At 57.3% G+C, this 134,852-nt stretch overlaps 1 protein-coding gene across 1 annotated transcript; it reads right to left on the bottom strand.

The window, feature by feature from the left end:
* Positions 1-15,461: 15,461 nt before the first annotated feature.
* Positions 15,462-71,503, bottom strand: WNT7B (Wnt family member 7B). Its single transcript, XM_003905700.4, has 4 exons — positions 70,968-71,503; positions 44,277-44,503; positions 25,624-25,895; positions 15,462-18,424 (listed from the first exon to the last, which is right to left on the bottom strand). The coding sequence occupies exons 1-4, from the start codon at positions 71,036-71,038 to the stop codon at positions 17,945-17,947; spliced, it is 1,050 nt and encodes a 349-aa protein (XP_003905749.1). The 5' UTR covers positions 71,039-71,503; the 3' UTR covers positions 15,462-17,944.
* Between the last annotated feature and the right edge of the window lie 63,349 nt (positions 71,504-134,852).

Raw genomic sequence — 134,852 nt, 5'->3', positions numbered from 1 at the left:
AGGGGCTGGGGCTGCCCTGAGGAGCCCTGTGGTGACCCTTCTATCCACTGTGCCAGGGGGACGGGAGGACATGTCCATCTCAGGACTCCTAAGCTCGGCCACATCACCCTGCTCTCCCTCTGGACGCTGTGTGACCTTTGTCAGCAGGGCCTTGACCTCTCCTGGCCCCAGGGGCCTCATCGGCCCAAACGCAGGCTGGAGCATCTCTTGCTCTGTCCACGGTTGTGAACAGGGAGGAGCACGGTGGCTGGGGTCAGGGGTCCACCCTGGGGCTGCAGCCAGGCCTCGTGTAGTAGAGCAGGGTGGAAATGGAAACCTGCGTCCCTGGGCGCCTTGATCATTCAGGAATCTGATGATCCTGAAGACACCATCGGTCTCCCATGCCTCCCGCACTCATCCTTCAAGCCTTCTTTCTTTTCCACGGATACGCGTTCCAGTGTCCCCAGGCCAGCTCCCTCCTGTGGGTGGAGGCCATGGGTAGGGGGCAGTCCCTTTTCTCCGAGACCCTTGGTTGAAGCTCCAGGCCGCTTCTCAGAGCCTTACAGCCAGCCTTGCACTGCAGCTTACCAGGCGCCTGCCAGGCCTTAATGTAAGAGCACCTCTGTGTGCCAGGCTGAGCCCCTTGTCCTTGGAGATGACTCAAACTCAGCCTGGTCGCGTGAAGGGAACAGATAAGGGCAGGGATGAATTGGAGATATGCAACCTTTTTTAAATTTAACTTTTTAAGTTCAGGTTTTTAAAGTACCTGTGCGGGTTTGTTAAATAGGTAAACTTGTGTCATGGGAGTTTGTTGTACAGATTATTTCCTCACCCAGGAATTAAGCCTAGTGTCCATTAGTTATTTTTCCCCGATCCTCTCCCTCCCCCAACCCTCCACTCTCAAGTAGGCCCCAGTGTGTGTGGCTCCCCTCTATGTATCCATGAGTTCTCATCATTCAGCTCCCACTTATATGTGAGAACATGCGGTATTTGGTTTTCTGTTCCTGCATGAATTTGCTAAGGATAATAAAATGGCCTCCAGCTCCATCCATGTTCCTGCAAAGGAGGTGATCTTGTTCTTTTTTACGGCTGCATAGCGTCCCATGGTGTCTATGGACCATAGTTTCTTTATCCAGTCTACCATTGACGGGCATTTAGGTTGATTCCATGTCTTTGCTATTGTGAATAGTGCTGCAGTGAACACACACACATGCGTGTGTCTCTATAATAGAATTATTTCCAGTCCTTTGGGTGTATACCCAGGAATGGGATTGCTAGGTTGAATGGTATTTCTGTTTTTAGGTCTTTGAGGAATCGCCACACCATTGTCCACAAGGGTTGAGATAATCTACACTCGCACCAGCTGTGCACAAGTGTTAATTTACGCTCCCATCAACAGCACACAAGGGTTAATTCCACGCCCCACCCTCAGCTGTGTTAATTCACACTCCCACCAACAGCGCACAGCAGCACCCACTCCCATCAGCTGTGTTAATCTACGCCCCTGCACCAACAGCGCACGAGGGCACTCCACACCCCCACCAGCTGCAAAGCACTCCACTCCCACCAGCTGTGTTAATCTACACTCCCACCAACAGCGCACGAGGGTTAATCTACACTCCCACCAGCTGTGTTAATCTACGCTCCCACCAACAGCGCACGAGGGTTAATCTACACTCCCACCAGTGGCGCACGAGGGTTAATCTACACTCCCATCAGCTGTGTTAATCTACACTCCCACCAACAGCGCACGAGGGTTAATCTATACTCCCACCAGCTGTGTCAATCTATGCTCCCACCAGCGGCGCACAAGTGTTCCTTTTGAAGAAATGTGATTTGCTGCTCAAGCAGGGGCAGCGGCATGGTGACCATTATAAGAGCCACGTGGGTGGAAGATGGAGGTTCCCTGGGACAATGAGGCCTTCCTGTGCCCGGCAGAGGGGTTATCCTGGGGTGGGTGTGGGTGAGGACGGAGAGGCAGCTGGGCGAAGGTGGAGAGGTGGCTGTGGCTGGAACGTGGGGCACAGACAAGTGTGCCTTTGGGGCAGTGCTGAGACACTTGTCCCTGCACAGGAGCTCCGAAGGCTCACGGACTCTGGGGGAACAAGGGAGGAGCTGGAGGCTGAGCAGAGGGCCTGGCGGGGCAGGGCAGATCAGAGGGCGACGGAGTCCTGCTGGGTTCCCACGCCGGACAGTGGGGCAGGTGTGGCCTTGGGGTCAGCAAGCGGCGGGAGGCGCGGGAAAGCCGGGCGTCTGGCCCTGGCGGGCAGGAGTGTCAACCAATTAACCTGTAATCGCCCAGGGAGATGCTAAGAGGATTTGCCTTTTGTCCGGCTAATTATTCTGCTTGGACACTTTTCCTTTCCTCGGGGAGCTCAGACCCTTTGCAGAACTTTAATTAAAAGGAAGCCGCTTTCTCAATTACCCCAAGGGCGGGGCAACCGGTGAAAACCCCAGGGTTGCCCTCCCCAGCTCAAGCTGATGGTTTGGGGGTCTTCTTTATCTGACCCCTGGGCCAGCTGGGGAATCTTCCCCGGTGCCCCTGACAACGCGGTGAGGGCTGCCGCTAAGGTCATGGAGGGAGAGGGAGCTCCTGCCCCGAGGCACTAGGCCCCCAGTGCTGGCTCTCCCAGCCCCTCAGGCAGGAGCTGACAGCTGCACTGACAAGGGCTCTGAGATCCACAGTGAGGCCCCAGGGCCTCTCCTGGAGCCCTGACCACAGGCCACTTCCTGGTCCCCACCGGACCTTTGGGGGGCAGCCATTGCCGAACAGTCATGCTGAGTGAGGTCCACAAGTGTTTAAGGACCTGGTCCAGCTGTGAGCTCCCCACACCCGTGCCCAGCCCCACGGAGCTCCCAGGAGGGCAGTGAATGTTCACTGCTGCCAAAGGAATGCCGTGAGATCACAGGAGTCAAATTGCTGGCTGTTAACACGAGCGAAGCACGGCTGCTGTCCACTGCGTGCCAGCCGCACTGACTGCTGAGCTCTCAGGGCCTCCTCCAGCCCTGAGGTCTTCCCCAGGGTGGCCCAAGCCCTGTTTTACTGAGGAAGAAACAGAGGATCCTGGGGTGAAGGAACTTGCCCAGGGTCAGCCTTGTCAGGTCCGTGTCACTGGTGGCTTCCCCCGTGGGTGTGTGAGTGCCCTAGGCTGACAGGATCCCTGCTCTGCCCCTAGAGCCTCAGGGCCCAGCTGAGGCTGGTGGGCTGGTGGAGGAAGATGCCGTCCTGTGGGACCGACCCCAGCTGTAGCCATGGATACGCCCAAGCCAGGCTTTCCCCGAGGTGAGGGGGAGTTAGCCTCCGCGTCCACAGAGGCACAGGCACACGCTCAGCCCCATCCGTGTCCGGGCTTTGTACTGCCCACGCTGCCACTGCCAGCAGCAGACACCCTGCCGGCCTCTGTGCCCTGCACACGCCTCACAGGCTACGTGGTCATGATGGAGCTGTAAGGGAGAGAGCCCCATTTTGCAGATGAGGAAACTGAGGCTCGGAGATGTTAGGACACCCAGATCTGGGTCCATGCGGGAGCAAGGGAGCTGGGCACTGACATCAAGGCCATGCCAGGCCCCAAATTCTGACCAGCCCCGTTCAGTGCGGAGTCCCACCAGCCCCTCAGGAGTTTAGGCTCAGCTCTGGGCTGGGAGAGGGGTGGGGTTGTGGAACTGGGCTGGGCGGTTGCACGGCACGGCCCCTCACAGGCCTTGAAGCAGGTCAGCAGGGACTGGGCCCTGGAACCCCTGCCCCTGAGCTCGTCTGTGCAGTGCTGGGGCTTCCTGGAGGAGGTGACATGTGAGCAGGTCTTGAAGGATGTACAGTTTAGTTGGCAGAGAAGGCTGGATGGTCACCTTGGGCAAGAGGTAGTGAGCCGGCAGACCCGGCTGGGAGCAGTGGCCCCAAGAAAGGGCCCTGAGATCTTGTGGGTCTGAGCATGGGCCTCTCTGGCCCAATTCACAGGGAACCTTGGGGGATGTTTGGGCTCCCAGTAGCCACGGAGCCCTGAGGAGGACCCGGACTGACCGCTGTGTGGTCCTGCATGGCGTGGAAAGGGGAGTGGGGTGGGCTGCTCTTTGGAGAATGCTCCCGTTCACTTCTGAGGCAGAATTGGAGCTTCACGAATTCATTCATTCACTGACGTATCCATTCACTTGTTCTTCTGTTTGTCTATTCTACCTTCATTTGTTCTTGTTCGTGTGTTCACTCATTCACTTATTCATTCACTTGCTCATTCATTTCTTCATTCCCTCGTGGTTTCTCCTTCACCCCACTCTCTCCATTCATTCACTCACTCACTCTTCCACTTACATTTCATTCCTGGGTTCAATTCATTATTTTACTGTTTGGGAGGCTTTGGCAGGTGCCGGTGTGGGGCTCACGAGGGGGGACCTTTCCACAAAGGAGGTGATGAGCAGTGGCAGACGGCAGCTGTGAGGCCTGTGTGAGGGGTTTTAGAGCACCCAGCGGGTGGGACCTGCCCAGGTGGTTCCCTGGCCCTGGGGTGGGGCAGGCAGTGGTCCAGGTATGGTGCTCCTGGCCCTGCACACTCTGGACCCAGTCCCTGCTGCTGGGGACCCTCAGGCCTCCCAGAGCTCCCCTCCCCTGTAGGCACCCAGGACAGAAGCCAGCCGGCCCGAGCTCTCTGGGGTCCTTCCCATGTCACCACCAGTCAGGCCGGGAAGGTCCAATTCTGCCCTGGGCAGCGGGGGCAGCACTGCCTTCTCTGTGGCCCACTAACCTCCGCGCCTCTTACTGAGCCCTGGACCTGCCCGGGCTCCTTGTCTGGTCTCCTTGTCAGGAAGCTCCTTCTGGAAGGGTCCACACCTTTCTCACCTTGCAGGGTCTACCTGGGAGGCCCGGGGCTGGGTGGTGTGAGGTCGGTCTCATAAGATGGGTCACACGGGGCCTCTGCACGCCCTAGGGGCACAGGCGTACTCTGCCCACTCGTCTTGTTCCCCACAAAGCAGCACCCACAGGCACAGCAGCAACCAGGCCTCCTGGGATGTGGCAGGTGGATCAGTCCTTCCTAACCCCAGGTGAGCCAACCTGAGCCTGGTGACAAGGCTCCCTGTGCCACCCACCCTGACCTGGGACCTCGGCGACTGTAACTAGCATGCCCAAAAGCTCTCAGAGAATTTCTGGAACTTCTCTTTCCTGTGGTGGTCTCATTAGGAGCATTCTAGCACAGTCTCCTGGGGTTGGCTTTCGCCAGGGCTGAGTGTGGGTAACTGCGCCACCCCCTCGGGTCTGCAGGAGCCAGCAGCCCAGCCTCAGGAGCCCTTGTTTGGAGTTGAGCCCCTGGGTTTGGGCAAATGTGGCCAGGAGAGCAGCGCAGCCTGTATGGCCGGGGGTCAGCCAGTACCCAGGAGGCTCCAGAGCCTTGAGTCAAACTTCAGGGCTGGACTCACTTCATGGTTTTCAAAGGTTTTTAGCAGCAGAGCCCCTTTGTCAAAACAACTCTTTTGTGGGACCCTGACTTGTAAAACCATCAAGGTGAAGTGCCCTGTGGAGGAGGGTCTGAGGGCCACAGACCCTGCCTGAGCCCGCCCTGGACACCCCCCCTGAGCCCTAGACCGCATCAGACACGCCCCAAAGTCCCCCCAATGCCCCAAAGTCCTCCCACACTCTGCACCCCGAAGTGACGTGTGACTTGGTGGCCTCTGAGTCAACCATGCCAGCGATCCAGGCCCCAAGCCCCTCTCCCTCCAACACATGCAGGATGAGATGGAAGAGGCTTTGCAGCTTCTGCCGCCTGGCCGCCCCCCTGCAGCTTCTGCCACTTGACTGCCCCCCTGTAGCTTCTGCCGCCTGGCTGCTCCCCCAAAGCCCCACCCAGTGTGAGGGCAGATATGTCCTCTTAATCTGTTGGGGCCAATTGTCCTGTGTGATTTGGTTCAAAACGTATTCACTGAGCCCTGCTGTTTGCAGGCTCCAGGGCACTCCAGAAGGATGTCCAGCCTTCCGTTCTTCTCCAGAAAGATCTCCAGACCCTAAGGATGGGTGCATGGGTTGAGGGCCGCATCGGGGTCCCCTAGCCCCAGAGTGTTCCTGGGTCTGACACTCAGTACATTCTTCCCAGGGCAGTCTTGGTATTCAGGGGTGCTCAATAAATACATTCAATGGACGAAGGTGCACCTGAGCTCGTGTTCTCTAGCGACCTGAGCACAGCCGGGCTGGGAGGGTCAGATGATCCCTGGCAGGAAGGCCTGGGGCAGGGCATGGGAAAGGTAACAGCCACTGGTCACTGGACATCCACTCTGCACAACACCTCATTCCTGATGCCCACGAGGGTCCTCGAGCAGGGGCCAGGATGACCTGGGCCAGGCTCAGGGCCAGGTGATTTGCTGCACTCAGAGCTCCAAGTGTCAGAGTCGCCCCTCACCCAGGCCTGGTGCACACCATCACCCACCCGACCAGCCATCATGCCTGTGGGCTGTGATGAACCAGGACCCTTGCTTTTCTCCCCAAACCCCAGTTCTGGAAGCCCAGCTGCAGCCAGCCCCGATGGACCCTCTTCTGTCCCCTGCTCCAGAGGAGCTGTCCCTGGGGTCTTCTCTGAGCCTCTCTACCTGGGCCGCCTGCGGGAGGCTGAATGATGGCCTGCAAAGATGTCCAGCCCCTGGTCCCTGGATTCTGGAGAGGTTGCCCTGCAGGGCAGATGGGGTTGAGTTGAGGATTTTGAAATGGGGGGATTATCCCGGATGATCCGGGTGGGCCCTAATGCGATCACAGGCATCCTTTCAAGAGGGAGGCAGAGGGAGCTTCGGCCCCGAGGCCGTGGGAAGAGGAGCGCAGGGAGATTTGAAGATGCTGCCCTGCAAGACCGGGTGATGCCGCGGCAAGCCAAGGGCGCCGGCAGCCATCAGAGGCTGGGCCCTCCCTTGGAGCCTGGAGGTAGTGGGGCCCCACCCACCCCTGGATTTGGACCCAGGGATGCCAATTTCAGACTCCTGGCCTACAGAACTGTGAGAGAATAAATGTCATTTCAAGTCCCGTTTGTGTCATTCATTCCAGCAGCCCCAGGAAACCGTGCCCTCCCACCCCAAGTTCCCCAGCATGGAGGCCTCTTTGCTGTCCCCACTGGTGGCTCAGCCAGCCTTCCCAGGCCTCTCCAAGCCTGGGAGCTCCTGGGGGGCATCTTTCTTGGGGCACAGCTCAGGGGCCAAAATGGGGCCATCAGAGCAGCACCACCAGTAGGAGGACGCCAGCCCCCACATGGCTCACGGAGGCCCCGCAAATGGCTGCAGGGAGTCCTGGGCAGGGAAGGGCATCCCCTGGGAAGCAGGGAGGGCTCCAGCCAATCTTACGATGCAGAGCATCACTGCACAGCACACCGAGAGGAGGTGCGCCGGAACAAGGGCGAGAGGGGGAAGTTGCCAGGCGAGTTCAGGAAGGGCTGGGGAGCTCAGGGAGGGTGGGGACCCTGGGAGGCTCTCTGGAGCGGGAGGCTGTGCGGGGTGGGGCCTGTGGGGTGACTCAACCAAGCGTGTGCTTCAGGCCGCAAACCCTCCATTCGAGCCCTTTTAGGAGTAAAAACAAATATTTTTGTTGCATAGTGTGTGTGTTGGGGTTGAGTTTTCTTCTTAAGGCTAAAAATAGGTGCATCTCCTTGTCCCCGCAGGGATTCCTCCCGCCCCACCCAGAATTGTGCAAGTCCGGGTCTGGCGCTCCGGGTCTTGTGCCAAGTTTTGACTTCACCGCCAGCGATGGGTGTAGGAAAGGTGGCAAAAAATGATTATGAGATGAAGGTTAGGCGGGCCACTCCCAGGCGGGTGGCATCGACCCTGTCCTGGAAGAGGCATCGTGCCCACTGAGGCCTGAAGGGTGACCGGGACCGGGTGAAGGGGCTGTGTCTCTGCCTGAGGGAACTGCCAAGGTCAGGCTGGGACAGTCCTGGACTTACTGGCCCCGGCTGGGCTGGTGTGAAGACCGAGGGGGCTAGTGAGGGAGCCAGGGACCACCGGAGGATGGGAAGTCTGCAGGGCCTGTGGTGGATGTGGGGTGTGGGGTGCAGGGTAGACATGGGGAAATGATGGTCAGCCACTTCACAGGGTTTGGGAAGGACGGGGACACTGCAGCCCTGAGTGCCTGCGACGGGCAGAACAGCGTGGGGGTGCAACTTGGCATGAACATAGGCACCCCTAGGAAAGGGGCCTGTAGGGTGCAGGGGGAGACCAGGGCACGTGGCCCCAGGCGATCCCCAGAAGGGAGGGGCAGTTCAGGGAAGGCGCAGCTCTTATGAGATCACGATAAGTACAGAGGGGATGGAGGGATCAGGGAGGAGCCCTCTGGCTGGCTGGGGACAGGAGGGGACCCAGGGGCCAGTGAAGGGAGAGAGGGCCCTGGGGAGGAACTGAAGAGAGGTGAGAGACACCAGCTGAGGGGCCCTTGAAAACCAGCAGAGAGGCTGGGGCACGGGGCTTCTGGGCCTCAAGGCTGAGCCAGATAATGGTCACAGGGGCAATTCATAAACTGTACAGTGCTGTCGACACAAGGGCAAGGGGCTGTTTGAATCTTCACCAGGAAGCGATCCAGCTGCCATGAAAATCCCCGTCCAGAGCCCCGACTTCCCAGAAGCCAGCCCTGTGCTGCCCCCCAGGTCTGCAGAGCTCCCGGGGACACAACCCTGCCTACCCCTACCGCACCCACACCTCCATGTCCCCTCCACCCGTGGGTCTGCCCAGGAGAGGGGAGGGACCTTTGCTGGGCCCTGAGCAGGGCGGGTGGCTAAGAGACCTCCCAGGGCTCCTGGCTTGGCTGCCAGCTTGAGGGATACAGCTGCTCTCTGCTGGTCTCTCGGCCCCCAAGGCGGGCGGAGGGAGGGGCTTCTGCAGAGTGCGCCTCCCCGCTGCTACCCAGGCACTCTCAACCCAGCTTACAGGGGAAACTGAGGTAGCACGAGGCCAAGGTCACACAGGTAGACCCCACCAGAACCTGAGAGCGGCTGTCCAGCCCAGAACCCCTGCTCTCAGCCTGCTCCTGGGCCGGGCTGGCCAGTCCTTCCACCACAGGCCACGCCAGGTCAGTGAGGGGTAGGTGCCTCCCACCCCAAGTTCCCCACTAAACTTGTGTCCTGGTTCCTTTCCCTATCCCTAGGGGGCCCTGGAGCAAGTCCCCCCACACCTGAAGGATAGCTGGGGTGCTCACCCTGGGCCGGGCACACCCTTGCCTCCTCTGGCCTTCCCCATCCTGGGGTCCCTGTCCAGGGCCTGCCTAACCTCTGTGCAGGGACGCCCCTGGTCTCCCTGCAAAATGCCTCCGGAACCCCATGCTTCTCCCGTGCCCCTCTTGCCCTGACCTGAAAGTGGCCTCCTTGCCATCTTCCTGCCTCCTCCCCTGCCCCTGTGGGCTTTTCCCTGCACTGCAGCTTGGGGACCATCTTAGAAATGAAGGCAGACCATGTCCTTGTCTGCCACCAGCCCTGCAGTGCCCATTGAGTCACTGAAAGGAAAGGCCACATCCTCTTGGTGGGTCAAAAGGACCCTGCTCTCTACCCAGCCACACCTCTGCATTCTCTCCCCCCACCCCGCCCCCCGCTGCCCTGGCTCTGTCCCAGCCGCCAGCCTCCTTACAGCTCTTGGCCATCAGTCATTCTCACACCTCCCAGCCTTGGGCCTGGAACTCCATCCACACCCTCCACACCCCACTCCCTCCTCTCCTGTGCTGCTGTCTCTGTGTGGCCTGCTCTGCCTCTGGCTCTTCCTGAACCATGATGACCTCCTTCCCTGCTAAGTGCTTGATGATTTATCACTCCTGCTGCCTTCACAGTAGGTGTTTATGGTCTCACATCCCCCTCCAGACTGTCACCTCCCTGTGGGCAGGACTTTTGCCAGACACATGGCAGTAGCAAGAACGTCTGTGGAACCAATGAACAAGGGTGAGACAGAGCTTCTCATCTCTGAAGGGAACTCCCAGTGTCAGGCACAGGAGGAGAGGCTTCCCCCAGACCCTTGGCCCAGAACTGCAACCCCTTCCAACCACAGAACAAAGTCTCCTGGTACCTACAACTAAACATACAGCCTCTCAGCATCTCAGAATTGTGGAATCAGAACATCGGGGGCTGCACACCTCCCTCTCCATCATGGAGATCAAACCATGCTTGAATTCCTCTAGTGGTGGGGAATTTCCTCTTCCTAGTGGCTTGGCTAGACTGAAAAAGGCCTTTCTAATGCAGCCAGAGGCCTGTCCCTGCTAGGCCTCCTAGGGTTGCCCCCTGCAGTTTCTAGAATGAGAGGTGCTGGTGGATCCACATAGCAGTAACCCTTGCCACAGAGTGGAGCCCTTTGAGATAGAGGAGCGCCCCTCCCTGCAGAGTACACTCCCTGTCTCCCTGAGATAGTCCTGGTGACTCAGATCTATCACTGCCTGCTCTCCCCCTCCCAGAGTGTCTGTGGTTGAGATTTAATCAATCCCTCTTCCCTGGGAACCTGGAGGGGAAGTGGATGTTAGTCACCCTGTCTGTGACAGGCCAGCCTGTCTCCCCCCTTAGCAGGCAAGGTGCCCCTCTTGCAGGGCTACTTGACAAGGAGCTCAAAGCCCTTGGCATTGGCTTGTTGGTGCAATGCAGGCAGGTATGACAAGCCTGGGGGGGCAGCCTGCTCTGTGCCCACCCAAGCTCAGCCTTTCCTGGGGTCCAATATGAACCCCAGGGATCAGCCTGTCCAAATAGGGCAACTGAGGTCCAGAGGAGGAATGTGGAGGCCTCTCTTGGAGGGCTTTTGCCAGGCTAGACTGACCTGGGGAAACAGCCTCCTCCCCAGGGCAACCTGAGGCCAACTGCCCTAGCCCACCAGGCCTAGGAATAGCACCAAGAAGGTGGGAAGGGGCTAGGAATAGCACCAAGAGGGTCCCCAGTGCCCAGCCCTCACTCCCCACTCCCCTACAGCCCCATGACAGCATGGAACACTTTCATCCTGGGACCTGGGAGCTTGGCAGGCAGCTAGGGGTGGCTAGGCAGCAGCTGGCACCCAGGCCTTGTCCAGAGGGCACCAGGCTGCAGGGTCACAGGTGGGCAGGATGGGGGGTGAGAATTCCTGCTGAATGCTAGAAACCATGGGGCTCGAGAGCAAGAGTCCCCTCTGTCCCTCCAGAATCTTCTCAAACCTTGTCTCCAAGCTCCACTGGCCCCTGCCCCAGCTCTCACTAACTCCATCTCCACTGTCCCTTCAGTTACCCCAGGCTCACTGCTTCCTTTCCCTCTGCCTCCCACTGTCTCCCCCGTTTCCTTTCCTACTTTTGCTTCTGGTCTCACCCTCCACACGGCTCCTCTAGGAAGCCGTCCCTGAGTGCCCAGGCTGGGCTGCGCTGCTGGCCCCTACTTCCCTCCGTGGTAGACTTGGTCATGGAGGCTGAGGGGAACTGTTCATTTGTTATTCTGTCCCTCGTCCTGGGGCTAACTGGGAGAGGACCCCACTTGAGACACAGCTCTGAGACCCCACAACACCCAACCACACTCCAGGCACTCAAGTGCCCAGCAGTGATGGGCACGTGAAGACATGAGTGAAGAAACGAGTGTGTGACTGGGTGGATGCCATGGGCTGTGCTTGGTGGGAACCAGAGGGAGGGCTGGAGCTAGGGGCCAGGGAGGAACCATGGGCAGGCCCCCCACCCATCTGGAAAAGTGGAATGGTGTGCACAGACAGACCCAGCTGGCAAGTGGCCCCAGCTGTGGCTTGGCCCCAGCAGCTCGGACGGGGGCTTCTAGAGCTGCAGACACCACAGGGGCCTCTCCAGGGGTCCTGTCCAAGACCTTACACTGGGCTTGTCCTGGCACTGTGCTTGTGAGGCCACCCTTAGGCCTCAGACTGGGTGGGCTGCCACCCAGGGAGACCAGTGTGGCCTTAGTAGGACACCTGGGTCTGGACCCAGAAGGTTTCCAGGCCTTGCCCTGATGGCCCCAGGACTTTGTCTGCAGGTGGAGTGAGAGGACTCATGAGCCTCTGCCCGCATCTCCTCCCCGCTGCTTCCGAGTGAGGCTGGGAGGGTTTTTTCCTTCTGTGGCTACAGGACTCCAACTGTGAGAGGTACGTGGCCCAGACCACAAGAGGACAGGACAGTGGCCTGGAAGCCCAGGCTGCCTCCCCTTGCCCAACCTCCATGTGTCCCAAGGTGGGGTCAGCAGAGGACTCAAAAAAGAGCTGGGTCTCCAGTTCTGACTGGAGGCACTGCTCACCCCAGGGTCCCAGCAGGAGCACCTGCCCAGGGCAGGCTGTAGGTGAGCTCTGGGTCCTGGGATCCCCTCCCCTTTGCGTTTTGCTGGCCGCCTGCCCACTGGGCACTGTCTGTCTATGGGGCATTGCTGTGGGCATCAACACGCAACTCCCTGGATCCCCAAAACTCACAGGTTCTGATTCCCAAGGGTCCTAGGGCACCCAGGCCAAGCAGCGCTGAGTCCCCAGGTCCATCAAGTGCAAAGACCTGATGAACAGACAGGGAGAACCCCAGGGAAGGAAGGCAAGTGCAAGCTCAGACTCAGAGGGAAACAGGCGAGGACGAGGCCCGGGGGACCGCCAGTTGGATTCCCCAGTTCCCGTGGCGGAAGGAGTCTGCAGCACCTACTCCAGCTTCGGACTCTCCCAGGAGCAAGCTGGCGGCTCTGCTGGGGGAGCTCAGGCTGTCCTGTGTGTCTGGCACACGGTGAACCAGGCACCCCTCCCTGTGCACCACTCTGCCCCTCTACCCGCCAGACTGTGGCCCCTCCCAAGGGGCCAGCAGGACTAGCCCAGCTTGGGGAGAAGGTGGCCCACGGCCCCTCCTTCCTGATCCCCCTCCTTTACCTCCCAGTTCTGGGAGTTGTGAAGTTCACCCAGATATCTAACTCAGATCTTGCCTGCTGCTTTTTTAACTGGGTCTTTCTTGTTCTGTTGGTGAAGATACAGTGTTGCTTGTCATCCCTTCTCCTTCATCTCTCTGTGAACTTGGACAAGGTCCCTGGGCCTCTGTGTCCCCTCGTGGGCGGAGGCATATGAGTTGGGTAGAAGGAAGACACCAGAGGGCCTGGGTTCAAATCTTGATTCTGCCTTTCACTGGCTGTTGAGCTTGGACAGGTCCCCTTACTCTCTGTGCCTCAGTTTCACCATCTGTAAAATGGAACTAGCGCTGACCTATTTGGGGAAGGGGTGTTGTGAAGGTTGTGGACACGTGTGGAATAGGCCCAAAGTCTGGCACAGGGGTGTGCTGGTCCTCAGCCAGCTTGGGAGACAGGGGCCATCACAGAAACAGGACTCCTGCCCCTAAGGGTGGGAGCTGAGGCAGCGGAGGAGAGAGCTAGACTATAGCCAGCTTGGTGCAAGCCGGCATCAGGGAAGGAAGGGTGTGAGGTGCATCCTGGGAAGAGCCAGTGGGAGCAAAGGCAGGACTGGGGCTCACTCTGCAGGGGGGCAGGGAGGGAATGTGCTGTGGGCACCACAGTGGGTCAGGAAGGACTCTAAGGGTACACCAGTGAGACATCCTCTGCCCTCCAGGGCCAAAGGGCCCCTGCGTGCTCTGGCCACCAGACAGTGCCGAGTGAAGGGTGCAGGCAGCCCTGTGGGGCAGGGCAGGGTGGGAGCCAGGGCGGCAGCTCAGCTGTGAGCCAGGGAGGGACGTGGATCCTCCAAGAGAGGAGGAGGGGACGGAGGGGAGCAGGTGGCAGCAGGGCAGAGGCTCTGTTCCCTTACGTCCATTCTACAAAGCGGGAAGCCCAGGCTCAGAGGCCCAGAGGAGTGAGTGCAGAGAAAGTCCTTTCCTCGCTCCCAGAGGCTGCTGCCTCGGTCGTCAGCTGTTGCATACCCTGAGATGGGCCGCCAGCCTCACTGGCAGCTGTGGGCACAGGCACCGCAGGGGAAGTGGGGAGAAGGGTGAGGGGTCAGAAGTTGGGGCCAGCCCAGGGCAGCACTGAAGTTGCAAAGGAACTGGCCAGCGAGCCTGGGTAGAGGTGGGCTGCCAGAACTCTGGCCCTTCTAGCCATCGGTCCCCACACCTTACCCAGCAAAGCCCACAGGAATGGCCTATGTGTGGGAGCAGCCGGGTGGCAGGCCTGGTGTGGGCGACACCTGCAGGGCAGGGCTGGCCAGGGCTAAGCACGTGGGGTCACCACCCCATGTAGCAGTGAGCCACTGAGTGGGGGTGCGAGGGGCTGGCCAGGGGGAAATGCTCCCAAAATATAAGCCTTAGGGGGGGAGCCTGGGGCTGGGGTCAGGTGGGCCCCGAGGCCAGGCCAGCGGCAAGGGCGAGGCCTCCAGCGGGCCCCTGGGAGGATGTGCAGGGCAGCCCGAGGGGACTGGGCGGGGATTGAACCAGAGCCAAGAAATCAGTACAGTCTGGGCACCAGGGCCGGGCATCTCAGAGGCTTCCTCATTCCTGGCCCTGTGGGAGTAGCCGGACCCCAGCGTGCCGCTGCCGCCGCCGATTCGCTTACTATCTCACGGGGAACCAGGGCCTCCTGCCAAACTGCCCAGCCCAGGCCCCATGCACGCCAGCCCCATGGGCCCTACTGACCACCAAGTCCTGGCCCCAGGCTAGCCCCTGCTCTTCGATGGGGAGACTGAGGCTGTACATCCAGAAGGGTCACCCCAGAGGCTGCCCATGCATCAGGAAGGAACAGGGCTGGGGCTGTGAGTCCAACGCTCTTCTGGCTGTTGCCCCTTCTCCGCACCCTGGAGGGATCCATTCCCCTTGAGAAGCCCCTCCACTGGGATCTGGGTCTGGGGCCAGTTCTGTGGGTGCCCAGGCTGGGCACAGCAAGGATGGGGTCTGTTTGATCAGCAGTTTCGCCCGATGCCAGGCTGCTGGGACAGCAGGCAGTGGCCAGACCGGCCCTGCCACATGCCTCCGCCCCTCGGGGGAGCACTGTGCATTGCCGTGTGCACAGCTCTCGCAGGCTGCAGGCTGGGAGGCCCTGCCACAGCTGGGCTCTGGGGAGGAGCAGTGGAGCCTGTGGCCAGCCGCAGGCTGTTGAGTTTCTGGGGGCCTCATGTCACCTTCCCAGGCCTGGTGAGATCAAGGCAGGCCCCAGGGCTGTGGAGCCAAAATCCACCAGACCCAGCTGGATGGACCTACAGGGACCCTGAAAGCCAGACGCCACCCTGGTCAGAGTGGAGCAGAGGCTCAAGGGCCTATGGGGCCTGCTGTCTCTTCTTCTTACAGTAGCTCCAGCCCAGCCCCCGGTAACCAGGTGCCAGGCCCACGGCCCTCCTGTCCCTGCAGCCTGAGCCTGGTGCTGTCAGCAAGGCCTCGGGGTCTGTGTCCAGTGCCCCAGTGCCCCTGGCTGGGTGGGGCCAGCCCAAAGGTGCCTGGAGGCAGGTAGGCATGACTCGAGCTCCAGGGTGGGCTCTGGGCAAGGTTCTCTGGTGTGAGGATGGGAAGGACGGCCCACAGAGGGGCACGGGGAAGCCAGATAGCTGGGGGCACATGAGGGCCTCAGGGGCTCGTCCTCGGTGGGCAGAGCATGTGTCCCCACTGGTGGGGCCGCAGCTGCAGGCGCATTGCATGGGGACTCCACACACACTCACTTTTCTGATTCCAGCTTTTATTGGGCTGAGCGCTCCCCTCCAGGGGAGGCTGCCGTCAGAAGGGCGGGACGCAGCACCTTGGTCGCCATCACCCCCATCTGGGCCACCCTGACCCCGTCTTACCCAGGCAAAGGGCCTGTTGCTGACAGACTTCGGGGTGGGCAGGGGCTCAGTGGGGTGCCCAGCAGCCAAGGGACAGTGCGAGTGGCTCGGTGGCATCAGGGGCCCCGAGGGTCTGTTCAAGCAGAAGGAGGAGCCTGGTTCAGGAGATGGGGGATGGGATGGGGGATGGGGATGGGGAATAGGGATGGGGAATAGGGATGGGAAATAGGGATGGGGGATAGGGATGGGGGATGGGATGGGGGATGGGGCCGCAGCCATCCCCCACTCCAGTACCCAGTGTAGGTCACAATAATTTAAAGACACTATAGACATTTCGACGCTATATAACATCATAAGTTAACCAGGTTCCTTGCAGAGGCTGCCGGGCCTATGGACTCAGGGGTGTTCTGGGACTTGGGGAAGGCGAGGGGATGGTGCCAGGCTGAGGGTGGGGTATTCATGGTGGCCCAGAGACTCACAGCATCCAGGCATGGTTAGGGGCACATGGGCTGGACCACAGGGTCAGAGCCCAGGAGGGACTCACTTGCCCCAGGCTGGGCCCAGGCCCTTGGCTTGTCGGCTGCTCAAGAACACATTCCCACAGGCTTCCAAGAGAACACACCCTAAATGGGGGCCAGGCCGTGGGCAGTGGAGGGTGCACCAGGAGCCAGCGGCAGACCATCTCCTCTGGCCTCGGATGAGTTCCTCCCTCTGTCACTCACGCTCCTCAGAGACGGGGTGGGAGCGTCCAGAAAGGACACGTCCAGCTCTGGATACAGATTTTCTCAACATTGAAGTCAAGGTGAAAGGACTAGGACAGGGCCAGACAAACCCTCAAAGGCACCGAGGGGAGTGCAAGCCCCAGTGAGGCTGTCATGGCGGGGAGGGAGCAGCCGAGTGCCTCAAGGCATGGGAGCCACCTCTTGCCACCCTGGGCATCCTGATGTGTTCTCCTGGGTCCAGAGCCCCAGGCTGGGCAGGAGAAAGGTGTAAGCCTCCACTCACAGCTGCAGGGTCTCTGGCAGGTCCTTGTGCCACTCTGGGCCTCAGAGTCCCCATCTGTCAAATGGGACAAACATCCCTGACCACTCACCACCTGCCTGCCCACCCCGCAGCGGCACTGTCCCAGGGGTCAGGCTGGCTCCAGGGGGAAGGGGGGCTCTGTAAACTGGAGGTGCCAGGCCGGGAGGGCGACAGGATGAGGGAGGGAACGACACACTCCTGGAACCTGATGTGGGTGACATTTTGATTTGCTCGATATTCTTTTCTTTTTTCATTTTTTTGTTTGTTTGTTTGTTTTTGAGACAGTCTCGCTCTGTCACCCAGGCTTGAGTGCAGTGGCGCAATCTCAGCTCACTGCAACCTCCACCTCCTGGGTTCAAACAATTTTCCTGCCTCAGCCTCCCAAGTAGCTGGGATTACAGGTGCGCGCCACAATGCCCAGCAAATTTTTGTATTTTTAGTAGAGACAGGGTTTCACCATGTTGGCCAGGCTGGTCTCAAACTCCTGACATCAGGTGATCCACCCACCTCGGTCTCCCAAAGTGCTGGGATTACAGGCATGAGCCACTGCGCCCAGCCATTGATAGGATTTTCAAAAGAAGGAAAGATGGTCTGGAGGAGCCTGTCCATGGCTCTCCTCCAAGGCCTGGTCAGGGCTGTGTGGTCCGACGTGCCCCTGCCCAGCTTACTTCTAGAACCCGCAGGCACTGCATGGTCCCCATCAACCCCAGGCTGCCTCCGCTCTGCAGGGGCAGAGGGCCAGCCAGGTGGGGCTGGGAAAGGAAACAGAAAGGGTGTTGAGGGGATGGGCTGACACAAAGTACGGAGTTACGACTGGCTACGCATTAGTGCTGAGAATCCTCTTCTGATACTAAGAAAACATAAATAATTTGTGTCAACATCTGTCCCCACCGCCCCAGGGCCCAGCGGCAGACCCGGCCTGGGAATCGGTCTTGAGGGGCCAGCCAGCGTAGCTTTTCTGTGTCCATGTTGCCAGGTGGGGCAGGGGACGCTCAGTCTCGTGGTCACTTTGCTCTCTGGGATACACGTGTGTCCTGGAGGTTCATTTTCCCAGAGAGAAGAAAGGGAACTTGCTGGGCCCCATGGAGGAGCACAAGGCCCCTGGCCTTGCTCTCTCGGTGGGTCACGGGGGCTGTTCTGCCGCAGGAGGTGATGGGAGGAGGTGGCAGGAAGGAGCCCCAGGGAGGTGGGTAGAGGGCGTGGGCCCCGGCCGGTGTCCTCCTGCACGTGGAGCTCCTCGCTTCTGCACCCGCCTCTGCCTGCCGCTGGCAGCACCAAGGCAGGGAAGGCGAGGATGGATGTGCAAAATGCCGCTGGGTGTCTGGGGTGCCCGCGGCCGCCTCCAGGCCCGGCGTCACTTGCAGGTGAAGACCTCGGTGCGCTCGCTGCAGGTGTTGCACTTGACGAAGCAGCACCAGTGGAATTTGCAGTTGCACTGCCACACCTTGGTGTACTGGTGGGTGTTGTAGCCTCGGCCGCAGCACATGGTGTCACAGCCGTCTGCACCGGGCGACGTGCGGTTGCAGAGGCGGCCCTGCGTGCCCACGCTGCCCGTGGCCGCGTCCTCCTCGCAGTAGTTGGGTGACTTCTCGATGTACACCAGGTCCGTCTCCATGGGCTTCTGATAGCTGCGCAGCTGTTTGATGCGCAGGAAGGTGGGCTGCCGCAGGCGGCTGGCCCGCACCACCTCCACCTGCACGGCCGCGTTGTACTTCTCCTTCAGCAGGTGGCCCACCTCTCGGAACTTGGGCAGCGTGGTCCAGCAGGTCTTAGTGGTGCAGGAGCCAGACACGCCGTGACACTTGCACTCCAGCTGCATTCGGTCCTCCAGAACCTGAGGGCGACAGGGAAGCTGCTTGGCACGGCACGGCCCAAGCTGGGCCCCTCCAAGTTCCCCTACCCCTGCCTCCAGCCCACCCCTGGAGCCCGCTCCTTCACTTACAGCTGTGTGACCACGGGTAAGTGTCTCTCCCTCTCTGAGCCTCAGCCTCCTCACCCATTACATGGAGCTGCTAACAATAGGTCTCCACTGCATAGGAGGGTGTAAGGGTGCAGTGAGAATATTTGGGACTTGGCAGAGCCTGCTGTACATTTATCGAAGGTATTTTGTTAGACTCTCACAGCCCTTCAAGGAGATGCTATGTCCTGGTCATGCACTGGTGAGGAAACTGAGGCTTGGGGCTGTGGGACCTGCTGCAGGTCACAGGTGGGGTTCGCCCAGCAACAGTAGGTACTTAATAAATGCTCATTACCCCACCCTGCCATCTCTCCTGCTCCCCACCCTCGGGCTTGGCGTAGGGTCTGGCATGCAGTTGGTGCTTAATAAATGGCTGTTTAATGGAAGCCTGAAGTGCCGGTGGCCCTCGGTGCACATTTGCCCAAGGCCGGGGGGTGAGCAGGGGAGGCGAGTACACGGGTCAGTGAGGCCCGGGCGTGCTGAGAAGCCGACAGCCCCGGCCCGCCCGCTGTTGTTCTTCCTCCTCAGCTCCACAAGGGCCCTCCACGGGTGCAGTGTTTTCCTTGGGCCTCCCTCCATGGCCCCAGAAGGCTGATTCCCAGAGCCAGCCCTGACCCCAGGTACTCATTTACCCGGATCGAAAGGGCCCTGCCAGCCGGGCCTGATTGAAGATGGGGAATTATTAGCTGGCGCCCCGCGGCTGCAGAGGGGCCATTTGTCAGCTGTCAGAGCTCTGCTGGCCTCGCTCGGCAGCCCAGCCCTGCCGGGGCTTGGCCACCCTCTGTCCCTCGGGCCAGAACTCACAGTCATGGGGCACCTGCTGTTGGCCCCCAGCTCTCCCCAGTGGAGAAGTCCCCCAGGAAATGAATGAATGAATGAGTACAAGAAAAAGAGGGAGGGAAACAACCCCACAGAGATGGCTACTGCCCCGAGCAGCTTCCCTGGCCTGGGGCTCGCAGGTCAGCATGGGACACAGCGAAGGTGCTGCAGGAATCCAGGAGAGTCCAGTCCTGCTGGAGTCAGGGTGCTTGAGGTAGGGGCTTCCTGGAGGAGATGTGGGTATTGATGGATGTGTCGGAGCTCATTAGAAAAGGGGACAGCATTCCAGGAGGGGTTCAACATGAGCAAAGGTCTGGAGATCACCAAGCATGAAGGAAAAGACTGGGCCCAAAGGCTCAGCAGGTGGGTGCTGGGTGGGCCCTAGGCTGGCAGCCTGGAGCTGGGGTGTCCTCTGCTCTGCATCAGTGATGCCCTTGGGCAAAGACTGGAGAGACTGGGGAGACTGGGGAGACTGGGGAGAGGTGGCAGAGCGAGGCTGATGCCCCTCCCAGGATGGCTGAGGGTGGGAGGAGTCCAGGAGTCCTGAGAAGAGGGTGGGGCAGCTTTGGGGAATTGCAGGGCTCAGAGGCTGGGCTGAGGGGCATCTGGGCCAAGGTCGTGGGCCAGAGCCTGGACTGGGTGTCTGGGCAACCCCCAGAGAGTATACTGGGACCTCCTCCCTGCCTCCTGCCCCTCTCCCATCCTGTCCATCACCCCAGCTCCCTGTTCATCTCTGCTGGGATCTGTCCCCTCCCGGAAAAGCCCGTCCCTCCACTAACCTGCCCCTCAAGCCTGGAAGCATTGCTGGCCCTGGCCACACGGCCTGCCCAGATGCTCCCCAGGCCGGGCGCCACCCCAGGAGCTGCCCTGATGGTGGCCCCTCTCGGAGTTCCCAGCCGGGAGAAGTTCACCCCACCCCTGGCTGTTCACCCTCCTCAGATGGGCCTGGATGGCCAGAGACCTGGCAGGCCTGTCCAGACTAGAGGGTGTGCAGGCCACGTGGTCCAGGCTCAAGCTGCCCTCTAGTGCTCCTGCTGTGGCCCAGGATGGCTGCCCCTGGTACTGTGCTCGGCATCCCTCCCCCTCCTCCCTCGCCTACCCCTGTCTCCCAGTCTTCATCGAGGCCAGGGAGCCCAGTCGTATGCTACTGCCCGCCTGGGGACAATCGGCCCCTGCAGGGCCAGGCCGGTGACCATCCACAGATAAAGCCTAATGGGCCGCTGTTTGCAGAGCGAGGGGCCACATCCTCGCTTGGCTGGATCCCTTGGGTCAGAGCCTCTCCCAGGAAGTGATCACAGGGTTCAAGAATGTGCCATTTCCTTCACCAGTGCCCTGGCTATTCGAGCCACAGCAACGGTGGCGCCAGCGCTGAGACCTGCCCCCGCCCCAGGAGACCACCTGGCAGGGCGCAGAGTGAGCTCATCTTGCTCAGAGGAGCTGCAGGCTGCAGCAGGGGCCGCTCCTCCAGGCCTTGGTTCCTCCTCGACCCTGGGGGCCTGGTTGGGTGGTGGGGTGGTGGACTGAAGGGGCTCCAGGACAGGGCCGATTCAATGTTCTTTCCCGAATAAGGGTGTAGCCTGGAAGCAGTGCTCAGGGATAGCCAGGCAGGGGAGTCACATGGGGTTGGTGGACTAAAGTCCTTCTAGGGGGAGGCTGACCAGCCCAGGAGCCTGGCGTCCGATATTCCAGCCACTGGGGCCGACAAAAGGCATCTCACCCCGATCCTGGCGATGGCCTGGGGCTGTGGAACGAGGTGCCTCACACCCTCTTCCACAGCACCTCCCACGCCTGCTGGTCCCTGCCCCTAAGTGTGGCCCTGACCTGTGAGCCCCTCAGGGACACAGCCCATGTCTGCTTCACCCTCTGACCACCAGCCCACAGAGTGGATTGAGTGTGGCCTCAAGTGAAGTTATGTCGTGAGCCACTGGCCGAGGAGAGAGTGTGGAGGGTGTGCCCCTCCCAGGATCCGGCACTCCCATTAGGATGGTGTGAATGATATGCCCACCCAGCAGGACGCTGTGGACCCTCAGTCAGGGAAGAGCTGTGCCAAGATGTGGGACATGGCCAGCTAACGGGGTTCCCAGCCCCCAGTTCCAGGAGCTAGTGGCACTCCACAGCGATGGCTTCTAACCTCATGTCACCAAGAGAGGTGCCCTCAGCTGTCCTGACACCAGCCCCCAGGCCTCTGCAGATGGACAATCTCCTGCCTTCACTGGGTTGGTCTTGGGGGCATGGCCTCTGTCTGCCCTGCTGACCTGCCCCACACAGCAGTGGGGACCATGCACCAGGGGCAGAGCCAGCGCCGGGCACTGGGCACTCAGGTCTCCAAAACCTCAGGGGCTGCTCAGAGCTTTCTGCACAGGCACCCTGTGGCAGCCCATTAAAGGCCACTCCAGCCCACCAGGGAGCTTGGGGAAGGGCAGCCAGGGCCTTGGTCTGGTAGAAGTGGGGGCAGGGCGGGGGCGGGCCTTCAGACTCTGCCCATCTCACTCTTGCCCACCAGGGACACCAGCCTGGGCCACATGCCAGCTTGGGGAATGGCACAGTAACCCCCCAAATTCATGTTTGCTCAGAGCCTTGGCAAGTGACTTTATTTGGAAGTGAGGTCTTTACAGATATGATTAAGGAAAGGATGGAGAGGAGGTCACCCTGGGTTGTCCAAGTGGGCCCTAAATCCAATGAGAGGGTCTATACAAGAGATGGAGAGGGCCAGGCGCAGTGGCTCACGCCTGTAATCCTAGCACCTTGGGAGGCCAAGAGGGGTGGATCACCTGAGGTCAGGAGGTCCAAGACCAGCCTGGCCAACATGGTGAAGCCCCATCTCTACTAAAAATACAAAAATTAGCTGGGCACAGTGGCACACACCTGTAATCCCAGCTACTCGGGAAGCTGAGGCAGGAGGATTGCTTGAACCTGGAAGGCAGAGGTTGCAGTGAGCAGAGGTCAGGCCACTGCATTCCAGCCTCCAAGCAAGACTCCGTCTCAAAACAAACAAACAAACAAACAAACAAAAAAGAGATGGAAGAGAAGAAGACTCAGGCTCAGAGGAGACCTGGTGAAGACAGAGGCAGGGGCTGGAGGGAGGTGGCCACAGCGGAGGAACACTGGGAGCTGAGGAATGCTGGGAGAGCCAGGAAGCATCCTCCCCTGGTGCCTAGAGGGAGTGCAGCCCTGCCAACCAGCACCTCGATTTTGGACTTGGGGCCCCAGCGCTGAGAGAGAACAGATGTCCTTTGCCGTAAGGCCCCACTTGCGCCACTTGTCTGTGGCAGCAAGTCAGCTGCTCTCCACCCACCTCACTGCGCAGTGGGGTCCTGAGGAAGTGGGGGGACAGAGGTGGGCCTGGTACTCTGTGATGGGGCCAGGATCCCAGCATCAACCCAGGAAGGGCTGGACTCAGTGCTTATGGAAATTTCCAGAAGCCCCACCCTACACTCACCCCCCACCGCCGTGATGAGCACCGTGCTCTTTTAAAAGGACCCTGTCCTGAGGGTCACCGTGACACCACCACCCTTGGCCTTTTCCAAGGGCTCAGGCCACACTTGCGCCCCACAGGTGCACAGGGTGGGGGCTGTTGGAGGGGCAGTGAGGAGTCGGGGGGACAAAGTGCATTGCACCTGCTGTGCAGATAAGAAGGCCAAGGCTCCGCAGAAGCATGGGTCAACCAGGGCCTCACCGACCATCCGAGACAAGGCTGGTAGGAGAGTTGGCCACTGGTGGCATTGTCAGAGCCCTTTCCTGTGGCTGTCCTCTTTGTCCCCTGCCCACCTGTGGGGACCGTCACCAGTCTTCTTGTTTTCCCACCTCCTTTCTCCCCAGGGGCCAGTCCTACCTGCCTCCATTTCCCTTCTGCCTTTCCATCACTTGTGAGTCACCAGACACCTCCAAGTCCCATACCAAGTCAGCCCTGGGGTTCACACGACACCCTAGAGCTAAATCAAACACAACTCTGGCCCTTGAGTTGGTCAGTGTCACTGCCCCAGGGCCCTGCAATGACACCTGTAGCCCAGAGACCAACAACACCCTACCCGGCCATCCCCGCCCTGGTCTTGCCACACTGCCTACCACGACCTGGGTCCCCCATGTCTTTACCTGTGCTATTCCCTCTGCCTGGAGCGTCCTTCCCCGCTTCTCTGCTGTGTACACTTCCCCACGAGCAGGGACCCGAGCCACTCAGCCAGGTCTGCTGCTCACTCTGGGCCTCATTCTTATCTTTAAAATGGGGACAGTGAGAGCTTCTTCCCCGGGGGTGTGAGAAAGGCTCTGCTCAGAACCTAAGCAGCTGCAGAGGCTCAAGGGTGGTGGTGGTTCCCATGAGGGCTCAGCCTCGCCTTCTCCTCCTACTTCTCCTCCTCCTCCAGGGACTCCCCCAGGGAGTCCAGGTAAGTGACCCACACTTTCCTCTGGCCTCTTAAGGTTCGTGAACCTCCATTTATGGCATGGACTGTGATCTGCCTGTACCTGGAGACTAGTGTTCACATGCTGTCTGTGAGTTCCTTGGAGGCAAAGGCTGTGTCACTGATTCCTTCATCCATCCATCTATCCACCCATCCATCCATCCTCCCATCCATCCACCCATCCACCCACCCATCCACCCACCCATCCTTCCATCCATCCATCCCCATCCATCCATCCATTCATCCACCCATCCATCCACCTACCCATCCACCCATCCTTCCACCCACCCACCCATCCTTCCATCCATCCTTCCACACACCCACCCATCCTTCCATCCATCCATCCCCTCATTCATCCATACTTCCATCCACTCATGCATCCACTCATCCATCCACCCATCCATGCATCCATCCTTCCATCCATCCATCCACCCACCCATATACCCATTCTTCCATCCATCCATACACTCGTACATCCACCCACCCATTCATCCACTCATACATCCACCCATCCATCCTTTCATCCATCCATGCATCCAGTCATCCATCTACTCACCCATCCATCCACCCATCTATCCACCCATCCATCTATCAATCCACCCATCTACCCATCCATCCATTCATCCGTCCATTCACCCATCAATCCGCTCATCCATCCACCCACCTATCCATTCACCCATCCACCCTGCCATTCATCCATCCACCCATCCATCCATCTAACAATAACTTAATAACCACCTGCATAATAACCTCCACATCTACAAGAGAAAGTCAAATCGTTGGCCTGGTGTTCAAGATCTCTTCTTGAACAGGCCCTACTTCTTGTGCCGGGCCCTACTTGCTTCCCAAGTCCTGTGGCCATCAAGCCTTCACTCTGACACTCTCCTACACAACCAGGCCCTCACCATCCTGGGTGTGACCCTGCACCCCTCTTGTGGACGCGGTTCCCATAGCCAAGGCCTTGTCTGATTCCTCTCTGCCCTGTGCCCAGCCTAGCACCTGGCACAGAAAAGGGCAGTGAGCGACCAGTGGTCTCAGCTATAGTCCCTGGGCCCGAGGGATTCTTCAACTCCTCTTTGCCTGGAATGGCAAGTCTGCCCCACACCTGAGGAGCCCCCTTAGCTCTGCTGCCCTGGGTGCAGCCCCCAGGCCTCGGAGCCAGAGCCGGCTGGGTGTTCCACTTGGCTGGCCACCCTATCTCAGGCCATCTTGCCGCCGTGCGGCTGCTCCTCCCAGCCCAGTATCTGGGGCCCTCATCTCCAGCGGGCGGAGCCCGGCTTGCTCTGACTTCTTCCCCAGTGTGTCCCTGCCTGAATTTCCTCCATTGCCACCCACCACACTCCGTCCCGCCCTGTGCCCGAGCAGCCTGCTCCCCAGCAGACCCCGGCTCACAGCGTCCACCTTCCTCAGGCTGCTCCTGCCTCCTGGGGGCATCCCTTCCTTGCTGAGTAAAAAGGCTGCCTCTGTCAGGAATTCTTTCCTGGTGTGCTGATGTGACCTCTGGGACCAGGAACGCCAAGGGCAGGGACAGGGGCTGTGGCCTGGGACCTCCCCTCACCAGGTCCCCAGCCAAGCCCAGCTCACACCCTGCATGGAAATGGGGTCCCCGTCTTAGCTGGGGGCTGTGAGCATCGCATCAGCACTCAGAGCCTCAGCTCTCACGTCTCTGGATGGGGATAGCCTCCTCCAGGTATTAGGAGGCTCAGAGCCATGCACGTGGAGGACCCAGACGGCCCCACCTGCTGCACACCTATGGAGACTCAACTGCTTCTGCTAGAAGAGGAGCCTGAGGCTCCGAGAGGTCAGCGGGTGACATACCAGTCCCAGCTAATGCCCCCACCAGCCGCACCCGCACCCTACCTTCCTGCCGGCCTCATTGTTGTGCAGGTTCATGAGGCGCCGCGCGTTCTTCTTGATCTCCCGAGCGTCCACGAAGCGCCGGGAGAAGTCGATGCCGTAACGCACGTCGGCCGAGCAGCCACCCCACTTCCAGCCCTCGGCCTGGTTGTAGTAGCCCTGCTTCTCTCGGTCACAGCCGCAGTTGCTCAGGTTGCCTTGGCTGCAGGCAGCAGTGACGGCGTGCGCTACGCCAGCCGCGGTGATGGCATACGTGAAGGCAGCCTCACGGCTCCCTGCGGGGACAGACAGGTGCACAAGGTGAGGCCCCAGGCCCTGGGCCAGGTGGGCTCAGGGGATGAAGTGCCGGGCCTCGATCCACCTGCTGTTGGCCAGTTGTGTGACCCTGGGCTCATTGCTTGCCCCTCTGAGCCTCTGACTCACCAAAGCAGGGCTGATGGGAGCCACCTCTCAGGGCTATGGTGAGGGCAGTACCTGGAATACAGCAGGCCCCAGTGCACCCTGCGACCTGCCCTCCAGCATGCAGCACTGCCGACAGCTTCTCTCCCTGTTCCCAAGACTGGGCGGGAGAGGCCCAGTTTCCCCAGCCCTGAGAGTGAGCGGTGGGGACCCGTGGAAGGGATGGGTATCCCTGCCTCTGCCCCTCCCCTCTGCCAGCCTCCCAGGAGCCCCTTCCCATGAACGGGCATTTGCACTGACCCCGTGGGGACCAGCTATGCATGGCCAATGGAAGCTGGGGCCACGGGGAACATGGGGGGCCTCACCCCCACCCCAAGCCAGGAACCCAGGTAGAAGTCACACAGCTCAGAAGCCCTTTGTTGCCATCTCCCCTCTTGGTCCACCCACCTTCAGTCCATCTCCAGATCCTGGGCCCCTTTTCCTCACCTCCTCCTAATACCCCTGCCTGACCCAGGAGCCCCAGAACTGCCTGGACCTGGGCAACAGTCCTCCCTGCCTCCCTCATCCCCCCAGCCACCAGCTGGTTCACTCCAAGGGCTGTCTGGCCAGGGCCCTCGCTGGCACCTTCGCTGATTCCCTCTGCTGGTAGAGCCAAGCCCACGGCTGAGCTGGGAAGGGAGGGTCCCAGGTCAATGCCCGCTGGCTGCCCCAGCCCTCTCTCCCCATCCTCTGCCCAGAACAATGACTCAGTCTTTCCAGGCGCTGCCCACATCCCCTGGGGATTATGTGGTCTTTTGGTGGAATTCCCTCCTGCTTCATACCCAAATACCAAGGACCTTCCAAGGCCCAGGTCTGAGGCCTCCCCGTCCAGGCAGCCTTCCCAGACCCCCGGACAGAAGGGAGCACTTGGTGCCTGACCCCTCAGTTCCAAATCTGACCCGGATCCGGACACCCTCTCCCTGGTGGGTCTTACAGGTGGGGACTTCCATATGGGCCTGAAGGCCCCTGAGATGGGCAGGTTCAGCTCTCATTTCCTCTTTGTTTTCCCCAGCCCCAGGCCAGGCCCTGTGCATCCTTCCATCCCGACCCTGGACTCTTGGGTCCCTCTCAACCTGCCCCTGCCTGGGTCTGTGTCATTCCTATGTCCCCAGCACCTGGCCCATGTGGACACTGAGCAGGCTCAACCGCGCCAGCTGGAGGACCAAGACCCAAACTCCAGCGAGCGGGAACCTCCCTGCCCATCTCAGCAACAGGCAGAACAGGGCCGGAGCTCAGCCCAGGAGAGGGCAGCTGGAGACTCACACTGCTGGCATGGCACAGTCCCCTGCCCAGCACCCGCGAGCACCTGCACAGCCCTCAGTTGCCCACTGCTGTGCCTGTTATTGGGGCTGAGGTGACAGCCCACAGATTGAGACACAGTCAAGTCAGGTCTGTTCTATGAACAACCACTGAGCGCCAACGGCATGCCCAGCCTTGTGCTAGGGGCTATGTGTGTGCTCTGGGGCCACTTCGTTGCCCGCAGCCAGCTGGGGGCTCAGCCAGGTGGGGTCCCTCTTCCCTAGGGTATCTTCCATCAGGGTGAGAACTGGGGTGGGACCCACCAGCATTAGGAGAAGACCTTGGTGGGCTGTCTGTCTGCTGTCATGGAGGGAGCCACGGCTTCCTAGGAACTTCCTTCCTGAGAAGAACTAAGGGGAGGGTAGTGTCCAGCATCCCTCCCTCCCCAGCAAGGTTCGAGACTGCAATGATCAGCCTCCTCTGAGCTGCAGGCAGCACGGCCCCTGCCTTCGAAGGGCCTCATCCTGCCAGCCTCTCCTCCTCTGGCCGCTGTCCACCCACACTGCCCACTCTCTGCCTGGGCCAGGGCCAGGAAGATTTAGGAATTCACCTCCCCGAATCTAAATTAGGTCGAGATGACCCGAAGGGAAGCCCTTGCATGATGTGTGAAGTGGGGTATTAAACGCCCCATCCTGTCTGCATTACCCAAGCACAGCAGGGCCTGCTGGCAAGAAAGCCTCGGAAATCTCATGGGGGTAGGGGTAGGGGGCAATAAACCAAGAGGGGGATCCCAGTAAAGGGTCGAGAAGGGCCACAGAAGGGTCACGGCACCTCAAAGGATTCACTGACCTGCCTCTGTGGAGTGGAGTCAAGGAAGGCTTCCTGGAGGAGGTGACATTTTAAGTAGGTACAGTCTTAACAAGGAGCATGGATTCACGTGTGTGTGTGTGTGTGTGTGTGGTGTGTATGTGTGGCTGTGGTAGGCATGTACTCCCAGCATGGTCACATAGAGGCAAAGATGCTGAGCTGTGGAAGGGTTTGGTGAGGTCATGAGTGGCCATAGAGGAGGGGGAGAATGTCTTGCAAGCAGGTGGCACTTTCTGTCCAGGTGCCAGGGCCAGCTGCTAGGGAGGGCTGGATGTCAGGGCGCTTGCCTGGCCACACAGGTGTGGATTCTGGAACATTCAGAGGCCAGTTGACACCAGCACCAGTGTAGCCTATCCTCAGGGCTCTCCCCGTGCACGGGGTGCACACCCAGCCCTCACACGCGCTCCCATTTCACCTGGACGTTAGGATGAGGTGCGTCCAGCCATGAGTCCCAGTTTACAGAGGAGGAAGCAGAGGCACAGAGAGTGGCTGAAGCAAGATTCAAACCCAGGGAATGAATTCAAAGACCAGGAAGGCTGACGGAGGAGCAAAGCGCCTAGGGTCGGGGGCGCTGGAAGCTCTTCTGCCCCCACCTTGGCCTGTCTGAGTCTAAGGTGACCTGGGGCAGCAGGAGAGGGCGAATGTGGGCTGTGCAGCCCCCAGGGAAGATGCTGCCTGTGAACAGTCTGTGGACCTGGGGGGCAGGGGCAGCTGCAGGCAGGCTTTGGGTGGGAAGCTCTAGGGAGCCTGAGCTGGCTTCGGAGTGGGCACGTGTCACCTGACGGAGGGGGTCTAGGAACCCCAAACGATTGTGTGGGCCCAGCCGGTGGAGTCTGAGGACAGATGTGGATGTCCCCTCAGAGGTCCTGGAACAACAGCCTGTGATCCTCCTCTTCCTCCCCCATGGCAAGGCTGCAGAGCGGGTCAGAGGATGCCACTGTCCTGAAGTGCCTGAGCAGGCTGGCAGGTCCACAGTGGAGTTTGCACACTTGGAGGACGCTTCCTACAAGCCTCCCTTCCAGCCTCCCGCAAGCGCCTGCTCTCAGCCGGCTATGCCCGCCCCAGGCTTAGACTCAGTTACTCACCAGTTACTCATCGCCTGCCGCTCCCGCTAATTCCTTTTTTATTTGCTTTTAATGAGCCAAACTCTCTGGTCTCCCATGGAGACAAGCAGGAGGTGAGCTGCAGAGAGTCGTAGTTTTGGGAGAATCAATAAGAATGACGTTAGGTCCAGCAAGAGTCGCTCCCGTGCGCCTGGCACGTTGCCTGTCTTGTCCGGTTAAATTCTCGCAGCAGCCCATGGGGGAGGGCCTGTTACCCGATGTTACTGACCTAGACGCCCACTCCAAGGGCTTTGTCATGGCGTGCCTGGGTGTGTAGTGAGAAGGGCAGAAGGGCTGCAGGCTTCTCCCGTGTCTCTCCCCAAGTCACCCCTGGAGCCGTGACTGGGGCACCTTGCCAGTCCATGCACACACCATGCTTCCTCCAGGCTGACAGCGAGCTAGTGCTTAGACTTAGAAGCCGGTCCTCTGAGCGGGCGCAGACAGACTGGACCCATGCGCCTTGCTCAGCAGCTGTTAGTAGCCCCCAAGGCCTCTGAGATGACTTCCAGTGACTTGGCCTGGCCCCCAAGGCCCCAGAGGCCTGATCCCACCGGTCCTCACCCACCACTGTCTGCAGCCCAGTGTGGCCCGCCTGCAGGTTGGGCAGCCACCTCCGGCGCACAGTAACTACTCCTGAATAAAGGACCTGCTGGCTTCCTGCCGCCTGCCCTGGGGACAGCAGCCTCTTCTCTTCCTGGAATACCTGCCCGCTCTCCCACATATCCATGCACTACTCAGGCTCTGGACGCAGGCAGGGCTGCTCCCTGCTCCCCGAATTCCCACTGTGGTGGGCACGCCCTCCTCTGGGCTCTCACTAGGTGCCCCTCAGGCTGCAGGGGTGGTGGGCAGGATCCACATCAGATTCTTTTGTGTACCCCCCACCCACTGCTGTTTCCCAAATCCCATGCATGAGCAGGTCTGCGCTGGTCACCTCCCCGACACCACCTTGTCTCCAAGACAGCCCCGTTCTGATCAGACCCATTTCACAGATGGGAAAACTGAGCCTTCAAAGCAGGAAGTGATTTGCAATAGACCCATGGCAGTGACCACAGTCATCTGAGCTCAGCAGCTGCCCTAGATGTGTGTGGTGATGGGGAAGCTGGATGAGGGCAGCATGGAGCTCTGTTTGGGGCCGGCAGCTGTCCTGCTGATACACTTGGGTCTCAGGAGGCCTAGGGGCCTCTCTGAAGACCCACAGCTTACCCAAGCACAGGTCTGTACCCTCAAACTCTAGAGCCAGCAGCAGCAGCCAGCCGTATCCCTAGAAAATGCCAGAGCAGGCTATATTCTGGCCACCCCTCATCCCACAGCCCTCAAGAGCACTGGGCGGGTTTCTGAGTAATGGTCCCGAAGCTTCCAGCCCTGCTGCAGGATTCACTGTTTCCAGTGCAATCTATCTCTGGTGCCTCGGCAAGTCACCAACCCTCTCTGAGCCTGTGTTCCCATTTGCCACATGGAACTCAAAGTCCTCACCTTGCTGCACAGCGCTAGTTGCCAGCTCAGAGTAAACAGGACAAGAGGGCACGGTACCCACATCACCAAGATGGTGGGCAGTCCAGGGCCGGCTGAGGGTGGACCAGATGCAGCAAAGGACTCCAGGACAGGCCCAGGTGTCTCTCTGTGCTCCATGCAGACTGGGCTGGAAACAACCTCCTCCCCAGGGCCAGCCCCCTCAGCCCTGCCCAGCTGTCCCCTTAAATCCAGAGTATCAGAGCAGCAGAGTCCTCAGAGGCATGTGGGTAAACGGAGGCTGCTGGGGCAGGAATGGTCTGGCTACACAAGGGCCATCCAGCTCTGCTCTCTTTTCCATAAGTTATTTGAACTCGAGCCCTCACTAGACCCCCTGGCTGGGCCCAGGACAGCCTGAGAGGGAGGAGACGCAGCCCCCTGCTCTGCCCCTGTGGTGCCAGCCAGACCCTGATGTCCAGGGAAAGGGGGTGTGCTAGGGCAGAGCTGGGCCCTCATCCACAGTCATCTCACTCTGACCATGAGGAGGACGCTGGGGACCCTGGCAGATCTTTGTGAGTAGCTTCTAGAAAGAACAGACGTGTCTCCTGAACAAAGCTGGGGCTTGGGCAGGACGGGGCTTCCCACTCCCCTCTCAGGGCAGAGCTGAGGGCTGAGTCCACCCTCCCAGCCACAGCTGCCACTCCTCACCATCCACTCATGCTCCCTGCCACTTCCTAGCGTCCACAGGGGCCAGGGCGCTTTTACTAGCAAGCCGTGGCTGAGCTCCTAGTGACCTGATTAACTGCATGGAGGCAGAGGTGGGAGAGGTGCTTGGTGCCCTCTTAGGAGGAGAGCCAGGAGTCTGCAGCCTCAGTGCTGAGAAGGCCCTCGGGGACCATCCAGTGTGGCTCCATCCCAGCAAGGAGCCTGAGGCCCAGAGACGGGCAGCATGCTCCCCAAAGTCACACAGCAGCTCAGGAAATAGGGGATCCGGGATCTGAGGTTCTCAAGTGAATGAGGTGAAGGCAAAGGTCTGGGGGCCACACATGGTCCCGGAGCTTTCTGGAAGCAAGGGGGCGGCTCAGAGTCTGACACCCTGCCTTCAAGTCTAGACTCTGAAATTTGCCAGCTGAGTGACCTCAGACCGGTGAAGGGGCCTTTCTGTGTCCCCGCCTCCCTACCTGCAAAATGAAAGAACTGCTCCAATCCGGTCAGAAGGGCACATACAGTCCTGGGGGCAGGCTGACCTAAGCTTCATGCCTACAGGTGTGACATACGACACATTTGGGATCTTCGTGGGCAGACACACATTTGGGCATCCCTGGGCAGCAGGTGTGCGCCTCTGCACATGCCCCTGGGTGTACACCTGGGCTGACCCTTGGAGGCAGTGCCCGGGAGCGGCCGTGTGAACCTGTGCTCATGGATCTGTGCTTCTGGCCCACACAGTTCAATTCTCCTCCTCCCTGACAACCTGTACTTGTCCCTCTTTTTAAAAAATGACGTTTTGGGCCGGGCATGGTGGCTCACGCCTGTAATCCCAGCAGCACTTTGGGAGGCTGAAGCAGGCGGATCACCTGAGGTCAGGAGTTTGAGTCCAGCCTGGCCAACATGGTGAAACCCCATCTCTACTAAAAATACAAAATTAGTCAGGCATGGTGGCAGGCACCTGTAATCCCAGCCACTTGAGAGGTTGAGGCAGGAGAATCGCTTGAACCTGGGAGGTAGAGGTTGCAGTGAGCCAAGACCACACCATTGCACTCCAGTCTGGGCAATAGAGCAAGAATCCGTCTAAAAAAAAAAATGACATTTTCTACAACTCAATAATAAAATGGTTAACAACTCAATTAAAAAGGACAAAGACCAATGGATGAATGGGTAAAGAAAAAGTGGTATAGATACACAATGGAATATTACTCAGCCATAAAAAAGAATGAAACCCTGTCATTGCTGCAGTGGCACGTGGGTCATCGTGTTAAGTGAAAGAAGCCAGGCACAGAGAGACAAATATCACGTGTTCTCACTCACATGGAGGAGCTAAAAAAGTTGATGTTATTGAGGTAGGGAATGGAATGACAGATGCCAACGGCTGGGGAGGGTGTCGGAGCATGAAGAGAGGTGGGTTAAGAGGTACAAAGATGGCCGGGCACAGTGGCTCACACCTGTAATCCCCGCATGTTGGGAGGCTGAGGCGGGTGGATCACCTGAGGTCAGGAGTTCAAGACCAGCCTGACCAACATGGTGAAACCCCGTCTCTACTAAAAATACAAAAATTAGCCAGGCGTGGTGGTGGGAGCCTGTAATACCAGCTACTCGGGAGGCTGAGGCAGGAGAATTGCTTGAACCTGGGAGGTGGAGGTTGCAGTGAGCCAAGGTCAAACCACTGTACTCCAGCCTGGGCAACAAAGCAAGAATCCATCTTGAAAAAAACACAAAAAACAGAGGTACAAATACACACAGGTGGAAGGAGTGAGGTGTAGTGCCTGACAGCACCGTGGGGTGACTAGAGTTAATAACAATATATTGTGTATTCAGAACAGCTACAAGAGAGAACTGGAAATGTTCCCAACACACAGAAATGATAAATATTCTAAAGGAAGGAAATCTTAAATACCCTGACTTGATTGTTACACATTGTGTACATAGATCCACATATCACATGGACCCCATAAATATGTGTAATATTATGTATTAATTTCCAATCAAAAAATAAAAGCTAAAAAATAATAGGCCAAGGACCTGAACAGACATTTGTCCAAAGAAGGTGTAAAAACATCCAATAAGCAGACAAAAAGCTTCTCAGCATCATTAGCTGTCAAGGAAATGCAGATCCAACCCACAATGAGATGCCACTTCACACGCACTAGGAATAAAAGGTAAAAAAGACTGACAATAACAAGTGCTGGCGAGGATGCGGAGAAATGGGAACCCCGGTGTGCGGGTGGCAGTGTGAGACGCTGTAGCCACTGTGGCAAAGTTGGGCAGCTCCTCAAAAACTTAAATGTAGGGTCACCATGAGACCCAGCATCGCCACTCCTATGCATGCACTTCATAGAAATGAAACAGGCACCCACTTAAAACTTGTGCAGAAGTACTCATAGTAGCCTTATTTGTAACAGCCCAAGGTAGAAACAGCCCAGGTGTCCATTCGTGGACGAAAGGATAAGGAAAATGTGTTCTATCCATGCGACAGAATATCACTCAGCCTTAAAAAGGAATGAAGTATTGCTACATGCTCCAGTGTGGATAAAACTGGAACATATCAGCTGGGCACGGTGGCTCATGCCTGTAGTCCCAACACTTTGGGAAGCCGAGACGGGCGGATCCCTTAAGCCCAGGAATTTGAGAACAGCCCGGGCAACATGGCAAAACCCTGTCTCTACAAAAAGAAAAAAGAAAATACACACACACACACACACAAATAGCCAGGTGTGGTGGTGCACGTGCCTGTGGTCCCAGCTCCTCAAGAGGCTGAGGTAGGAGGGCCACTTGTGCCCAGGAGGTCAAGGCTGCAGTGAGCCATGTTCACACCACTGCACTCCAGCCTGGGCAACAAAGTGAGATCCTATCTCAACCCCCACCTCAAAAACCCCAAAACATCATGCTAAGTGAAAGAAGCCAGACACCAAAGGCCGCATATAGTGTGATTCCATTTCTATTAAATGCCCAGAGGAGGTGGAGTTGGAGAGAGAGACAGCACCTCAGTACTGCCAGGGGCAAGAGGACTGGGCTCAGTACTGCCAGGGGCAAGAGGACTGGGACTGATTAAGCCACAGGGTTTCTTTCTGGGGTGATGAAAAGGTTCTAAAATCAACTGCAGGGACAGCTACACAACTCAGGGTATACTAAAAACCATGGGCTTGTACACATTAAATGGGTGAATTGTAAAGTATGTGAATTAGATCTCAGTGAAGCTGTGATGGACACAGAGGACACTGGGTGGCTTTCAGAGGGCTTCAGACCCATGTCCTACTCAATTTAAACCCTCCCTGAGGCCCCATGGGTATGAACTAAGATCCCCCCACCTCACAATTAGGACACTGGGCTCAGGAGAGGCAGGTGACTGGCCCAAGGTGACACAGCAAGCGAGACACTGAGCTGGGATCTGATGGAGACACCAGAGTTCGTGCTCAGCCCACTCCCCACCCACCAGGACAGGGAAACCTGCAAAGTCTGCCTTGCACCTCACTGACCTGGATGCCACGCTCACCTGCGCCAGCCTCTGACACTCTACACACGTGCGACACTGCCTGTAACACTCACGTTGTTGCCACCTGTGTGTCCCCGGCACCAAGGACAGCCTCCCTCCTGGCTGGACCTCCCAGAATCCCAGGGGTGAGGCTCTCAGCCTCCCATCCATCAAGTACTTGCCCAAGGTCAAGTGCAAGGCCTAGCACACAGCAGGGCAGGACCAACACACCGAACCTGGGGGGCAGACAGGCCGGGAGCTGCTCACAGACAGTGCAGCCAGAGACCAGGGATCAGAGCCACAGAGAAGCCGGCAGGGCAGAGTGGCTGGAGGGACTGGGGTGCAGGGTGGCCAGTGAGGGCTCCTCTCAGGAAGGGATGCTGAAGGTGGGTCCCGAAGGATGGGAGAGGTGAGGAACACAGAGGTGCAGGGAACAGTGTTCCAGGCAGAGGGAACAGCAATGCTAAGACCCCGAGGTGAGAATGAGCTGAGCACGAGCGGTTTGTCCCAGCAGAGATCAGTGAGGATGAAGTGGGGGACGGCCCTTGGGGGCTGTACCATGTGGCCCTCAAAGACTTTGGACTTTGTTCTAAAAAGATGGAAGGCCCTGGAAGGTGTCACTTTGACTTACATTGAAAGGGACCGTCCACCCCACCCACTGGGAGGCCTGTGCAAGGGTTTGGGTAAGAAATGCTGATGACCCGCCAGGCAGAGGAGGTGAAAAGTAGCCAGGGCTCAGAGTCTTAGGGTCCAGCTAATGGGACAGAGTCTCGGGGTAGAGCTAACGGGATTAGCAAGTGGACCGCGTACGGTGGCTTAGAGAGAAAGGAGTGCAGAAGGGTCAGGCACGGTGGCTCACACCTGTAATCCCAGCACCTTGGGAGGCCAAGGCAGGCGGATCACCTGAGATCAGGGGTTTGAGACCAGTCTGGCCAACATGGCGAAACCCTGTCTGTACTAAAAATACAAAAATTAGTCTGGTGTGGTGGCGGGGGCCTGTAATCTCAGCCACTTGGGAAGCTGAGCCAGGAGAATCACTCGAACCTGGGAGGTGAAGTTTGCAGTGAGCTGAGATCGCGCCACTGCACTCCAGCCTGGGCGACACTCCAGCCTTTGTCTCAGAAAAAAAAAGGGTGCCAAAGGGGCCCCAGTGCAAGTGAGGGCAGCTGGTGGGTGCTGCTTACTAGGAAGCAGGACAGGATCAGGCGGAAGGAGTTGCCTCGGCCACGGGTGGTTTAAGGTGTCCAGGGATGGCAGGAGGGAGGCGAGGGGCGGGTGGGAACTCAAGCCTGGCACTGAGAAGATGTCCCAGCATTGCCCAGCCCCTACTTCCTGGGGCCAACCCCCCATGGAACTGGGGCTTGGGCTCCGTGACCCTGGCCAAGGCCCTCACTCCTCGAGCCTCAGCTTCCCCGTTACCATGGGATGAGGCCTGGTGTTGTGGGTTCTTTAAAATCCCTTTAGCAGGGGAGCTTTTGTGAGATAGACTTTCCTGAAGAATAAGTCAGGGGAGGGCTGCTGGGGCTGAGGTAGACTAGGGATGCAGGGTGGGGTGGGGTCCCTGAGGCCAGGCTGGGGAGGGGTCCCTGGGACATAGCTGGCTGGCGAGCTCTTTGGTCATCTGAGCCCCCGTCTGCCCCCTACCCCACCTGATTCCCAGGCTCTTCATAGCCCTGAGCTGCACGGTGGAGTACTGTCCCTCCTCCCCAGTTTACTGGTGTAGAGATTGAGACTAAGGGAGGTGAGGAGACACCCCTGGGCCACACCCACAGCTCCTGGTGTTACTCGGCCCAGCTGGTGTGGTGCCCGTGTCCAGGCTGGGGGTCTTGGTCTAGACAGGGCTCAAAGTGGCTGTTGGGCACAGAAGCTGGAAGAGAAGCTCAGGCCCCAGGTGGGGCCCCACAATGGCCCCCTGTGGCTGTCCACGCCCCAGCCTGCCCTTTGACCCCAGCCGGGGCTCAGTCACAGGGGGACAAGTCACCGCTTGAGCTAGTCTGGGATCTGCATCCCTGACACACACAGAGCTCAGGCTGGGGACATCGGGGTGGAGGCAGGGACCAAGGCATGGGCAGAGAGGCCTCCAGGCCACAGCTTGGCCCCAATCCCTGCTTGTGCAGTTGAAGGATCAGAAGCCCAGAGCCCTGGCCTGCCTGGCCATGCTGCAATCCTGGCCTGGACCACCCGGGGCCGAGGCGCGCTCTGGCCAGGGAGGGCTGGGCAGGCTGCCTCACACCCTGCTCCTAATTCTGCACCTTAAACGAAGGTGATAGCAGCACACACCTTGTGGGGTCCCACATGGGAGAGATGAGGCAGTGGAGGGCTCAGGACGGGTAGGAACATAAAAGTGCCGGATGCGTGTGGGCCGCTTTTATTAATATTACCCATCTCCGAGCAGGCCTGGACCCTAGGCCCGATGGTCCTGGCCTGGGTGCAGCCTGAGTGGGTGCTGCATGTGTGTGCATGTATGTGTGCATGTGTGTGTGTGCGTGTGTGCAATGTGCGCGTGTGTGCATGTGTGTGCATGTGTTTATGTGTGTACGTGTGTGTGTGCCAGGTGTACTACTGTATGTCTCTCCACACGTCTCTGTCCTTCCCTCTCTGTTTCTCCCTCTCCCTCTGGGTCCCTCTGTCCCTCTCTGTCCCTCTCTGTCCCTCTGTCTCTCTCCAGCCCCGCCCGGCCCCCGCCCGGGCTCGGGCTGAGTCAGCGTCTCCACACTAAGCTCTTCCCTGCCGTTGTCATAAACAGATCATTGGAAAAAGTCATGCCAGGACCAAACACGCTGGCGCCCATGCGCCTGAGGCCTTTGTTCCGACCCAGCGGAGGCCCTCACACGCCAAGCGGCAGCCCCCCAGGTGGGGATAGCAGGCTCCGAGTGGGAAGGACCTGGCCTTCCGGGAGCTTTTCCCCAGCCCTGAGGTGCTGGGGACGCCCAGGAGGCCCCTCCTGCATCCAGCCCAGGTGGCCTGCCCTCGGGAGTGCTCTGGCAAAGCCAGCAACCGCCTGTGTGAGGTGGCACAGAGACCCCTTCCTCCCCGGGGCTGCCCCAGGGCCTCTCAGCACCTGGATCCTGGCGGGTGGTTCCCTGAGAGCCTGCGGGCTTCTCTGGCCCTTGGGGGCCACGTGGCCTTGGGTGAGTCACACGGTCTCCTTGTGAGCCTCAGTCTCCCCATCTGTGACGTGTGGACGACAGGACCTGAGGTGGTCATGTGACAGGGCCCAGCCCAGGCGGGGGCTACAGTCATGAAAGAAATGACCCTCCTAAAAAGGCGGCAGGAGTTGGGCTGAGTGATGGCTGAGGGCCAGGCTGCTGTGCCCCTATGAAGCTGAGGGAGGGGCCCTACCCACCCTGGGGTCTGCGTCCTGCTTCAGTGGCCCGGGACTCTGGAGGCTTTGCCCATGGAACTCATGTGGGAAGCTCTGTGGGGACCTCCATGTCCTTATTCTAAGGAGAGACCCCAAATCCTGGCAGAGTCCCAGCCCCCGCCTCGGCCCCTCCTGAGGCAGGTGGGGCACCAAGGCCCCCAGGTCACTGGGCTGCACCCAGGGTCACACAGCGGGACCCGGGCAGGTAGGGCCTGTGTCCTTGGCAGTGGCCTCTCCACAGCCAGACCCCATCCCCACTCCACTCTTGTCCTGTCTGTCAGGGCCCTGCCCGGGAGGATGGAAAATTCCCAACTTGGATGAGTTCCAGGTGGCCTTGGAGGGGCCGTGTGGAAGGATTGGGACCGGAGGACCAGCCACCACCCAGCTCACAGGGCCTCCATGCCACCCCCAGGAAAGGCCACAGCCCCACCACTGCCACAGCCCCTCGGGCTCTATCCTCCCAGGTGCCTGTGAGCTGCCTTCCTGGGGTGGGGCAGCCCCGGCCTCATCCCACCCTGAGCCAGGAGTGGGCTCGGGCAGCCTCGCCTCCGGGAAACTCTTTCTGACCCTGACCGTCAAGGCCCCAGTTGTCCCTACAGTCCTGGCTGCCCGGCCCCTGAGCCTCAGAAACGTCCACTGAGCTGCCTTGGGCTGGGCCCCCCGGATGAGGGTGGAGGTGGGAGTGACCGGGGTTGTCAGCCTGAGGCCTGCAGACCACCAAGGTGCGGCCAGCATGAGACTGGGCCCAGCGAGCATTGCCTCCCAGCCTGGCCCCATTGACCTGTGCTCACGCATTGTGTCCCGGGTGCAAGCCCTGGCCTGGCATACAGCAGGCACTCAATGAATGCAGGCTGAAGAACAACCAGGCCTGATAAAGGGGGCTGCCCTCCTGCCCTCAAGCTGACTCTCCTCCAAAAACGGCTGCTCAGTGACCCTCTGCCCTCAGACTGCCCCACCCCACGCTGGAGGACAGTGTCCCGGGAGTGACAGTCAGATCCAGTTCAAATGTCCCGTCTATCTCTGACAAGATGACTTGGGGCCACTCCCTCCTGTCCCCTATGGGTGCAGCACCACTCAATGGAAGTCTCAGGCAAGCTGCAGGTGTCAGCTGAAATTTTCTAGTAGCCACATTAAGAAAAGTGAAAATAATTTTGGTGAACTTATTTTTTTTTTTTTTTTTTTTTGAGATGGAGTTTCACTCTTGTTGCCCAGGCTGGAGTGCAGTGGCATGATCTTGGCTCACTGAAATCTCCTCTGAGGTTCAAGTGATTCTCCTGCCTCAGCCTCCTGAGTACCTGGGATTACAGGCATGTGCCACCACACTCAGCTAATTTTGTGTTTTTAGTAGAGATGGGGTTTCACCATGTCGCTCAGGCTGGTCTCAAACTCCTGACCTCAAGTGATCCACCCACCTCAGCCTCCCAAAGTGAATTACAGGTATGAGCCACCGTGACTGGCTGGTGAACTTAATTTTGATAGTATATTTTATTTAGCGATTATATCCAAAATCTTACCATCTCAATATGTAATCAGTAGAAGAGTTATTCAAGAGATACTGTATTTGCTTTTGGGGTTTGAGTCTTCAAAAATCCATGTGTATCTTACACTTATAGCACATTTCAGTTGGCCCATACCATATTATGAACGCTTCCCTGCCAGAGGTGGCCTGGGGCCATCAGAGTGAACAGGTGAAGAGTCCAGCCCTCGAGACCTCGTCCCTGCTGGGGGTCACTGGGCCTGGCCTGCAAAGCCCTGCAGGGCAGTAGATGCACCTGGCCTGGAAGTCACCCTTTCACCCCACGACCCCTGGCCTCTCAGATACCCCGAGATGGGTCTCTTGGCCCCTCAGTCTGTCCAGCAGCTGACAGCCCTTGCTGAGCCCCCGCTGTGTGCAGCCCAGGAAGACACTCCGCATGCAGAGCTCGCCCCCAAAGCAAACAGGAGCAGGCGACAGCTGTGGTGGTGTCCCCGGCCGCTCACGTGAGCATGGATTAGGGGCAGTCCCTATGCCTGGTCATGTCTGAAGCCAGCACATGATGGGCAGGACTCCGCATTCCCTGGCAGCTCAAGGGTGGGGCTAGGGGGCCCGAGAGCACTCAGCCGCTGCCCCAGGCCCAGGCCTGTGGTCCTGGGGGACTCCGGGCTCCAGGGGCGTGGGGGCGGCGCCGTGGTTGGAAGGAAGCGGCCTGCAGAGGGAAGGCCCTCCCCTGCTCAGAATCTCCTATGCCTTCTGGGCCCTCCAGAGCTTCACTGGTGCTCCAGCCCTGCCCTCACCCTCCAGCCTCTGCTGTTGGCCCTGGAAGCTCCTGTCATTCCTGGAAAAGTGCTTTCGGCTTTCTGGCCCTGGAGCCTCAGCAGATGCTGTTCCATCCACCTGGCGCCCCCTTCCCTGTGCTCACCTCCAGGCTGGCCTGGGTCACCTCCTCCGGGAAGCCCTTGCTGACAACCCTGATTTGATGATAGTGCCTGTTTGAAACTCCCTGCCTTGCTGGGGGGTCCCAGGTTTCCAACAGACTTTCCTGGGATACGAGGTTCTCCTGATGCTCACGCCGCCCCTTTATTCTCCTCCCCCAACCGTGGCAGAAGACTGCTCAGCTGGGGACAGTCACCTCTAAGCTCATTTCTAGTCAACAGAAGAGACAAGAGACAAGCCTCTCTCGACGCATGAGGAATAGGCCTGGGATGGGCTCAGGAGGCCTCCAGGCATGAGGGGAACCACAGCAGTGGAGGGGAGCCTAGTGTGAGCCTTGACCCTCTGAGGGGAGCAGAGCAACTGGAACCCAGGGGCCCAGGGCAACGCCGGCACAGGGTCATTAGAAGAAACACCTGTCTAATGGGGAGAAGGGAGCGCTCCATCCCCAGAGGCATACAAGCACCCACACCGGGTGATGGAAAAGGGATTGGAACTTTGCACAGGGGGTTGATTTGCCCTTTTAAGGGGTACCCTTTCAGCCCTCAAGATTTAGGCACAGCCTGAGGTCAAGGCCTGAAAGGGGCTGTCCCACCCACACAGGCCAAGCCCCTTCTCAGGGCCAATCATTAATTGGCACTGCTTGAGTGGCTGTTCCCACAAGTGTCCCGGCAGCCTGCCAACCGATGGCCCAGCTCCCAGCCCATGCCAGGGCACCCAGCTGGCCTCGGACATGGCTAGCCTCCCTGGTCGGCCTCTCTTCCTGCTCATGACTTCCCGCAGCTGAGCCCTGGAAGGGGAACAGGGCCTGGCGTGTTTGGGGAGGAGAGAGGAGCCAGATATGCCTGAAGCTCTGGTTTTCAGAAGGGATGTGGGGAACCAGGGTGAATATGGGAGGCAGCTACTCAGATTCCAGGCTAAGAAGTTCACTTTATCCTGAGGCCATAGGGAGCTACTGCAGGTTTTGGAGGAAGGGCTTCTGTTTAACTCAACAACTAGGGCTGGTGTGGGCAGGAGGCAGTGACAGCTGCCAGAGGAGGGCCAGAAAAGCAGACCGTGCTGTGGCCATGGGGCAGAGCCCTGAGGTGTGGGGGGAAATGATACCAGCTTTCTGCTGAGACAAATGGCCTGGGGGAAGCTGGGGACAGGAGATTTAAGTAACAGGGTGCTGAGTGTGTCGGGCCAGATGTTCGCATGGGTCGCGGAGAACGGAAGCCGTGGGCAGGAGTGAGCCTGCAGTTGACAGGGCAGAGCAGGGCAAGGGGGCCAAGGGGCACCTGGAAGAGCCGGCACTTCCCAGCTGGGACTGGGCGGAGAAGTCCAGGCTACAAGCCAGGGCCCAGAAGCCAGGGAAGAAGGGGGAACAGTTGATACCAGGAAGGCCACGAGAGGTCCAGACGGAGAGCAGTGGGGGCCCCCGATCAAGGGTGTGAAATGAGGATGGTGGGTGTGGACAGCTCTGCCAAAAAGTTTGCTTCTGAAACGCTTGGGAAAGCAAGGGGGGTGTCTTAGGTGAGTTCCCCAGCAGAAGAGACTGTGACGGGATGCAGCACTTCCAGGGTCGAGGAACAGGACAGCACACACAGCCGCATGGCCACACAGCCTGATTCCCAGGCGAGCTCAGGGATCCCACAGAGATGCCCAGGGCGGCCCACATGTCCCTCACCCCATGTCTCATGGTCCCAAATAAAGTTCAAGCTCCCAGCCCTCTGTCGAGCAGCAGGACGATTTCCACGTCTGCCCCTCTCCTGGCGCGGTGAGGCAGCGAGGATTAGCAGGAGCGGCGAGGGACACCTGATCCACGCTCAGCTCCGCCGCAACTCCCCGGGGGCTCGGCCGGGAGGCAGGGGCACCCACAGCTGCCTCCGAGCCCGCCAGCTCAGCGCTGAGGGGCCAGGCAGGCAGATGGGCCCTAGCATGAGTGAGTACTCGTGCCGACACCCTCCCCACCGGGGTGGATGGGCAGCCCTGCCTGCCACAGCTGGCACCTGGAAGGAGGGAACTGCACTTGGGTGGTGGGGCCCCAGGGAGCGGGCGGTGCCACCCTCCTCACTGTGCCAGGCGCCACCCACAGGCTGCTCACCACAAAGGGGCCCCCAGGGGCTTTTCCCCTGCGCCACCCCCAGCCCCACACCAGCGTTCCAAGCCCTGCAGAACCTAGCTCTGGCCTGTGTCCCGGCAGCTGCGGCTCTGCTCAGCTCCAGGATCAGAAGGACATGTTATGCCCATGGGCTAGGCATCCCTGCAAGCCTGGCACTGTGCCCGAGTTATCCCCCCTCCTCTGCCTCTCGCCACAGCCTGGAGGGCAGGGCACATCACTAGCCCCACTCTCATGCACAGAACAGCAATTTATTGAGCACCTGGGAGAGCCACAGGGACCCACACAAGGGCCTACTGGCTTGGAGCTCACGTCACCCGTGGGGAAGTTGAGGCCCTGAGCAGCCCCGAGTGACGTGCTCAAGGTCACACAGCTGGATTCAAACCCAGGTCAGGCTCCAAAGATCCCTTTTCCTTTTTCTTTCTGAGACAGAGTCTTGCTCTTTCACCCAGACTGGAGTGCAATGGTGCGATCTCGGCTCACTGCCACCTCCCTCCACCTCCCGGGTTCAAGCGATTCTCCTGCCTCAGCCTCCCAAGTAGCTGGGATTACAGGCATATGCCACCATGTCTGGCTAATTTTTGTATTTTTAGTAGAGATGGGGTTTCACCACGTTGGCCAGGATGGTCTCAATCTCTTGACCTCAGGCGATCCACCCACTTCGGCCTCCCAAAGTGCTGGGATTACAGGCATGAGCCACCAGGTCCAGTCCAAAAGTCACTTTTTAAAGCCTCTCTCTGGGCCTCAGTCTCCTTATCTGTAAAATGGGTATGATGAAGCCTTATCCCCAAGGCTGTGAGGACAGGGAAGGGTTGTGGCCTCAGGGGCTGTGCACAGTCAGCAGGGATCTTGCCAGCCCACCTGGCAGGTTTTGGTGATCTCTTGGTGTCCATCAAACCAGAGGCCCACCCACTCCGCACATCTGCCCACCCGCCCTGCCCTCCGGCCATCGGATTCTCCGTGCTCCATGCGTCATGCTGGAGCATCCTGCACAGTTCACTCGGCTCCCTCTACCTGGAAGCCCCTCCACTCTCAGAATCCACGGCATTCACGCAGCACTTCCTGTGCCCCAGCTACCCCCTGCAGTAAGCATTACTATTCGCTACTCTCCAGATAACAGGAATGGAGGTGCTGCCAGAAGAGGCAATGTGCCTTCCTCTGCACAGCTGCTAGGCAGCATCACAGTGCGTCCCAACCACTGCACAGCACCGCCAGCACTGCCACGCAGCCAGCCTACGGGCCCACGGCCACATCACGACAATGTCCTCCAGCCCTGAGCAAGGACCCTCATCTGCACACAGCCTGGCTCCCATCGAGGCCTCAGACGCGGCAGTGCCCCCTAGGGCCAGGCCAGGCACGCAGAAGGGCTCACAGGAAGGCAAAGAAATCGACCCCCCGGGAGGCGTGTGCGGAACAGTGGCCTGGGCTGGCCTTCAGTGGGTGGCCTGGCCCACTGCCCCGGCCACGATGGCTGGGCCCCTTGAGCCCAGAGGCGCCCTTACCTACTCGGAGCTCTTGCCCAAAGACAGTCTTCTCGCCGAGGGCAGAGCAGTTCCAGCGTCCAAAGCGGAACTGGTACTGGCACTCGTTGATGCCCATCTGCGCCCCCTCCCCGATCACAATGATGGCATCGGGCCGGCTCTGGCAGATGGCACGCTGCCGCGGGGCTAGGCCAGGAATCTTGTTGCAGATGATGTTGGCTCCCAGGGCCACCACTGATGACAGTGCTCTGCAGAGGGGAGGAGACAGAGGCTGTGAGACAGCGGCGGCCAGCGCCCCTCCTCACCCCCACCACCTTTCCCCCACTCGGCCTCTCAGTCGCAAGCCCTGCACTAGCTCTGCCCACCAGGGCACAAGCAGATCCCTGCCATCAGAGGGGCCATTTCCCATCAACTCACACGCATGACCCCAGGTGACCACACGTGTCACCCCAACTCACACGCGCAACCCCAGCCACATACACCCAGGCCTCTGAGCCTCAGAATACAAGAATCACGTAACCGCAAGTCCTACAGCTCTCCAGGCCGCTGAATCAGATACACAGCCCCTTCAGATTAGACAGGATCATGCTTGGGATGTGGCAGCCGCCAACTCAGGACTGTCTGCAGCTGTCTCCAAGCGGCAGACCCCAACTCCCCGACCAACGGGGCTTCCCCCTCATTTATAAATTCCCTGATGGCCCCTCCGTGGCACCTGGGCCAGGTGGGCTGCTGAGCAGAACAGCAGCCAAGCCCACCCAGTACTGACTCCAGCTCTGACCTGTGTGTACCTTTGAGAAGGCACTCCCTGTCTGAGCCTCAGTTTCCACACCCATGAAATGGGGGTATAAACCACCCATCCCCAGGCTCAGACGACCACAGGGAGAAAGGCTGCACCGGGAATGGCGGCTGTGGCTGTTTTCTCTCCTGTTGGGGTGACTGGGTGCATGCAGAGGAAGAAATTAGGCCTGCAGCAGGGGCCTTATTGCAATACTGCAGCTTCGCAGTGGTCCCCCAGGGGTCCTTTGTCACTAATCTCCTAGCAACTCTCAGGACCTGAAGCCCTAGACAAGAACCTGCAGGTCCCACTCACTCCACTTCAAGTGTTATAAGAGGGATTGTCGTTGTTTGTTTGTTTGTTTTGAGACAGAGTTTCGGAATCTTACTCTGTTGCCCAGGCTGGAATGCAGTGGTATGATCTCAGCTCACTGCAACCTCCACATTCCGCGTTCAAGCCATCCTTTTGCCTTAGCCTCCCGAGTAGCTGTACTACAGGTGCCCACCACCACACCAGGCTAATTTTTGTATTTTTCGTAGAGACGGGATGTCACCGTGTTGGCCAGGCTGGGCTCGAACTCCTGACCTCAGGTGATCCACCTGCCTCGGGCTCCCAAAGTGCTGGGATTACAGGTGTGAGCCACCGCACCTGGCCTTGTGTGTTTTTTTAATGAGGTGAAATTCCCATAATATAAAATGAACCACTTTGAAGTGTACAGTTCTGTGGCATCTAATACATTCAATGTTGTGCAACCTCCAGCACCGTCAGGTTCCCAGATATTTCCACCACCCCAAAAGGAAACCACACCCATCAGTCACTCCCCGTCCTCCCCTCCCCGACCCCGGCAACCACCAGTCTGCTTTCTGTTCCCATGGATCTGCCCATTCTGAACGTTTCCTATGGATGGAATCATTCATCACGTGACCTTTGGTGTCTGACTTCTTTCACTTAGCGTCATGTTTTCAAGGGTCATTTGCGTGGTCACAGGTCAGTGCTTCATACCTTTGTAAGGCTGATGACATTCCATTGTGTGGATAGACCACATTTTGTGTATCTATTCATGGCTGGTGGACATTTGGGCTGTTTCCGTCTTTGGACTACTGTGAGTAATGCCGCCATGAACGTGCGGGTAAGGTTTGTGTTTGAGCCGCTGTTTTCGGTCTCTGGGGCACGGACCTAGGAGTTGCTGGGTCAGGTGGTCCCTTTGCTTTCTGAGGACTTGCCGGACCGCCTTCCACAGCGGCTGCCCCAGTCATCTGGCTTTAAGCACCCATGGAAGGGGCAGTAAGCTGGAAGGAGTGGGGCGGCTGGATTCAGGCAGACCTGCAGGCAACAGCGGGTTTCAGCACAGTGCTTGGCTTCAAAACAACAGATCGGGCCTGTTTAATGAGGGGGAAAGATGTGGGAGTTGGGGGGACCGCCAGGGGCCCCCGAAGCTGATGCCCATGGCCCTGGGCTCCTAGTGTGCTGGGGACCCTTCTACCTACTGCCCGCCCGCCCTTTTCTTGAGGGAAACAAGTCAGTGATTTTCCAGGGCAGCCGAGCACCCACAGCCAGCTGGAAAGTCCCCGTGTGGCCTGAGCCCACAGCACGTGCTGCAGCCGGGCCGCCAGGGCGACACTCAATCCCCAAGGCCCGCCCGGCCCGCCCACTAATCTGGCCAAGACCTTCCTGGGTCTCCCACGGGCACAATGGGCAGAAAAGCCCCAGACTGGCATGGAGGAAGAGCATCTGGATGGGTGGGGCGGGGAGCGGGCTGGAATCTGGGGAATTCAGCCCAAAGTAATTGTAGATCCTCGGAAAACCGAGCTGGGGAAATGAGATGGATGGGAACCCTGCCGGGCATCCTGCTTGCCGGGGGACAGAGCCCGCCTCAGTCCTGGCCTGAGGGACACTCTCCAGTCCCAAATTCTCCCCGCAGCCTCAGGGCTGAGAAACCCCCATTATCTGCAGTAGATGCCCTTGCTGGGGGGACCCTGATAGGACTTAGTGTGGACCCTGGGGCAGCAATGGATCATTGCGATGGCCAAAGCCCTGGCCTCCCACCTCCAGGCAGCTGTCCACCACTGGCCCTGCCAGCACCCAGATCTGACCATGTCAATCCTCTGCTCAAAGCCCGTCCCTAGGTCCCCGTTGCCCAGGGGACTATCCAAGCCCCTGTGCCTGGAACTAGAGGCCTCTTGGGGTCTGGCCTCGGGTGACCCCGCCTCCCAGCTGTGTCTGCTGGTCCCTCCCCTGGGTGCTGCTCCTTCTCTGTTTTTCCTGTCTGACATATTCCATTTCCCTTTCAGGGCCCAAGTGAAAGCCCCACTGTGCTCAAGCTCCTTATTCCCTGGCACTGAAGGGGAGCACAGTGGGCGCTGGTTTTGCAGGTGTAGAGCCCATTCTCCAGTCTCACAGTCACCGTGTCCATGCCCGGCTTCCCCACCAGACGGTGGGCCCCTCCAGGACAGTGTCAAGTCTGCTCAGTCAGGTCTCAGGGCTGCCAGGTGTAGCCATCTCGAGTGTTTGTGGTATAGATAAATGAATACATGAACAAGTCAGTACTTAAGAACCACATCTGAAAGAACTCCTACAACTCAACAACAAAAAGACAAATAACCCAGTGTGACAGTGAGCAAAGCGCTTGTAGACATTTCTCCAAAGAAGATATACACATGGCCAACAAGCTGGAGAAGATGCTCAGCCTCGGTAATCACTGGGGAAGTGCAAACCAAAACCAAAATGAGATGCCACCTACACCCACTAGGATGACTATGATTAGAAAGAAAGAAAGAAAGAAAGAAGGAAAGAAACAAGTGTTGCCAAGGATGTGGAGAAATTGAAACCCTCATACATTGGCGATAGGAGCATGCAATGGTATCGCCACTGTAGAGAATAGTTTGGCAGTTCCTCAGTAAGTTCAACCTGGAGTTACCCAGTGATTCCACCCCTTGGTATATATTCAAATGAACTGAAGACAGGTGTTTAGACTAAAGCTTGTACACAAATTATCACAGTAGCACTACTCACAATAGCCAAACAGTGGAAACAAATTCAAATGCCTGTCAACAGCTGAGTGGATAAATCAAATGTGATCTATCTATACAGTGAAACATTATGTGGCCATAAAAACAAGCGAAGCACTGGGTTATGCCACAGTGTGGAGGAACCTCAACAATACAATGCTACATAAAGGAAGCTAGACCCCAAAACCACATATTGTGTGGCTCCAGGGATATGAAATGTCCAGAATAGGCAAATCCATCGAGACAGAAAGTAGAAAGGTGATTGCCAGGGCTGGGTGGAGAAACGGGGAATGGGGAGTGGCTGCCTAAGGAGTATGGAATTTCCATCTGGGGTGATGGAAAGTTCTGGAACTGGGGGTAGTGATTGCACCACATTGTGAATGGACTAAATGCCACTGAATTGTTCATTTAAAAATGGTTAAAGTGGTAAATTTTATTTTACGTATTTTAACCACGATTTAAAAAACTCTATCTTTACACAGGACTTCTGCACCCCAGTGAAGATTAGGTCCCAATTGAAGGGGAAGTGAGAGGCCCACCCAGCCGACGCCCTGCTTGCTGCCTTGCACACTTACCCGGGGTGTGTGGGGCTGATGGAGCAGGGGGACTAGAGCCCCCAGTAGCCCACTGTGTGCCCGTGCACAGGTGAAAGGGGAAGTAAAGGCATCGGGGAATAGAATACAGGCTCCTGCACTGTATTTTGTGCCAGGAGTATAAATAATTAGATGTGGTTGATAATTCAGAAATAATTTCAAAATTGTCCCCCTTACTAAGTGAGGGTGTCTGTGTTTCCACTAACAATACCAGGTGCTCCCATTCTGAGGGTCGATTCTGGGCCGTTGGGACCTCAGACCTCACCGGTGTATCACTTAATCCTCACCTTGCTAGGTGAGTGGTGCCATCCTCATTTTGCAGGTGTGCAGACTGGAGCTCAGAGAGGCTAGGGGACCTGCCTGGGGCTGCACAGCCAGGCTTGGAGCCCAGTCTCTGAGTCCAGAACTCAGGTAGAAGAAGGAGTGCCACGTAGTAAGTGTGGGACATACGCTGGAATGTGGCCTGGAGCAGGCACTGGGTCGGCTTTTCACTCTCAAAACAGCTTGAGTTCTTCCTTTGCTTAAAATCCTTCAGGCCGTACAGCAATTCACTCCAGGTGCACAGGCGGCTCCCATGCAGCTGCCATCCCTGCCCTCCCACTGCTGCCCCGGGCACTGTCCAGTCTGACCCCTGCCCTCCCGGAGCTGGCCTGGCCCTGCCACACCCCACCCCAGACCTGGCCCATGCCATTCCTTCCACCTGGAGGGGAGGGGTTGGGGAGAGGGGTGACTGGGACTGGCCCTCCTTAGAGAATGGTTGGCGTGGGAAGTGGGGGAAAAATATCTACCAACTAAATAGCCAGCGATTTAGAGGAGGCCAGAGAGCCACGCGGGTAGCGTGCTCTCCCCAGGGCCACTGGGGAGCGTGGGGGCACTGAGGAGCGTGGGGGCACTGAGAAGCATGGGGGCACTGGGGAGCCTGGGGCCACTGGGGAGTGTGGGGTCACTGGGGAGCGTGGGGGCACTGGGGAGCGTGGGGGCACTGGGAAGCACAGGATCACTGAGGAGCATGGGGGCACTGGGGAGCCTGGGGCCACTGGGGAGCGTGGGGTCACTGGGGAGCGTGGGGGCACTGGGGAGCGTGGGGGCACTGGGGAGCATGGGGCCACTGGGAAGCACAGGATCACTGCGGGGTATGGGGCCACTGGGAAACGTGGGCTGGCCATGGGCACCCTCAGCAAACCCTATGGAGCAGACCCAGCTTCGCTCCAAGTGTGAAAACTCTCAGGGGTGGCTCCCTTGTCCTCGGCTGCTCTCCTGGGTGCCCAGGGAAGGTTGGCCAGGGAGGCTCTGAGTGGCTGTGAGTGCAGAGATGCTGGGAGCGGGGGCGTTCATGTTTCAGTCGCTGACCTTTTCCATGGAAAAATTCTGCCCCCGGCTCATCCCCCTGCACTGAATGGGGCCTCGGGACACAGGCGAGATGCCAGGTGGGATGGGCAGGTTGCAAGTTGGGAAAGTTTCCTTACCCCAGCCTGGGCCAGCCCGCTGCAGGGAAGGCGCTTATGGGAGAAGAGTTTAGCCCTGCAGACGAGAAGCCTCCTCCTCATTCCCCAGGGACTGTGGGCAAGGCCCTGCAGTCTCAGGCCAGGGACCAGCAGAGGCTCAGGAGCTTCCTGAGATGCATCCCGATGCAGGTTTTGAGCCAGCCCCGTGTACAAGGAGGGGCTGCCGCTGGGTAGCGGGACGACCTTGCTCTTTGGCAGAGTCTCCCCAAGGCAGTGGGGCTGCCTTCAGGAGGAGGTGGCTGCAGTAGGGGTGAGGGGAAGGTAAGGACACTCCAGCCCCTTCAACCACTGCCAGGTGACAGATGAGAGCAGAATTGGACAGAAGGCGAGTCCTTGGCGGCAGTGTTAGCCAGGTGCCAGGCCAGCCCCACAACCCTGGGGCGCCTGAGTCTGCAAATTCCTAGCTGTGAGACTCAGGCAAGTTTCTTAACTGTGCCTCAGTTTTCTCCTCTGTAAAATGGGAGTGATAACAGCCCATATCCATCTCAGGGCCGCTGGGAGGGCCCATCCTGTGACGTCCACAGCACGGGCCGCTGGTCTGCAGTGAGAGCCCTCATCATTAACCCTTGAAGCTTGAGACTGCAAAGTTCATTACTGACTCATTCACTGGACACACAATGTCTGACCCCCAGGATCTAGCCTTCCCCTGGAGATCAGGGACCAGCGTCTATGGGGCCCCAAGCCCGAGACCAGCAACTGTGAAGCCACTGGGTATCCACATCAGCCACTGCACCTACCACCAGTGGGTCCATGCTCAGATCAGCCCTTCCCTGTGGCCCAGCAATCTCTCTCCTGTACCCAGGACAAACCTGTGCTTGTGATCACCCAAGGATATGCACATGGGTCTATCGCATAAATGGGGAACAACCCAGGCGTCTGTCAACAGGAGGATGGAGAAATTAAGTGTGGTCCATTCATGCAGCGTGACTACACGGCGAAGAAGCTGCCGACCCGCGTCAACACGGATGGGCCTCACAGACACCACGGTGCGTGAAAGAAGCCAGGAAAGAGGATGTGTGGATTCCACCACTTCTAAGAATCTCCGGCCGGGCGCCATGGCTCACGCCTGTAATCCCAGCACTTTGGGAGGCTGAGGTGGGTGGATCACGAAGGCGGGAGATCGAGACCATCCTGGCCAACATGGTGAAATCCCATCTCTACTAAAAATACAAAAATTAGCTGGGTGTGGTGGCGGGAGACTGTAATCCCAGCTACTCAGGAAGCTGAGGCAGGAGAATCGCTTGAACCAGGGAGTTGGAGGTTGCAGTGAGCCCAGTTCGCACCACTGCACTCCAGCCTGGTGACAGAGTGAGACTCCATCTCAAAAAAAAAAATACCCAGAACAAGCCCACCTCATCTTGGAGAGAGAAGTCAGAATAGTTACCCTTGGGTGGGTGGCACCAACTGGGAGTGAGCAGAGGGAGCCTGCCGATATACCAGAATGTTCTTTGTCCCCAGCTGGGTGGTGGTTGCATGAGGGCACGCATATGTAAAAATGCATCAAGGTGTGCACTAGAGATTTCCGCATTTTACGTAAATTATATCTCAGCATAAAAGGAAAGTATTACAGTATGTGACTTTATTGAAATAGGGCAATAACAAAGCAGGAATGGAAACTCCAGGCTTCTTACAATAATTAAAATACAGAAAACAGGCCGGGCACGGTGGTTCACACCTGTAATCCCAGCACTTTGGGAGGCCGAGGCGAGTGGATCACCTAAGGTCAGGAGTTTGAGACTGGCCTGGCCAACATGGTGAAACCCTATCTCTACTAAAAATACAAGGATTAGCCGGGCATGGTGGCGCACGCCTGTGATTCCAGCTACTTGGGAGGCTGAAGAAGGAAATTGCTTGAACCAGGAGGCGGAAGTTGCAGTGAACCGAGATCACGCCACTACACTCCAGCCTGCATGAGGGAGCAAGACTCCATCTCAAAAAAACAAACAAAAAAACCCCAGAAAACACACTTCAAAATTCAAATGCCAACATTAAAAATCATGCCCGTGTGCTTTGTGTGTGCCTGGCCCGCCTTGCGGGTGCTAGCGTTTCCTGCACACATGCTCCATGGGGCCGCTGGGCTGGGCCAGCCACCGACCTAAGGCAGAGCTGGGCTGAGCCAGAATGCCCTGCCAGGGCTCCTCTGCCTCAGCCTGTGCCCATCAGTCAGCCTGTCCCCACCAGCCTGTGCCCATCAGCCAGCCTGTCCCCACCAGGCCCTCAGCCTCTATGGACCCTGAATGCGGGCAACAGCCCACCGCAGCAGCTCCCAGGCAGTGAGAAGGTTAAGTGCAGGAGACCCCAGGGAGTTGTGGGGGCTCATAGCCCTTGGTGGAGTGCCCTCCTGCTCTGCCTATGCCCAGCCTGGCACTCAGGCAGTGGACAGAGCTGCCACATAGCGACCATCCTTCCTCCCAAAGGAGCAGGGCCATCAGCAGTGATGGGGAGGAACAGGGTTGTGGGACGTGGCCCCTCTGGCCAAGACCCTCATTTGGGCGGTGCCATCTCTGCCAAGGCCCAGCCTGGGGGCTCCCTCCTCCAACATTCTCAGGAGCTTTGGGGTAACCTATCATCTCACTCTTGGGTACCCTGAGCCCAGGTGGCAGGGGGTGGGCAGCATCTCACCTGTGCCCGGAATTAGAGTCACGCTGTCCTCTCCCTGACACCCTGCTGTGTTCAGGAGTAACCCCTGCTTCCACGCCTCCCCCAGCAGACACCTTTGCTGTGTTCAGGAGTAACCCCCGCTTCCACGCCTCCCCCAGCAGGTAGGTGTCTAACCTAAATCCCGCATGCTGTCAGGGTTTTCAGTGGTTGAGGCAGAGTGAACACCCACTGCGTGCCTGACTGGCCTCAGAGTCCCCTCAGGGCTGCTATTTCAAAGTTCGGGGGGCCAAGGGCTAGAATGGTGGCAATAATCATGATTACTCTTCCCTCAGAACAGGAATCGGAGGTCCAGAAAGGTTCAGCAGCCTTCCTGGTAGCTGAGGAAGGCTGGGAGCGAGCAGGGCTGGAACCCACCCCTCCCGTCCCAGTGCCCTGTCATCAACCCTTCCCCTGGGACATACCCCATCCCTGACCCTCAAAGACAGTGGGGGCAGGATGGGCAGAGTGTGGTCACTTGTCCTCCTGGAGAGCCACCCTCCCATGCAAGTCTCTAGGGGCAGGAGGCTGCATCTGGGGCCAGGCTGTGTGGGGTTGGGCCCTGAGGAGCTCTTGGAGAAGGAAGCCCCCCGACATGCACCAAGCTGCAAGTATTCTCTCAGGCTCCAGACTGAGTCATGGGCCCTCCACAAACAGGTCTGAGCCCCCGTAGCTGGGTCCAGGATGGCAGAACCCTGTCTTACTCCCCACGATATGCTGGGCCTGGTGCAAGGCCAGGCGTGGCAGAGCCTCAGCTGTCACCGCAGAATGAGTGAATGAATGGTGGGTGACAAGTGGCTGATAGACACTTGCAGGAGACACTCTTCCCCGACAGCGGGCCCTGCCTGTGCAGGCAGGGGCTAGGGCTGCAGGCTGGGTGGGCAGCAAGGCTGCCGTGGGGCGTCCCCTTGTCACTCAGACTGTGTTACAGGTCAGTTGAAACCAGCTTGTACCCCCACTTCACATAGGGTTGAGAAAATGCCCACAGTCCATGTCAGGGCCCAGCGTTTAAAACTGGGGGATGGGGTGGTGAGGAGTATGGGGGTGAAACCACCCAAAGTACCCCTCAAGAGGGCACAGCGCCCCGCCAGCAACAGGACAAGCTGTGTCTTTCTGGTGGTGAGGCCTGAGAGAAATCGGCTATGCTATGACACAGATGTGGGCTCGTGTCCTGAGGAGGCCTGGGAGCCAGGCACCTCCACCTCAGTATCCCATTTCTCCTCCAAATTCCCAAAAACCAACCCCACAAACCACAGCCCAGCTCCATTTTGCCAGTGGAGGTGGGGGGGCGCAAATGGCCCCACAGCAGCCTGGCTGGACCCCTGCTCTCCCACCTCGCTCTGGACTGGACACCAGCTCCCAGCACGGCACCCAAGCAGTCCTAGTGCTGCCCATCCCACCCAGTTTCAGGGTGGAAGCAGCCCCCACCCCGCCGCTGAAAGCATCCCCGGGAAGGACGGGGCAGCGCTCCGTCGGGGAGACACGAGATCTGACTTCTTCCTGGAACCCAGCTGGAGCCTGCCCGGGATTCAGCATCCCAGACCCCCTAGAGCCACAGGAACCAGAAGCGGAACCCCAGGGGCCGCCTGCCCTCCCCCGCAGATAACATGCACCTCTTTCAAACAGCTCACGGAGGTCAGAAAGCCTTTCCCCAGCACGCCCTGCTCTGCCCCCAGGGCACCCACCATCCTACCCCTGGCATGGGTCCACGCCCCACCCTGACACCAGCAGGATCGTGGCCTTGGGGCCTGCCTGAGCCACCTCCCGGCCCCAGCCCAGGCTGCTCCTCCTTGGCCACTTTGGCCAGGTGGCCCCAGGCCTGCCCCCTCAGTCCTCACTCTTGCCCACACTGCTTCCTAGCATGCTGGCGCCTGACCTGCTGAGCTCTCCACTGCAGAGACCCCTCCTTGGGGAGTCATTCCCACCCACCAGCCCCCTCTGGGAGCGCCCAGACTCTATGCTTGACCTCTCAGGCTGTCCTAAAGCCACTGTGTCAGCGGCAGACTCCCCAGGGCAGGGGTCCCCAGCATTGCCCAGCACCTGGCCAGGCCCTAAGCTCAACATGGGCATGAGCCACCCCACCCCTCCAGCTGAGGGAGCATGGGCAGCCCCCTCCCCAGCTCTCTGGGTGGCAGGGACAGGCCGGCTGAGCCTGGGCCTGATCTCCGGCCTCCCTCCCGGCCCCTGGCCCTGGCTGCTGGGCTGCCCCGGGCTCCTGCAGCCCACGCTCCTGGCCCGGGGCGCTTTGTAATTCTTCCTTCTCAGGCATCTTCTGGCAAAAATATTTGAAGAATGCTCCAATTATCTGTGATCAGCCAGGGAGGCGGGCCTGGATCCACCCATCCAGGAAGTAACTCAGCAGATACCCGGGAGGACAGCGCCTGGCCCCCGTGCCCACCCAGGGCCGAGTCCTCGCCAGCCTCTTCCTCAGGTGGGCAGAGGGTTGGCCCGGAACTTTCCATCCATATAGGGGCTCGTCTATGGCTTTGGAGCCCAGCAGGGTTCCTTGGGGCTGAGTATGGGGCAGGGGCTGGTGATGGCCTCAGTGTTCCCGCCTGTCAAATGGGGATAAGAATGTGGGCCAGGTCTGGGGTCATTCAGCAGACCCCATGAACCACAGGCTGCAGACTGGTCAGACACCCCCACTCACCCAGAACACAGCTCCACCTGCACCTGCCCCGTAATGCCTGGACCCCACAGCAGCTCCAGCGCTGCCCTCAGAGGAAGCTGGAGGGGATGCATTGCAGCCCAGAGCTGGGCGTGCCGGTGGGAAGGAGCCAGAGAGAATGAATAGGACAGGTCTGGGCTCAACAGCTGGTGCCCCATCCTTCCTGGAGGAGGGCCCCGCTCCGTGGGATGGGGGTCGGGGGGCTTGGGTCAGGGGTTTTCCCAGCCACCCCAAGGCTGTTCTGAGTCTCAGTTTTCTCATCTGAGAGCAAGGGACAATCAGCCCTCCTTTGGCAAGTGGCAGGTGAGGCCTGGAAGGGGCCTTACACCTGTGGGGAAGGGACAGGCCCAAAGCGCTTCCTTTTCCAAGCAGGGTTCATGGTGTGTGGGGCCCTGGAACCGCTTCCCACCCTTTCCCACCCTCTCCCCACTCTGGTTCCCCTGGCTGGTCCTTGCCAGCCTGACCTTACAGATGAGGAAACTGAGGCTGAGAGACAATAGCCAGAAGAAAGCAGTGTGGGTGGGGGCTGGGACAGTGCATCCTTAGAGGAGGCAAAGGGAGCTGGGCGGGTGGGGGGTGGGCAAGGAAGGGGCTGGGGAGAGCAGAGGGCTGACACCCCCAGGGCCCAGCTCAGGAATGAGGCCATCCCTCTGCCCCTCCCTGCCCTTCCTGGCCTCAGTTTCCCATCTGTGTAGTGAGGGGCTGAGGTGACAATCTGGGTACCTGCAGCTGTGTACTAAAGAGGTTTGCTCGTTTGCTTGGGTTTGGGGTCCTGTGTTCGAGTTCTGCTCAGCTGCTGGCTCTCGCTGGCCTCCCTGAGCCTCAGTTTGCCTGTCTGTCCAATGGGGAGAAACGCCCTGCTGGTGGGTGGGGCATCCTGCAGGCTGCCTCCACTGCAGTCCCACCTGCCACTCTTTCCACGCCACTGCTCTGCTCAGCTCTCAGCTCACAGTGTTCCCAGGGAAGGGATCAGAGCGTCCACTTGCTCCCTCACGCCCCCGGCGGGCGGCTGCCCCCCCACCCTCCCCACATAGTTGGCATTCCTGGCCTGGCAGCCTGGGACCCCACCCTGGAGAAGAACCAGACCGCCTGGGAAAAAGCTGGCGAAGAGCTGGGGGCCCCAGGCAGGGCTGAGGCTGCTGCAGGTGGATGAGCCACAGCCAGGGGATCCATTGCACCCCTGGCCAACACAAGGAGCCCACAGCTAATGAGGTCAAGGGCAGACACTCCCAGCCACCATATCTGCTAAATCTGTGAAATGAGAGCCTCACCCACTCGCTGTGATCCCCAAACCACAGGACACTGACCTCTGACTGCAGAACCTTCCAGATCTGTACCAGCACCCGGGGCCCATCACAATGCACCAGGTGCTGGCCACACTGGACTAGCTTCTCCCCATCCAGGGGCAGGCAGCTTGCCCCCTCCAGCAGCCAGGCAAGATTCCAGACCCAGCTTAGTGCCTCCTCCTCCAAGAAGTCCACTAGCATCTCTCTCCATTCTCCCCTCTCCACTCTCTACAGGATCACATCTGTACTGGGCTCCTGAGGAAGCCGTTGGGACTGAAATTCAGCTATACCCTTCCCTAGGTCTTACCCTGGCCTTTCTCTTTGCTTCCCACAGTACAGATGGGGACAGAAACACCCAGAGATGCCACAGCACCTGAGACCACACAGCTAGCTGAGATCCTAGCAAGGATGGGACTCCCAGCCCCAGCCCTGGCCCTGATGCCACAGATCTGTTGGACGCAGGGGCGTCTTGCAGGCCTGGGTGACCAGGATGCCAACCTGAAACCTCAGGACAGATGGGTGGGTGGACAGACAAGTGGAACAAGTTGGAGGGAGCTGGCAGGCCCCATTGGCCCATGGCCAGGATAGGAGTCTGGACACTTTGTGGCTGGGCCAGCACCTTGGCCTTCCTGGCCGCTCTGAACTTGGCTGAATGGCAAGTCTGGGGGCCGAGCCATCACTTCTCTGCAGACTGCAAGATAGGACTGAGCTCCCGGCCCTGAGACTGAGCCTCAGGCCATAGTCCTGAGGGGTCCTCCTTCTAGGAACAGATGGGAGCCACACCCAGTCCATGCCTGGGCCACACAGCGTCTCAGACAGAGGGTGAGCCCGAGCCAGGCCAGCCCCACATAGGCCATCTGCATTCTCCAAAGCAGGGGACCCATTCTGGGCCACAAGCCCCCTCTGCATAATTCCACATCCCCCTCACCTTTTAAGCAGCCCACTTTTCTGGAATGCTCCCTCCAAGAATTCCTAGGCTGCCACGGCCTCCTAGCCAACTGCGCAGCTTGGATGCCTCGTGGCCCAGAGTGCCCATTTCCCCAGGGGCGGCCTCCTCCGCCTCTCATCAGCCTGGCTGAGTGAGTGTTTATGGAGCCTTCAGAACTCCAGGGCCCTTGACTGAAGTGGCCCGAGGTCCTGAGCACCGTCCCTGCCTCCCCCACGGTGAGCTCGCAGTTGGAGTTCGTCATTCCCATTTTACAGAGGCGGCTTAGAGAGGAGCAGCATCTCGGGCCAGGCCACACAGCAGTGTGGCAGTGATCTGGTATCAGAGACAAGAGCAAGACCAGACCCCGTGGCTTTTCCCCCACCTTTGAGCTCTGCCTCTTCCCACCCTCCCGTCCTGCGTGCCACAGGAATCTCCACCGAGGAAGGCGGTAAGGGGAAGCCGGGCTGGGCTCTGGGCTCACAGTCAGAGCTGACTGCAAAGCCGGGCTCTCCCCAGCCTCTGAAGGTAGGGGACCAGCCCCAGCCACCTCTCCGAGGCTGCTCCAAAGCAGCGATAGACCACAGGAGGTCTCCTGCAGGAGAGGGAAGCATCACACCGCACACACTGCCTGACTCCTAAAGATGCCAGAAGGAAATACAAGAGCACGATGGGGTACCAGGTGATCCCCTATACCTCCAGGAGCTGCAGCCTGGAGGGGAGCCCCCAGGCCACACGCTGGGAAGGCAGGTTTTGAGAGAGAGCAGATGGGGATGTGCAGTCGGCAGCCCTCAGTCCAGTGCCCCTCCCCAGGTGCAGGTCCACAGCATCCCAGGCTGGCCACTTCAGGGGCTATGTCCCGCAGGTCTTCAGGCCCTGCGTCCCTGTGCACTCTGGACTACTGCAGACATGGAGTGACTGGAGTCCAGAGTCACTGACTCCCTATCCAGTGCTCTGTCCACAACACCAGCCTGCCTGGCATCCAGGGATCCTGGGCCTGTCACCCCCCAGGAACACTCCTTGAACACCCTGAGGCTCAGGAAGGCGTGCCCGACGTGCGACTCCATCCCCAGGGCAGTGCCACCAAGGCGGGTGACAACCCTGCTGGGGCAGTGATGGGGCTGAGCAAGCGCTTCGGCCCACGGGAGTGTGGCCTCTGAAGGCCAGCCCTCCCCAGGCTGAGGGGAGCCATGGGGCACACAGGAGGAGTCCCGGGATGGATCTGCCTTCCTTGGGCGGGGGGCGATGTCGGCCATACCTGGAAATTCCCAGCACTTCCCCGCCAGCGGTGAAGTCATCCTGGGAAGACCTGAGTCAGGGGAGCCGGGAAGTCATCCAGCCCCCGGTCACCCACTCCCCCTTCCCACCTGTGCCGCTGGGGGCCAAGCACACCTGGGGCCACCACAGGCTCTGCCACCCCTGGGCGATGGGCCCTGACCTGGGAGTTCGTGGGGCCCCAGACCCAGAAGCAGCCATCAGACCTTCTGACAGATGTGCTGGGTACCGACTGAGTGAGTGCCTGGTACTGCCCTGAGTGCTGGGGAGGAGGCAGGCAACCCTGCAACCCCAGACCTGGCCAAGCACACTACCCTGGCACGCCTGCCACCAGACAGTCCTGCAGACTCAGTCATCCCCTCTCCTCAGCCCCCGAGTGGCCCGGGTCCTGCATCTGCGGCTGCTGGGCAGGACCAGCCTCCTCCCTGCTTCCCCATCTTCCACCTCATTGCCCAGAAGGGTCTTTCTAAAGCTCTGCTGAAGCCACTCCTCCCTGCCCTGGGGTCCCCAGACCTGAGATCACTGCCTCTGGCACCACCCCCACCTCATCTTCCCCTGCCCCAGCCCACTCTAACCTGCTGCTCCCCACTTCTGATGCCCAGTCGCCACATCCTCTTCACACCTCCAGGCCTTTGCCCACGTCTGTCCCTTTCCCAGGAACCCACCTTCCTTCCCTCCAGCAGGTCCTTCAGGGCCAAGGTCAGAGGCTGCCTTCCTTGAGATGTCTTCCCCGGACTGCCCTCGACCAGGAGCTTAGCGCTCCTGCTGTGGGTCCCACAGGGCTTTGCGTAAACGACGCTGGAAGGGAGGGAGGCAGGGGCTTTCCTTTCCAGCCACACCTGCACACCCGGCCAGCCCTGATCACCCACCCACGGGGGCTGCCATCACTCTGTGGGCATGAAGGGAAAGTTCAGGGTGGTGGTGGGGCCAGCAGGAAGGGGAGGAGTGAGGAGGAGGATCTGGGGAAGCATCCAGACCTACCACCCAGATGGGGAAACTGAGACCCAGAGAAGTGGAGGGATGCCTCAAGGTTGCCGCAAGCCCATAGCTGAGGCAGCAACAGGGCCTGGGCATCTGGGACCACACTCACGCTGACCCAACAACGCTGGCCAGGCTGGTCTCAGAGCTCCCGGCTCAGGGACCGAAGCAGGACAAGGCCCAGAACAGAAGGTCTCTGGGCTTCCCGTACCCACAGGACAGCTGCACCTCTGGTCCCAAAGCTAACCTTGGAGGCAGCCCCTGCAACTTTGAGACCCTCGCTCAGGGCCCCGGGGAATCCTGGTCAATACACAGTTCTAAGCAACTGGAGGCATTGGTTTCTGCCTGGAGAGGACAGGTGGGAAACGGGACAGGCAACAGAGCTCACCCAAAGCTGAAAACTCGCCTTGGTAAGACACCGTGACAAGTGGCATGGACCCGACAGCCAGGAGGCCCCAGGCTCAAATCTGGGCTCAGCTGCTTGACCTGGGTGAGTGACTCTGCACCCTGACCTTGTCTTCCTCACTCCACCACCTAGCACGGCAGACAGGCCTCTCCTAGCTCCCCTTCTCTGGGAGCCCGAGGGGGACACGGATCCACAAGCAGACCCTAGGCACTGTGCACACGTCAGTCCCGCCAGGGAGGGCCTTCTCGGGGAACCCAAGTCCTCCAGAAGTGGGAATGCCTCATCCTGTGTTCCCTAAGCGGGGGTCTGCAGGGCAGGCAGTGCATTCTGGAGGACTTCCCATTGGAAGGGGCTTTGCCATCTGTCTCACCGCTTGGGACTGCACAGGCCTAAGTCTCAGCTCTGGACACCTCCTCACCCTGGCCACAGCAATACCCACTGCGCGGAGGCCGGCTGAGACACCACCAGTCCTTGTGGCCGGGCTCGCTCCCTCCAGGGGGCCTGGTCCATTCAAAGCTCCAACTGGGTACGGAAGGCTTGGAGCAGGGATCACAGTGCGGGAGGGTTCCAGAAAGCGATGGAGGCCCGCAGGGGTCATGGGGTGGGACTCCAGGGCATGCTCACTCAGGCTCTTCTCCGTTACTGCTGACACCCAGTGAGCTGCTCTGCGGGTGGGTGACTTCCTCCCAGGCCCAGCTCCGGGCACCTGCAGGCTTCACATACGAAATCTGCAAAGGCTGCCTGGGGGAGTAGGACATTAGTGTCGTCTGCACATAGCCTCAGACCCAGCCTCGTGGCAGCCCCAGCACCTCAGCTGCCACCTGCTCCAGCCTGGGGATGGAGGAAGTGTTGATGGCCCCGTGCCAAGCCTCACCTGCCACTGAGACTGTGGGATGGCCTCAGTGGAAAGGCCAACCACTCCACTGGCTGCTTGCACAGAGAAACTGTGAGCGCGGCTTCTCTGCCCAGGCAGGGACCCTCCCCAGCATCCCCGGCCCTCACTCCTACTGCATCTGCTTGTATGCCTCTGGGGCTGGAGAACTCACTGCCTCTCTGCCAACAGCGGAACTGACCCAAGCCTCAGGACCCACCTTCAGAGGATGAGAACGCCCTGGGTGAGGGGCAGGGATGGGGGAGGGGCCCCAGGCGGGCTGAATGGGAAGACAAGGAAGGGAGGAGGGAGCGCACCTGTACCCACCCCCACTCTGCCGGCCAGCCTGAGGTGAGGCCCCCAGCCCCGCGCCAGGGACGGAGGACAAACGGTGGTTTTGTCCTTGGCCAGCGGGCGGCCCGCACCACACAATGACCCTTTCATCAGGCTGAAGGAGCCCTGGGCCGGGGTTTCATCTGACAAGGGAGGGCGCCCGGCCTCCTGTCCCTTTGGGAGGGGAGCTGAGCCCCATCTGAGCTGGACCCAGGGCCGTGTAGGGCGGCAGCCTTAGGAGCCTGCTACAGCCGCTCCATCTGCCCGGGATGACAGGGAGCGGTGTGAGCAGCGAGGGCTCGAGCTTCTGCTGCATGTGGCTCTCAGTTCCAGGGGCTCTGCACCCTGGCCCTGGGCTGATGGCCTGGATGCCCACAACTGAGCCCTCTACCTCATCCAACACCGCCACACCCCAGAGTCTGTCAGGGTGCTCCGAGAACAGAGCCTTGGTCCACACCCAAGCAGGGTCCCTGGGTTCCCCACAGGCATCCACCTGCCCTGCCAGGGTGACTCAAGGCTCCAGGTGGGTGGGAGGGGAAGGGGCGGGAGTGTGACTTGCTTGGCCATTGTCCCCAGAGGAGCTCACGGAAGTGTGTGAATGAGGGAACAATAATGTGCTGTTGGCGCCTCAAAAATCACCAACTTCATGATCATCACCTCGCCTCCCATCAGCACCTCCAACCACTGGCTGGAGCCTGAGGCCCTGGGAGACCCCGATTCCTCTCCCTGTGGGACTGCATAGGCGGAACTTCCCTTCAGAAGCAGTGCTGGCACCACGTGAGGAGCTGGAACTAGGTGACCTTGGGAAACAGCGTCTTCTCTGGATCCTGGCATCCCATTGATCCACCTCAGCAAGATTCACTGAGGCTCCCTGGAGTGAAACCCCTGGTGAATGTGTTTGACAGTATTGTTCCCTCGTCTAGGGGTCTCTTTCATGTGCCTGTTTCATCTGGCCAACTCCTATCCATCCTTCAAAACCCTGTCTGAGAGTCATCTCCTCTGGGAAGCCCTCTGAGATGCCCTAGGGGGTCCATCACACCTTCCTGAATGAACACAGCCAATGGGCCTCCCTCTGTGCTGCCTGTGGCCAACCTCCCTATTCCTGATAGATGAGAACGGCCAGTCTCCCGTGCACTGACCACACCAGACATCAAGCTAGAGCTTCCCACAGCCACCCAGTGAGGTTTGTGCTCCCATCATCTGCACTGGAGAGGGAAGAGCTGGGCCTGGGGACACAGCCAGGCAGTGAGGGCCCTGTGGAGTCAGGATGAGGACCCAGATCTGAGTCACTATCATGCCCCTTGGTTCCACGAAGACTCAAGGGAAACCGTATTAGAAAATGGCACATTATCCTACAGGCCTCTGCACACAACTGTGGCACCCAGTGCCATCCCAGCACCTCCTGTCCTCCCTCCGCAGACAGACAGTCCACGATGCACATTCTCCCCTTTAGCCAATGGTTGGTGGGTCTCGTCCACATGATGATGAGTTCTGGGGAGTTTCTTGTGATTAGGGGGTCTCCACTTGTCCACTCCAGTGGAGGGTCCCCAGTTGAGATCTCACCAGATTTCCCAGCTCGAATTCCACATGTACTCCCTCTATGGAACGTTCTACACTTTCAAGTTCCAACTACACATGGCCTGGTCTGAGCCTTGGGGGAGGGATCACCATCCCAAGTGACCCATGAGGAGACTGAGGCCCAGAGAGGTCCATGGACCTGCTCAGGGCACACAGCAGAGCCCCTCCCAGACTTGGATAGACGCAGACCCTCCAGGCTGGGAGTTGCCCTTCCCCCAAGGGCAACCTTAACACGCCTGAGCCAAGGGGCGCATCCTGTCCCCACACAGGCCATGGTACCATGGGAGTGGGCCTGGTTCATCTCCTCCCCACCGAGGGTCATGGCCACAGCACTTCTGGGACTGTGGCTGGCACCGCTGACAAAGCCGGGAAGAGGCCTGGCCTGGCAGGGCAGCGGTAAGCGCCCCCCCACCCTACCACAGCCAGGTGGTCGGTGAGTAACCGCCCCGTCACCCATGACTCACTTGGCTCCCCAGAGCGGGCGGTCACCATGAGAGGCTCCTACCGGAAGACCTGGGGGGGTCGTCAGAGCCAACCCCCACATCTGGGAGAGGAAGGCTGAGACCGGAAGAGACCTGCCTGGGACAGAAGCTGAGCCTAGTCCTGGTCAAGGCCTCAGCCAGGCCCCCGTTCCAGCTGACCCAGCACCACAAGCCTTCCTCTTGGCCTGCGGTCCCCCACCTGCCCTCCCTTGGGCCCTGACTGATCCCCGCTGGCCCTGGGAGCTCCTGCACTGACAACAGAGCTCTGCACAGAGAAGGCGAGGGCTGGCCAGAGCCACCTAGCACCGCTGCAAGTCAGCATTGTAGCAGGGGCGCAGGGCGCTTCCAGGCCAACACACCCGTCCAACCTGATCAGCGGCAGGGGCCCAGGCATGCGTCTGGGATTTGGTGTGCACAGACCACAGCCCAGGACAGGGAGCTAGGGGAGCAGCCCAGATGAAAGGAGGAGGATCAGCTGTCGGCCAGTGTCTGAGATCCCAGCAATGGGATCTGGAAAGTTCCTGAAAGTTCTCTGGAGCAGAATGAAGCCTCCACCCAGCGACCCTCCTAGCCCAGGCATCCTCAGATCCAAAGGCCAACGCCATCAAGTGTGCCTGCAGTGCTGAGGGTGGGCTGACACTGACCCCCACCTCTCACAGCTCTCCAAGGACTTGCGTGCTGGCTGCCTCCCCCAAGTGCAGCCATTGGGTCGGAAACACCGAAACCAAGGTCTTCTCCCTTTGCATGCTTTCATTCAAATTGAACTGCGCAGGCCCTACTCCCACCTAGGGTCAGCCTTGTGCCCACCAAACAAACGGGGCAGGGGAAACCTGAGACCCGCCTCCCTCGCTCCTGGAACGTGTCTGGGTTCCTCTCTGCTTGGGGAAGGCTGGCATCAGCGTTTTCCTCCCTGTGGCGCAGGAGCTGCTGAGGGCAAGTCAGGGATACAGCCTGCCTTCCTGTCCCCCCACGACCCAGGCCGGACCCCAGCACTGGCCCAGGGATGTCTGGAAAAGCTGTTTCCTTAGGAGAATTTCTGCCAACACAGCTGGCAGTGCACACTCCAGGAACAAGCCTGGCGGCTGTAGTCATTGCAGGCCCAGATGAGGAGGACAGCCCTGAGATAAACCTGGGGTCTGCAGAGGTACACTGGGCACCACCTTGCCCCAGAGGCCCCTCACTGCTGCCTTGGCATCAACTCCCACCAGGCTTCTGGGGCCCCTGTGCACCTCCCTCTCTCAGACCCTTACCCCAACCCTCCAATCCCCCCTTCCCTCGCCCCCACCTCCGCAGGACTCCTGGTTTCCCACCCCGGACACCTCTCCATGAACACTGAACCTCAGCCAGCCGGCTCCAAAAATGATTTCCCAAGCACCAGAGCTGCCAATTCTCTAGCAAGGCTTAAGGCTGAAATGCCAGGATTCTGGGGAGGAGGAGGCTTCCTGGCCTCCAACCGCCAGAGGCTGAAATTCCAAGGCCCCCTGTTGATGCAGTTCCTGGGAAGGACACCAGAAGCAGGACCCAGGGGACCCTGGCACTTTGATAGCCTGGGTCCCCACTGCTCAGGCGGTCCCCACCCGCATGCGCCCTGCTACCCTGCCCCCCTCAGGCGATGCCTCCGCAGCCGGGGCTGCCCGCCGGGCCTGGAGCGCTCTCTGTGCCCGGACCTTGTAATTATGTCCCACAGCCCGGGAAACCGCGGGCCTCGCAGCATCTGGCTGCGGTTGCGAACTTTTGTTTCAAGATGCGCGACTATTTATAGAAGGAAAACTGGTAGGATAGTAATTTCCTAGGAGCAAGAGGAGAAATTGGCTGCGTCTTTATTAAATGGGGGTGGGGGCGCGGCGCTGTATTAGGACTGCGACCGCATGGGGGGAGGGGGTGGCGCAGGGAGCGGGAAGGCAGCGGCTGCCCCCTCTGGCCGCGTCAGGCGACCCCGGACGTGGCCCGCGTGTAAAGGAGGGGGAGGGGGAAGGGAAGAGAAGGGGAGGGAGAGCAGGCGCTGAGGTTTAATCAGTAGCATCCAGCTTAAATTCCCCCAAACGGCGGTTCCATAAATCAAACTTCTTTTTGAGTCAGAGGCCAGAGCATATGAGTCCCATTAGGAATCGAGCGAAGCCACCACTGCGCCCCCCCTGGGCTCACTGGGCTGGACTCGGCCCTGCCCGGAGCTTCTCAGAGCCCCGTGGGCTCTGCCCTGCTGGACGCACACAGGAGGACCCACGCTCCGTGCTCTCCCTCGGCCGAGACACCTGGGCGAACGCGGCCGCCAGCGCGCAACGCGCGTCCACCTCGCCCCTAGGTGAGAACTCGGCAGGGGCAGGGATCAGGTCACCCAGTGCGGCAGGAAGGCGCAAGAAGCCGCAGCGACTTCGGGGTGCAGTCCGGGCGCTGTCCGGTGGAGCGCGGCGTGCACGTGCGTGCCGGTGTTTGCACGAGGGAGCGGGTGTGTGCGTGCGGCTATCCCAAGTGTGGCACTGTCTTGCGCGCCGCGTGGGCTAATATGGGGAGGGGTCCTCCACTGGTCCAGGACTCTGCTGGGACGCGCAGGGATTCTCGGCGCCGCCTGCATGCCCGCGAGCCCTCGCGCTGGGCGTGCACAGCCTGCTCTACTCCGGCAGTCGAGCCGCTCTCAGGCCATCCTTTCTTTGACCCCAGAGCCAGGACTTCTCACTGACGTCGCTGGCCGCCAAGTGCTCCACCTCGGCAGCTTACGCTAGCGAGGCGACCTAAAGTCCCCCGGCTCCCGCACGCGATGGTCACCCGGTGCCCCGCCCAGGGGCCTCGCTGTCGCGTTCCCTGCCCACCCTGTTCCAGCGCTGGAGGCCCGAGGGGAGCCCACCCGCCCACCCCGCACGCCGCCCGCGGCACTCACAGGTAGCTGCCGCTGGACAGGAGGAGAAAGATCTGCGGGCAATAGACGGAGACGAGCGCGCTGCGCGGCGACAGTAGGAGCATGGTGGGCCGGCGCGTCTGGCGGGGCTGGGCAGGCTCCACGGGCAGGGCGCCTGGGCCAGCTGAGGCCGGGGTCCCCGCGGAGCTCCCCGATGCAGGGCGGCAGCGCCAGGCGCTAGGGGCTGGGTCTCGTGGACCCGGGCGCAGTTGTCGCCCGTGCCCCGCCGCCAGGGCCGCGCATGGCGCTGGATCTGGGGCAGCGGCGGGAGCTGGGGCTGGAGTGCGGGGCGGGGACCCGGCCGGGGGCAGCGGGCACGCCTTGGCTGCGGTCTGGACCTCCGTCCGTCTGTCGGTGCGAACCGGCTCTGTCGCTCGCACTGGCTCACGTCTCCAAGTATCCCGAGGCGCGCAGCTGCCATTGGACGGGCCGTCCCTACATCCGCCTCCTCCCCCGGCGGGTTTTTTTAAAGGGGAGGCTGACCGGAGCGTGCGGTGGGAGCCGCCTCCAGGGCTTGCCCAAGTTGCCTTGGCCGGGACACCCGCACCCCCATCTTTAGGAAGCCACACAGCTCTGGCCTGGCTCCGGAAGGTGCACTTGGGGGCGGCTCCGTGGGGGAACTGCGCGGAGGCGTGTGCTTGGGGGCTGTGCTCAGCAACGTATGCGCGTGTGTGCCTGCATGTACCTGCATGTGCCAGTGTGTGCCTGCAGGAGCATGGGCGGTCTGTGAGGACAGGTGTGTGTGCACAGATGCACTGAGTGTCCTGAGCCTCTGCCCCCGTGTGCCCTGGGTCTAGTGAGGCTGGCTGTGGGTCGCACACAGGCACTGCCATGGTTAACCAAGCCCAGCCTTGAGCTGATGCTGAGACTGCAGGACCCTGCCTGGGCACCTCTTTGGAGAGGCCGCCAGTGGGAAGGCATCGCCAGCAGGTGCTGCTCTCCTCACACAGAGGCGTCCCCACTCTGGCTTCCCCATCCCGGTTGGCGGGGATGGGTTTGGGGAGAAGTAGACCTACAAGGACGTTCTCCCTCTTAGAGTTCGTTTTATTTATTTATTTATTTTTAAGCCCGGAAACATAGGTCTAGTGTCCCACCTCCTGTTGTTAGCCAATCCTGGTTCCACTTGACCATCCCTCTACATCTGAATCACAGTGCAAAGCAGGAAGATGGCAAGACAAGGGAGGGCTGGGTGGTCTGGCCCGTTGTCCTGAGGAAGAGGATTTTCTAACTTCTAGACCTGGTGTGGAGGCTCATCACCCAGGAGAAAGCAGCCACTTCCTCCACCTTCATGCCTCCCAGTCCAGGGCTCTCAGGCCCCTCTGCTTCTGGCCCCAAAGGCAGGGATAGGCTTGCAACGGGGCTTGTCCTAGAACTGCAGTGACTCCAGTTCCAGTGAGCAGAGGGTGTCCAGACTTCAGACAGGCTCCTCTGAGCTCTGCTTTGGCCTCCTCCGGGGCTGGAGCTGAAGGCCGCTCAGTCCAAAAAGGGCCCTGGGTGAGGAACTGTGACTCCCTGAAGCCATCAGGTTTTCAAATTGCTCCAAATCCCAGGTGCATCTGTTCTTAGGGCCGTGACCCCTAAGGGGATTGTGAGGGCTGAGTTCTGGTTCCTGCTGGTACTGGATTCCTCCAGAGGTTGTACCTGTGAGTTGCACCAGGCTTAGGGGCACATGTGTGTGATGGCTGCACGTGCCCAGGTGGCCCCCTGTGTAATGAAACACAGGCAGCATGCAGGGGAGTGATCCTGGAATATCCCCCCCATGCATATACAACCTCTGATCTTTGGTCAGAACTTTATGACCCTGAAAATCCCAACTCCTGAGATGCAGACGCCCTGGAATACACCATCTGGAGAAGTCCCCAGGGTGTCAGTCCCGGTGACATCATAGTCATTAACAATAAGAAAGATTCTCCTGGTGTCTACAGGTGTTCACTGGGACACATATCTCCACCACCCACAGGGCAAAGGCCCCCAGGACTAACACGGGCAGCATGAAGTGAAGGGGGTGTTGTGACCCCATATTTTGGATGAAGAAAGGGAGGCTGAGGTTAAAGGGCTTACTCAAGGCCACAGGCTAGGAGTGACAAGAGGACAGAACAGACAGCCCATTGGTCCTAGACTCCCAAACCTCCTCCTTAATGTAATGGACTTCCAGGTCATTTAACCCCTTAGGATACACCTGGGCCCAGCTTCCCCCTTCGACCTCTGCGTGTAGCCAAGATGGCTCACCAAGAAAGCAGGGCCCTTCTCTCCAATCCTGGGAGCAGGGGCTGAGCCTCGAGGGAGGGATTGGCTCTCCTTCCCTTAGCAGATCCCAGGGTAGATCTCTGGCTTTCCTGCTTGCCATTCCACAGGGTGTTGGAGGTCACATTGTGGAAATCCTGGAGGTCAGGAGCGTGTGTTTTAGATTGGCACACCAGGGGGAGGAGTTTCCCCTCCAGGGGTCCTGGGTGGGACCTGAGGGCAGAGCCAGGGCCACACAGAAGGAAGCTCAGCCACTGCCTGGCTCTTACCCCCACCCCCAGAGGGAGGCTGACACAGGTGCCTGGGGCTCAGGCTGGGCTACAGGGAGGCCCGGTGGGGTCTTGCTCACTCAGACCTCTCTCAGACATTGGCCACCATCCTGTTCAGGATGGCCAGAGCTGCAATCCCTGTTTACAGAAGGGACCAGGAGGCTTGGGAAGGGCACACAAACCTCAAGCCCTGGAAGCAGCCCCGGGAGCGGGGCTGGGGTGGACCCTCGGCTCCTCCTGCTGCCTAGGGGGGTTCCTAGAGCTCTTCCCACCGGCTCACTCGTGGGAGGAAGGGCTGCTTTCTGATGACTGATTCAGAAGAATGGACACTAGGAAAAGCGGCCTGCGGGGGGGGGGGGGGGGGGGGGGGGGGGCCACAACCAACTGCAGTTCCAGCTCTGTCACTGAATCCTGAGGACAGTGACTTAGGTCCTATGCCCAGTTCCCTAATCCTTGAAGCCGAGACAGTAAAAGCGCCTAACCCTAGGGGTGCCAGGAGGGGAAAGGCCTCAGCGCTGAGAATCAGGCTGCAGGGACAAAGCCTCATTAAGGGTTGCCATCACTTTGAGGGGCCCAGCGGGAGTCATTGCAGGACTGCTGGAGATGCAGGAAAAGAGCAGCCTGCCCACTCCACCCCCAGCCCAGCAGGCTCAATGCCCCGCACCCCTCACCTCCATAAACAAACACCCTGGGACACAGCCTACCCACAGACCTATGATAACCGGGGCTACCGGCTACCGGCAGCCGCAGGCACTCCCGCCCAGACCTGCAGGGCTCAGGCTAGGACGGGGGCTTCCATTCCTGCCTCTGAGGCCACTGGCTTTAGTCTCTGCAGGCCTTGGGCCTCAGTTTCTCCACCTGTGAAATGGCGGAGTAGAGATGGGATGGAGGGTGATGGAGAGACGATTTCCAGCGCCTTCTTCCACCTCTCCGCCTGGTAGCCCGCGTCTCCCCGCAGTGGTACCGGGACCTGCCCTTCCCGCGGGTCTGTTCACAGCCTTGCCCTTGGCCTGGACGGGGCTTGCCTCGGGGCAGCGGGCGGCGCACAGTAGGCGTGCAGGGCGCGGTGGGGCGCGGGTCCCCGCAGGTGCGAGAAGCGCGGGGCAGGCAACGGGCGGTGGGCGCCCCCGGCGAGGTGCACCGCACCCCCTCTCCGTCATGCCGTTTCTCCACCCCCACTTCGAGCGAGGCCGAGACAGATTCTGTCTAAAGGAGATCGCGGCTCAACAGGTAAGGACTCGGCTGGGTTCAGGAATGTGGAAATACGACTCGGAGCAGCTACCGCAGAGAGCAGCTAGCGCGGCTCGCCGGGCGCCCGCCCGCCGGGCCGCGCCAGGGGGAGCGCTGCGAGAGGGGGCCGGGCCCAGGGCCCAGGGCCCCGGGCGGGCGGGGCGCGGGCCCCGGACCGAGCCCGAGGCGGCCCGGCAGGCCCCACGGCCCATCCCGAGCCAGCCGGACGAGTTGTCAAGGTAATTTCAACACGTCTGGGTGATGGATAGAGACGAAGGGCCGCGGCGGGTGCCCCGGCCTGCGCGCTCGGCGGCCGGTGCCGCGCCCCGCCCTCGGGCCTCCCCCGGGCGCCGGACGCCCCCCGACCCCGGCCCGGCGCACCCTCCAGGCGGCGAGCGCTCGGCCCGGGCTCGGCGCCCAGCGCAGCCCGGGGGAAGGAAGGCGCGTCCCGGACGCAGGCCAAGCAGGTGAGTACGCGCCGGGCACGCTCGCCGCTACCCGCGAGCCCGGCCGGGCCGCCCGCGCACCACGCTCTCTCTCCTCCCGCGCTGGGCTCCGGCCCACCGAGGAGCTCAGGGGCTGGGCTCGCGTCTCTCTGCTGGCGTGGGGCGCGGGTCTGACATACGGGCCAGCCCCGGAGCCCAGAGAACTGCCGTGGCCCCGTCCCGTCCCCACGTCCCCGTAGGGACGCCCTGGAGGCAGCCCCTTCGTGCTGCCTTGGCCCCCGGCTGCCGCCCCCGCCCACGGGATACTCACCCGAGCTTCACGTACAGGACGCCAAAGCAGAGAAACACGTAGAAAATCCACTTGCGAAAGTTTCTGTGCATGATCCAGGGAGGGGGGCTGCGCCATAGACAGCGGCGGCCGGAGGGGACGCGCGGGCCCGGCAGGGCCGGGCAGGGGCCAGGGGGCTGCGGGCAGAGCGCGCTCAGCCGGAGCTGCGGCTCGGGCGGCCGGCGACGCGCGGGCACTCGGCGCGCGCTGCCACCATGGTGAGCCCGGGATGCCGCCGCCGCCGCGTGCACCCGGGGAAATGACCCAGGCTGGGGGCCGCGACCTCGAAGCCCGGTTGAGCGACCGTGGGCCTCTGCAAGCGCGGGCTGGGGGCCCGGGCGCGGCTGGCGGGCGGGTGCAGCCTCCACTGGGCGCAGCCGCCTGAGGCCGTGCGCGCCTCGCCGAGCGCAGCGGCGGCCAATGTGTCCGCACTTGTCGGCCTCCCCAGGTGACTCGCGGCCCCGGCAAGCGAGCCGCGAGCGAGCGAGCGCGCCCCAGGTAGGAGGATCCGCCTCCCGCCCGCCCTCCTCTCTCGCAGCGCTCTCTCTCCCTCGCTCCCTGGCTCTCCCCTCCCTTTTCTCCTCCCTCCCCCGTGACACACAAACGCATCTACCCCCTGGGCCCCCCCTCCCCAGGCCAGCTCCCTTCCGATTGCCCTCCGGGGACTGGGCGGGGGAAGCGGGCTTGGGTGACGGGTGGTGGGGGTGTGGGGAGGGTGCGACTCGGAAGAGACACCTGCGCTCCTCCGTGCACGCGGGGGTAGGGGCGGGGGTACAGGTGGGGGCGGGAAACGACCGGTACAGGTCGCAGTGGCCACTTGGCTTCCAGTTTCCGGTGAGAGAGGGAGAGACCACCCACTCCCATTGCCTCTCCGAGTGCACTTTCCAGACCCCCAAAAATTATCCGCATCAATGGGATACTCTGGGGCCATACTCTTAGTCCAGGCAACGCTGCCACTCCAGCAAACCTCAACGGGAGATTCCCACAACCCCAGGTCCCAGCACTGCTGCCAGCTGCGCTAGTCCAGCTTTGGGACCTGAACGATGACTGACAGGCTAGCCTGGCCACATGCCGGGAGATGGCATGCGTGACCTCCTGCAGAACCCATTGGCCAAGCACCGTGATGGAGGCCTGTGGAAGGAGGCTGAGGGGCTTCCCGGGCACTGGGAGGCTACTGGCCCCCAGAATCCCTGCCCCTGCGCCACGGTTTTCGTGGCCTCCTCTGCAGCGCCCAGTTGTGTTCAGATTCCCTGAGGAGAGCCCGAAGTCAGATTGACTCTGTGCCTCGCACACCCAGAGCCCATCTAGCCTGATTTAGCCCGGGGCGAACGAGCGCCAGAGTCCCGCAGACCCTGCTGCGCCAAGCCTGGTCTTCCCTCAGGGGGCAGGACCCAGACCCATGACCAGATCGCTGTCCAGGCCAGGCTCCCCGCCTGTTCTGTGATTTCTTAACCCTGGATGGCTCCCGGTGCTGCAGGCAGACGGGACAGGGAAGAGCTCAGTCCCCGAGGACCAGCAGGGACTGAGGCCACCAAGGGGAGAGTCTGTGTGTGCATCCTGCTGCCCTCTCCCACCTGGCCAAGCCTGGGTAGGGACCTCGAGCTCAGAGCCTGCCTCCCCTGCCCCTCCCGCAGTCCCGCCAGATCCCCTGCCTCTGATCCCTTCTTAATCCCTCCAAATCCCTGAACCTTTGCCACGACCCCGATGCAGGTCATTCCTGGGCCCCCGGATCTGAGGCCCCCGGTGCCGCCGAGCCCCGTGCGCCGATGGGGAGGGTTCCCAGATAAAGGGCGTACCTTGGCGATCAGCACAGACAGGGGAACCGAGGCACAGGAATAAGTGAAATGGCAATAGCAGCTCCACCCGCTGGGTGACCCCTGCTCCCCAGAGCCCCACTGTAGGGCAGCCACCCCCATTTCACGGCCTGGAAGCTGGACGCGGGGAGCAGGAGAGTCTGGCCTGGCTCTCGCAGCCAGTGACGGGCGCGGGCGCAGCTCGGGCGCGGGCGGATGCTGCCACCCGGCGGCGGCACTGAGGGCTCTTGGACTCAGGCGCGCAGGGGCTGGAGGTGGCGGGCGGCGGAGCCACGCTGGGCCCCCGGCCACGAGGCGGGCAGGAACCCCATCCCCTCCCGGAGCCCGGGACTCCTGTCCCCACTGCCGCCAGCCTCGGTCTCGGCGCCCGTTAATGGGGCGGATCGCCAGGAGCTGTCGGGCTGTGGCGGAGCTGGAACCACAAGAACTGCACCGGCGGCCTCCCCGCTGCGGGTCTGGGCGCTCGACCCCCGACCCTGCCGCGCCGACCCCCACCGGATCTGCTTCCGGCCCGAGGTGGGGACGGCTCTGGGACCGGCCGGGCGGGGTTCATCCGGGAGAGGAGGGGGTGACGGTGGGCGGGCGGGATGCCCGGGTTCGTTCGCCGCCTCGGCTGCGTCTCAGTGCCTCGGTTTCCCCGGGAGAGCGGGAGGCGGAGCCGCGCCTTGGAGCGCAGAGGGACCGCGGCGTGGTGCTGCCCCCTGCCGGCCGCGGGGAGAGGCGGCGCGCGGAGAAGGGAGGGACTGAGCGGGGTCCCGGCGGCTCGCGACCCCAGCGAGTCGCTCCCACCCCCGGGTGGTCTCCGAGGGTCTTTGAATGACTCCAAGGTTGGGGAAATGTGGGGTGGGAGGCGCTCACAGCCCACGTGCGCACAGCACACATACACCACACCACACACACAACACACACACACCACACCACACACACACACAATACACATACACCACACCACACACACAACACACAAACACACACCACACACACAACACACATACACCACACCACACACACAACACACAAACACACACCACACACAAACACAACATACACCACACACAACACTCGCGGCCGCGTGACCGGCCTGCCTGACCGCACTTGCGTGCTGCCTGACCGCCTGACCTGGAACCTGACCGCGATGCCGTATGCCGCCTGAAGCCGCCATAACGGTCGGACCTTGCCTGCGCCAAATCGCGTAAACGCCAGACCACCGCCGTATGGTCACCTGACAGTTTTCAGCCGTCCACCGCAGGCCTGGTCGCCGCCCAAACCCACACCAGCCGCCTGGGGCCTGAATAATATTACAAAGTATACCTGATGCACTCACCTGGCTTACAGCCGCCACTTACTGGGCTGGAATAGTCTGCCTCACGCACTTCGGCCTGGGGCCACCTGATGCATAAATGCCTGGCCGCCGCGCAGTCTGTCAGTAGGTCACCGATGCCTGACGCGCCGTTAAGTACCGCTACGCCGCGCTGCTGCACCACCGCGCCACGCACGTCCTGGGGCCTGAATGCCTGTTTCAGCGCCGATAAGATGTTGCCACAATGGGCATGCTGTCTTTCACCTGCCTGAACCTTCTTTCATCCACTGTTTCACTGCTGTTTCCACACACACCTAACACACACATGCCACATTCATACACCATGCACCCATACCACACCACGCACACACCACACACAGGAATCCCCAGGGCAACAGGACGGCTGTGCCTGAGCCTCCATCCAGCTGGGGCTCTGAAGGCTGGTCCCAGGCCTCTGAGGTCTGTGTGACCACAGGCAGGCAGGTCCACTGTCCCCCTATATGGGATCATGGCTCTGATCATCTCGAACATGAGGGTGGCCAGGATCCAGGCCCAAGGGCTCCCACGCCTGTTGTGGGTAGGGGGTGATTGAGTGAGGGGAGGTGGAGCCTGTGCTTCTGCTGGGAGTGTAAGCCTCTCTGGTTCCCAGCCAGCACCGAGACCCACCAAGGCCTGATGTCTCCAAAGTCAGGACAACCTGGGGCCCCGGATGGTCACCTTTGGGCTCCATGGAACTCAGCTACTTCTTACCTGTGTGTACTGTGTGTTTCTGTGTTGTGTGTGTTGTGTGTGGTGTTGTGCGTGGTGTGTGTTGCTTGTGTGGTGTGTGTGGTGTGTTTGTGTGTTGTGTGTTGTATGTTTGTGTGTTGTGTGTGGGGGATGTGTGTGCATATGTGTGTTGTGTGTTGTTTGTTGTGTTTGTGTGGTGTGTTCGTGGTGTGTGTGTGCTGTAAGTTTGTGTGCTGTGTATGTGTTGTGTGTAGTGTCTGTGCGTGTGTGTGATGTGTGTGGGGGGGGGTGTGTTTGTGTGTGGTGTGTGTTGTGTGTGATGTATGTTTGTGTGTGACCGCAGGTAGAAGTGTCAATGTCCCCAGCCCTGGCATAGTAATCGTGAGTCCACACCCCATGGGGTTCTTCCGACGGGGGAATGAGTTAACTCAGAAATGATTCACCTGGCCGGGCCCGGTGGCTCACGCCTGTAATCCCAGCACTTTGGGAAGCCCAGGCGGGCAGATCACCTGAGGTCGGGAGTTCAAGACCAGCCTGACCAACATGGTCTTTAGTAGAGACCAGTCTCTACTAAAAATACAAGATTAGCTGGGCATGGTGGAACATGCCTGTAATCACAGCTACTTGGGAGTCTGAGGCAGGAGAATCCCTTGAACCTGGGAGGCAGAGGTTGCAGTGAGCTGAGATGGCACCACTGTGCTCCAGCCTGGGCAACAAGAGCAAAACTCCGTCTTAAAAAAAAAAAAGAAAAAAAACAAACGATTAACCTAAAAACGAGTACAGTGCCCAGCGCACACGGGCAATCAATCAATGTTCTATGTCCTGACCCTACAGCCCTGTGCCAGGCAGAGCGTAGGGTTTGGCCCAGCAGGGCAAGCCAGGTGCCGGATCCCATTGCCAGACCACCTCCCTCCGCCAGTCCCACAGTTCCCAGAGAGGGCTGAGAGGAGCTGACTGTGGGGTGGCCGTAAGCAGGACCAGTCCCTAATTGCACAGGGCGTTGGGGCAGGCATCCATGTGTCCTGCCCAGGTCTCCTTGAAGTACAGAGTGTAGGGGAGGAGCCCACCACACCTCCCTCTGCCAGGCCCATGGTGGACTCACGGGCGCCCCGGGGCCTCTTTCTTTTCTCTGGGAAGCAAGGACTCCAGCCAGACTCTCTCTCTCTCTCTCTCTCTCTCTCTCTCTCTCTCTCTCTCTCTCCTTACTTCATTCTCCCCCTCCCAGGTTCACACCATTCTCCCGCCTCAGCCTCCAGAGTAGCTGGGACTACAGGCGCCTGCCACCATGCCCGGCTAATTTTTTGTGTGTTTTTAGTAGAGACAGGGTTTCACCGTGTTAACCAGGATGGTCTTGATCTCCTGACCTCGTGATCCTTCAATCTCAGCCTCCCAAAGTGCTAGGATTACAGGCGTGAGCCACAGCACCCAGCTCCGGACCCTCTTTTTAAGCAGCTGCCTCTATTGGGTCTGCCTTCTCCGAACATGGAGGGTTTCTGGAGGAGGTGACTTGCAAGAAGCTGAGATCCGGAAGAGCATGGCCCCTGTGGGGAGAGGCGAGTTCCGTGTGGCTGGAGTGGAGGCAGAGCCTTGATTGCCCACCCAAGGATCCTGGGCTGGACCTTGAACACGGTGTGAGCCATGAACTGATTCCATACAGGGGAGCAACGGGGTCAGGTTTCCAATTCAGACAGCCAATGTGCCCATGACACCACATTGGCCCTTGGCCAGGGCCCTCATCTGTGTTTTCCAGGCTAGACGTCTCAAGGTCAGTGCCACATCTGACTTAGCCCCACGTTCCCAGCATCTAGAACAGAGGTGAGGGTTTGGTGAGAGTAAAAGATGGATGGAAGGATGGATGAATATGTGTAATACTGGGATGGATGGATGGATGGATGGATGGATGGATGGATGGATGGATGGATGGACGGACGGATGGATGTTTAATACAGGATGGATGGAGGCAGGAGACAGCACACCCCCCTACCCTCGCTCTGCTCGGCGTGGACGAGTGTGGGCTGTAATGATGGAATCAGGTGTACGTGTGGTTTGCCTGAGATGTTTCCAGTTTTAGCATTGAAAGTTACACATCTCAGGAACCCCTCAGTACTGGGAGAACAGGGATGGTTGGGCACCCTAGATCTAAGATTATAAAAGGAAAGATGACTTCATCTTTAGTATTTTCCTGGGTACAGACAGTTTCTCTGGTGCCCTGGCAAGGGGCTTCTGGACTGGTCACACTGGGATGTGTTTTGTGTGGGAATGGGATAATTAAAAGTGATTTAAATAATAATAACAGCTCCTATTTAGGGAACAGCTGCTGTGCCAGGCCTGTCCCCGCTGCTGGATCCCCCTGAGTCCTCGCGAGCTTGCAAAGCAGGACCCGTCCGCACCCTCGTGCTCTGGGTTCATTTGTCCCCCCACTGGACAGGCATTCCTGAGCACTCATGATGTTCCAGTCTGGAGTGAGGTCCTGGGATGTGGAGAGAACATGTCCCCGCCTTTGGGGGCTGGCAGGCTGGAGGGGGAGGTGAGGACACAGAGGTCACTAGGGCCTGGGACCCGAGCCCACACTCACACCGGTGAGTGCATATGTAGCCCAGCCTCCTCCCCAGGAGCTGCCTGCAGGGTGCGTTTGTGTCACTGTCACCGGAGCTGGAAGCTTGATTCCTCCACTCCAAAGCCTCATCCCAGTTTCTCAAGATGGAATTCGAGGAGCCGCCCTCACTTCCTCATCCTTTCCACCACCCACACCAAATCCACTTACAAGGCCTTTGACCCTCATTCCAAAACGGATCGTGCTCCTACCCTCCCACCTCCACCGCTGCTACCTACTGGTCTGAGTCCACCCAGAAGATGAAATAGGCCCCAACTGCTCCTCTGCTTCCTCTCCTGACCTTCTGCAGCGCATCTTCCAGCCGGCAGCCGGAGGAGTGTTCCATAAATGCAAGCCAAATCAGGCCATTTCTCCTGCTTCAACCTTCTATGGCTCCCCATTGCTCTCTGAATAAAATCAAAGTCCTGATCTGGCCTGCAGCCTGGCATCTTCCGGCCCCCGCCTGTCCCCCAGCCTCAGCATGTAAATGAGCCCGCTTCTTCTCTCCTCTCATTCTCCATGTTGTTTCTTCTGTTACTTGAACGAGTCCAGGGTGGTTCCTGCCCCAGGACTTCTGTATGTGCTCTCCCTTCTAGCACAGGGCTCTTCCCCTGGTTTTATGTGGCCTCAGCTTAAATGTCCCACGTCAGAGGGGGCCCACACTCCTCCCTACAAACAAACTCCTCCCTGCTGCTCCCTTTGTGACACTGAGGACACTATGTCATTATTTTTTCCTGTCTGTCTCCCACCAGTACATGAGCTCCACAGGGGCCTAGCAACACCTGCTTTGGTTACTGCTCTATCCCCAAGACATAAGACAGAACCTGGCATATAGTCAGTACTCAATGAAGCAATGAATGAATGAATGAACGAATGAATGAATGAATGAATGAACGAACGATTTTCTAGGAAGCAGCTGGCATACATAACCAGCATTGTTATAAGCTGGAGAGGGCAGAGACCTGACCTGGACTTTTTGGAACTTCACTTTGAGCCCAACCTAGCATCTCCAGTGTCACCCCATCCTTGCTGCCCTGCCCCAGCTACCTTCTTGCATCTTATGACTGGTGTGACTGACAGGCATTTCCTGAACCCCAGCAACTCCTGCTTAGGTGACACTGGGCATATGTTGGTTCCTCTAGGTAAAGAGCAGGTGCTTGTTTGTTGGACCTGGCACAGTCTTGTGAAATAGTGCTACTGGACTCATTGTGCAGATGAGGAAACTGAGGTAGAGAAGGAAGTGCTTGAAGTCACACAGCTGGTGGAGCTGGGATTTGAACCCATGCTTGTCAGGCTCAGAGCTTGAGCTCCTTCCACTGCGTGGCCCGCCTCCTGGAATGGGGACTATGGGGTAAAGTGTTCACAATCTGCTGCCAGGACCTCCAGTCCTATGGCAAGAGGACATGAGGCCATGAGGAGCCCATGACGTCACTGGGCACACTCCAGCGGGACCAAGGCAGGTGCAGGGGGCCTGGAAGGGAATCAAGGTATGGTGGACAGAATCCTAAACCATCCCAAGATGTCCTGCCCTAGTCTTAGGACCATGAGTATGAACAGACGTCACACCCATGGTTTTGTTATGGTCCGTGACAAAAGATGTAATGAAGGTTGCTGATCAGTTGCTCTGATGGTTAAGTGTCAACTTGATTGGATTGAAGGATGCAAAGTATTCTTTCTGGGTGTTGCCAGAGGAGATTAACATTTGAGTCAGTGGACAGAGGGGAGCACCCACCCTCAGGAAGACCCACCCACACTGTGGGTGGATACCATCCAATGGGCTGCCAATGCAGCTAGAAAAAGCAGACCCATGACCTGGGGTCCCTGGCTGGACCACACCATCTTCCTTCCCTGCAGGGGCCTAGGGAGGTTGGCATACAGACCTGGACTCCTTAGCCCCTCTCCACAGGGGTCCCCAGTTCAGCCTGAATGCACACAGGCCATCAGCAGGCAGTGGCCAGGGTGTGAGGGTGGGCTCCAACCCAGGCCCAGAAAATGGCTTCATAGCTGTAAGGCTATACAGCTGCGGAAGGCTTCGGGCAACTGCTCAGACTGAGTCCGATTCGAACCCCGGCCCTCTGTGTACACGCCGTGGGATTCGGGCAAGTCACTCCTCTCCAGGACACCTCAACCAAAGGTGTGAATGTCCACATCACCAGGAGGTTTAAGGAGGTAACACCATCTACCCAGCAGGGTGCTGGGGTCCTCCTCGGGAGCTGTGACAGCTGATCCTGGGTCCATGGTGAACAGAAAGTGGGTGTTGGGGGCAGAGTCTGGAGACGGGGACAGTGGGGCACCAGGCTCTGTAACCCCAAGCCTCAGCTTCCCCATCTGTGAAAGGGCACCCAGCACCTTGATCTTCGAGCACATGAAGCCCTAAGTGAGGGCCTGGCACACACTGAGTGTTCAGCTAAACCAGCGAGTCACACTAACTGTAGAGACCAGGGCATTGCCAGGGTTATTGGAGTTTGAACGCCGCATTGGCAGTGATCCCACCTGGGCTGGGGCTGATCGCTCTTCAGAGTCGCTGTGGCCAAAGGAGGGAGTAGATGGCACATAGGGGAGGCAGCCCAGCCGTCGCCCCCCTCAGGTGGGCAGCCAGCGTCCCTGGGGAGGCGCTGGGTGGAGGGCATAGGTGAGACACCCTGTGGAAGTGGGCAGTAAGAAAGTCCAGGCCAAGGCCAGGGACAGGGCCTAGCCTCTGGGACAGTGGGGTCCTGCCCATGCACCCTATTTCCTGGCCCCCTGAGACCACAAAGAGCTGCAGCTCCCGAACCCTCCCCACTTTCAACGCACTCTGAGCTGCATTTCACATCACCCTGAGTGCGGCATCTTGGGCCACCCCTCAGCGCTCGAGGTGCCTTTGCCCTCCCTGCCTGGCGGGAAATGGGGACATGTAAGTCCCTGGCAAAAGCAGGGGTTGGGGCTTTTATAACACTCTTTTCAGAAACTGGAGCCAACATGGCAAAGATTTTGAGGGGTGGGAATCCTGACACAAATCAGCATGCCTCAAACATACACATCAAACTAATTTCCTTGCCGGTTAACGTGGCTGAAATGTGGTCTTCTCATTGAGCCAGGCCAGGAGGAAATTGATCCAGATCCCAGGAGATTAAAACACGTGCAAGTCAAACTGAAAGCTCAGAGGGCGCTGGCTGGGCACTGAATTGAATGACGTTGCTGTAGTCGTAGGGCACCACGGACCACTGAGTTATTAAAACAGATATATTACTGCACAGGATCCACCCAGCAGGGCTGTTTCTGGTGATGGAAACTTTTTTTTGAGACTGAGTCTCACTCTGTCGTCTAGGCTGGAATGCAGTGGCGTGATCTTGGCTCATGGCAACTTCCGCCTCCCAGGTTCAACCAATTCTCGTGCCTCAGCCTCCTCACTAGCTGGGATTACAGGCACATGCCATCACACCCAGCTAATTTTTGTATTTTTAGTAGAGACGGGGTTTCACCATGTTGGCCAGCTGGTCTCAAATGCCTAACTTCAGGTGATCCACCTGCCTTGGCCTCCCAAAGTGCTGGGATTACAGGCATGAGCCACCACGCCCAGTCTTTCTCTGGGCTTTTAAAAGTTCCACCAGGGCCAGGAGCAGTGGCTCATGCCTGTACCCCCAGTACTTTAGGAGGCCGAGGCATGTGGATCACCTGAGGTCAGGAGTTTGAGACCAGCCTGGCCTATATGGTGAAACCCCATCTCTACTAAAAATACAAAAATTAGCCGGGCATGGTGGCTTGCACCTGTAATCCCAACTACTGCAGAGGCTGAGGCAGGAGAATTGCTTGAATCCAGGAGGCAGAGGTTGCCATGAGCCGAGATCATGCCACTGCACTCCAGCATGGGTGACACAGTGAGACTCTGTCTTTAAAAAACAAGATAAAATAAAAGCCCAGAAAAAGAGCTGCAGACTTAGGAGATGCTGAGATTTCCTCCACTCCCACCGGGACCTGCGGCACAGGCCAGGCAGGCATGGAAAAGGCCAGATGGGGAACATGCAGAGGGGCCTGCAGTTCCATCCCAGTGGGGAGAGCATGGGCAAGCTTCTAGCCTGTCGAGGCAGAATCCTCACCCATTTGGGCCAGGGGCTCATTCAACAGGACTGGTGGCAGCAGGAGAGGGAGGGGTGGCATCAACTATGTTCCCTGGGCAGGCCACGCTGGCTGGGCCCCAGGGACTTGGGGAGAAATCAGAGGTGGCTCTGCCTTCGAAGGAAGATGCCATAGACACTAACAAGAGCCCAGTGCCATGAGAGCCCCAAGGAAACATGCAGCAGACAGGGGTCTTCAGGGAGGGCTTCCTGGAGGAGGACAGCCATTACTGAGCCCTGAAGGGTGAGCCAGGCAGACAGTCCAAGAAACCGTCTTCCTGGCTGAGGGATAGCACTGAGGTGAGCGGAGCAAAGCCTGCGGAGCCACGCATGGGGCCACACAGGCAACGGCTTCAAACCAGCATTGGGTGAGTGGCCTTCTCCCAGAAGTTTCAGTCTTTTGCTCTAAAATGGGGTGACAGGGCCTGCCTTGCCCCCGTAGGGCCTCTACAGGCACTTCTCTGGGGATCCCAGGAGCACAGCCCCTGCACCCACCCTCATCAAACCCACCTGCACTGAGCTCCAGCCCTGATTCCCACCACTCTTTGTCCCTAGTGACCCCTCATGCTCTCTTTAGGGCACAGTGCCTAGAGCACCCTCCTCCAACCTTCTCACCAGGAGACTCCTCTTCAGCCTACTGAGGTGGCTGACACCTCCTCCAAGGAGCCCTCCTGGTTGTTCAAGGCAACCTTAGATGCTCCCTTCCCTTGCCTCCACATGCTCTCTGCCTTCCCATCTCAGCCTGGACCCACTGCACGGTGCCTGTCTCTGTCTCTTCAGGCACAGCTTCCAGGAAGGTCTTGGGCCAGTGCTGTTGCACTCTACCTTCCCCCAACACCTCGAGTGCAGAGAGGTGCCTGAGGTACGTGTGGGAGACACACAAGCATGGCCACGGCTGCCATGGGCTACCCAGTGATGACCATTGAGAGGGCTTTTTTGGCAAATGTTGTTCTTCTTGTTGCAATGATGATGGTGGTGGTGGTGGTGGAGGTGATGGTGGTGATGGTGATGATGGTAGTGGTGGTGGAGGTGGTGCTGAAAGTAAGTGGGTTAATGGAGGAAGTGGTAGTGGTAGGTGTGGAGGTGATGGTAATGATGGTGGTGATGGTAATGATGGGGGTGATGGTGATGATGGTGGTGGTGGTGGAGGTGATGGTGATGGAGGTGATGGTGATAATGCTGGTGGTGGTAGAGGTTGTGGTTAAGATTGTGATGAGGTGGTGATGAAAGTAAGTGGGTTAATGGTGGAGGAAGTGGTAGTGGTAGTGGTAGGGGTGGAGGTGATAAATAATAATGTAAAGTAGTAATGCGTATCGTAAATAATATGTCATTAAACACTAAATGAAGTAAGTAAAATGTAAAGTAGTAATGAATTAAATTATAAATGTAATAAATAAAAGAAATTATCATCCGAAAAATAAATATAAGTAAATGTCATTAATAAATGTCGTAAGTAAAGTAAATAAATAAATGTCGAAAATGTAAATAATAATAAATAGAAACCACATAAATGAATTATAATCCTTTATGTTAGAAAATAAATGTCGAAAACAAAAATTAATGAAGTAGAAAAAATAAAGTAAAAATATAAATAAGTAAAATAGAAATGTCAAGTAGAAAATATAAATAAAGTAATAAATAAGCCAATAAATGTCGTTATAATAAATTAAATAATTATAATGAAAATGAAATCTAGAAATAAAAGTCTCGTCAGAAAAAACAATAAATAAAGTATTAAGTAATCATAAATGTAAATGAAAATAAGTAAAAATAGAAATGTCACAAAATAACAATGTCGTAAATATGTGTCGTAAATGAAATAAATGTCGTCTAGAAATAGTAATAATTATGAAAGTAATGGTAATGTAAATGAAAGTATGTAATGGTAAGTAATGTCTCGTAATGGCATGTCAATGTCGTAAATGTCATAACAATAAAGTAAAATAGAAAATGTCGTAAATGAAAATATAAGTAAGTAATAATTACAAAATGCCAAATAGAAATGTAATAAATACGAAACTGTCATTAGAAATATATAAAGTAGTATTTATTATTAAATAAATACTATTTAAAAATAAAAGATCTCTTCTCCACCCACTGGGTCCAGTTTGGAATCTGGACGTGCCCTCATCATGTTACAGTCTCTGGACATGAGCTGCCCTCTTGCCCATCAGTTTTCCATGGAAGTGATGGGGTGGGGGAGTGGGGTGCTAGGTGACCTCAGGGCACTCTTCTCAGTCCTGGAGTCCCAGGATCTCTTTTCTGTAGGGGGAGGGGAGAGGTCATTCTCTCCTTAGTGGGTAGAGTCAGGACCAGGGTTGCAGATCAACAGCTGGGCAGTAAAGGTTGGGGAGGTCAGCCTGTGGTCTCATGGCTGCCTGAGCCTGCAAGCCAGCAAGTGGCCTGTCCCGGGCTGGAGTCCACATGTCCCCTGCAAAGGATGGCCTGGCTCCCTGTAAGACGAGGACCCAGGGGCAGCTCTGAGGTGAGACTGGTGATATCCAGGGCCTCAGGGCACTGAAAGCTGCTTCCTGGGATCCCACCGACCCCATTTCCACCTCCTGACCAGACCCCGAACATCGAGCCTGAACGCGGGGCCTCCTGGTCCCAGGCTCCATCTGCACAATGGGGCAGTGACACCAGCGCTTCCTGAGAAAGCGGAGGTCTTTCCCCCAGGACCCCAGGATTCATGCAGCTCTTCATCCCCAACCAGTCCCTGGCCTCTGACCCTTCACCCTGTCCCTAACCTTGGGGTGGCTCTGGTTCCTCCGCCTCATTCCTGACAATGCGCAGCAGGCCCACCAGAGGGCACTCAAGGGCAGGGAAAGGACCTGGTCGGCGTCAGGCCTGGGCGTGGGAGCCGGGACTCGGGGACAAGGGGAGTCTGTCCTGCCCGTGGGAGACACAGGACCGAAGAGTGCGGGGCCTGGATTCCCAAAGACCCAGCTTCCAGGCCGCTGGGCCATATGATTCTGGCAAGTCCCTCCGTAGTACTGCCTGCCTGGGGGGCTTCAAGGAGGGCCCGGTAGGACCGGGGGACACTTGGCTGCACCCCTATCCCATGTTGGGAGACTGAGACCAGGTGGGGACATGACACCTGAGGCCCTTGCTGTCCCCATGAGAAGTCGGGTGAGTTTTTGAATCTGCAGTCCCCAGGGGGCTGAGGGGTCTGCAGGTCCCAGAAGCACCCCATTGGCCGCCCAGGACACACAGCACACCAAAGGGGCCAGGCCCAGCCCTGACGTGGCAAGAGAGGAGGTGTGGACAGGCCCCGTTCTGTTCCTCCATCCCCCTGGGAGCACGCCGGGGCTGTTTCTCCTCAGCTTCTGTGAGTGGTGCGGCTGCGAACCTCAAGGTGCAAGTGTCTGGTGAGTCCCTGTGGCTGCTTCTCCCAACTTACACGCAGGAGGGAACCTGTTCATGCCACGGTGGCTCTGGCTTTCTCTCCGGTGTCCATAGTGGCTGCATCATTTCACCTTCCCACCCGCAAGCGTGTGCACAGGCTCCAATCTCTCCACGCCCTCCCCTACTTTCTCCGGTTGGATGATTCTTCACTGCGGTTGCTGTCGCAGCATCAGGGACAGTGAATCGGTACTGCACTGTGATCCGTTCCTTCTCATGGCTGATTCCCACCCTGTGCTCTTCCCCCACTGGGAGCTCATGCTCAGGAAGGAGAGGGCTCTGGAAGCCAGCCCTGCACTGTGAGTGGCCAGGGCGAGGGGGCAGTGGGTCGGCAGGCAGGGGCGAGCTCGGTGCATCAAGGAAGGTTCCAGAGCTCACTCATTCTGCAAGTGTCAACCAACAAGCAGCTCCCTGCGGGCCTTATGTGCCAGGCCTGTGCTGAGAGGCTCTGAAGATACCAAAATCAGCACCAAAGTGTAGCAGTTCCCCTCAGTCCATGAATTGCTAAATCAAGCTCAGAGTCTAGCAGGAGAGATAGACCAGTCGGCCAGACAGACAGACAGACAGACCATCCTCCTCCGAGCTGGAAGGCGCCCGATGCAACAGGGAGCGCCGAAGACAGATCAGGGAGGGCTTTCCTGAAGCGGGGCCACTTGGCTGAGTCTGAGAGGTGAAAAGGGGATAGCTGGGCCCTGGGAACCACCTGCGGGCACACGGTAAGTTCCATGTAAGGCCCCGGGGGTGACACTCAGGCCAAAAGGAGGTCAGCAGCAGGCAGGGCTGGGCCTGAGGCCTGGGACAGAGCTGAGTCCTGGCCTGTGGCAGTGGGGCCAGGGCAGGCACCAGGACCTCCAGGGTGCCCAGGTCCAGGGAGGGGACCTCCAGGCCATCCCAGTCCAGGGAGGGGAGCTCCAGGCCGCCCCCCTCCAAGGAGGGCTGCTTGACTCTGGACTCTGCTCCCTGCACTGACTCAGAGGGCCGGTTCCACTTTGTGGAGCTCGGTGGGGCCGCCCTCCTGGTCCACGGCCTGGTGGCTGACTGTGGTCTGTGCTGAGGAAGGGGAAGCCCAGGTCCCATGCTGCCTGCCCAGGACCTCTCTGCAGAGCCTTCCTCTTCTCTTGGCCCAGGTCTGGCATCAGGGGTGGGCTCCTGCAGTGGCCCCGCCCCTCCAGGGTGTTTCCAGGGCCAGGGAGACTGGCAAGCACACAGGCGCGTTGCGATGTGGTGTGCAGGCAATGGAGGGGCATGAGCCACGTGAGCAGACAGGGGCTGGGGGAAAGCGTGCCTAGGGACCACAGGAGCTGAGCCCTGAGGGTTCAGGGGAGAGTGCCAGGAGCGGAAGTAGGCAGGAGAGGAGGAGCAGGAATGACTGAGGAGACCTCAGGACCCAGACAGGAGATCACAGCACAGTTCAGGGCCCATGTCTGGGGAGAGGGGACAGGAAAGGCTCTAAGGCGAGGATGGAGAGGCAGGCAGGACACGGGAGGCCCCTGGACTGAGACCCAGATGCAGCAGGCTTGAGGGACCTCAAGAGACGGAACTGCAGGCGGCGACCCAGCCATGCAAAGGCCCTGCGGTGGGAGGGCTGAGGTGCCACCCACACAGCCCGAAGGCAAGGGCTGCAGGAGAGGGGAGAGATGAGGCAGAGATTTTCCCAGGGCCATCCCTCCCAACTCGACCCCTCTGCCACAGGGTCCCAGGGCCCTGCCATTTTAAGGCTGAAAGAAACCAGTTTGACTCAAACTGGAGGCACCTCCTCTGGGAATCTGTGGCCTAAATCACAGCGCCTGGGCAGCGGGTTCACTCCAGGACACACTGGTCTTCTGAGTTCTGTCTTCCTGTGTAGCTAGGGGGATGGACAGCCCTGGCCCCGGGCCACTGCTCCCCGCCAGCGCATTGTCTGCCAGGCCAGCGGCGGAAGCAGCAGCTGCCGGGGCAGGCGGAGCCTGCTGGAGGAAGCCTGGGCCCCCCCCAACCCCCGCCCTCCGCCCAGTCTCCACTTGCCCCACCCCCTCCACCGCTGGAACCTGGGGGGCAGAGGCTGGGCATGGAGACCCACCCTGCCTCCAGCACGGGCCCCCCAACCCCGGCCAGAACCCTCCCTGTCCTTCCACCCACCCAACTCAGCCCCGTCCCCTGCAGACTCTCAGGACCATCTGGTTATCCCGCTTGTGAGTGTGTGACCCACAGTTGCCCTGACTAGATGTCGGCCACCTCTCCGCCCAGAGGGAGGGGAAGACAGAGAAGCCAAGGCCTAGTTTACAAGGGAAATGACTCCATGCCTGGCTGCCTACTCCTCCCCAAAGAAAAAGAATTCCACCACCAGCCCTGTGGGAATCTGGACCCCAGACCTCAGGTGCAGGGACTAGGGGGATGCAGAGGTCAGACCTGGGAACCCATAAGTGTCCCCTGGTCCCCACGGCAGCCTCCCTGGGCTGGGCCCTGAGCCTGACAGTCACCACCCTGTACCCCCTACCCCTCCCCAACCCCAACCCACGAGGCCAGGGTCACCAGACACTTCCCTCATCCTTTGAGGAAAGATGGTGAAACCTCAAGGTGGGAAACGGATTCCGTTGTCCACAGCTGAACGTGTATGATCCTGCTCAGGTGTGAAAACTGAGTCAGTTCAGTGCTCAGTGGCAACTAACGTTCACAGCATCCCTGTCGGGTGCCCACCTTAGACACCATCTGTCGAGGCAGGTGTCCTCTGGGGATGCTTGTTCCAGGCTGGCAGGCCTGCCAAGGCCCTTTAATGGGCCAAGCCCCTCTGGGTCACCCATGCCTGGGTCACTGCTTCTGCGGCCACTCCTGGACCTGCCACTTCTCGTCCCCACCCCTCACCAGGGCCCAGCTGTGTACCTGTACACGGCTCCCACGGGCTGAGTTCCCCCAGGTGGTGGGCACAGGCCAGCCCTGCCCAGCCCGCAGAGCCCACCCTGTCCTGTCCTGAGGGTCTGAGAGCCCTTTTAGCCTGGTCCCTTCCCTAAGGCTGGCAGCAGTACCCACCCAGGGGCCCTGGCTGTTTGTCTCCTCAGGGACACTGGAACGTAGACTCCTGTTGGCCAGGGATCTGGTTTCTAGAATCTTCTTTTGCTGTTTTCCTTCAAACATTAGCCACGCTTTTCAAAGTATACTTTAACCTCAGACCCTGGCCGGCATCTCCATCGTCCCTTGCTGGGTACTGCCCTTGACCATGCAGCTGCCTGGGGCTGGAGGAGGTACAACCTTGGGGAGAAAGTCACATCCCCCGCACCAGGCAAGGACAGCCAAGCCCATTGCCAGAAGAGTCACTGGATTCAAGTAAATAATCATATTGGAATTGTGTGTTCAGTGTAAGCATTGGAAAGCCTGCTGTGCACCCTCCCCCCATAACCTTCTGTGGCTCCCCATCGCCTCCCTGCAGGCCTTGCTCTTCAGCACAGCACACTGGAGACTCTGGGTCTTATTTCTCCCCTGTTCCCCTTCCTCAGGCACATAGGAGCCCTTCCTCGTGCCTTTGCTCATGCGGTCCCCTCTGCCTGATCAGCACAGGCTCACAGGGACAGGTTCAAAGGACCTTCTAGACTCTTTGGCTCCAGAGGTGCTGTCCACCCACCTGGCCAAACCGCTCCTCACAGCCACCTTTCCATCTGCTCTCCTCTGCCTTCCTTGCCTTGGCTAATCCGACTCAGCCTTCAGGTCTCACCATCTCCCCAGGGCAGCCTCTCCTGACAGCCTCCACCAGCCCCCAGACTCCCACAGCCCCCAGGACAGAGGCCTGAGGTGCCATCTAGGGGCACTGTCCAATGAGAGGGGACAGCTCAGAGGTGGGGGATGTTCTGTCTGCACTTCCAGCCTGCTGAGCTCAGGAGCCTGGGGGCCAGGCAGTCGGAGAAGCAGACAAGCAAATCAGCAGCAGAAATAGAAATGACACGGACAGCCACCACCTGGCACCTGACTTAGAAAATGCATTGAGCACAAAGGAAACAGACGTGCAGGCGGCCAGGCGACCCTGACCCCGCGTGGAGTAGGGGGCAGGGATTCGAAGCCTAGGCTCGGGTGGGCGCGCCCCAGGCACCTGCTGCCACGCTTCCTAGACAGTGAAATTCTCCATTGTGGGGTGTGGGCATCTTCAGTGTTGTAGAAACCAAGGAGCTCAAAGGAAGGAGCCAGGGGTCATCTTGTCCAGAAGGGATTTGGGGGTGCAACAAAGATGCCAGAGAACATGTATTTAAAAGTAGAAGTGAAAGATGAAGGGAAGGGAGAGAGAAGGTAGGTCTAAGTGGTGCCAGAGACGGGCCTACCGCTTTGGCTCCAAGTTTCCCAGAAACAGAGGTTAAAAGAGAAAGGGGCAGTTTACACAAATTACTATTCTATGGGTACAATTAAAGGCACCACATCCTACTCCTGACGCTTCCCTTCCATGGTGGACTGGGGATGCCACAGGAAAAGAGCGTGTGGAATTCCTTCCCATCCTATACACATTCAGAGCATCGCACTGTCCTGGGCTCTGGAGCTTCCAGGTCTAAAAGCCCCTACTTGCCAGGCCCTCAGCCCGTACCTGTGACAGCCCCCTGCTTCTTCCTCACAAGAGGCTGGGCACTTGAGGTCGGGGTCTCAGCTGTCACTCTTCTAACCCTATAAATAAGGAGGTGGAAGGAAAGAAGTCAGCCCTCCATGAGGATGTGGTGGTCCGTCTGCCCCTGTGATGCAGACGCTGGCTTTGTGCGGGGACCCCATTCCACAGCCCCACGTGTGTGTGCCTGTTTGACTAGACCTGTCCTCCCATCCAGGTGCCTCCCGGACGAGGGGCCTGTGCTGAGGGACTTGGTTTTGTGTCTAGTGGCTGCTTCTAGCACCCTCACCTCTGTCCTCACCCGACCACTGGCCAGCGGGGCTCCTGCCTCCCTGCAGATCGGGCAGGTGCGGAGGGAGCACAGTCCTGAGCATCCAGTCGCTTCAGTCTGGTCAACCCCCAGCCCAGTGGCTCTGAAGGTGCCTGGAGAACCAATAGCTCAGGACCCTGCTGGGCAGACCAGGCCTCTCACATGACTGTAAGAGCAAGTTCCTCCACCCCACCCCACCCCTCGACGTCCCCTGCCCCTTCCAACCTGGGCAGATGATGGCTCCATGCAGGCCAAGCCTGGATGCAGGTGGATCGAGGCCGAAGACACGGGGTCCTCTGGAGTGAGCACAGATGGTGGCATTCATTTGACCTACTGTGGCCTCTAGAGCCCCGAGCCACATGGGCCAGAAGGTGCAAGAGTATCCAGGGAGACCAGAGAAGCCTTGGTGCTTGCTCCAGTTACCCCAAAACATAGACGCTGACAACAGTCACTTTCTTATGCTCCATGGGTCATAGTGGGAGCGCCTGGTTTCTGTTTCCCCCAGTGGGGGCCTCGGCTGGAGGAAGCTCCAGGGCTGGGCTAGAATCAAGATTTCCTCACTTGGTATCAGCTGGGCTCCACCAGCCAGCACCGCTGGAGAGCCAGGCAGAAGCAGGGGCTTTCCCAGCCCAGTCCAGGGCTCACATGGCACCTCCACCACCCACTCACAGGGTGATCCCAGGCCCAGCCCACCCAGGGGAGAAGCATTAGCACCGCCCTGGATGGGGCATGGTGAGACTCTAGGAGACGCGTTGGATGGGAGAGCCAGCACTTCTGAAGCATCCTCCACTCCTTCTGTAACAAGAAATCCACCCTTTGCCCTGGCCACTTTGCCTGTCCCTCACTGGAACATGCTGCAGCCACCAGGCTTGCATCTTCGGAGCCTGCCGCTTTTCTCTACGCCTTCCCAGACCCTCACTGCACCTGCTCCAGCCGGCCCAGAGGCCAACCCTGTGGGCACGGTCGCCAGCTCCCTGTGCTGGGACTTGCCCATGGCCTCTGCCAGTGTGAGGCGCTGGTAGGAAGCCTAAGGGTCCCTGCCACCAGCGGCTGCAGCTCCCTCCCCGTTTGGCCACCAGCCCCGGAGAATGGCTTCTTCCCTCCTAGCTTTTCCTGAGCTGGGCCCACGCCTTTGTCCTGTTTTTAAACACTCCTCAAGTGGCCCAAAATGAGGGGCCACACCGTCTGCTTCCCCGGGAGCCAAGAGGGCCACCAGCTGTCACTCGTGGGTCTCCGGCCAAGGGGCCGCGTAAGACTTCCACGGAGAAGAGCTGCTCTGAGACAGTCACTGGCTCAGTGGGGACAGGGCTGCAGGCTCTAACTCCAGAACGACTCGGCCCCAGCGGGGGAGCCGGCACCAACCAGACAGCTGAATCAACAGCCACCGCCATGGGTCCAGGCCCCCTGCAGCCTGGCTGTCCCACACGCCGGACTGGGGGCTGCTCAAGGCCAAGGGTGGGGCCGTACTCCTCAGTGGAGATGGCTGCAGCCCCCGACCCCGCTCCTCACCCTGGCTCCTGTGTCCCACAGTGCGGCCTCTCGGGTGCACAGCCTGGGCGAGGGATTGGCAGGTCCAGATGGCACATTCAGATCCTACATCCCCAGCCCAGCACAGCAAGGACTGTCAAAGGGGAAGGGGCAGTAGGGGGGAGAAACGAGGGGTTGGGGTGCGCTTTGGGAGCCCTGAGAGTTGCCCTGAAGGCTTGAACCGCCCCCAGGGGCAGCAGGAGAGCCATTACCATGACCAGGCATGGTCCCCTTTTAGGAAAACTGCCCGGGTGGGCCGGGCGCGGTGGCTCGTGCCTGTGATCCCAGCACTTTGGGAGGCTGAGGCAGGCGGATCACAAGGTTAGGAGTTCAAGACCAGCCTGACCAGCATGGCGACTAATTTTTTGTACTTTTGGTGCTGACAATTAGTCGGGCATGGTGGCGTGTGCCTGTAGTCCCAGCTACTCAGGAGGCTGAGGCAGGAGAATTGCTTAAACACAGCAGGTGGAGACTGCGGTGAGCCGAGATTGTGCCACCGCACTCCAGCCTGGGCGAGTGAGACTCCGTCTCACAAAAAAAAAAAAGAAAAGAAAAGAAAAGAAAAAGAAAACTGCCCTGGTGGCCGCTGATGGAGAAATGGAGGGACAGAGGCCAGGGAGGGAGACTCTCGCTGGGGCGTGGAGGGCTTCGGGACAACAGTGCAGCCCAAACAGAGTGGGCCTTGGCCAGAGGTGGATGGCGCTGGATGTTGAGGGTGGGGTGGGCACAGTGAGAGGCAGCCACACCAGCTGCTCCCGCAGGGCCAGGCCTGGTGGATGGTGTCATCCTCTCTCACATTCCTGGACCTCAGGGACACAACTTCCCCAGGCTCCAGCAGCTGAGTCATGAGTGTCCTCCCTTGAGGGGACCCGGCCATTGGCTTGGGTAGATTAGTTCTGATTTAACCCCAAAATAATGACTTAGTAGCTTTCCTAACTGCAGCCAGCTTTGCAGGGCCGCCGAGCTTTCAGGCCACCTCCCCTCCCAGATGCCCCCGAACTAGACCTGAGAAGACTGGCCCGGAGGAAGGCAAGGAAGACTTCACAGGGGTGACAGGGGCCCAGACACCCCCTATCTGCATCAGGACCCATGTGAGCAGAGATAACCCTGTTGTTGCCCTGGGCACCATAGCCATCTGCCAAGGGACAGATAGATGGTCCTTCCTAGTCCTCGGGCCTCAGGCCACCCACAGGGTAAACTCAGACCTTCTCCTGGGCCCCCACGGTGCCCCCACACCCCCACACCAAGCCCTCAGCGTGCTCGGAGCATGGCAGTGGGTTGTACCCCTCCAGCCCTTCTACCTGGGATGCCACACACCTCTTCAGGGCCAGGGGAGTCCCCTCCTAGGGCTGCCGTCCCCAAGGCCACCAGGGATGAGTCACTCTCTCTCACCCCAGGCCACCCAGGAAAGTTGACATCAGCCACATGTCTGCCCTCAGACTGGGAGGCCCCTGGAGCAGGGCCCCCATCCCATGTCTCTGTGAATCCCTCACCTTGGCCAATGGTGTGAACACCAACAGCCACAGCACTGAGACCTACCAGTGCTTTCCAGTTTCCTGAGCACCAGCTGTTCTTCACAGCCTCTTCCATGCATGCTGGGAAGCAAGGTCTGTCATGACCCTAGGCACAGAAGGACAAGAGACAGAGAGGTTGAGTAAGCTGCCCGACGACACACAGCTGGAGTCAGCAGAGGCTGGAGGGGTGCTGGGTGGCCGGGCTCCCGGCACGAGGCATCCTACCCGAGGACACTAGATCGGCAGCTAACGGACCCTCGGCTGACCACGCAGGCCGGGCCTGGGCATGTCTGCAGCACAACCCCCTTGGGCCTTGTCACCTCTTCGCATCCCCTAGATCACAGGACAGCAAGGTGGTCACACCCAGATTGCCTGAGTGTACATTCTTTCCTTCCATGGTCGGAATCCTGCCCACACAGGATGCACCTCCCGAGGTGCTCACTCACCAGGTTCTTGTTCATTCGAGTCATTCAGCAGAGGGGGCTGGGAGAGGGGACACAAGATGGCATTGGGAGTGACAGCAAGACTGACTGCCTTGCCAGGCCCTCAGGCGCTGGCCTCCAAGGCCAAGTCCCCCAGGAAAAGCCTAGACAGAGTGGAGCAGGAAACCGGGTCCCAGCCCAAGGCGCCCACTCCCTGCTGGCCAGGCCAAGCCTCCCACCTCCGGCCTCCCAGGTGCCGCTCACTCATCCCTCAGACCAGCGTGCTGGGGTCATTCACTCCCCTTCCCAGGTTGGGGAGGCTCCATCAGATGTTGGTGGATGTGGGTTCAGTGGGCTGCGAGGCCTCCAGCCTCCCATCTGCCTGCCTTCATTGATTTCCAGGGATTCAGGACCTCAGATGCTAGGCCGGCGACAGGCCGCTGGGATTCCGCTCCCGGTCCAAAAGGTCTCTGGCCACCCTGGGCCTGGTCAAGTCCTCCCTCTATCTGGATCTGTTTCTCCACCACCAAAAGTTGACACTTGGGCTTAGTGGCTGACAGCCCTTCTGATTCTAACAGGAAGTGGCTCTGCGGGGTCCTGTCACGCACGCACTGCGCTGGGGGTCCGGGAAAGGGCTCCAGGATTTGGACGGTGGGTGGGGGAGGATAGTCTGGCTGCAGAGCCCAAATATGCTTTGTGGAGGCCCAGCGGGCGGGTGAAGGGTGTCACAGCGATGGAGGTGCGAGGTGATAGATGAGAGAGGAAGTCCCAGCACGGGAACCCACGCAGGCAGCACTGGCATGGCATGGCTCTCCCACCCTCCATTCACAGGGTGGCCTCCCATCCTCCATTCTGATGGTGACATTGAAAATGAAAAGCCAGGACCCCAGCACCTGTATGGTGCGGCCCTCCCATCCTCCATTCTTTTATCTTTTTATTTATTTATTTATTTATTTATTTATTTATTTATTTTTGAGACAGAGTCTCACCCTGTTGCCCAGGTTGGAGCACAGTGGTATGATCTCGGCTCACTGCAACCTCTGCCTCCTGAGTTCAAGTGATTCTTCTACCTCATTCTCCCAAGTAGCTGGGATTACAGGCGCCCGCCACCATGCCCAGATAATTTTTGTGTTTTTAGGGGAGACAGGATTTCACCATATTGGCCAGGCTGGCCTCCAACTCCTGACCTCAGGTGATCCACCCACCTCAGCCTCCCAAAATGCTGGGATTATAGCCATGAGCCACCACGACTGGCCCCAATCCTTCATTCTGATGGTGACATTGGAAATACCAGGACCCCAGGGGTTCAGGTGGCCAACCCAGCTTCCAGTCCACCCGTGTAGCCCCATGTGCTATGCCTTGGGTAGGTTGCCAGGGCTCTGAGCCTCTCCCTCTTGTGTGAAAGCCCCTCTCCTACATCCGGGCAGAGGGCGTGCACGGCCTCTGGAAGTGGCCTGGCAGGCGTGGGGGCTCAGTGAGCACAGGGCCTAGGCCTGCAGGCGAAGCCCAAGGAGGTGGTATGGCTCCACCTGGCTGCCCTGGGGACCCAAGGTGTGGGCGTGGGCACTGGCCCTCTGCCCCAGGAGAACGGCTGGGGGTCTGGCCATCTTGGCGCCTCCCCCCGGCCCCCTCAGCCCTGTCCCCTGCACCTAGGGCCCTGCAGGGGCATCCCAAACTGGCACCTCGTTCCCGTGAACTGGGCCCTTCTCTTCAGTTTCCCTCAGTTAGGAAGCCAGGTCCCATCTTTTTTTTTTTTTTTTTTTTGAGACAGAGTCTGGCTCTGTCAGCCAGGCTGGAGTGCAGTGGCACGATCACGGCTCATTGCAGCCTCCATCCCCTGAGCTCAAGCAATTCTCCTGCCTCAGCCTCCCAAGTAGCTGGGATTACATGTGTGTGCCACCACGCCCAACTAATTTTTGTATATTTAGTAGAGACAGGGTTTGACCATGTTGGCCAGGCTGGTCTAGAACTCCTGACCTCAGGTAATCTGCCTGCCTCAGCCTCCCAAAGTGTGGGATTACAGGCGTGAACCACCGTGCCCAGCTGCCAGGTCCCATTTTAGTGACCACCCCCCACACCCCAAAGAATAATAAGCCTCACCCTTTCCCACCCACTCCTCCCTTCCTAGAGCCTGAAGCCCCAGGTGGCTGTTGACTGGAGGGGAGGGGACACTGTCCACTGGAAGGCTGACTTCAAACCTCTCCAGCCCCTGCTTCCTTCAGACTCTGCCCCCTGAAACTGACAACCCAGCTATGAAGTGGCAGTCATGACCATCCCTCTCTTGTGTGTGGGAGGGGTGAAGATTCAATGAAATATCACAAGTGACACTCTCACCCAGGGCTCCCAGAAAGGGTGGCCCCAGCCCTACGACACCCATTGCCCCCCGGGAGCTCACGGCTTTGAGGGTGGCCCTGGGGCTGCCTCGGCTCTGGACTGGGCCGCCATGTGTCACTGCAGCCACTAGGGGGCAGCAGAGGGGAGCCGTTCCGCTCTCAGGAGCTGGAGCCTGTGCTTCCGGCAAGGAGGGGGGACAAGGAGGCCCACGGGGTCACTCGAGGCCAGCAGAGGAGTCCGGACTCTGATCCCAGCTCCACTGCTGCCTCCCGCATGCCTCGAGCCAGCCAGCCCGGCCCTCTGCGCACGCAGGGCGTGCTGCACCCGACCAGCCATCTCCAACCCGGAGATTCAGCTGCAGCCCTGGAGTCCATGAGGCCCTCCTGCGCGCCTCCTGTCTGCAGATGGGGAAATTGAGGCCCAGCCAGGGCAGGGGATTGGCCGACATTGCGCAACAAATTCGAGTCAGAAATAGGCCCAGCTGGGCCTGCTGGCGCCGAGGCCCACTCAGGACACTGCTGGCCAACGCAGGCCCCAGCACAGTCCCAGTCTCACCCACAGCGGGGTCCTGCCAGCCCCCTCCGCCCTCCCCTGGGGGAGGTGACCCTCCTCCACCTCCCAGAGCCCACGTAAGTCCGCAGGAGGCCCCCCTGGGCAGGGCGCCAGGTGCCGAGTGGCTGCCTCCAACTCAGAGGCTGCTGTGCAATGATGTTTCCAGTTCTCCAGGTCCTTCCTTTCACCTGGGAGGTCCAGGGCTGCCGGGCCATGCTGGTTCCTGTGGCCCTAGGGCCCGCCCAGCACAGGGCCTGGCAGGGAGGGGGGAAACGTGGGTGAGGGAAGTGACTCACCCTTTGAGACACTTCCCTACTCAGTTCCTGCCTCTCAGCAGCTTCTACCAGGCAGGTCACACCTGCAGGGGGGGCCCGGCAGCGCTAGGAGAGACAAGGGGTGGGAGCGCCACCTTTTCATGGGGCCAAGAGAGGCACTGAGAGGGACACTGGGTGGACAGCCCCAGGGGCCTCCTTGCTCGGCCACCTGGCATCTCCCCCTGGTACCAGCATAGGAGGGCCGGTGGCCTGAGTGCTCTGCTCTGTGCCCGGAAAAGACTCATGTTCCAGGAAAAAGCTGCTTGGCAGGTCGGAGCAAGCTCATGGTGCTGTTCCCAGACCCGATGCGAGGCGTGTGGAGGGAGGCCTGCCCTTGCCCCCAGGGCCGCGGGCGAGAACAGACGTTGATTCCTGCTATGACCACGGGCACGGCCTCTGTTTCTCCGCGTGTGCATGGGGGCGGCGTGTTCTCAGGGCAGGGACCTCTAAGGAACAGAGCGAGGCCGCAGGCCCAGGCTGAGGCCTGCACCCCCTCGGCCGGGAGATGAGTAAATGTCTGGGTCCCCCAGCCACTCCAGAGTGAGGCTGCCAAGCATCCGGCCTGAAGTCCGGCTCCCACTCTCAGCCTGCCCGGCCCCTGTGCGGTGGCGTCCGGCAGGCAGGGCAGGGAGGCCGCGGCAGCCATCTTCCCGGGGAGCTGGGGCCTGGCCAGCAGCGCTTCCCAGTGGCCTCCTCCTGCGCTCCGAGCTGCATTACCTCATCGGGAAGCCATTCCAGAAAGGAGCTGTAGAGCCCCTGGGAGTGGGAGTGGGGAGAGCTGCGTCAGCGCCCTCCTGGCAGCCTCGGTGCCAGACGAGGGCAGGCATCACGCCTCCGGGTGTCTGCCTGCTGAGCGACTGCTGGGAGAGCAGCTGGCTTTTGTCAGCATTTCGGGGTGACCGGGCCGGGCTGCAGCAGGCAGGTGGCGTGGCACGGCCCGTGGCCGGCCAGCTACCAGGTGGGCAAAGGATCTGTTTCAAGAGCCAGAACCAAATAGCCAGGCATGAGGGGAGCCAGGTGCACACTCAGTGGCAGAGACTAAGCCCTGATCCCACAGTCCCAGGCCTCAGTTTCCCCTCAGGCCAGCCCTCTTTGCCCCAGCACCTGTCCTCTGCCTCCTATAGCCACAAAGAGCACCAGACACGAGTGAGCAGGTGACTACACTCCCTGCTGCCCACTGGTGTAAGCCAGAGCCCTGCCACCCGCAGCCGGCCTCCAGAGGCCTTTCTGGACCACAGGGTCAGGGCTGAGAGGGGTGGAGGCGGCAGGGGCAGCTGAGGTGCTGGGGAGGGAGGACGAGCTTCCTGCCTGTGGAGCAGACAAGGGCTGCTCCCAACCCTGCTCTGCCCAGTTTGGATTCCAGAAACACCTCTTGGTGCCTCAGTTTTCTCATCTGCAGAGAGAGAGAGAGAGAGTGTGTGTGTGTGTGTGTGTGTGTGTGTATGTGTGTGTGTGTGTGTGTTTTGTAGATAGGGTCTTTCTCTGTCACCCAGGCTGGAGTGCTATGGTGAGATCATGGCTCACTGCAACCTCTACCTCCTGGGCTCAAGCAATCCTCCCCGCTCAGCCTCTCGAGTAGCTGGGCCCACAGGTGCACACCACCATGCCTGGCTAATTTTTGTTTGTTGGTTCATTTTTGTAGAGACAGGGTCTCCCTGTGTTGCCCAGACGTCTCAAATTCCTCAGCTCAAGCGATCCACCTGCCTCAGCCTCCCAAAGTGCTGGGATCACAGGCGTGAGCCACCGCACCCAGCCCGGCTTTCTCATCTATAAAATGGGTTGACAATACCCACCCCAGATAATGGTTGAAAGGACTCATGAAACCACATAGGAGGCACAGGCAGACAGGCACTTGTGGGGGTCCATGAGTGAGCCTCAGTGCCAGCTCTCCCAGGTCATCCTCCAGTCTTCATACTGTCTGGGCCAGAGGAGTCTTCCTAAAACAGAGGACTGTGTGGAACACTTCTCCACTGAGAAGCCTCTTGCCGCAAGTCAGTGACACTGTCCTCCAGCCCCACCCAACTGTACATGTGCCCAAGCTCATCATACCCTTTCCCAAACCCTGTCCATCAGGAAAACTCCTACTCACCCCGCAAAACTCCATGTGAGATGCCCACTCTCCCATCTAAAATGCCTCACAGGATTGCTCTAAGAACCAAAGAAGAACATACATGTGTGAACGCATGGGCATGGTTGCCAAGTGTGGGGCATCACACTTATGACTGTCCCCGTTACTTATTAGAGCAACCATTAACCAAGAATGCAGCAGTGGGCAGGAAGTATTACTGGGGAAAGGAATTAGCAGGAAGTTTTTCTGGCTTGGAACTTAAGCCCAACGTTGGCAGATGGTAGAATTTTCAGAGAGGAAAGGAGGTAATTGGAGGCTAGTGTGGCAGTGTTAAATACGGCTGCAAAGTCCTTGGTCCTTCTCCCATTGAAGGGTGGGCCCTATGGCCTCTCCTCTTGAATCCAGGTGGGCTTGTGACTACTTCAACCAAGACAATGTGGCAGAAGTATTGCTGGGTAATTTCCAAGGCTCACTCATAAAAGGCCATATGGCTTATAACTTGGAGTCCTAAGTTGCCATCTAAGAAGGAAGTTCAAAAGCCTGAGACCTCCATGCTGTGAGGAAGCCCAAGCACCATGAGGAGTCACTTGGGGGTGCGCTGGTTGACAGTTCCAGCCTTCTGGCCAGCCCAGCCCAGGCACCAGCCATGCGAATGCAGAAGCCATCTTGGAAGTGGATCCACCAGCAGCAGGTGTCCCGGCCCCCAGCCAGTTGAGTTGTCTCAGGTGGGCCACTGAACCACACAGAGTAGAGTGGAGTTATCCCTACTGTGCCCTTTCAGGTCAGAATTCCTAAGCGCAACAAAGTGGCTGTAGTTTTATTTCCTGTTTTGGGTCTGTTAAGGATAAGGATAAGAAAGGAGATAATTATGCAGCACTAATTAACTAGAACAGGTGAGAAGATCAGAACTTCCTGGTACTTAAAGCCAGCCACACAACCCCTCGAAGCAAGATTGTCTTAACCTGGAAGTCAGTCCCAAGAACAGGTTCTCCCCAGTGCTCTCTGCATTCCCCAGCCCAACCTGGCCCATAAGCAGTGCTTGGGGCATGTGGGTTGCTGGAGCACTCCCGAGCCACTCCCAGCACCTGGAAGGAGCCTCCCCTCCTCTCAGGGGCCTTCGCAGCTTGGATGACTGTGGACCCAGAAGCTCCGGGGAGTTATCGAGGTTCTGTGTGGCATGAGTATCCCTCTGTGCTGCAGCTTCCCTACCCATGGAATACGGCACAAAACTCATAATCTCTCTGATTCCTCTCGGCTCCCACCCCACCTTCCTGGAGGCCTTGTTCATTCTCATGTGTGTCTCCCCCACGTCCTCTTACCCACGTGACTCTGCCTGCCATGAAAGCAGGAGTCATGACTACAGTCTCACAGTTGAATGTTCTAGGCTGGAGGATGGATGCCATACCACTGGTGTTTTCTGAATGAATCAATGAGTCAGTCAATAAATGGAGTGAATGAATGAACAAAAGAAAGAACTCTTTCTATACTTACTCGATCCATTAATGTCCCCTCCCATACAATAAGGATTCCCTTATAGCAGCCCTAGGAGTCTACCCTTGCATGCCTCACATGATGGGGAACTCACCGCCTTTCAATATAGCCTATTTCCTGTTGGGGCAACTCTGGTCAGAGAGTATTTCCCTGAGCTGACCTCATCCCTGGCCCCTCCCCAGGAGAGTGGCTGGGGGAAGGAGTGAGGGGGTGGCAGAGGAAGGAGCCTTCAGTCCCCGGGGTTCGCAGAGCTTGTGTTTGGTGAGTGCTGAGAGCAGGTGGAGGGACTCCAGAGCTCCAGAAACCCCTTGGCTCTCTCTGTGCTGGGCCCAGCTGAAGTTCCGGGGCGGGCGGGGGCAAGGCAACGAGTCCTGCTCTGCCTAGGGCCCAGCTGGGGTAGGGCCAGCGCACCAGGAGGTTCACAGAGACAGAGAAAGCAACCGGGCGGGAGCGGAGCTGGGGCAGGACAGGTGGTCTGTGCTGTTTCCATGGTTCCGGTGCCTCTGCCTGCCTCACTGGCCTGGGAAAAACAAGCCGGGCACTGAGCAAACAGCGCCTGTGACCGCCCCGGACAAAGGCTGGGCTGTTTAGGCAACCGGGCGGCCAAATGGGCCTCCCTGGCGGAACATCGGTTTAGACTAGGCCTGTCAGGGCTGAGCTGCCAGGCCCCACAGCCTGTCCCTTGGGTCTTGGGGAACAAGCTGGGGCTGGTGGTGGGGACAGGGAGTTGAGGGGAGAGGCTGGGAGGGCCCGGGCAGGCACTACCCCAGTTCTGCCCTCTGGGCACGCAGTTCCCTTGCCCAGCCATTCAGGAGAATGAAGACAGCAGAATCTCAGTGGATAAAGGAATAGGGTTTCTCTGTCCGGCCACAGTGACTGGGGCTCAGCAGCATCATATCCCGTAGCCCTTCCACCCTCCCAAGGGGCACCCCCAAAGAGTGACCACTCCTGGGCCCACGTGTGAAGGATATTTTTGCTGCTGCTGTGGGCAGATGCTGTCTTTGGCCCCAAGCCAGGCAAACCCAGAATGCCAGAGTGCAGTGCAGGAGGCGGCCCTTCCCGGGGGAGGAATGGGGCTGGGGACAAAAGCCCTCCACAGGGGCAACTCGGAGGCCTGCCCTCCCAGCTCAGGCTCCTGAGACAGAGCCCAGGGCCAGGCAGTGCTGGCTCTACTAGCAGAGTGCCCTGGACTGGGGCACTCACATGAATCTTTGCTTCAGGACCAGCTTCTGGGGAGACCCAGAGCAGGACAGGAGCTCACAGAGAGGCCTCTGTGGGTGCGTGGGTTACAATGGCGTCTGCGGTCCTGGAACTCAGAGGCAGAGGAGGCGGGACCCTGTCATCCCAATCACTGTGACTCAGCAGCGTGGGAAGCCGAGGGGCACTCAGGCTAGAAGGACCCAGAGCTGAGGGACACTGGGCAGGCCTGCCGGAGAGAGGCTCTGATTTTAAGGAGAAAGGAGATAAGGATGGGGCCCAGGGCAAGGGGTGCTGTCTACAGAGCAGCTCCCAGGCCTGCAGAAGCTCCCTTGTCTGTGTCCCTGTGGGCTCCCTGGCAGTGGCATTCCCAGCCCCTCTCCCCGTGCCACTTCCCCACTTGGGGCTGGACCACCCGACCACGCAGGGGAGCTCGTGGGGTCTCAGCCCCATAGCCCAGAGCCCAGGGGCAGGCAGCAGCATGCTCTGATGACCGGCAGCCACGTGGGCCCCCGAAAGCTGCCTCCGAGGCAAGCTCGCACCAGCAGGAAGTCAGGGCCGCCCTGGAGTCAACACTGGGGACTGAGGGGAAGGACACGGGTGGGCAGGGGCAGCACTTGGACCCTGTGCGTGCCTGACCCTGTGCAAGCTCTGCAGCTGGAAGGGACCAGAGCTGGCCTGAGTTGGGCAGAATGGGCTGGACCTTACGCTAAGGATCGATGGGGCTGACCCAGGGAAGCCAGGACCTTCGGGCCAACCTTGAAGGGACCACAGCTGAGGACTGTGTGCCCTGGAGGGAGTTCCAAGTCGGGGGTGTGTAGGGGCAGGGAACCCACAGGCAGGCACTGCATCAGGGTCTCCCTCCTGTCCTATGGCCCCCAGGTGTCCTGTGGCCCCACACAGCCTCCTTCTGGGGGTCTGGGTGGCTGCACCTTCCACTGTGCCAGCCAGGCCTTGTGCCCATCTCCACTCCCTTGCCCTCACCTGTCCTGACCCACCACGCCTTGGCGGCCTCCTCTCGGGGCTTCCTGGACTCCGCCGCGCTGCACCCACCTCCGCCCTCATCACCCAGGAGGCCTTCCCCAGCCTGGCCTGACTCAGGCTCCATAGCTTTTCACCACCCTCCTGGCTGCTGGCAGTGAAATTCACAGGAGCTCCCTCCGGGGCAAGGGTGCCTCCGCCTCCTCCATGGCAGCATCCCCAGCCCTGCACGGGGCCCTCAGCGAACACATGGGCTGAATAAATGAGTGACTGTATGAGGGACGAATGAACACATGAATGAGAGAATGGCACTGGGGGTCCGTTAACAGCTTTGTTGCATTGAAGACGGTGAAGGATTTTCATCCCGGTCCAAGCATGGAGGCCTCTCTAGAAACCGTCCCTTCCAGCTCCATGAGGGGTGAACTCTGAGCTCAGAGGCCATGGGGCGAAGTGCAGAAAATGGCTTTGAACTCTGGGAGGAGGAAGGAATCCACCCTCCAGAAAGGAGTAAGAGCCGCTCTGGAACATTCCCAAGAAAGGTCGCTGGGGGGCAGACCTGAGTGGCTACGCGGACCCGGCGGACCCGGCGGACCCGGCGGACCCAGATCCCCCGCAGGGCAGCCCCTGGTGAGTCAGGGCCTGAGTCAGCGCCCTCCGCGTTCCCAGAGGCCCCGCCAGGACCTGCAGCCCTGGGCGCCCCAGCAGCCCGGCCCTGCTCAGCGCAGCTCTGGGTTGGAACTTGCACTTTCCAGTAACTCGGACCTCCCCCCGGCTGCCTTCCCAGGCGCCACCGGGCCCAGCAGATCGTCACCGTCCAGGTGCAGGGTGGGGGTGTGTGAAAGTCAGGCCCGGGACCCGGGCAAGTCGCTGCCGTGCCCGCTGGCTTCCCGGGGGACATCCTTCACCTTTGTGAGCCCAAACCCTCTGTGCTGCGGTTCCAACCCCCCTCCACATTCCCGCCTGCTCCTCCGGGCCTGCCCGTTCCCTCTGCCTTCCTGGGAACCTCCCTCTATCTCCGCATCTTCCGCCGCTCCCTTCCCTGCAGCAGCCAGCGGGCTCCGACTCTCGCTCTTCAGCGAACACCGCCCTTGGCGCCACGCCCACCTCCACCCGCGGCCACCTTCCCTCCCACCGCCAGACCTTCAAGACAGGATCTACCCCGGGCGGCCCCCAGCACGGGTCTCAGCCCCCTCCAGACTGGGGTTGTCGCCACCCTGCACTGAAATGGCGGCAGCCAGCTCCCTCCTGCCGCAGCCGGTGGCAGCCAGCTCCGGGCCTGGCTGGCCCCGCCCACCCTGTGTCTCGCGTGGCACCCACGGCGCTGTTCCTGTCCCGCCTATCTTATCGTGACCTCACCCGGCTCCAGACTCTCACATGTTTACGTCTTCAGCCCTGCCCAGCCCTGGACCCCAAGTCCCCTCCAGTATTTCTTTTTCCTTTCTTTTATTTTCTTTTTTTTTCCTTTTTTTTTTTTTTTTTTTTTTTTGAGAGAGAGTTTCGCTCTTGTCGCCCAGGCTGGAGTGCAGTGGCGCGATCTCTGCTCACCGCAACCTCCGTCTCCCCGGTTCAAGCGATTCTCCTGCCTCAGCCTCCCAAGTAGCTGGGATTACAGGCGTGTGCTACCACGCTTGGCTAATTTTGTATTTTTTACGGGGTTTCAGCATGTTGGTCAGGCTGGTCTCGAACTCCTGACCTCAAGTGAACCATCCGCCTTAGCCTCCCAAAGTACTGGGATTACAGGCGTGAACCACCGCGCCTAGCCATCCCCTCCAATATTTCTGAGGCCACCTGCCCAAAGAGGAGGGTTGGGTGGAGAGGACGGGGCCAGCAGCAGCAGGCCTGGGCCAGGAGACAGGCACACACCTCCGCGGTCTCTGGCTTGTCTATGTCCACACAGCGGAAAGACCTCCAACCCCCAGCCACCTGCAGCAGCCCCACATCTCCACTGGGTCACCCTGTTGAGATCAAGCATGCCTCCTCCAATGTCCCAACCCATGAGGGCTTCTTGGAGCTGAGCCAGGGCACCCGCCACTTCTGGATGGGGGCTGCTCATGACTTCTCACCTCTGTCTCGCTGGTTGGCAAGAGAAGGCTGGACTCCTTCTGCAGGCCTCAGGGCAGAGGCACATGTCAGCCCCCAGGGATGTCACTGCCAGAGCCCCAGATGCCCCAAGCCACGCGGACCCCCCCTCTCCCCCTTGCAGTATCTCTGCTACAATAAAATGTACACAGATCTGAACCCTCTCACCTGGGCGACTGCCAATGTCCCCTACGGCCCTACACCCCGCCCCCAGGAGCCCAGGAGATCTTCCTTTTTGAAGATATTCAGACCTCACAGATAAGTCTGCCCTGGCCAGCCCCTCCCCAGTTCCCAGGCCCTATCCTGACAATGGCCACCACTTCAGAGCAGCTGAAACCTGCTGTGAGTGAAAAATGAGAAGCTGTTGTTTTAATTTTACTTTCTCTGATTACTAATGAGGTTATTTCTTCTCTGCATAAAAACTTCATTCGTGTTTAATTGGATTTTTGTCTTTTTGTTAATGTATAGGACCTCCTTTTGTTCTTACATATATTATGAATTCAAACTCTTGTAGATAAAGATTAATGTTTAGAGGCAAAATCATGGTTCTCATACAAATAAAAATTGAACACACCTAAGATTTTATTTAACTCATTAATAAGGGAACCAGTAAGATGTTAAAACCAGTTCAAAGGAGAATCGGAAAGACGGCTGTGTAGGCAACGAGGAAAGCCGAAACAGATTTGCTTATTGGTGCAAAGTGCTTAATATCGTAGAGGGCAATAAAGTGTACTGTTTGGGATTATCTTTTCCATGGGACAGAATTCAATTCAATCTCTATGAAGCAAAATTCATTTGCATTCTATGGGCTGGATCATTGGCCTTATAATTGGTTTTCTATAAGTTAACTTCTCCCCTGACAGAGCCGTAAAATAGCTTAGTCCATAGCATAGCAGTTGAAGAAGGATCCCATGGAATCAGATCATTCCCAGCGGGGTCACTAGACAGATACCACTCAGCCACTCAGCACACCACTGAAAGGACACCCCCCGTAAGCCCATTTCCAAGCCTATGACATTTTTTTCCTCTATGTCACTTACCTTTTCACTTTGCTATCTTTTGTCATGAAGTGATGTTATTAACCAATGGTTTCATCTGTGATTTGTGTTTTCTGTACCTTGTTGAAGGCATCTTTGCAACCCATATAGAAACACACTCAATTTTTTGCAAGTTGACTTAAAGTATTGCTTTTTGCACGGGTGCGGTGGCTCATGCCTATAATCCCAGCACTTTGGGAGGCTAAGGCAGGCGGATCATCTGAAGTCAGGAGTTTGAGACCAGCCTGGCCAACAAGGTGAAACCCTGTCTCTACTAAAAATATAAAATTTAGCCAGGCATGGTGGTAGGCACCTGTAATCCCAACTACTCAGGAGGCTGAGTTAGGAGAATTGCTGGAACCCGGGAGACAGAGGTTGCAGTGAGCTGAGATTGCACCACTGTACTCCAGCCTGACGACACAGTGTGACTCCGTGTCAAAAAAAAAAGGAAAAAAACAAAGAGAAAAAAGTATTGCTTTTCTTATGCTTTTGTTTTGTTTTGTTTTGTTTTGAAGTGGAGTCAACTAGGCTGGAGTGCAGTGGTATGGTCTCGGCTCACTGCAACCTCTGCCTCCCAGGTTCCAGTGATTCTCCTGCCACAGCCTCCTGAGTAGCTGGGATTACAGGTGCCTGCCACCACGCCTGGCCAATTTTTGTATTTTTAGTAGAGACAGAGTTTCACTGTGTTGGCCAGGCTGGTCTCAAACTCCAGACCTCAGGTGATCCGCCTCAGCCTCCTAAAGTGCTGGCATTACAGGCATGAGCCACTGCACCCGGCCTAATTCCTGTGTACATCTTATAATCTAGTAGGGCAAGTTCTCACCATCTAGTTCTTCTTCTGCTTTCCCCGGCTATTCTTGGACATTTCCATTCCCATATGAATTACAGAATCAGCTTGTCACAGAAATCCCATCTTTTTTTTTTTTTTTTTTAACATATTCCTTGAGAGATTTCGTGTCAGGCTTCTTGTATGTTTTAGCATTACCATAAATGGGAGATTTAAGTTTTGTTACATCTTCTAACTTGCAATTGCTGGTAAACAGGAACACTGCTTATGACTGATGAGGATCTGATGTCAATCTGATGAATTTTCTCTAGAAGCAGTAGCTTTTATTTATTAATAGATTTATGATTTTTTTTTTTTAACTAGTAGCTTTAGATTTCTTTTCTCTCTTTCCTAGATGTTCTGAAATTCCATTATGAGGTACCTTCTAGTGGAATGTTGAGATTTTAATTTTTGTTCTTTCATTTATCCTACTTGGCATTCACTGATCTCTTCCAATCTGAGGGACTCACTTCTTCCTTCAGTTCTAGGGGATTCGTGTGTAATATATCACTAAATATTAATTATCTTTCCTTCTCACTAATGTCTACTCTTGGGCCTCTGATTAGATAAACGAGGCAGCCTCTGAATTTGCACTCCCTCTTTTTTAAGAAGCTACTTGCTGTTATGTCATAATTCCCCTTTATTGGACAAGTCATTTTTTTTTTATCTTCCAAACCTTTCAAAATTTTTCCTTAGCCCTTGACTTTTAGAAATTTGACTGTGATTGGCCTAGGAGTGATTTTACTTGTGTTTACTCTGCTTGGGGTTTGTTGAGCTTTTTGGATCTGCAAGTTAATGCTTTCCATTAATACTGAGAAGTTTTCAACCATTATTTCCTCAAATTTATTCTGCCCCTATGTCTCTCTCTTCTCCTTCTGGGACTCCAACTACATGTATTTGAGGTGCTTGGTACTGTCCAAGAGGACACTGATGTTCTTTTCTTTTTTCTCCTTTTTTTTTTTTTCCCAGACAGAGTCTCACTGTCACCCAGACTGAAGTGCAGTAGCGTAATCTTGGCTCACTGCAACCTCCATCTCCTGAGTTCAAGCAATTCTCCTGCCTCAGCCTCCCAAGTAGCTGGGATTACAGGCACCTGCCACCACACTTGTTAATTTATATATATATATATATATATATATATATATATTTTTGAGACAGAGTCTCGCCTGTCACTTCAGGCTGGAGTGCAGTGGTGTGGATCTCGGCTCACTGCAAGCTTCCCCTGCCTCCCAGGTTCACTTTATTCTGCCTCAGCTCTCCCGAGTAGCTGGGACTACAGGCGCCTCAGCCACCTCGCCTCGCTAATTTTTGTATTTTTTTTAGTAGAGATGGGTTTCACCATGTTAGCCAGGATGGTCTCTCTGACCTGACCTCGCGGATCCACCCGCCTCGGCCTCCCAAAGTGCTGGGATTACAGGCTTGAGCCACCGCGCCCGGCCTAATTTTTATATTTTTAGTAGAGATGGGGTTTCACCATATTGGCCAGGCTGGACTCGAACTCCTGACTTCAGGTGGCCCACCCGCCTTGGCCTCCCAAAGTGAGGCATGAGCCACCATGCCCAGCCTTTTTACTCCAATTCTATTTCCCTCTTTTCTTCGAGTTAAATATTTTCTGCTGATGTGTCTTCAAGTTTACTGGTCCTTTGTTTTTCTGCCATCTCCAGAACTGGAGCCCATCTAATGAATTTTTTAAATTTCGTTATTGTCCTTTTCAGCTCTAGAATTCTCATTAATGTATCCATTTGTCTGTGCAAATTCTCTCTTCACTCATTGATATCATATTTTCCTTTAATTCCTTGAACATATTTTCCTATGAACCTATTTTTCTTTAATTCTTCAAACATATTTATAACAGGTACTTTGAAGTCTGTAACTGCTAAATAATTCTGGGCCCAGAGATTACAACTGTTAGCTTCTTTATGAAACGCATTTTCCTGTTTCTTCATCTAGTAATTTTCAGTTGAAAACTGGGTATTGTAGCTAATATATCATAGCAGCTTTGGAATCAGGAGTGGAATCAGGGAAAACCAGCCAGGGCCAGAGCACTCCAGGAATGACAGGTATGGCAGGGTAGACAACTGAACCATCCCAGAGTTCATCAGAGCTTTCACCCTGCCACTTTCCCTGTCCAGACAGTTTCCCTCACTATTCTCCCAAATTTGTCTCATTGTGCTAGACTTGGCTTAAGAATCACCCCCTTAGGGAAGTCTTTCCAATGACCCTGACCAGGTTAGGACCCCTTATCAAACACATTTATAAGTGCTTACTACAACTGCATCAATTATGAACTTGTTTGTATAGTTTCTTCTTTAATGTCTATCTCCCGCACTATACTGGAAAGGAAATGAGAGCTAGGACAGGCTGTATGTTGTTACCACATGCCTGAGGCACAGAGGAGCTCAATAAATATTTGTTTAATGAATTAATGTTGCCCACTTTGCCTTGAGGACATTTTCAGAATTTGCTGTCTCACCAGCAACACATAAGAATGTTCATTCCCTGAACACTTTCTGGTACTTATAATTTTTTATAAGTATTTTTAATGATCTTTTTATAAGTTTTTCCAATCTAATAGCTGAAAATTTTATCTTAGTCTAATTTGGATCTTTTTTTTTTTTTTTTTTTTTTTTTGAGACTGAGTCTGGCTCTGTCGCCCGGGCTGGAGTGCAGTGGCCGGATCTCAGCTCACTGCAAGCTCCGCCCCCCGGGTTTACGCCATTCTCCTGCCTCAGCCTCCCGAGTAGCTGGGACTACAGGCGCCCACCGCCTCGCCTGGCTAGTTTTTTGTATTTTTTAGTAGAGACGGGGTTTCACCATGTTAGCCAGGATGGTCTCGATCTCCTGACCTCGTGATTCGCCCGTCTCGGCCTCCCAAAGTGCTGGGATTACAGGCTTGAGCCACCGCGCCCGGCCTGGATCCTTTGAAATTGAACATTTTTCACAGTTATATTGGCAATTTGAAGTTTCTCTTCTGTAAATCTCCTTCCCAAATCCTTTGCAAATATTTTGTCCTATTTACTTACAAAGAGACTTTCATATGTTACTGATAAGGTCTGGTGCTGTGTCCCCACCCAGATCTCATCTTGAATTGTAATCCGAAGTATAATCCCCATGTGGTGGGGGGAGGAATCTGGTGGGAGGTGATTGGATCATGGGGGTGGTTCCCCTGTCCTGTTCTCATGATACTGAGTGAGTTCTCACGAGATCTGATGGTTTTATAAAGGGCTCTTTTCCCTTCACTCTGCACTTCTCTCTCCCGCTGCATTATAAAGGAGGTGTTTGCTTCCGGTTTGTCTTCAGTTATGATTGTAAGTTTGCTGAGGCCTCCCCAGTCATGTGGAACTTGAGTCAATTAAACCTCTTTCCTTTATAAATTACCTAGTCTTGGGTGGTCTCAGTGGCTCACGCCTATAATCCCAGCACTTTGGGAGGCCGAGGCGGGTGGATCAGTTGAGTTCAAGAGTTTGAGACCAGCGTGGCCAACATGGCAAAACCCTGTCTCTACTTTAAAAATGCAAAAATTAGCTGGGCGTGGTGGCATGTGCCTGTAATCCCAGCTACTCGGGAGACTGAGGCAGGAGAATCGCTTGAACCTGGGAGGCGGAGTTTGCAGTGAGCCGAGATCACACCACTGCACTCCTGCCTGGGCAAAAAGTGAGACTCCATCTCAAACAAATAAATAGATAAAGAATATATTACATAGTTTTGGGTATTTCTTTATAGCAGTGTGGAAACGGACGAATACAGTTATGTCAGAAGTATTTTGTCCAGCACATAGTTTTTCTCAGTTTGTTGTTTGCCTTTGCACTCTGCTTATACTGTTTCCTACCAACATGGAAACAAAACCGTATATATGTTCTCCATTCTTTTCTTTGTGGCCCTATCTCCCTGCTTAGGAAGATATTGCTCAACCTCAAAATTAGGTAAATATGTATGTATACTTCATCCTAGTGTATTTATGGTTTCATTTTTTTTAACCTTAAGATTCTTTTTTTTTAATTTTTTTTATTACCTTAAGATTCTTAACCCATCTCAAATTTATTTTGGTACAAGAAGAGAGACATGGATCTAATTTCATTTCCTCTTTCTCAATGGTTGCCTGTTGCTCCATCCATCCCTTTATTAAAAAAAAAAAAAAATGTGTACCCAAACAAGCACTTATTATAAGTATAATAAGTGTTATGGAGAAATAATACAGGGTGATGTGGTGGGAGTGTAACTCTGGATCTGTGCCATCTAATATGGTAGCCACTAGCCATGTGTTACTATTTAAATATAAATGCAGGCTGTGAGTGGGGCGGTGGCTCACACCTGCAATCCCAACACTTTGGGAGGCCGAGGTAGGTGAATCATTTGAGGTCAGGAGTTCAAGACCAGCCTGGCCAACATGGTGAAACCTCATCTCTACTAAAAATACAAAAATTAGCTGAGCGGTAGTGCTGCACACCTGTAATCCCAGCCAGTTGGGAGGTTGAGGCAGGAGAATCACTTGAGCCTGGGAGGCGGAGGTTGCAGTGAGCCAAGATCATGCCATTGCACTCCAGTCTGGGCAACAGAGTGAGACCCTGTCTCAAAAATAAATAAATATAAATGCAAATTAATTAAAATTAAATGAAATTCCAAATTCAGCTCCTGGGTCACACGAGCCACCTTTCAAGTGTTCAACAGTCCCACGTGTCTGGCAGCTGCCTCACTGGAAAGTCCAGATGCGGAACATTTCAAGCATCACAGAAAGGTCTGTTGGACAGTGCTGCTCTGATTTGGCCAATGCCCGCTGCCTTGTACTAGAATGTAAGCACAGAATAATAGAGTCGATATCTGTCTAATTTTACTTTCTGTCTCTAGAAAGTAGCATAGAGACCAGCACAGAAGCAGACAGTAATCAAGTTTACAGAAAGAAGGCAGGAAGGAAGAGAGAGAGGAAGAGAGAGACAGGAGAGATGAAGAAGGAGGAGAAGAAAGGAAGAAGGGAAGGAAGGAGGGAGAGGAAGGGAAGGGAAGGAAGGGAAAGAGGGAGGGAGGAAGGAAGGAAGGAAGGAAGGAAGAAAGAAAGGAAAGGAAGAAAAGGAGGAGGGAGGGAATAAGGGAGAAAGGAAGCTCCCAGCCCATCCACACGGAGCAGTTTGCAGTTTGGGACCTCAGGCCTGGCAAACAGAAGTACAGAGTACAGGTCAAAACAGCCTGGGTGTGGAGGGAGGGAGAGTCCAGGATCCTTGTGTTTACTAAGCACTTACTATGTGCCCGGCACCATCCTAATTCCTAATTCCCTGCAGTTTCCACTTTACACCCTACGGTTGTTATCTGATTTCACAGAGAAGGAAACTGAGGCCGGAGAGGTGAATCAGCTTGTCTAGGCACACAGGACCAGGAGTAGTGAGCCAGGGTCAAGCCAGGCAGGCGGATCCAGGGTTGGTTCCTTCCCCTCATACCACTGAGGTCAAAGGTGGGAGGATGCTGTGAAACAGGAGCCGAGTGTCCACACTCCCTTCCTTCTCTCCTGGGCCCAGAAACCTCTAAGACTTTTTCAATACCCTCCGACCAGCCCCCACCAGCTCTGGCAGCTGCCCACTGAGCCAGCCCCTCTGCCCAAGGCCCCACCCTGGGGTGGTGGCAGCCAAGAGGGCAGGTCACACTGCTGCCAGCTGGAGCCCAGGCGGCCGATCCACGCAGGAGCCCTGTCCGTGATGTCAGTACCACCAAAGCATCCTCATTAACTGCCCCCTGGGTGACACAGCCCAGCTCTTCTGGGTGGGATGGGTGGGGGACTCACCGAGACCCAGGTGTTCGCAAGAAGCCAGGATGGAAAGTATGACTCGATCCTTCCCAAACGTGGGATGGCTTTTCCATTGCTAATATCCGAGGAATCCGGTGAAGTAGTGGAAAGATCGAGACGGCAGGAGACTGGTTCTCACTCTGGCCCATCCTGACTTTAGACCAGAACCCCAGAGCCTCAGTCTCCCCTTCTGTCCACCAGAAACCAGGGCCCTGTCCAGCTCCGACTCTCCAAGGTGCCCATGTGTCAGTGAGGTTGACAGCACTGCAGTCACCCTGGGGCTGCAGCCTTTAAAGCTTTTGTTTGTTTTGCAAACATGTCTTTGGGAGTGAAGATCCATCCATCATGACATAAACTTCATTTCAGAAGTTATATTTTACTAGTAGGAGTACAAAGGACTCAAGAATTCAGAACTGGATTTCCCTCCCCAGCCACCCTCAGGATGTCCCAGCCTTGCCCCTGGAGCAGCCAGACTTCCCGCAAAATGAGGACTTGGAAGCTGTGCCGTGGCCGCCAGAACTGACTGCATCAGGCTTGCTTCCTCTCCACCCACCCTGGGAGGTTGGTACTGTTTTTATTCCCATTTTACAGTGATTCTACCTCCCTGCCAGCATTAGACCAACCCTTCACCATTACTTCCTCTAGGAAGCCATCCCTTACTCCCAAGTCTGAGCCAAGCCCCTTCCCAGGTGTCCTCCAGACCCTGAAGTGCACTATCCAGCATGTCCTGCCACATCGAGGCTTCCTCTCCCCTCCTGGTTTTGCCTACTCTGAGAGCAGCAGCCCTGGCGTGTAGGCCCAGCTGCCACTCAGTCAGCCCCTGATAGGTGCACCCCATATGCCTCCTGCCCTGATGTTAGGGGACCATGGCAAGGACCTGATGCCATGCAGCTCACAGGCCTCCAACTTTTGGGGCCAGAATCAAACTTCCCACCCCTTGTGCAACCAGCTGCTCCTTAAAGGAGATCAAATCTTGGGACTGAGAAATTTGTGGCCTCCCAACCTGCAACTCTTCAAGAGTTCAATGCAGGCTGTTTGTTTGTTTTGTTTTTTGTTTTTTGTTTTCCCTCAACTCACCCACTTCCCACAATCTCATTTTTCCACCCTGACTTTTCCTTTAGCTGGACTGACTTCTTCTATATTTTATTTAGCTGGTGTTTCTAGTCCTGCTGGCTACCCATGAGGCAGAATGTCTATAAATGCAAAGAAATAGGACAGTTTGCCCGAGGAAGGGATTTCTTTAAAGTGAATTCTGAGTGTCTTTCCTCTTTCGGAATGTTCCTTCTCCCTAAGGGCTCCCTCCTCTGGAATGCTCCCTCTCCCTGGAGTGTTCCCTTTCTCTGGAGTGCTCCCTCTTCCTGGAGTGCTCCCTTTTCCTGCAGTGCTCCCTCTCTCTGCACTGCTCCCTCTCCCTGAGGGTGTCCTCTCCCTGCAGTGCACCCTGAACCCGCTCCCTGTAGTGTTCTCTCTCCCTGAGCACTCCCTCTCCCTGAGTACACCCTCTCCCTGCAGTGCTCCCTCTCCCTTGGGTGCTCCCTCTCCTTTGGGTGCTCCCTCTCCCTTGAGTGCTCCCTCTCCCTGCAGTGCACCCTGCACCCTCTTGCTCCCTCTCCCTGGAGTGTTCTCTCTCTCTGAGTGCTCCTGCTCCCTGAGTGCACCTGCTCCCTGCAGTGTTCCCTCTGCCTGCAACTTTCTGCCCAAAGCGCTCTCCACATTCTTCTCCTGATGAGAAGCTGCTCATCTTCCTTGAAGCTCAACTCAGGCGGCCGCCTCCCAGGAAGGCTTCCTGGACTCCTCCATTGCTTCCTCTGTTGTCCCACGCACCATGCCCACCCCCTCATGCTTGTGTTCTCACCGCATTCACCATCTGTGTCCTTATCTTCCCTCCCCACCTCTCCTGCCTCTAGCCAGGCTCTCAGCCCCCAAATGGCAGACCAGTGTCTCAAGCCTTTGGGGAGGCAGGGGTCTGTCCCAGTGCTTAGCCCAAAGGAGGCCTCCGTGAGTCAGCTGCTGAAAGCCAATAATCCCAGGCACCCTGGCTGGGAAGGATCCAGCCCTGTACGCCATCCCCATCCTTGAAAGAGTGATCTTATTCATGTATATCTGGGGAACCTGGAAGCATGCTTAGAGGTCTCTACAACCTCCTCTTTTAGCTCTGGGGAAACCGAGGCCCAGACAGGGAGCATCTTGCCCAAGATCACCTTCTCTGAACCTCTTCCTCCTATCCTGAGCCCTTGCCATGGCAGAGCTGAGCTCCCCAGCACCCTGGCAGAACTGAACCTGTGTGCACGCTCCCCCCGACACCGGTGTGCATGTGCGCAGGGACCCTCACAGCCACTGCCTCTGCAAGATAGGCAGGCAGTGCTCACAGACCCCTAATCAGGTGGGGATACCGAATCTCTGGAGGACAAGTGACGGGTCACCAGTCAGCTGCGGGGCTGGGACATCAGACTCTGGGTTGTGGTTCTGTCGCCTATCACAAATGTGCCCAGTCCAAATTTACAGAAGGTGCAGGAATTGCCTGGGCAAGCACAGGTGCATAAAAATCAGCTTCAGGTACCTACCTGGCACGTGTGCTTTTTCTGTCTTGTCTGTTTAGACCATGTCTAAGCAGTTGGGGACAGGTGCCACAGGACCCGCATGTGGGCCTGGCGCCTTTCTGGGCTCACTTAAGCACATTGTAGTTTAGCAGCTCTTGGTGAGGTCCCTGTCCTTTCTCTATGCACATCCACTTGCGGCCCCAGAAGACCCTGTAGACAAGCTGTTGTCCCTGTGACAGGGAACCCCAGTGGCAGGGACTGCGGCACAGCCCAGGAAAACAGGACCATGCAGTTTTTACAAGGGACGTTGGTAAAAGGTTGATGACAGATGTTATTTTCCAGGAAAAAGTCAAGACGCTGAATTGAAAGTTCACCCTGGGCTGTGGGGAAGAATTTGCCCCAAGCGGAGAGAGGAGGCGAGGGAGCCCCTCTCCATGCAGCAGGGCTGTCCCTGGTTTTGGACGGTTATTGGGGGCGGCCTTTATTTCCTTACTGATCATTTATAGCATCTTTAAAAGTCAACCTAATAAAATAAAAATAAGACGGGCAGGAAGGAGGGAGAGGCAGTCACCTACAAGAGTCTAAAATCTTTTGGACCTGGTCACAAAGAGACGCTCTCCAGGAGGGTCGCCAGGGCCGCAGGGTCCGGGGCTAGGCCCGGGGTCCAGCTAAGCCCTGGCCGACATGCGGACACATGGACACACCCGGACACACCCGCACACACCCGCACACGCACGCGCCCGAGGCCCGCATTGGCATTCCGCGCCGTTCCCAGCCCGCGGCGCCGCGCGGGGACAGTGGCGCATTGTTCCCCGGACACGCCGGGCGGCGCAGCGCCCTCGGGGCTTGGCGCGGCCCCGCCGCGATTTGCATGCGCTCCAGTCACAAAGGTTCAAGGTCAGGAGCGCCGGGCGGCCCAGCCCCGCCCGGCCCAGGAGCTATTCTTCGCCCTGGCGGCGGGAATTCCTTGCCGCCCGCGCCCGGGACGCCCCTGCGCGTGAATGGCCGAGCGCCGCCACCGTCTGAGGCGCTTTGTGTCTCGGCCCGGCCAGCTGGGCCCGCGAGGGACGTGCCAGCTCGGCCGGCGGCGCCCCCGCGCCAGCGCCCCTCGCCCATGCTAATCAGCCTGGCAGCGCGTCTGGGCGGGCGGCCCGGTCCGGCCTGGGAGCCCCTCACGTTCCCTGCCGGGAGCCCCCTCCTGCCAGGCCCCCTCCCCTAGCTTCCCCTGCTGCCAGGAGACCCCACTTACTCTGCCAGGGGCTCCCCACGACCCTAGCTGCCAGGTGCTTCCACCCCCCCGCCAGAAGACCCCCTCTCCAGCTGCCCTGAGTGCCCTCTGCCCGGCCAGAAGGGCGGGTGCACCTTGCAGGAATGGCTGATGAGGAGCCTGGGGCCTACTACCCTTCTGGGACTCTGACACCACTCTCTGTGGGGCCTGCGGTCATCTTCTCTCAGCCTCAATTTCCCCTGAACAATGAGGCAGGTTGCCCTTCATGATCTCCAGAGGCACGTCCAGAGCTGGGGTCTCCCAGCAGATGCAGGTAAGGTAGTGGTAAAGATGGCATTCCCCCAGCTCCCGCCTGCTCTGCCATTATCCAGTCTGCTGGCCTGTGGACAGTCGCCCTGAGCCCTGAGTCTGGATCACCGTCTCCAGAGATGTCTTGAGGACTAACAGAGCTGAGCGTTCCACGTTGGGACGGCCCTCAGAGTGTGCTGCCCTTATCATCTTCCCACAAGGTAGCCCTGCTCAGGCAATATTATGATTCACCCACTAGACTGGGAGCCTCGAGTGGGCAGGGACTTCTGTATTCCCACAGCACAGTGGCACCCGGGACGCACTGAATGACCTCACAGTTGGATAGGTGAATGCCCCCCAGTGTGGGTCACTCTGTGCAATGGTGGATGGGGACAGGCCACCGCATTTGGCATTTCCAGTACTTGGAAAGAGGCTCAGAGCCTTTCTTGGGAGGTGGGAGCAAGCTTCTCCTGGGAGATGCCCACTGGGTGTCTGGGCTCCATTGTCCAACAGGAACGTCCCCACCCCCAAGCCTCTGGGGAAGCGAGGAAGCTGTCCTTCTGCAGAAAGCTGTGTGCAGGCACACAGTGCCTGGCCAGGATGCCCATCACGAGGCCCAGAAACTGAAGCTGCAGACCTGAGGCCTCCGGCATGAGGCTGCCAAGGACCCACAGCTTCATGTAGCATCTGTCCTCCTGGCACGTTTGAAGCCAGTGGCCCCACCTGATACCAGAGACAGCCCCCAGTGTTGGGGTCATCGTGCTCAAGGATGCATTTCCTCAGAGCACAAGAACCTGGGCCCTGTAGACAAGCACCCCCGCCAAGTCTCAGGCCCAAGAAAGAGGGACAAGGTGAGGTGGTGAAATGGGCACCAGAGGAGGGAAGCCAACCTCAGACAGACCCTCAGACAGCAGAAAATCTAGCCTGGGGGTTCGAAGCCTTTCCCCAACCCTCTCCCATTTCCCTCCAAACCTTAAATATGAAGTAGACATAATTACACGTACCTCGCTGCTCTAAGAATCACTCAGGGCCAGATGCAGTAGATCATGTCCGTAATCCCAGCACTTTGGGAGACTACGGTGGGCAGATCACTTGAGCTCAGGACTTCCAGACCAGCCTGGGCAACATTAGTGTGATACCTTGTCTCCACAAAATAATAATAATAATAATAAGGCCGGGTGCAGTGACTAATCCCAGAACTTTGGGAGGCCAAGGCGGGCAGATCACTTGAGGTCAGGATTTTGAGACCAGCCTGGCCAACATGGTGAAACCCCATCTCTACTAAAAACACAAAATTAGCCTGGTGTGGTGGTGCATGCCTATAGTCCCAGCTACTGAGGAGGCTGAGGACGGAGGATTGCTTGGGCCCAAGAGGTCAAGGCTGCCGTGAGCCATGATCACACCACTGCACTCAGCCTGAACAAGACCCTGTCTCAAAATAAAGAATCACTTAGAAGCCTGGATGTTACCCTCCCTAGCACTGTGTTGCTAGCATCAGTTTCATATGCGTCCCTAACCCCGTCCCTGCTTAGCTGGCTGGATACCACTCCCAGCTGTTTTCCAGCCACCCCAGCTTTGTCCTGCACACGGTACTCTCCTGCCCACGGAACGCCCTCTCAGCCTGCCGCTTGCCAATGAGCTCATCCTGCAAGGTTTGGTTCAGATACCACCTTCTCCAGGAAGCTGCCCCTGATCCTTTCCTCCTCCCTTTTCCCACCTGCCTAGGTTTTTGATGCCATGATAAGGAATTTGGCTGCACATCCTAGGGCAGTAGGGAGCCACTGCAGGCTCTAAACAGGGAGCAGTGACCCAGCGACTCTCCGTGGTGGCCTCTGCAGGCAGCATGCAGACAGGGGTTCTCAGACATCCGGAATTCACAGGCTGGTCAAATTTCAAAGGAGTATTGCAGACCTACGGAAGATTGCCAACTTTCTATTTTTCCTATGTTGGGGCCTTTAGAAAAATAATTACAATTTCCCTTTTTGAGAGAATATCTTTAAACCAAAAAAAAAAAAAAAAAAGTAAGAAGACAATCTCAGGACAAAGGCCCTTCCTTTGTGCTGGATAAACAGAGCCTTATGGAAAACTTGACACATGGTCCTCACATTTGATGGTTGGAAAACAGCTAGCGGTGGTATCCGGCCTAACAGTTGGAACCGTGATCAGGGCTGGGCCTCCGTATGGGTGGGGCCTCCTCTCGGCATCCCTTCCTGCCCCAGACCACAGGTTTCCTGAACCCCCCTAGACCAGGTGGGTTTCCTGGCTGGTCCCCTGGCTTCGCTCAGGCCCTCTAACCTGGCGGTTCTCAGAGGTCAACTCAGATGAGTATCGGGCTGGCCAATGTGACGAGTGCCCACCACGGGGAGGCCCCTGGGGCAGTCTGCAGCTCCAGCACTCATGGGTCACTGCAGCCTCAACCTCCTGGGCCCAAGCAACCCTGACTCCAAGACACAAGGATGCTTATGAGAATAGAGAAGAGAGGACAAGGCACAGATGCCCTCTGTCCCCACAGTGTGAGGCAAGGAGCAAACATGTGCATGCGCAGGAGCCTGGGGCCACCCATGGTGGAGGGAATGCCTGATGCATGACCAGCCTGAGTGGAGAGTCCACACTGACCCTTGTGGATTGTTCTAGAAGGAGATTCATCCTCCCTTCCAAAGGCAGGCTGTACTGTGGATGTTCTGTTGATCAGACAGTGGGTACCATCAGTAATTAGCATTGAAATCCTGTGCTTGGCCGGGCGCGGTGGCTCAAGCCTGTAATCCCAGCACTTTGGGAGGCCGAGACGGGCGGATCACGAGGTCAGGAGATCAAGACCATCCTGGCTAACACGGTGAAACGCCGTCTCTACTAAAAAATACAAAAAACTAGCCGGGCGAGGTGGCAGGCGCCTGTAGTCCCAGCTACTCGGGAGGCTGAGGCAGGAGAATGGCGTAAACTCGGGCAGCGGAGCTTGCAGTGAGCTGAGATCCGGCCACTGCACTCCAGCTTGGGCGACAGAGCGAGACTCCGTCTCAAAAAAAAAAAAAGAAATCCTGTACTCAGCCTCAGAGCTAGGAGGCCCAGGGTGACCACTGAGGACAGCTCAGCATTGAAGACAGGCCTGAAGATGATTAGGGGCAGGGTTAGACTGCTAACACCTGCTCTATTAGGTGACGTTAATTTGTAATCTTGTTTCCAGCTTTCCTTTGCATTTTAATCCTTCTTTGTCAAGAACAAATTTCAAGCTATCCTGTTTCCCAATGATCACGTTCGAAATGGGAGGTCTGGATTAATCTCCAACCAGCATTGGCCTATGTATCAGTGCTCAGCCGCTTGCTTTAACCAGGCTGTGTTGTCCTAGGCTTGCTCCTACAAATATGATGTGACTCAACACTCATGTCAGGCCCTGGGCTAGGCACCGAGGACACTCAAGACACAGTCCTTAGCCGGGCACAGTGGCTTACGCCTGTAATCCAGCACTTTGGGAGGCCAAGGGGGACGGATCACCTAAGGTCAGGAATTTGAGACTAGCCTGACCAACATGGAGAAACCCCGTCTCTACTAAAAATACAAAATTAGCTGGGTGTAGTGGCGCATGCCTATAATCCCAGCTTCTCCGGGAGGCTGAGGCAGAGAATCGCTTGAACCCAGGTGGAGATTGCAGTGAGCCGAGATTGCTCAGTTGCACTCCAGCTTAGGCAACAAGAACGAAACTCTGTCTCAAACAAACAAACAGTCCTTGCTGTCTTGTAACCAGAGGCAGGAAGAGCCTATTTCTCAGGAGTGGCTTGTCATGGCCAAGGGATCCATCCTGGAAAGCTTCCTGGAGGAGGCGGTAGCTGAGTGGAGCCTTGCACATGGTAAGTGCTCACTAGTGTCAGCTGCTGTTGTTATTCCCAGTAGGAATAAGAGGGGAGAAGCTCTGATCACCATGCAAGTGGGAAGAGCATCTCCTTCAGAGGGAACAGCATTCGAGAAAAGGCAAGGAGTTCTCGCCCAGCCAATGGGGGGTGGGGCAGGGAGTTGGTGGTCAGCGATGGGAAGTGGGGGGAGGTGAAGAGGCTGGAAAGAGAAGCAGAGGGCTAACCCTGCTTTGGTTCTTAAAACAAAAGGTTTTTTTTTTTTCTTTTTTTTTTTTAGGTGGGGACAGGAGTTGTGCGCATTTGGGAAACCGCTCTGGCAGCGGCCCAGCCCCGGGGGAGGAGGCTGCAGTTAGGGAGGCCACTATTTGGGCAAGGGGAAGTGTGGCCATGGGGAGGGGAGGAGACCAGGCTGAATTACAGGGAAGGTTTTAGGAAGGACAGCCAGGACTTGTACATCTGCTGGCCCCAGGGCCCTGGCTCATGCTCAGGATGGACAGATGCAGAAGGGGTGCTCCAGGTCAGCCTTGGTTTGCGGCTGAGGCCCTGTGCAACTGGGCTTAGTGGGGTGGCCACTGGAATATCCTGCAGGACACTCCTATGCTGCTGTCACGGAGGGACCTGATGGTGGGAGGCTGCAGGGGGATCCTGGTAGTGGCTGCTTCATACGGGCGTCCTGTTTCCCAGCAAAGATGGATCAAGGACTGTGGAGCCCGCAATTGTGGGGCTGCCCTCCACACCAGAGTGAAGAGCCGGAGGGGCCTGGTGGAAATGTGCAGGGCATGTCACACCCACACCTAAGGAAAGGGCCCAGTCCTACAGCACCAGCAACCAAGCAGTTAAAAGTATTCTGTGGCTCCCAGGGTCACAGAGTGGAGCCTTCCCCAGAGTCAGGAGCCTGGATTCAGGGTCATTGTCCCTGCAGAGCTCAGAGCCCAGATTCTCCCTGCCCCACCTCACTCTCTTTGGGATTGATTGCTCAGCAAAGACAAAAAGGCGGCGGTCCTCCATGGACCAAAGCCCCTGAGCCAGGGCCCATCCCCCAACAGTGGTGTTCCTGCTATAACAGGTCCCTGCCGGGTAGGATAAGACACCTCTGTGTAAAAAAACACGTCCACACACAGTCCTGCGATATTGATGCAAAAACAATCTGTTCGCTCTTCCTAGAGTACTGACCGGTAATACCATATTCAAAAGCCTTTAAAAAAGCAAATCCTCAGTGAAGTTACAATTATTCTCCTGGGAGTACACCAAGGGAATTATTAGAGATGTATGACAAAGATGTTCATAGCAGCAGGTGTGTAAATCACCTAGACAGCCAATCATCATGAGTGAGGTAAAGAAGTTACATATGGGACATCTGAACAACGGATTCTTCTGCAGTCATTTAAGTGTGATCTAGAAATATTTAAAGAGGAGGTGAGTGGTTTGCTGCATATTAGTGAAAGTGCAGAGAGTAAAACGTGACATATGACCACGGTGATTTCAAATATGTATTACAAAAAGACAAGAAAGGCTGGACAAATATCCACCTGAATGTCAGCTGTGTTTCTCTGAGCTGGGCTTCTATCTATTTGTTATGGTCTCAGAGATGCTTTCCCATGTTTGCAAATTTGCAGATGATGAACATATATCATCTATGTTTGCAAAAGGAATCAGTCGTGTGTGTGTGTATATGTGTGTGTGTATGTGTGTGTATCTCAATGGCACAGAAATAAAAGGCCAAGTTAAAGATGCATAATGACTCACTGCTTCCCCAAAGCAAGTTTTCTCTCTCCCAGCTTGGAAATTATTACGGAAAATGCCAGATGTGTGAGGCCTGGCTTGGTTGGACCCTGTTTGTCCAGAGCTGGGCTCCCCAGAAGGGCCATCCCCAACCACCTAGGCACGGTCACCTAGGAGGAGCTGGTTACGTGTGCAGGCCTTGTTCCATGCAAGCATTCTTGGGACCAGAATCTAAGAAATATCTTTTTTTTTTCCCCTCCAGAAATGTCTTTGTGTGTATGTAGCAAAACATACATAACAAAATTTACCATTTACCATTTCAGTAGCATTAAGTACAATCCACATTGCTGGGCAACCATCACCATGATCTGTCTCCACAACTTTTTCATCATCCCAGACTGAAACTCCATACCTATTAAATAATAACCCCTCGGTCTCTGCTCTCCCCAGTGCCCAATAAGCACTGCTTTACTTCTGACTCTGTGAATTTGACTACTCTCGGGACGTCGTACAGGTGGAATCGTACACTACGTGCCCTTTCGTGTCTGGCTTACTTCACTGCACGTCATGTTTTCAAGGTTTATCCACGTCATATCATGTGTCACAACTTCATTCCTTTTGAAAGCTGCGTAATATCCCATTATATATAATAATTATAAATATTATATATATAATATATCACCTTTTCTTTCTCCATTCATCTACCTGTGGACACTGGGGCTGTTTCTACCTTTTGTCTATTATGCATAATGTTGCTTCTTTTTTGTACCAAAAGTGTACAAATATGTGTTAGTGTTCCTGTCTTCAATTATGGGGGTATATACTTAGGAGTGGAATTGCTGGGTCCTGTAGTAGTTCTGTGTTTACATTTTTGAGGAACTCTCATACTGTTTTCCACAGCAGGTGCACAATTTTACATTCACATTCCCACTAACAAAGCTAACATTTCCACCAACAGGGCTAATTTTTACATCTTTTGTAAAGACGAGTTCTCACTAAGTTGTCCAGGCTAATCTCCAGCTTGTTTTTTGTTTGTTTGTTTGTTTGTTTGTTTAGATAGAGTTTCACTCTTATTGCCCAAGATGGAGTGTAATGGCACGATCTCGGCTCACTGCAACCTCTACCTCCCGAGTTTAAGCAATTCTTCTGCCTCAGCCTTCCGAGTAGCTGGGATTACAGGCGCCCGCCACCACGCCTGGCTAATTTTTGTATTTTTAGTAGAGACAGGGTTTCTCCATGTTGGCCAGGCTAGTCTCAAACTCCCGACCTCAGGTAGTCCGCCCGCCTCAGCCTTGGTCTTGAGCTCTTGAGCTCAAGCAATCCTCCTGCCTTGGCTTCTTAAAGTGTTGGAATTACAGGGGTGAACCACCACGCCCACCAGGAGTTCTTTATATATTCTGCAAATGAGAGATATTTTTTGTATATACAGTACTGGAGTTTAAACCAATTGTTAAAATACTAATTCATTACTTTTTAAATTTGGAAAACATAAAAAGGGAGGCACAAGAAGCATTCGTGTTTATATGCTTTGACTCAGCAGTTCCACATCTAGGGATTGGATATGCACAGATTTAGCTGCAAGAATGTTTATCGTAAAAGAAAGAAGTAAGGAAGAGATGAAACGGGAAACAACATCAATATCCAATAATCTCACATGGGTTAAATAGAATACAGCCCCGCTGTGTATGATCACAAACAATGCTGTGAATGAACACTAAATGATGTGTGACATTTAGAATGTAGCCACGGTTACAAAGACAAAGTTGCAAAGCAATATTTAGAGCATGATCCATTTTTTTTGTCTCAACAAATGCATAATTGCGTAAAAAGAAAGAATGTCAAATGTTAACAATGGTGATCTCGTGTGAGGGAATCTCAGGCTACTTTTTTTTCTTTTTTTTTCTTTTTTTTTTCTTTTTGAGACGGAGTATCGCTCTGTCGCCCAGGCTGGAGTGCAGTGGCCGAATCTCAGCTCACTGCAAGCTCCGCCTCCCAGGTTTACGCCATTCTCCTGCCTCAGCCTCCCGAGTAGCTGGGACTACAGGCGCCCGCCACCTCGCCCGGCTAGTTTTTTTTGTATTTTTAGTAGAGACGGCGTTTCACCGTGTTCGCCAGGATGGTCTCGATCTGCTGACCTTGTGATCCGCCCGTCTCGGCCTCCCAAAGTGCTGGGATTACAGGCTTGAGCCACCGCGCCCGGCCTTCTTTGTATTTTTTACCAATTTTCCAAATTTCATGCAATAAGCCACAAGCGTATATACAATGTTATCCCGATTATGTAAATATCTACATATTTAGATAAAAAAATACTCCAGGTCAATATTTTGCTTGGTGACTAGGAAAGGTTTCTCCTTTTCTTTCTTTGTACTCGCCTACGTTTTACAAATTCTCCACCGTCTGGTGGTTTTACCTCGTTTAGGGAGGGGAAAAATACAGGAAAAGTTGTTAAACTTTAAAGTGGAGATCCAATTTGCGCGAAAGCTCGGAATCAGCCCCGCGGCCAGCAGCCGCACGGAGGAACCGCCCAGACCCCGCCCCGGCCCAGGTAGGCCCCGCCCCACAGCCACGGCCAGCCTAGCCTTACCCTGAGCTTTCTGAGCGGGCCGCGCAGAGGCCCCGCCCAGGCCCCGCCCGCTCGACAGCCACGCAACATCCGCACAGCCCGCGGCCTGGGATCTAGGAGACGGCCACCCAGAGGCCCCGCCCTTGGCGCGTAGAGGCCCGGCCCCAGACTTGGCCCCGCCCCCTCGGCTGCGGCGTACGTCAGCACGGCCTGCCGCACCCTCGCTTGGGCTTCCGGAACAGGCCGCGCCAAGGCCCCGCCCCGCGGCCGCACCAGGCCTCGCCCCTTTGGCTACGGCACTGCGTCCGCGCCGCACGTCGCGCCCTCGTCCTGGCTTCCGGGGCGGGACGGAAGAGCGGGCGGGACCTTCCAGTCCAAGGCGCCGCGGCTTCCGCCCGGGAGGGGCGCTGATCCCAAACGAGGTTGTGCGAGCTTCCTGCGATGGTTTTTTGCTGTCCCCGTTCAGCCCCAGGTGCGCGGGACGTCGAAGCCAGACAGCCGGGAGGCGGAGATGAAAGGGGCCGCGCGTGCCAGGCCCTGCCAGCCCCCGAGAGGTCGGAGGCGCGGAGCCAGGGCTGACCCTGTGCGCACTGGGTCGGGGGCCAGCCCGCGTCTCAGCCTGCGCTGGACGCACCACCCGGGCAGAAAAGTGACATCAGAACCTTAGGCTCCGTTGTCAACCACGGTTACTGATGTCACCCGTTTGCACAGGGAGGAAGGTGTGACCTAGCGAGGCGTCCTCCTGTCCTAGTCAGGGTCTGCTCTGGGTGGGAGGGATTGTAGGACCCCCTCTCTACTGGCTGTCACAGCCTAAGCTGGTGAACTGTTTCTAGCCAGAGTGCCTCTTCGGTGAAGTCTAAAGCCACGAGATGACAACGGCAGCTGCGGTGTATTGAAAAGCACGTGCCAGGCCATCCTGGACTTACCGGTAAATGTGTTATCTCAGTAATCCTGGCAGCTGTATTAACGTGCATGCCAGCCCCTTTCACAGATGAGGGGCTGAGGTCAGAGAAGCAGCTTGCCAGAGGCCCTGGAGGGCAAAGGGGCACAGCCTAGATTTGGACCCAGATCCCTGATTCTGAATCTCAGCGGTTAGCCTGTGCGCAGACCCGGCATCGTGTGATAATAGTTTCCCTTCAATAGGTGTAGCTGCCTGTCAGCTCCGTTGGTTACCTTAGCTCACTGCTGCCTCCTCGAGTTGGAAGACTCGCTTACCCATAGCTAAGCCCCTCTCCCAACTCTGAAGGTGCTCAGCATCCCTGAGCTTGACCCAAGTTCCCTGGAAATTCCCACCCACCTGTTACCCCAGATCTCCCAATACTCTGCCTCCCTTTGCTTGAGGTGGGAAAGGATGCCCTCTGCCCAGGATCTGAATGGCCGGTGTGCAGCGCCAAGCCTGCTGGGCCTATGGTGGCAGGGCTGCAAGTGCACGACAGAACACACCCAGGGGGCTCACAGTGTCAAGCCAGCCCCCAGAGTGCTCACGCAGTGCCAAGCCAGCCCCCAGAGTGCTCACGCAGTGCCAAGCCAGCCCCCAGGGTGCCGAGGCTGCCTCTCCCCTCTGTACCCCGCCCTCCCTTGTAATGCAGAGGCCGAAAGTCTTGGCTTTCCAGGTAGGTAGATGCTGGACGTCAGCAGCAGACAGGGCACCCCAGCACAATGAGCCCGCAGCAGTCCAGACTTTCTAGCCTCCAAGTGTACCTCAGAGCGGAAGCTGCACATTTGATTTTTTTTTTGGCTCCATATTAAAGAACAAAGCATGGGAACTGGACAGGCCCCTCTGTAAACAGAAAACACATGTTTTCTGAGAGAATGGGCACTTCCTCTCCTGGTTTCATCTCCCATGGACACAGGTCTCCTTAGGCCTGCTGACTTCAAGACCAGGGAGGCTGCAGACAGAGGGCTGAGAGGAGGTGATTCTTCTTTGCTCAACTCGCCGCCTTGAATGGGGGCAAAGACAAGTGCTAGAGGTCTGCTTGGCAGTGGGGTGTGGTCTGAGGAGGGAGGCCCCTCAGAGACCTGAACAGGAAGTGGAGGTCTGGACCATTTGTGTCCTCCAAGCACACTGGAATCATTTAGGGTTCTACCCGAACTAGCTCCAGGTGAACGTGTGTTCTTTGGAGCCTGCTAGCCACAAATGGGCAGAGACCTCTAACTCAGGTGAGAAGCCTGTGTCTGCAAAGAATGGGCATTCTGGGACTGAGTACCCACTGCTGTGTGGCCTTGGGCAAGTTTCTTAACCTCTCTGGGCCTCACATTTCTCATCTGTAAAAGCAGGATAACAGTAGTTATTTAGGATTAAATAAGATCATGGAAAATGCCCCATTGGACACATAACTAGGAGCTAATTAATAAGTGAGCAAAATCAAATATTGTCTCTGTTTCAATGCTGAGCTATTGTAGAGTGGCCCGAGAATCCTCTACAGACTCCCAGGGTGCCCGTACTCCAAAGAGCACCTCCTCTTCCCCTGCATTCTGTTGAGCACAGCCACTCCCAGGCGGCTGTGACACCTTTCTGGAAACAGCCATCTTGCGGACAGATCATCCCTTTGAATCTCCCCGGCAGCCTGAACTTTGTCCTTGAGGGGAGATTTGATTTGGGGAAATCATCAGACATCCTTTAAGACAAGTCTGCTGAATGGATGCTCAGAAGCCAAGCCAGGGCCTCCTGTCCGGGTCAGTCTGGCCTCATGTGCTGAAGGCAGTATAGAAAGGATCTGGACTGGATCATCGCCACTGGTTTTGGTGGGTGTGAGCACCGTGTGTGTGTGTGCGTGTGTGTGTATGAAAACAGAGATATTCACACACACTCCTGAGCTCAGTGGACGAACCAAACCAAAGCCTGCCTAATGAACATGAGGCTGCCTTTCATCTCTCAGCTCACAACTTGATTTTCATGGAAATTTCTCTGTGTGGGAAAATTACAAGCATTTCTGAATACAGGCAAGTGTGTGAGAGTGCGGCAGCATGTTGTCCTGGAATACTGGGATTTAGAGGTTGGGTTCCCCCAGTCTGTTCCTAACCAGCTGTGTGGCCTCTGGCTCCTTTCTTCACCCCCTAGCCCTTGGTTTCCGCATCTTAAGTGCTCCAGGAGGGAAACACACAGGCTGTGCCCACATGCGTGGGCATTCACAGCACGTGCTGGTGACATTGCTTATTAAAACACTGTAAACATTAATTGGCAGTCACAAAGTTCTAGTCACAATAGCAGACATTTTTAAAAATCAGAAACAGGCCAGGCACAGTGGCTCACGCCTGTAATCTCAGCACTTTGGGAGGCCGAGGTGGATCACTTGAGCCTGGGAGGCGGAGGTTGCAGTGAGCCAACCTTGCACCACTGCACTCCAGCCTGGGTGACAGTGAGACCCTGTCTGAAAAAACAAACAAAGAAACAACAGAAACAATTCAATTGTCCATCGGTAGATGAGTGGGTAAACAAATATCAATAGGCGTATGATAAAATATCACAAAGCAGTAAAAAGGAATGAGCCATTGATAGACGCAACAACATAGATATCAGGATCCCGAGCAAGAGTTCATACTCCATGAGTTTTAAATTTTTTAAAAAAATAAATTAAAACTGATCTACAGTGGTTAGATTCAGATTGCTGGCTGCCAGGGAGTCAGAGACTGCCTGCAAGGGGCTCCAGGGAACGTTTTGTGGTGATATTTCTTTCTTGATCTTGGATATGTAACACGGTTGCATACATTTGTCAAAACTCTGATCAAACAGTAGAGGTGAAAGGGATTTTGCTGCATGGAACTTAGACTTCAATAAGGTGGATTTCAAAAATTAACTGGTATTTATATTTTATTTTTCAAATCTTGTAGAAAATAATAGACATAAAATGCTCACAACATATTCAACAAAGACTGTAAAATAACCTATAGTATGATCTAATGATTATATATACATGAATATTTGTATTTATAACTTACGGTCCATTCATATAGATATGTGTACACACACACACACACGTATGCATGCGCACATATGCACACATACAGTTTGGAAAATATAGCAGAAGGACTTTCAAACAAATGCACTCAGTAATTACCTCATGGGTAATTGTTTTCTTTTTAGTTTTCAATTCTAAATATTCTCTTAGTTTTTTCTTAATTCTAAATACCCTTTTAGGGTTTTTTTTTTTTCTGTAATGAACACTTTTTTTGTGGAAGAGGAGTCCTTTTTGCTTGCTATATTTTTCTTCTTTGTTAATTGACAAATAATTGTATATATTCAGGAGTATAATATGTTATGTATATGATAACACTTTTCTTTTTATAAACAAAGAAGAACACACATATCTCTTTTTTTTTTTTTTTTTTTTTCCAGCTGCAGCAGGCCAGAGACATAAGACATGGGGCTGGGTCCCAGGACAGGGTGGTGAGGACATCCCGGTTCCCACGAAAAGCAACCGCCTGGCAAGGCTGGAGCAGACAAAGAGGGAGTGAGGGGGTGTGGCTCACTCCCCAAGTTTTTTGGCTCAGCTTCAGTGCTGGGTCATTCTTGGGGACTGCTATACCCACTGGGCACTGCAGAACTTCTGGTGCTTGTGGCAAAGGGGAGTCAGGAGGAGCCCTGTCCCTGGACCAGACCTTCCTGTTTGGGGTACTGGGACCCAGTGGCCCTGTGCACCTTTCCTGAAGCTTCTGGGCCCCCAGTGATCGAATGCAGAGTGGGCTGGGGAGTCACAGACTCTGCTTCCTGCCTTCATCCTCCGTTCCAGGTTCCTGTGCATTCGTGGGCCCATCCACCTGGCTGGGCTTGGCTAGGCTGTGACCTTCTCTGAGGACAGGGCTCTGCCTGCATTTGGAGCTGCTGGGACCTCAGTGTCACCCCCCACTCTCGCCAGCTGGCCTCACAAAGGTGCCCAGGAGGAGACCTGATTGCCGGCTCCTTTCCCCTCCCTGGCTGAGCAGATTCTACAACAGCCTGTGGAAATTAAAATAAGAGCCTAAAACTGTCAAAAAAAATTTTTTAACCAAGTCACAAATGGGAAAGCTGAGGCGGCAGCAGGTTAAGGACACGTTGTGATGTAGCGTTCTCTCCCGGTGCTTTCGTACTGTAAACATCACAGTCCACGGTCCCTGTGAACAGGCAGCCACAGAGACTGGGTTTAGAGTTGCCGGGGGAAGGCTGCATCCAAAGTGTGGCCAGCTCAGAACTATTCCACCACATGGGGGGTCATTAGTTCTGCTCAGTTCTGTGGGGCCTCACTAGTGTTTCCATTTAAAAATAAGTCAAGGTAAAAGAAAAAGTTTTAAAATCTAACAGTCATGTATCTATTTCTGTAATTGTAAAGAAATACACTGTCCTGTGACGGCTGGAGGCTCTGGAGCAGAGGACCTAGGAGACAATGTTTTCTTTTTCCTTTTTTTTTTTTTCCTGAATTTTCCAAACCATCTATAACAGTGTGTATTGCTTTTATAATGGGAGGAGATAAAATAGACTTACATTAAAAATAAAGTGCACCTGAGCCTACATGTCAAATGTGATAATCAAAGGCACTTTCTATTTATCAAATACCTGGTTCATGCCACATCTCCTGCTAGGCCCTCCCAGCATGCTGGCTCCTCAGAACACCCTGCAGGTGGGAGCTGGCAGCCGGGTCGCTGAGGCAGCACTCAGCACCCACGTGGCAGAGCCAAGGCTGGACAGGGATGACTCCAACTCCCAGGATTGTATTATGCTTATAACGACTTCCTGCCTGTTTGTATTTAAGACAAGGTCTCTCACTGTAGCCTTGACCTCCCGGGCTTGAGCAGTCCTCCCACCTCAGCCTCTGGAGTAGCTGGGAGTTACAGGTGCACACCACCATGCTTGGCTAATTTTTGTATATTTTGCAGAGACAGGGTTTCACTGTGTTGCCCAGGCTGGTCTGGAATTCCTGGGCTCATGTGATCCACCAGCCTCAGCCTCCCAAAGTGCCAGGATTATAGACGTGAGCCACAACACCCAGCCCCTGTCTCTTAAAGGTGAACATTTTCCCTAAATACAATGATGTTCAGTTCAAGTATTTGTATCTTACTTACATAGAATATGGAATTATTTCTGTAAACAGAATTTAGTAAAAAATATAAAAATCAGCCAGATGTGTTGGCTTACGCCTGTAATCCCAGCACTTTGGGAGGCCAAGGTGGGCGGATCACAAGGTCAGGAGATAGAGACCACCCTGGCCAACATGGTGAAACCCTGACTCTACTAAAAATATAAAAATTAACTGGGCATGGTGGTGTGCACCTGTAGTCCCAGCTACTTGGGACGCTGAGGCAGGAGAATCGCTTGAACCCGGGAGGCGGAGGTTGCAGTGAACCAAGATCGCGCCACTGCGTCACTGCACTCCATCCTGGTGACAGAGTGAGACTCTGTCTTAAAAAAAAAATATATATATATATATATATAAAAAACTCATAGATTTTTACCTCATTTTACCTTATGACACTGTTGACCAACAGCCAAAGTCAGGATTGGTTATGTAATTCTCAGAGCCCAGAACAAAATGAAAATATGGGTTCCCTTGTTCAAGAATGACTGAGAATTTTAAGATCGGGGACAGCCAAACATTGAGTGTAGGGCCCTTCTGCACACGGACCCTCTACCACGGGGTAGGCCACAAGGCCCACAAAGTCAGCCCTGGACAAGTTATTGATGGTGTATGATAGAACTAAGGTGACAGTTCCCTTGGAGACACACTCTAATCATCAGTGACCACCAGTCAGAAAACAAATGGGCTTAAGCTGCAGGAAGATGAGCCATTCCCAAGGCATTTTCCAATCTGAAAAATAGCGGTCGCAGCTCAGGAATGGAGTTCCGGGTGAGGATGCAGCGGGAGACACAGCCAGGCTTCCCTCCCCAGGAAAGGGCCAGGCCCTGCATAGGAGCTTTCGTGAAAAACCAGGGAGGCTGCAGATTCTCTGGAAATATCAACACGCTGGTGCCACACCTCGATAGAGCTTCCGTCACTCTGCCGTGGAGGGTGCAAGGCTGACCGTCCTAGGCCTTGGGGAGAAATCATGACAGCTGATGCCAGTGCTTGTTACTAGGAAAACACAGTAAGAACCTTCATCCCTAAATGTTTATACCTACTATGTACTCACAAAAATTTTAAAAAAGGATTTACTATGAAAATGTAAAGTATCTCATTAATCTTTATCTTGATCATATGTTGAACTGATAATATTTTGGATATATTGGTTTAAATAAAATATATTAATTAAAAAAAAAAAAAAAGACAAGGAAAACTTCATCCTGCTGCCTCTGGGAAAGGATCTTGGGTTCATTGGCAGGTAAACGTTCCCCCAAAGGAGGTCCGCTATGAATGCTGGAAACGAACCGTCAGCTGACAAGCATCTGCAGCTCTGAAAACAAGGGCTCCACGCATTGTCCCCGCCAGTGCCCCACCAGCCCACCCCCATCACCTCTATGTCCTCAGCCCCACGTCAGGTTCTGGAAGTTTCCAGGGGAGTGGGCAGTACCCTCAGGGGCTCTTGGGGTGAGGCCTCTTCCATGAATCACATGTGGAAGCCCGGGACCAACCTCAGAGAGGATCATGTCTGAGAAGTCGTCTGAGGGGAAAATATCCACTTAAGAGTGTGGTTCTCCAGGCCTTTGGGGACAAGACAAATATTCCTCCCACCCCAATCCCCAACAGGCTCCTTGTTCATTTTTCTTTAAAAAACAAGAAAACAAATCCCCATTCTCCCCAGCCTGAAACAGTGCTCTGGAGGAGCTGCCCTGGCCCCGAGTGTCTTCTCCATAAACACGTCTGGCGAGGAAGGACGGACAACGGCCTCAGGCCCAGCTGGCAGCCAGAAGATCTATGCCTCCCAGCGCCTCCAGGGCCCTTGCAGTCTCGAGAGAGGTGGCTTGGCCACTTTTGCAGATTCCCAGGCCTGGGGCCACTCAATTGCCTCCCCCAGCCCAGGTGTCTCCACAGGACCCTGGCCTCGGAGAGTCTGAAGCCAGGCAGGGAGAAGAGGGTAGAAAATGGTGGTGCTGGGGAGCTGGGCCAGGCCAGCAAATCATCCCCGAAGGTGGAGAACTGCCGGCTGAGGGCACCGTGGGCCTGGGTCCAGGGCCCAGCGTGGAACCCCTTCTCCTGGAGCACCAGGGGTCACAACAGTCCCTCCACTCCACGATCACGGGTGACCCACGGCCGGGTGCTTTCGGGACGAGACAAAGACAGCGTGTTCCTCCAAGCCCCTGCCTGCTGCTCCGTCACTGGCCATGGTCTGCGTGCCAACAACCTTTTAGGAAGCATCTTGTGCCCACCCTCACCACCCCGCAAAAAACCTGTGTCCAAACACTTGGCAGTGGGCTTCAAACACTCAGGTGCCCCAGGAGGCGCCGGGAGATGAGCCCAGAGCGCTGACTGGCGAAGGCCCCAGCAGGACTGGGCCGTGGGACTTGCTTGTTTACCTCTTAAGAGAAAAACACAACGAAAAAAGCTTCTGGGTAGAATTGGAAGTTCTGGGGCTCTCGGCGCCTCGGCCTCCGCGCGGTTCTCTTCCTCCCCTCCCCGGCCTGCTTTTCCTCCTTCTTTCCCTCTTTGTTGCCAACCTCAGAGCCGCGGCTGAAACCCAGCCCAGCGTCCGCGAAGCCCGGAAACTTCCAGCTCCGCGACTGTGCAGAAAGTTGGGGGGCGCGGCCGGGGTGACAGCAGCGTCTCGGGAGCGGCCGCGGCGGCCACCCGGGACCTCGGCCTCCCGCGCCTCCCGCTGCCCCAGCCGCGCCCGGGGACCTCGGGCAGCCCGCGGGCCGGACGTGAACTTGACCGTCGCTGTGCCCGCCTGGACCGCGGCGCGCTCGGGACGATCTGGTAAGCGCAACCCCTCCCGCCCTCGCCCGGCGGCGCTGGGGTCCGGGTCGGGGTCCGTGGCTCGACCACGAGGGCGTGTCCGGGGCGGCGGGCGCCAGGGCTCCTCGGCCGCTGCACGGGAGCGCACGGCTGAGCCCGCGGCCCGGCCGGGTGAAGTCAGCCCCCAGCCTTCCAAACAAAGACTCGGAAAGTTGGGAAGGGAATCGTTCCCGACATTTTCCCTCCCCTCGGGCTCTGGGTTGCGGCCATCAGGGCTCCTAAAAGGGAAAGGAGAGCTCTCTGGTTTTCTCCTGGTGTTTTCTTCCCTGCGCTTTGCCCCCCACCTTTGGCTGGAGGGAAGGAGGAGGGGGCATGGACGCCCCTCGGGTCCTCAGGTGTTGACCCTCCAAGGTCAAGCTGCCCAGGGACACCACAGGAGGTGAGGGCCTGTGGGATGAGGGACCCCCGACAGCACAAGGAGGCAAGCCCCTCACGGCTGCAATGCTTGGGTCCTGGGGCTCAGATGGAAGTTGCTCCTGATCCCCCCCACCCTCCGTACCATTCTGAGTGACTTCTCTTAGCCGTCCTGGGTGACCCTTCTGAGCAAGACACCCTGGTCACCAACTGTCCTGTTGGCTCTGCTTGGGGCAACCACAGTGCCAAGTGAGCCTGGCAGGTGCTGGGTCACAGGACAGCCATGGATAGGGCCTGGGGAGGAGGAGAAGCTGGGGCCCTGTAGGGCCTGTTCCTTGGGGAGCAGGTGGGGGACTCTGCTGCCGCCCCAATTCCTGCCTGCGACAGGCCCAGCCCATACCTCCAGCTAGCTTCTCTGCATGCCCCTCTGTCTGCCTGAGACAAGGCCTCTGTCCCCGTGAGGGTTCTGATCCCTGGGGGGCACTCCTGGGGTAGAAACCTACCCCACCAGTGGGCGGTGGCAAAGCCCTGGAAACTCACAGAGCTGTCCTGGGCCTGGGCCTCCACAAGCCTCCCAGTTTGATCAGGTGCCCCCAACCACAGCAAGGACCGCCTATCAGGTCTTGCTACCCGCGGTGGCCAGGTCCTCAGCCTTCCAGAGACCATTGCTAACTTGCCTCCATCCCCGGGTGCCTACGTTCCCAAAGTCCTCCTTAGGGGAGCACCCAAGCCAAGAGGGCTGGCCAACCAGAGCCTGAGCGGGTCATCCCACCGTGTCCCTGGACTCTCCGGCAGGGCTGTCACAGGGCAGCCTGCAGGCGTCAGCTGGGGCACAGAAGGGGTTTGCGGTGATGGCAGGGGACGGAGTGCTCAGTCAGCTCCAGCCTGTTGCTACCATGAGAATAAGGGCTGGGGCTGTCCGAGCTTCTGACTTCGGAAGAAATCCAGATTTGTACATGAAATGTCCAAAATTTGAACACATTGCAGGACAGAGGAAACGCTGTCGGATTGAACCCAACCCATGCCCCCACCCCAAGTTTGCAACTCCTGTGGACGCCTGAACTGGTTAGTGTTCAAAGGAAGGCAGATTTCTTAGTGACCCTGGCCCCAGCCTGAGATTTGAGCAGGAGGCCCCGTGGATCTGGGGAGCAGGGAGGCAGGAGAGTTTGTATCTTACAGATCCAGCACCACGGGGAGGGTCGGCCTCCACAGGCATGAGCTGTCCAGGTAACTAACCCTTGCTTGAGCCCATTTAAAGTTAAAATCTCCCTGAAATGAGGAACCTGACCTGCTCCATCCCCAAACCCTTTGGGGGAGCTTTTATGTCCATTCAATCAGGGTATAATGAAGGAAAGACAGGATGCAGAGAGTGAACCTGAACTTGGACTTTCTTCATGTCCCAGGCAGTGGAGCCGCAGCATGTCGAAAAGCCTGGGCTTATAGGGCAGTTCTGCACTGAGGCAGGCCTGCCTCCGCCTGCCAGCGCTACCTCATTCTAGCTGGGTAACCTCACCTCTCTAGGCCTCAGTTTCCTCATTCATAAAAGGAGCTTAA

The sequence above is a fragment of the Papio anubis genome, chromosome 16 (assembly GCF_008728515.1).
Source record: "Papio anubis isolate 15944 chromosome 16, Panubis1.0, whole genome shotgun sequence".
Classification (NCBI taxonomy): Eukaryota; Metazoa; Chordata; class Mammalia; order Primates; family Cercopithecidae; genus Papio; species Papio anubis.
This window is presented reverse-complemented; position numbering and strand designations above follow the sequence as displayed.

Excerpts from the sequence above, each read along its gene's own strand:
- WNT7B (XM_003905700.4), bottom strand. The coding sequence starts at position 71,038 with ATGCACAGAAACTTTCGCAAGTGGATTTTCTACGTGTTTCTCTGCTTT. Across the intron at positions 44,504-70,967 it reads GTCCTGTACGTGAAGCTCGG|AGCACTGTCATCAGTGGTGG; the intron begins GTGAGTATCCCG and ends TCCCCTCTGCAG. Across the intron at positions 25,896-44,276 it reads TGGGCAAGAGCTCCGAGTAG|GGAGCCGTGAGGCTGCCTTC; the intron begins GTAAGGGCGCCT and ends CTGTCCCCGCAG.